General features: G+C 28.5%; 15 protein-coding genes, 3 long non-coding RNA genes and 2 pseudogenes across 25 annotated transcripts; 8 read left to right on the forward strand and 12 right to left on the reverse strand.

The window, feature by feature from the left end:
* Positions 1 to 3,364: 3,364 nt before the first annotated feature.
* Positions 3,365 to 24,009, reverse strand: LOC107169365 (T-box transcription factor TBX1-B-like). 3 transcript variants are annotated; one of them, XM_089226301.1, is made up of 10 exons: positions 23,724 to 24,009; positions 21,802 to 21,821; positions 14,474 to 14,687; positions 12,895 to 13,011; positions 12,461 to 12,617; positions 12,160 to 12,315; positions 11,556 to 11,623; positions 10,877 to 11,007; positions 6,375 to 6,606; positions 3,365 to 4,027 (listed from the first exon to the last, which is right to left on the reverse strand). In XM_089226301.1, the coding sequence occupies exons 2-10, from the start codon at positions 21,812 to 21,814 to the stop codon at positions 3,883 to 3,885; spliced, it is 1,233 nt and encodes a 410-aa protein (XP_089082427.1). In that variant the 5' UTR covers positions 21,815 to 21,821; positions 23,724 to 24,009; the 3' UTR covers positions 3,365 to 3,882. The 3 variants fall into 3 exon arrangements, with proteins under 3 accessions (XP_089082427.1, XP_089082428.1, XP_015374578.2); XM_089226302.1 differs by lacking the exons at positions 21,802 to 21,821; positions 23,724 to 24,009 and adding an exon at positions 21,709 to 21,726; XM_015519092.2 differs by lacking the exons at positions 21,802 to 21,821; positions 23,724 to 24,009 and adding an exon at positions 18,655 to 19,313.
* Positions 20,242 to 32,007, forward strand: LOC149055558 (uncharacterized). 2 transcript variants are annotated; one of them, XM_089226303.1, is made up of 2 exons: positions 20,242 to 20,903; positions 30,153 to 32,007. In XM_089226303.1, exon 2 carries the CDS (start codon positions 30,194 to 30,196, stop codon positions 30,671 to 30,673), a length of 480 nt encoding a protein of 159 aa, XP_089082429.1. In that variant the 5' UTR covers positions 20,242 to 20,903; positions 30,153 to 30,193; the 3' UTR covers positions 30,674 to 32,007. The 2 variants fall into 2 exon arrangements, with proteins under 2 accessions (XP_089082429.1, XP_089082430.1); XM_089226304.1 differs by lacking the exon at positions 20,242 to 20,903 and adding an exon at positions 28,114 to 28,463.
* Positions 32,008 to 32,457: 450 nt separating this feature from the next.
* Positions 32,458 to 34,264, reverse strand: mRpL44 (mitochondrial ribosomal protein L44). The gene is made up of 6 exons (XM_015519095.2): positions 34,066 to 34,264; positions 33,761 to 33,872; positions 33,400 to 33,657; positions 33,247 to 33,331; positions 32,857 to 33,166; positions 32,458 to 32,774 (listed from the first exon to the last, which is right to left on the reverse strand). Exons 1-6 carry the CDS (start codon positions 34,118 to 34,120, stop codon positions 32,548 to 32,550), a joined length of 1,047 nt encoding a protein of 348 aa, XP_015374581.1. The 5' UTR covers positions 34,121 to 34,264; the 3' UTR covers positions 32,458 to 32,547.
* Positions 34,265 to 34,490: 226 nt separating this feature from the next.
* LOC107169364 (uncharacterized) lies at positions 34,491 to 63,373 on the forward strand. Of its 3 annotated transcripts, XM_089227417.1 has the most exons (10): positions 34,491 to 34,648; positions 34,775 to 34,941; positions 35,080 to 35,247; positions 35,318 to 35,579; positions 35,746 to 36,054; positions 36,118 to 36,268; positions 36,481 to 36,639; positions 36,921 to 37,052; positions 51,604 to 51,773; positions 60,925 to 63,373. In XM_089227417.1, exons 2-7 carry the CDS (start codon positions 34,787 to 34,789, stop codon positions 36,567 to 36,569), a joined length of 1,134 nt encoding a protein of 377 aa, XP_089083543.1. In that variant the 5' UTR covers positions 34,491 to 34,648; positions 34,775 to 34,786; the 3' UTR covers positions 36,570 to 36,639; positions 36,921 to 37,052; positions 51,604 to 51,773; positions 60,925 to 63,373. The 3 variants fall into 3 exon arrangements, with proteins under 3 accessions (XP_089083543.1, XP_089083542.1, XP_089083544.1); XM_089227416.1 differs by lacking the exon at positions 36,921 to 37,052; XM_089227418.1 differs by lacking the exon at positions 36,921 to 37,052 and having other exon boundaries at positions 34,495 to 34,692.
* Positions 38,983 to 47,219, reverse strand: LOC107169226 (phospholipase A2-like). Its single transcript, XM_089227420.1, has 6 exons — positions 46,438 to 47,219; positions 45,575 to 45,714; positions 41,943 to 42,082; positions 41,712 to 41,871; positions 41,421 to 41,552; positions 38,983 to 39,317 (listed from the first exon to the last, which is right to left on the reverse strand). The coding sequence occupies exons 1-6, from the start codon at positions 46,441 to 46,443 to the stop codon at positions 39,182 to 39,184; spliced, it is 714 nt and encodes a 237-aa protein (XP_089083546.1). The 5' UTR covers positions 46,444 to 47,219; the 3' UTR covers positions 38,983 to 39,181.
* Positions 58,943 to 63,362, reverse strand: LOC107169237 (apolipoprotein D-like). 2 transcript variants are annotated; one of them, XM_015518915.2, is made up of 5 exons: positions 63,226 to 63,362; positions 60,416 to 60,632; positions 59,902 to 60,053; positions 59,304 to 59,541; positions 58,943 to 59,163 (listed from the first exon to the last, which is right to left on the reverse strand). In XM_015518915.2, exons 1-5 carry the CDS (start codon positions 63,352 to 63,354, stop codon positions 59,105 to 59,107), a joined length of 795 nt encoding a protein of 264 aa, XP_015374401.1. In that variant the 5' UTR covers positions 63,355 to 63,362; the 3' UTR covers positions 58,943 to 59,104. The 2 variants fall into 2 exon arrangements, with proteins under 2 accessions (XP_015374401.1, XP_089083545.1); XM_089227419.1 differs by having other exon boundaries at positions 58,943 to 59,541.
* Positions 63,374 to 68,064: 4,691 nt separating the features above from the next.
* Positions 68,065 to 71,261, forward strand: Ubc10 (ubiquitin conjugating enzyme 10). Its single transcript, XM_015518907.2, has 4 exons — positions 68,065 to 68,472; positions 70,258 to 70,353; positions 70,445 to 70,631; positions 70,709 to 71,261. The coding sequence occupies exons 1-4, from the start codon at positions 68,446 to 68,448 to the stop codon at positions 70,861 to 70,863; spliced, it is 465 nt and encodes a 154-aa protein (XP_015374393.1). The 5' UTR covers positions 68,065 to 68,445; the 3' UTR covers positions 70,864 to 71,261.
* Positions 71,262 to 74,161: 2,900 nt separating this feature from the next.
* On the reverse strand, positions 74,162 to 75,001 carry LOC149055559 (uncharacterized). Its single transcript, XR_016191663.1, has 2 exons — positions 74,758 to 75,001; positions 74,162 to 74,370 (listed from the first exon to the last, which is right to left on the reverse strand). It is a non-coding gene; the product is annotated as an uncharacterized LOC149055559 (long non-coding RNA).
* A 2,566-nt stretch (positions 75,002 to 77,567) lies between these two features.
* LOC149055560 (uncharacterized) lies at positions 77,568 to 78,953 on the forward strand. The gene is made up of 3 exons (XR_016191665.1): positions 77,568 to 77,752; positions 78,133 to 78,621; positions 78,717 to 78,953. It is a non-coding gene; the product is annotated as an uncharacterized LOC149055560 (long non-coding RNA).
* Positions 78,954 to 80,399: 1,446 nt separating this feature from the next.
* LOC107169236 (transcription factor unc-37-like) lies at positions 80,400 to 82,136 on the reverse strand. 2 transcript variants are annotated; one of them, XM_015518914.2, is made up of 8 exons: positions 81,843 to 82,136; positions 81,601 to 81,778; positions 81,421 to 81,529; positions 81,310 to 81,357; positions 81,063 to 81,216; positions 80,802 to 80,998; positions 80,595 to 80,717; positions 80,400 to 80,536 (listed from the first exon to the last, which is right to left on the reverse strand). In XM_015518914.2, exons 1-8 carry the CDS (start codon positions 81,898 to 81,900, stop codon positions 80,507 to 80,509), a joined length of 897 nt encoding a protein of 298 aa, XP_015374400.1. In that variant the 5' UTR covers positions 81,901 to 82,136; the 3' UTR covers positions 80,400 to 80,506. The 2 variants fall into 2 exon arrangements, with proteins under 2 accessions (XP_015374400.1, XP_015374399.1); XM_015518913.2 differs by having other exon boundaries at positions 81,063 to 81,357; positions 81,843 to 82,134.
* A 726-nt stretch (positions 82,137 to 82,862) lies between these two features.
* On the forward strand, positions 82,863 to 88,613 carry Vps53 (vacuolar protein sorting 53). Its single transcript, XM_089227421.1, has 17 exons — positions 82,863 to 83,022; positions 83,092 to 83,196; positions 83,280 to 83,465; positions 83,522 to 83,736; positions 84,144 to 84,264; positions 84,326 to 84,471; positions 84,537 to 84,752; positions 84,815 to 84,977; positions 85,043 to 85,239; positions 85,322 to 85,564; positions 85,649 to 85,798; positions 86,306 to 86,431; positions 86,492 to 86,570; positions 86,659 to 86,807; positions 87,720 to 87,875; positions 87,935 to 88,094; positions 88,205 to 88,613. The coding sequence occupies exons 2-17, from the start codon at positions 83,110 to 83,112 to the stop codon at positions 88,358 to 88,360; spliced, it is 2,550 nt and encodes an 849-aa protein (XP_089083547.1). The 5' UTR covers positions 82,863 to 83,022; positions 83,092 to 83,109; the 3' UTR covers positions 88,361 to 88,613.
* A 289-nt stretch (positions 88,614 to 88,902) lies between these two features.
* Positions 88,903 to 90,201, reverse strand: Etfb (Electron transfer flavoprotein beta subunit). The gene has a single exon (XM_015518908.2). It carries the CDS (start codon positions 89,924 to 89,926, stop codon positions 89,165 to 89,167), a length of 762 nt encoding a protein of 253 aa, XP_015374394.2. The 5' UTR covers positions 89,927 to 90,201; the 3' UTR covers positions 88,903 to 89,164.
* Positions 90,202 to 93,304: 3,103 nt separating this feature from the next.
* Positions 93,305 to 94,246, reverse strand: LOC149055561 (uncharacterized). Its single transcript, XR_016191664.1, has 2 exons — positions 93,922 to 94,246; positions 93,305 to 93,510 (listed from the first exon to the last, which is right to left on the reverse strand). It is a non-coding gene; the product is annotated as an uncharacterized LOC149055561 (long non-coding RNA).
* A 119-nt stretch (positions 94,247 to 94,365) lies between these two features.
* On the forward strand, positions 94,366 to 100,607 carry car (vacuolar protein sorting-associated protein 33A). Its single transcript, XM_015518903.2, has 12 exons — positions 94,366 to 94,721; positions 94,790 to 94,989; positions 95,474 to 95,558; positions 95,658 to 95,762; positions 96,367 to 96,667; positions 96,732 to 96,843; positions 98,827 to 98,987; positions 99,087 to 99,241; positions 99,303 to 99,455; positions 99,516 to 99,741; positions 100,186 to 100,299; positions 100,363 to 100,607. Exons 1-12 carry the CDS (start codon positions 94,620 to 94,622, stop codon positions 100,461 to 100,463), a joined length of 1,815 nt encoding a protein of 604 aa, XP_015374389.2. The 5' UTR covers positions 94,366 to 94,619; the 3' UTR covers positions 100,464 to 100,607.
* On the reverse strand, positions 100,451 to 101,396 carry LOC107169239 (low molecular weight phosphotyrosine protein phosphatase-like). Its single transcript, XM_015518916.2, has one exon. It carries the CDS (start codon positions 101,084 to 101,086, stop codon positions 100,604 to 100,606), a length of 483 nt encoding a protein of 160 aa, XP_015374402.1. The 5' UTR covers positions 101,087 to 101,396; the 3' UTR covers positions 100,451 to 100,603.
* A 145-nt stretch (positions 101,397 to 101,541) lies between these two features.
* LOC149055562 (uncharacterized) lies at positions 101,542 to 106,184 on the forward strand. Its single transcript, XM_089227423.1, has 7 exons — positions 101,542 to 101,996; positions 102,080 to 102,213; positions 102,277 to 102,445; positions 102,513 to 102,591; positions 103,611 to 103,724; positions 103,834 to 103,987; positions 105,486 to 106,184. Exons 1-7 carry the CDS (start codon positions 101,820 to 101,822, stop codon positions 106,030 to 106,032), a joined length of 1,374 nt encoding a protein of 457 aa, XP_089083549.1. The 5' UTR covers positions 101,542 to 101,819; the 3' UTR covers positions 106,033 to 106,184.
* On the reverse strand, positions 106,050 to 107,228 carry LOC107171388 (uncharacterized). Its single transcript, XM_089225774.1, has 2 exons — positions 106,310 to 107,228; positions 106,050 to 106,063 (listed from the first exon to the last, which is right to left on the reverse strand). Exons 1-2 carry the CDS (start codon positions 107,226 to 107,228, stop codon positions 106,050 to 106,052), a joined length of 933 nt encoding a protein of 310 aa, XP_089081900.1.
* Positions 107,229 to 107,330: 102 nt separating this feature from the next.
* Positions 107,331 to 109,606, reverse strand: LOC149055563 (uncharacterized; annotated as a pseudogene).
* A 550-nt stretch (positions 109,607 to 110,156) lies between these two features.
* LOC149055564 (uncharacterized) lies at positions 110,157 to 111,668 on the forward strand (annotated as a pseudogene).
* On the reverse strand, positions 111,545 to 113,652 carry LOC149055565 (uncharacterized). The gene is made up of 2 exons (XM_089225775.1): positions 113,267 to 113,652; positions 111,545 to 112,283 (listed from the first exon to the last, which is right to left on the reverse strand). The coding sequence occupies exons 1-2, from the start codon at positions 113,650 to 113,652 to the stop codon at positions 111,545 to 111,547; spliced, it is 1,125 nt and encodes a 374-aa protein (XP_089081901.1).
* Between the last annotated feature and the right edge of the window lie 8,244 nt (positions 113,653 to 121,896).

Genomic DNA, 121,896 nt, shown 5'->3' on the forward strand with positions numbered 1-121,896 from the left:
TTTTTATGAAATATTCATACGCAAAAAACCACATCCAGCAGACATTTCGAAATTATTCGTACCGAACTATATCACAAATCCCTCTCAATCACAAAAAAAAAAAACATTCTGCAGTGGCTATTGAATTCTCCTTAGTCCTTACGAACTAACTTTATAACAATATTATTGCACTATTGTTTCATATACTTGTATAACTATTATAAGCTAACTCAAATCGCAAACTTTTTAGATAATCTTACGTTTATTTCTTTTTTCGCTGTAACTTTATTCTTTATTATATATTTGTCATTTACATTTAATTATATTTTTGAACTCCTTCGTATACAGGATGTCCTATTGCAATATCTCACGAAATAATGGAGACATCAAAATTCTGGTTTTGTAATAAGACTTACAAGGATAAAAAGTAAGAACTACAATCGTTTCATTTTTTAATTTATTTTATTGTTTTAGTAAAAAAAGTTTAAAAATATTTTTTTATTTTTTATTTGATTGTTTCCAAAAAAAAAATTAAAGATATTTGTAGTTTATTTTTCTGACGTTTTAAAATTTTATTTTCATTAATTTCTTAATTTTTAATATCTCTTCTAGTTTTGAAGGAGTAAAATATGATTATAATTTACTAAGCACACTGAAATTGTTTGGCCGGCCGTACGAGAACGAACGCGGCGCGGAGCATCACATGTTTGATAACACTACGGTATTAAATAATTTGCAATTTTTCTCGAAACTAAAAAAAAAAAAAAAAAAAATCAGGAAATTAATGAAAATAAAATGTTGAAACGTCAATATTTTCAGAAAAATAAATTCTACAAAATTGCTGTAGTCGTCAATGTGTAATAAGTCAATTCTTTTGGTAATAATTAAATAAAAAAATATAATTTTTAACATTTTTATCAGAACATATTAAAATAAATTAAAATATGAAATAATTTCCTATTCCTGTGAGTATTATTACAGAACCAAAATTTCGAGATCTCCATTATTTCGGGAGATGTCGCAATGGGTAAACCCTCGCGGGACACTCTGCAATGTATATAATAATCGCGTGCACCGTGATGCTTATCATTATATATATATAGCTTAACACGTCACATTTAATATTTTTATAATACATAGGTATACCTTACGTGGATATACTCGCATCCGAATACCTCAGGTGTGTTTTTTTGGTTGTCCAAACACCTCCAGAAACATTCGCTGATTTTTGTTTTTAGTTATGATAAATGCTTATAATGGTATCTATTAATATTTTCCCTGATGTATTACTATATATATACTTACACAGTTGCACGTCGGATAAAATTACTATTGAAGTATTGAACTGTTATGGTACACAGTATAGTTGTCAAAGTTGGCCTACCTGAAGTCCCTAATATACATATATGATGTATATATTATAAATACATAAAATATAGTACATTAAAACATACTTATGTATATATAGGTAATTATTATTTACTCTATCCGTATATAGTAATTTGAATTATGATATAATATAATTAATAGTATTAATACGTACAAGAACAATTATTTTATTTACAGATAATATATAGTGCAGTTTAAGTAGGTAGTTGTTGTTATTAGGTAAGTATATACATACACATAGGCCAGTGGTCCTCACTAAGATTTTAGAAAAGGCCATGTATAATTTTTGAAAATCACTTGCAGCCGCTTAAATTATTTTTTTTCGTCATATTTATTTTAATTTGTACAACCCGTAAAAAATATTCAATAATAGTAAACTTCACGCTTATACATTTTTAATGATCATAATTAAAAATATAAAAATTTACACCCGTTGACACAAATGTTTTTCTTGAACTTTGGATTTTGGATTTTATAATGTACAATTTAATTTTAGTGCAGACCGCATTAAATTTGTAAGAGGGCCGCGTAGTTGGATCGCTGAATTATAGACTATAAGTTATATTAAATTGTACCTACGTTGTATTCTGTTTCTGTAAGTAAACAAAATTTAAACTGCCTATACAAATTTTTAGGATTCGATTATTTGAAAACTATCAATAAACTTTACAATCAAATTAGCGAGTCGAAACAGTACACAACATATTATATTATGTATAATTTATATGACCACATAATGTTATAATAAAAACTGAGCCTGTAAAACAAGTTCTTTTGAAGTTAAATGTTTTATGTCGACATGGTTGGTAGTACGACTTCAATACATGTGAATTTAATGTAGTATATCGTCATGCCCTTTGCAAGTCGTATAAGTATTTTAACGGCCATTACGCATTGCCATTGTGCCGTTTACCAACACTAATCTTAGCACCTAATATACTTTTATATATTTAATAATTTTTAAGGCCTTGCACGGCGTACAGTTGCGAGCAGTGACGTTAAAAATGTACTTATATGCGGTGTCATCAAAAATAAATAAAAATCCATATATTTCAGAAGATCTTGATGACGTCTCAATGTGTGATGGTTAAGTCATTAAAATAAGAAACGAACCATAATATACACTAATGACCAACCATTATACTTTATAATTTGCATGATCTGACTAAAACAGTGCAAGAAATAATATGATACAAAATTATTTTTAATCCAACACCTCTTGATGACCTGATCTCAATAATAATTTATAATAAACAAATTGTATGTTTTTAACAGAAATTTCGCATATATAAACAAAATAAAATATGGTAAATGAACTGTTATAAATCTTATAGTGAAAACAAATACGTACATGTTATGGTATATTTGAGTTTGAAGTGATTGATATTCTTTTTTTCTTGATAGTTTTTGAACCGAATGTTTATGTGAAAATAAATCTCTGAAATTACAATAAATATAGTCATGGGACGACGCGATGTTATGTTTTGAGCCCCCGACAACCTCGATAATGATTAAACGTCAGTGCACGGAAACCAAAACCGTCGCCTTGTAAAAATCGTTTAGACTCCAACGGCTGTGTGGGACAGAGGTAGAGTGATTTCTACCCCTTAATGGGCTGCGGGAACCACACGGGTGGTATCGGGAACGCAGGCACACGCGACCTCTGCACCTACCCGCCATCAGTCATTGCAACACATTTACGTGGAAGATGACGTTATAAGGGTGTTCAAAACTCGACATGTTTCTTGTATTTTGTATTCCAAAGGTAATCTAACATTCTAACTAGGAACCGCATGAAACCATCGGGACCTACACGCTGCAGACTGCAGTAATGGCTTTTGTTTCAATAACATATAATATTAATAGTAATGTCTTAAGTGTAAATTATAATAATAACATGTCGTTGTTGTTGGTCATAAACGAAGTAAGATCAACAGATGATGAAATCAAATTTGGAAATTTGTGACGTATTTGCTGACTTAATACAACGAATAAATTACAAAAATAAAATATTATTTTATTACAATATTAAACATTACGTTCATATTATATTATTATCGTTATGTTTACCACACTTATAGTTTAATTATAATAATATCATGATAAAAAATATACAGTTTGAAATCTGGAACTTACTTACTCTAATATAGTTATTAACCCATAGCTTATAAGTTATAATATATGGTTAAAACTATATAAATTATTATAATTCAAATTTTCAAACATTTGTAATTGGTGTCCTTTCGTTTTATAAACATAGTTCTAAACAATTTTTTTGTTTTAACAAAGTTAAATTTTAGTAATTTAAATAAAATTAATTAGACGTTATAATTTCCTATATCCTATTTACATATAAGTATACAATCCCGTTTTATAATTTATGAATATATACAAATTTTAATTCCATCTAGATTGATTTTATACAACTTAATAATCACAAATATCTATACATACATTAACGAGGATAGATATTACTCTAATTATTATTAGTTACTGTATCGACGATAACGCGTTCTACCTGGGCGCGTAATCATTTTGCAAATATGTATTGGATGTTTTTTGAGCTCCGTGAAACGTGGAAGGTCTATGATGGTAATGATGCTGGTAAGACATGTGGTATCCGGTCGCTATCTCTGTGTTAGAATTCTTTTGATGGAGTCTACAAAGGTATAGGAATAAAATAACAAATTATAAAATTCTCATTTCTCGTTTAGAAAATAAAAATTGCAAATAAATATTTACTATTTTATTATCATGTTTATATTAATGAGTAATACTTTGTTATTATAATTTATTATAATTTTTATTTTTGCTTTTAAATATAGCTGTTCCGTAAACAAACTAACTTAACCAACTTAAGGAGGGTCAATGGTCAATACTACTGATCGTTTATTTTTATGAAAACATATCTGTTTTTCGATCACGATACAAATATAACTACTAGATAATAAACTATTACTATTATTATAAGAATTCAGCAAACATGATTAGATTCATTATATTGTTAACTTGAGATAGAACACCCATCCTACTTGATCAAATTTTGATTTTTTTTCAACCTCTTAAATTTGATTTTGAAATGTAAAATTAATGATTTCTTGAAACAGAGGTAATACAAATATAGAAGTTAAAAACTAATAAATCAATTACAGTGAAAACCCTTTATAACGAAACTCGTTACAACGAAAAACTCTATATTACGTAAATAACATTAAATTAACTTATAATGGTTGGTTTGATTTAAAACCTATTAATTACTCTCTATTACGAAAATTCTCAATAACGAAAGAAATCACATGGTCCCTTCAGATTCGTTATAGAGAGTTTTCACTGTACTTATATCAATTTCAAGTAAATTTCATAGCAAATTTAAATGTTTTTTATATAGTGCCCTACCATAATTTTTATACCACAACATAATGAACATACAAACACGCTCATAACACACAAGAACACGACAACACGCAAATATTATTTAGAAACATAGATAATTTCTGTATTGAATTAAAAAACGGCTAGTAGATATCCTTCAATGAAATTATAGTAGGTAAATAATACAAATGTTGTTTAAATATATTATGTAAATGCTGATTTTATATAATATATTGCAATAAAACAAAATACTTAGGTAATTATAAAGTGTATTATTTACTAAATTTTTTTCAACAAAATATTATTTTAAAAATGTCATTACTATTTTATTTACTAATGTAAATGTGATTAAATTTAAATTTACAAACCAGTAACAACAGTTCAATCAACTATACATGTCCTAGATATTACTTAAGAGTTATAGAGGTCTAAGTTTTAGATAATTAAGATGTATAACTACTATATATTGTTTTCTATATACTAATAGACGCAATTATTTTGTTTGCACGGCACATTTGACTCGTCGCGTGTAATTAGAGTCCATATGTCAGTCCAACAGCGACAATATAATAATGTTCTTATGTATATATAGAAAATCGACAAGCGCCACCGTAACTTTATCTCTTCTGTGATTCCAGAGCTAATTTTGACCACTATTGTTATTGCTCTAATGTCCATGTTACCAATTCATCAACTAAGTTGATTCCGGTAAGTCTTTTGACATTTTTCTATCACTAGTCAATGTTTGTCTATGCAGTGTGGGCGAGTGTGGCTGTCTACTGTACTGTCCTACACTTTTGAAGATTAGTCACTGGTTACGGGACCAGGTGATGCTAAATAGTCACCTCAGTCTTCTTGGCTCTATATGGGTATACTGGTATACATATAAGCCACTACTTATACTAGTATTAATATAATACACTATATTATCAAAGGTATTAAACTATACTGAAATAGTGGAACCAGATGGCGGGAATCAGCAGACGACTATAGAGATAGATGGTGGTATGTTTATTTAACGGTATGGTCTTGATTAGCCGAAACTAAGTCAAAAGAAAAAGAAGAACTATATAGGTACTTATAAAGCAAATTTTTTTAAAACTTTTTGTTCATACTAATTTGTTAAATTTCTATTTAACTTAAAAAATTTGTAGTTTAAGGATAGTTGTCTATCGAAATCGCGAATAAAATTTCTCGGTTTTAAAATAATCCATCAAATTACAACTAAAATTTTTTTGAAATGATTGGTTTTGTACATTAAAAAATTGCTGTATGTATTTGTTTTAAATAAAAATAATCTAATAGTTACTACCTATATTAGATACCTATCTATGTTATGTTTGATAAAATAATGCCATGTTACAAATCTCTAATATTATTATAAAAATGTATAGATTACTTTTTTTAACCGAGTTGAGATTAAATTAGTTTTTCTTTTTCATATTAAATTTAAAATTAACAAGTTGAATAATTTAAGTATTGTCCGGTAACTATTCTAACTTCTATCTTAAAGCTCTTGTGTTCACTTTATTACTTAACTTGAGTGAAGTGTTTTCATTAACTTGTCTAACTTTATTATAGACTCTCTAACATTATATACCTAGTAGTTATTATAGTATTTCGTAAGTATGTACCTGTCATATCCGTGAAATGGCGAGTAGTTATGATGTGTATATGTAGGTGACGCGAATATCGGTCCGTAATTGCATACTTGGCTCAGGTAAGGCGTGACCGGTACGGTTGGGGTAGTAGCCGCTGTTGTTGCGTTCAAAGGCATTTGGTGTTGTCCGTGCGTAGTAGCTTGCATCATGTGTGGCGGCGAAGCAGATGACGAACTATCGCTGTTGTACATGTTCTCCATCACACCTGTGGATAGGAGAAACACGCATGTACATATTAATATGATATAATGTTGTTTCAATATTTTTATCTGCACAATCATATTATTATATAGGGTGATTTTTAAGCATGATCACCCCATTTTGCCTCCAATAATACATTTATTCAAATTCTGATCTTTAGACTTTTTGAACATATCTGAGACAATATTTTGAAATTCCTAACATTTTTGTAGGTACTAGTTTTTAGCCTTAAGGAGTGTCCTATAGCAATACAAACTTCTATATGTTTTAACTTTTAAATAAGAACCCCCTCTTTTTTACTGCAGATTATTTAGCGAATGATTTTCCCGAAAATGCGGCTGATGTATCTAAATCGAAATTCTGATGAAAAGTTTCTGAGTTATTAAAATTTTTATACTAAAATAATAATCATTAAAAATGATTTTAGAAAAATATTAACTATATATAATGTACCTAATATTAGAGGTATAGTATTTACTATACTTAAATAATTTTTATAAGCTATTTATTGTATTAATTGTTTAATAGCAATTAATAACATTTTCAAATCACCTATGTTCTCATATCTACTTAACCCATTACCATGTAGACTTATTATGCTTAGTACACATAGTGGGCATCATATAACAATTAGCTGAAGTTACGTGAGATATACTGAAAACAAGGTGTTGAAATCAGTTGTTTTGTACTTAATAATACACGCGTTTACCCACTTTACAATATTATTTTTAGTGGATGAAAAATGTATAGAAGTAGCGCATTCCGTTGACGTGTTTAGTGATTCAAAATCGGTACCCACGGTTAGGATATCGAAAACCACTCGAAACCGTTGTAATCCCATGGGAAAAAATAGGTTGTTATGATATCCAAGTTTCATAAGTTCATTAAAAAAATGTTTACTATATTATTACGAGATATTCAGACGTACACCTCTCAATTTTCTATCAAAATATTTTAAATATTTTTGTATTTAAAATAAGCTGTGGGATAATAGGTATAACATAAAAATACAACATTAACATCTAAAATATTTAACACTTATTAAGATATTCAATATTTATTTATTTATTTATGAACAAACGCTAATAATTAATTTTTATTTTGTTTGTAACTTTATTCAAAGTTTATTTTATTTCAGTTTCAAATTGATAATCATATATGTTTTTTTTACAAAGTTATTTAATCAAAATTGGTCATGTTATGACAAGTTAGAAAGTATTTATTATAAAAATTATAATTTATCTATTGCAGATCACTTTATTATTATAGCCCTACAGGCTACAGCGCGATTTAATATTCTGTGATAAATTGAAAATAGATATCTATATCATTAAAATTAAATTATTTATAAACACAAATCCTAAATTTATAAGTATTAAGGGAACATTAATTTTATTTTTAGGTTAACGACACGTAATTAGTATGTCTAGATGTTTTACGGGTAGATTTTTTTCGTAAACGTTAGCTGATCCAGTAGGATTTTTGTCTACGTGACCTCGATGATTTGTGAGGCAGTATGATGCACATTTATCATTCTAATAGGGACGACTAGCCAGACGTTTGAATGAATACAAAATTGTTATATACACATATAATTTCATTAAATACAAAGGATTACTACTGAATTTCAAACATGAAGTATTACATTTTAAATCATTACATTCGTTTCATTAAATTTAAACGCGCATACTTATTGTACCATAATATTTGATATTATTAATTTTTATAATCATGAAATGAATAATAATTCAATATACGCCTTTTAAATAATATGTAATAGGTATATTACATATTATTATTATATAAATTTACGTCATTACGGTATTTTATTTTCTAACAACCGTATTATATTCTGTGATGTGAATATTTTATTTTTGTTTTTATATATAAGTTCTGTTAATTAGACAAATAACTTTTTAAGTCATTTGACAGTCAGTTGGTTTCAATACAAATTGCATATATAGTTGAGGTCCAAAGTGGTGTAGGATTAAGAAAAGAGATTGATAGGATTTTTAGATTTTTTTTCAAATCGAGGAAACAAATCGTTATTTTTAACCGGTATATTTGTATATATTTTATTGGCATAAATTTAGGCTGTAAAAAATGAACTGAGGGATGTGGTGAGGACTGCTGTCGGAAACGGTACGAGCGTCACACATATTTTGACATAGACGTTGCTACTCAGTTTACAAAGATATTTTTATTTATACTTATGCACATAATGTATAATATTTAATTTATTTTGATATTTTGTTCGGATAAACGTTCGGGTGGCACGGTAATAAATTGACTACAATATCCACACCAGTGACAACTGTTTTCAAATTTAAATAAATTTGTTGTATATAATTTTATTTTGGCACCTGCCATCGGCAGTACATAAAACAGAATAGAATAATTTAAGTTGTAATAATATGCCAAACTCGCTTCTATAGTGTTAAAAAAAATGTATACACTCGATTTACTTAAACATTTAATTGGTAAATTTTGTAAATGCCCAGGATTTGTAAAATATTCAAATATCTAAGAAAAATTATACTCAACTCTTATTTAAATTTAAATAAGTTTTTAATTTTTGTGATTGTAATTTTGTTTTACTTCAATTTATTATATTATACCGTAGTTTAAATATGTTAATTTACTACCCGCGAGCAAAGAATTTTTTATCTTTTATAAATAAATAAATATACCTACTTAGAATTTTATATTTAATATTTAAATAGTTTTATTTTTAAGTATGCCGTGAATAGTATTTAACTACAAAAATGTATTAGATGGTATTGATTTAAATATAGATTAATTTATTGTAGATAATATTATGTACCATAATCAAATAGTCGTCGGGTGTAAATATTATTTATGTGTTTTAGAAGTATTTTTAAATTAATCGAAAATAAATTAATTTCATGTATGTTGATTAAAAATATTAAATTAATACGACTAATACAAGTTTTCAATATAGATATATTATATAATTCCATTCCAATCATCAAATATAATACCTAGCTATAATTCTATAACATCAGATACATATAGTTAAGGAATAACACTGATAGCATATTAATATATATATTATGCTATAATATACATCATAGATAATACATTAATACTTATATCCTATATTAGCTATATTATAGAATAAAGAAGTAGATAATGATAGTTGAATATATAGTTGAAAATAAATTTAAAATTGTTATTAAATTCAACAATTTTTCTTCTATTTCAGTAAATTATTCAAAATTTCCATTTAGTACTAAATAATCAGAGCCAGCGAACATAGGCATGAGATGGTTTTTAATTGTCTCGTTTAGAAACAGACGAGAGACTGCTAATGCGACGGAACGTCAGCAGTGGTATGCCTATTTAACGTTTCTCGAAAATATTATGATAAATGACTACCATAGACAACTCTGATAATTAATGACAGTTTTCGGGTGCAAGCAACATAATTTTAAGTACAACGCTACGTATAATATAAGTTTTTTATCATTTAAAATTGTATTTTTATGTTTTTAAGCGATGGACATGATTTAAATAGCATCTAAGAGTAAAAAACTAAAACATTTTTCAAAACGAAGGCGTTGAGCTTAAAACGATTAAAGAATATACCAAAACGAGTTGGATAAGTATACGTATTATATCAGTAATATCACATTAACATAACCTACAGTAAGTATATATAGGTGTGTTAATTATTTCTATTTTTAAAAATTTAAAATAAATATAAAACAATAGTTAAAACATTTAAGAACTAGGTACAAAATTTATTTGCTTCAAATAGTTCAAATTATATTTAATATCGCGAATATCGGTAATTTATTAATTATATTTTACTATATTTCAGTACCTATATTATTTTAGATTTTAGATTTTGTGGTTTTGTGTCAGAATTTATTTAAGATCTGTGGATTTTCGTTCGTTTTGAAAAAATTGATCAAGAACAAAATTTCAAATACGAAATATATGAAAATTAACACATAATTTACCTTAAAGGGATTATTTTTCGTTTTAAAAGTTGTCATGTTTGTACTATAGTTACTTTAGTATTGCCTTCCACAACAAATACATATTTCAACTAACATTTAGTTTTTGTAATACAATTATTTAATTTAAAGATATGAAGCTTTGTTTTATTATGTTAACAAATACATATGGGATCCATAAAAACGTCGTTTAAAATATAAACATTATTTTAATTTTGTCGGTAGAACATTAATCTTTATATAAGTTCCTTAATAAAAATATCCGAAATATAAATAAATAAAAAAACATACCCAAACTTCCTGTTGATTCTTTATTTGGGAACTGAACGCAATTATTGTTGTTATGGATTCCAGTGACGTTTTTTTTGCATTGCGATTTATTATTGGCGGCTTGTGGTTCACTATCAATAGACATAGGACCACTGCATGAAAAAAAAAATAATTTTAACTTCCTTCAGAAAAAAAAATACAATTAAACACACATACACACACCCACACAGTTGCACACACACACACATGTTTCACACTTTAACATATTTAAAGCAATGTGTCGAGTATAAAATAAGAACGAATTTTTTTCCAAAAATCATATAAACCGACATTTATTGCTATTTATGTGCCAATTTACATGAAAACACCTACAATGATTGCCAGCTATGGGGATTTTTTTAATTGACTTGTGTTATGTACACCTTTTCTTGAAATGTACTACTAATTTACTAGTGTATGTATAATAATATGTATATTTAAGAACAGTATAACACACCGGTGTCAATTAGTAACGCTTGGGCTCATTCCAAAGAGGGTGAAATGAAGAACGGAAAAAAAATCTGTCAAGATTTATAATCTGGTAGCTTCTTTAGTCTAATAAATATATCAAGTGTATATTATACACAAAGCTTTTATAATGTTCCATTTTATTTAGATATTAAAATAAATGCAAACGCATAAAATATTAATATGATATTACCATTCTTCAGTCTCGCAGTCTCTGAATCCTTTTGCGAATGGATTACTAGCAATTTTTAACTGTGTTATCTACAAACAAAAAAGTTAAATAAATATATTTATATTTATTCTTAAACCTGTATTAAATAGGTACATTTCCAACGTTATAGATTTAAAATTGAACTTAAAAATAAATATGATGTAATTTTAGTTTGAATTCAACTTATTATTTATCATCGTATTTAATATTTATCAATTTTATTCAACGAATGAGTACTTGTACTTTGTAGGTATGTTAAAGCCAAAAATAACACAATTTAAAATCAAATAATATTATTATTTATTGAGTGAAGACAATTTAATAAGTAATAGAAAGTTATAGATGGTAGTAAGTATTTGAAAAATAAAAATAACAAGTCAATAAAAAATAAAAAGGTATTATATAAATTAAATCAGTGTAGTATATAGAATGCAGGAAGTAAATAAACATTGAGCTAAAAGTTCATGATACAATAATAATAGATACTAATCGAATTATATCACAAAATATGTAATTCATCATTCATTATAGAAGTATTTTGAATGGTTTTAATTTAATTAATTAATTAATTTTTAATTTATCTTACCCTGTGATTTTGGTAAGCAGTGACAGCTGTAAATTTGGTCTCTGGAAACATAAATGTTTTAAAATTGTTTGTGGAATTTGAAGAGCCTTCGTCTCTTCCTGGAATGTAGAGTACATGGAATCTGGGTTGGTATCGATGCATTGAATTAAGGATAATCTAAATAAAAAAATTTTCGAATAAGTAAAGACAATTTTTATATGCGAGAAATATAGGCAATTATTATATCTATATGGGTAGTAATGATTTTATTATAGTCAACTACTTATACCTACTGTTTAAACATTTATTATTTTATACATACATGCCCATTGTCATCCATCTGATTGTTGGTCAACTTAAGTTTATCGAATGATACAACTTGTTTCAACCACTGTCCTCCAGATGCTGGTGAATCAGGATGAATATGTACTCTAGGGGGTGATATAGGATCCGATTTACCAGCGACCACCCAGCTTGAACTATATAATGCATAACATTTAGGTATCATACTAGGAATACATCAAATGTGCTTTAGAGATGAACACTACACTGTGATTTTCTCGAAGTAGAGTCCGAACGGTTTTACCACTGCGGTTTAGATGGTAACGTAAAAACTCCATCGGTAAAACTGTTCGAACCTTAAGTATTATTCGGAAATCTAACTTTTAACATTTGATTTATAATATAACTTATAAAGTTTGAAAATCTAATTTTAGATTTAAAAACTTAAATATTAAACATAATATCTATATTTACCTATGAAATGCATATCTATATCTTTTATCATCTACAGGAACAAAATCCATCATAAGCATATATTCTGCTACTGGATCCAAACCATATAATCGGACTTGGAATGTAGGGAACATTCTTCTGTAAATCATAAATCTATATTTACTAATTTTGATAACACATTTTATACATACAAAATAAATGTTATGTTTATGTAAATTATTGTACAAAGATTTTAAACATTTGGAGCTATTATTATTAAATATCACGATAAAATGGAAAGGCTCTGATACACTCGTTAATGTCTCCAAAGTTTTCATATGAATTGATGATTTAAATTAAATTTACATCCGATTATCTTAAGTGATTTATCAAGCAAAAATAATATTAATGTATGAATATAATAAATCTATAATTTTAATTCATTCTATAATTTACAAAAATATGTTTGTATTAATTTGTAATAACAAAAATGTATGCATAATGTCATGATGATGCAACATTTGAGTGAATAGTAGATCCTATACATCATAACTCCACATATTTATATTTTTTTTATATTAATTTGTATTAATTTATAATAACAAAAATGTATGCATAATGTCATGATGATGCAACATTTGAGTGAATAGTAGATCTTAAACATCATAACTCCACATATTGCTAGACGATTTCCATTAAAAAAAAATTTGTATACATTTTTTACAATGGGATTATAATATATTAATGTATGGTTAAGCGTCAATAGTTTGAGTGTTTGGCACTCGTCACTGTGGTCTTTGGCGCCGATATGACGCTTCGAAAATATAGCTAGATTTTTTTATGAAAAACAATTTCAAATAATTATAGGTAAATAAGTCAAATTTTAAATGTAGTATTGTTGTATTTTGTTTATTTCTCTTTTGAAATCATCATATAGAGACTTTATATGACGTATAAATAAGTATAAGTATTTAATAATAGATATATGAACAAAAATTATAATTCTCTTAAAGAAAGACAGAAACGAATTTAAAAATAATACATGAATTAAAATCGAAATTAGAGTTTAAACTTTAAATATTAAAGTACCGAAGTATAGTGGACATCATGATTGTGTACAATCAGCTTATTCCATATACATATAATTTAAATCCATGATAGGAAACATTAATACATTATATTATAAATCTATGAATCTATTTCTCTATAAAATAAGAATATGTAAGAACTAAATCAAAATTTAATAATAATTCAAGTAAATTGAATAATCAATATATAAGACCCCAAAAAATTTAAGTAAAATAAGTAGTTATACTTTATATATTTCAATAAATAGTGTATGCCTGTTTCAGGAAATATTACAATTAAATATTTATACAATTTTCAATATAAGCTGCAGAGAAATGAATATAATATTTTTAAACTCTGAACAGAGTAAAAATATCGATCTGTATTTTAGACAGATTATTTCATGACCCTACACTTAGTGTATTAAAATTAAAATAAATCATTAATTATTTAGAAGTAAAATATAATATGTAATATGTTGTACATACTATATATTATGGAGGTATTTATATAAATTTACTTAATCATATTTTTTTAACATAGTTGTATTTACCTGCCAGCTTTGGTGACGATCATTTCCGTACCAAGCTCATTAAACTCTTCCCACAGGTGTTTCATTTCTAATGCGGCACCAACTCCAGAAAGTTTTGGATGTTCTTGACTATTGGCCACTACATCCAATCTTTTTCTATCTGGTGATAAATATGATTGATGAGAAGTTGATTTAATTGCTTGTATATTTGAACTCGATACAGTTTCTAAACATGCTATAGACAAACAAATTATTATTTTTTATTTTTATCAACTTACATGATTTCATATTAATTATTATTTTTTATATACCATAAAATGTATATCATTATTGAAATGTTTAGTTTACATTATTGTAATATTTAATATTTTTTATGATCAACTATTTTAAATTAATTTTGAGTTATAGCTGCAGATATTTATTTATAATTTAAATATTTTAAAGATTGGTCTAAAACGATATTATAAGGCAGTTTTACCAAAAAAAGTAAAAAAAAACTATGAAAAATATCTGCCTTACTACACCTATATAAATATATTTAAAACTAAAACAACATTTTCTTTTCTTTAAATTCAGATAAATGTAGCCAAATAGTTAATACATGTATTCTCAATTTTCATATCTGAGTTTTTAACATATTTGTGAATAGTCTTCATTTCCAAGTGTTATTTTTTGGCAGCTATTTTTGTTATGATACGAAAATATGAAAAATATATTTTGAAATTTATCACTTCAATTAAGTTTTTGATAGAATTCAAATAATTTAGCCAAATATATTGATACTAAATATGTAGATAAATTTAATTAAAAATCAGAAAGTTAATGTTTAAAAAAAATATTAAGACTAAAATAAAATAGTACAATAAACACTAGTAAAACAGCGGTATACTTATTAAAAACAACCATGTTTTGTTTTATAAAATATAATTACTCAATACTTAGAAACAATAAAAATCGTTAATAATCGTTTATCAAAATTAAAAATACATGTATAATATAATTACCGCGGCAGGATGCCAGGATATAAAGAAATTGAGTTTAGGGAGTCGTGACCTCTTCAGACTCCTCAATAATTAAAACACATCTTACCATCTTCATATTCACATTTGGCAATTACGAAATAATAAGAATAATTTGGTACTTTTATATTAGACACGTGATTGATTACGATATATGCCTTTTCTAATAGTTAAAAGACCTATTAATAATAAATAACGTTTTATATTAAATGCCGTCACAAAAATTCCAGAAAATATCTATCAAACTGGAAAAATACATCACCGTTTTAGCTACACCGTGGTATTAAATAATGGTTATTTGGTTATAGTTATCTATAACTATTGGGTTATACATTTTTTTTATGTGCCTAAATAATTAGGTATTGTAAAAGTATCTAAATATTAATACTTAAACTTTGATACAAAATAAATAATAAAAATATAATCTGTCATTTTTATATTGCTTATAAACCGATGGGTGTGTTACTATTTGATCACAGACGGACGTGAAAGCGAACTTAGAAAAGTGTTAAAAAGCGTATTCGTCCCGCGTTCTGAATTCAAAGCACAAGAGTATAATATTATTGAGACGTATTAATGAAAATCTAAATAAATACGAGATTTTAATCAGTAATTTATTCATTGTTCAAACTAATTTCATAATTTATATTTTATACTATACTAGTACTAGATGTATAGCCCGATGGCTGACTTTACTCAGAAAAATGCTCATGGTTATTAAATACAATGCTATTTAGGACTTAGGTCTATCTAGGTTTTAATGTTTCTCAATTCACCACGGACAATTCGACGGAGGTGGATTGGGTTTTGCACTTGTTAAATTCAAAAAAATCTGTTACCAATGGCTACCTAAATATAAATGAAATTTATTTCGTTCTTTAGCCGATAGTAGGTACCTACGATTACGGAATAGGTATTTCCCGACCACCGCTGCCGACCGTTGAAGTATACGATAATCGAAAAGTTCGCGAAATCTATAGAAGTTTAAAAACAAAGCTATGAACACTCCTCGGAGGTCTTCACTTTAAAATATTTGACTTTTAAAAACATTTCATGGGGGGTCACTACCTCCAAACCTCTCCACTGGTTGCGCCTGCACTGTGTTCAAATGGTGCCAATTGGTTCAGTAGTTTCTAAGCCCTATGTATTAATTTTTAAATATTATATACATTTTAATAATTATATTATGTTCTTATATGAGATTTTGTTACTATATGAATTCTGATTTTGAATAACTATATTATTTTCTATAACTAATGGCAACCTTACGATAAACAAAAAAAAATAATTTTATTTTCATGAACTGAAACAAAATTCATGTGGTTATCAATATTTAGGGGTTGAATCCTGCAGGGATGAAAAGTAACCTCACAGCACGTCCGACGTTCAATAGCCCTTATGCTATGGGTGCGAATTTTGGTACCAAACGAATTTGTATAAGGAACATCAGATAGGCCATTTACTTTATATGATAGATTTTCGATTATTGCTTTTATGGATAGGTTAGGTATATTATGTATATTATGCATAATATTTTTGACTACATTTTAATTTTGTTACTTTTTATAGGTAATCTTGCACTAAATTGAGTTATTTCTTTTTTTAAGGTTTTTTTGTGCTTATTATTAAAATATAATAATTTAGAGTTTTATATATATGCACTGTTATGTATTACTTATATGTCTATATCTATACGTATATTTCTGCTTTTATATTATATTGATTGAACTTGAATCTAAAAGACCTATAATTGGCATAACACCAAGTGTATCCTAGTCCGAAGGTGTATAAAATAAATTCAATATTGGCACACTTGTAATTCAAATAATGTAAGATAAAAATTATATCACATATCATAAGTGATATAATAGAAATAAAAGATTCTGTTATAGAATTGAAAAAACTGGTTTATTTAGATGTATTGTATATGCGTATATTAAACAGAAATTTATAGTAAACATTATAATACATTGACATAATTTAAATTTGAAATGTAAAATTGTCTTATTAATAAAAAGAAAACTGTTAAAAAATTAAAATAAAACATGATTTTTATACACATAATGGCTGCTATACGCCCATACACAAACGCTGAAACGCAATATAATTATACATAATATGTACCTATTATACCTATATTGCATATAACCATAGATATATGTGTGTATATTTCTACAATATATATTTTGATATATAAATCATTATACTATACATAATATTTTAGATAATAACTATAATAATATGCGAACTTTTTTCAATATTTTAGTATTTTACTAGACGTTAAAATAAAATAGGTATCTGATGTATTATTATGTTTACTTAATGGCTAATTTTAAGGATGACTACAACTAATTTGCGTGCATTTTACAATGCAGGTAAATAAATAAATTATAATCCGGTCATCCGGATTGTACCTATTCCTATACTAAATTCTGCAGAATGAAAATATTATTTCATAGGAATTTAGTAGATACTATTAATTTATATAGGTATTATAATATATTATAAACATAATAAAATTGAATTTATTATAATTAATTATCATAAAAAGGTAAATTTTGAAATTTAAATAAGAAATTGAATTTATTAAGTTTTGCACGAGCATCGATATCTAGTTTTTACGTTATAATAAAAAGTTATTATGCATAGGTATATGATATGTGTTTATTAAGTACCTACCTAAACCTAATGTATTAAGAAATTTAATTTTGGAATCAATATTATGATACATTATTTTATTAAACTTTATATAGGCTCAAGTTATTATTAATTTTTATTAATAATAAAAAATTTATACACAAATACGTAGATTAAATATATAAAATTAACATTATTTTTTTATAGACAGAGTTAAAATTTTTGAAAAAATATAGTAAGTAAACAAAAGTTGTTTGTAGGTATTTATTATATAAAATACTTACTGAAGTTATTTATGTAATTAATTTTAAACCATATAATATAACTGTATAAGATAGTGATTACAATCTCGTAAAATAAAAATAAATAAAATACCATATCCGTATATTATATTGTTTGGTCAAGTCAAAGCTGATTTGGTATATTTTCAGATTCCATAAAAAACTATATTAATTAATGCGATATGTATTCTTAATTGCCTAAATACATTTGTAAGGTCATAAAAATAAAAAATGAACAAAAAACATAGTATAGTTTGGCACCTACCTTCAATATCCTTCATCGGTGTATTGGATGGTGGTGCTACCCAATTGTCATCATACAGGTGTTCAACGTTTCCTCCACTGCCATACGTATTATAAAACGGGTGCATGTTGACCACCCCTTAAGCACTTATTTTGTCAACACTAATATTTTTTTTCACTTTTATGAAAAATTTATCAACCGTTTATTTAGTGGCAAAAAAATATTTAACAAATTATATTCATCACTATGGTAAAACAAAAATATACAAAAGTGTGAAACGTCCGCGACTGATTTACACGACAATTATTATTGTACATTGGCCACCGTGAAATGTGGACGATGATTTTTTTATTGCCGAAAAAAAATTAAACAGATAACTCAAATCAAAACAAACGAATATCACCCTGTCAACACGCGCGTTGCTATAATATTTAACCAGGACAGATTTTTAAAGGTGGCGAAAAAACAACACCGAAACTCGCGAACCTTTCACCAATACTGGTCTATTTCTCTGTCATCCCGTTTTCTCCCGTCACTAAATCGTTTTATTTTTAACGCCACCGTAGTACTATTTTTTCATCATTCACACATTTCACAACCCACTAGTGAAGGGATTGGCTTATGCTCCGGATTGGCCAAGTGGGTTGGGCGTACGCATATAGTTCCCCTTCTGTTTTTGTTGGATCCAGCCTCTTGTCCCCCCTTTTGAACACACCCTCCCATGGTCCCATGCATTATATGTTTAAATTTTTTAAAACTGTACCTAATATACCTATACGATTTTTATTTATTCTCCAGTAGTTGCAGTTAACTACATTGAGTGGTACATATTTTTTACAATATTTATTGAACAGTTTTATTTTTACTTACTCGTGCTCACTTATATTTACCTTTCTTTTTAAACATAAAATGAATTAATTTTTTAGTTTCTACCTACTACTTTCTTTAATTATTATTCTAGTTATTCGAAATGCCTATATAGGTATTTATATTATTTTAAGTTTTAAACTCATTATATATGTAGGTACATAGACTATGTAATAGTCTATGTACCTACATAAGTTGCACAGTAATGTAATAGACTATGACTATGTTTTTAAATGGTATATTTTTCTAGTTCTATATAGCCCCCACATATAATTATACCAAACTACGCACATGTACATAATATTACATCGTATATATAATATATATATATATATTGAATAATTATACACGTTTACTATACTGGGCTATACTAGTCTATATGCTAAATCTCTTATTACGTGAACAAAATATTAAATATTCGAATTTTATATTTTAAGGTCTTATGGCTTATGCAATATTTGTTAATCATGTTATACCGTTATAATAGTTACCTATAAGCGAAGTAAAGTATTATATATAAAGTGTATTATATAAATAAAATATATTTTAAAATGTAAAGTTAATTCATTTTAATGTATTTTTATGTAATTTAATGTAATCTGTGCTATGATATTATATTGAGCTTAATATGTATAGTGTATACCTTATATATCATATACCTACATATTTATTAATTATTATAATATAATATTCTTACAGTGGCATCATGAACATTTTTTTTTTTTAATTTTAAGCGGTGTGTAATCTTGTTTGCGTGTACAGTTTATATTTATATTAAACTATCATTATTGAATAAATAATTTTTAATAATATAACGTGATAAACTTACGAAATCATCATATAATAGACTAAATTTAGACTTTTTAGAGTATAGGTATACTTTACTGATTTATTGTTAAGGAGTTACATGTATATAACAAAATGCATACTGCATAATTGTACATAAGTAATAGATGAGGGACTGGAAATAGGTATTATTATATTGCATATTTTATTTTATTTTATTTATTAAATGTACGGGCTGGATCCTTTTGACAATAAACATTACATAAATGTGATTACAGAACGCGTTAGAAAAAATAATTATTAACAGAAAAGAATGATATTATACAATTATAATTACTTATAAAATCGATATTATACATGATTATATTAATAAACTGCTGAAGGTGGGGTGTTCTTTGGCACACGACATTATACGTCTTAAAGGCTCATTAGTCATATATTGTTGGTGGTGGCATACAGTCATAGAAGAAGCCGTTGGAACGAGATGATCAAGAAGGAACTTTAAAGCAAATTAGAGAGAGAAGTACTGGAGAATCGATACTATTGTTTAAAAGACACGTAAGAATAAATTTCATATCTGCAAAACGGTGACGATCAGACAAAGAGGCTAAACCCAAGTGAGTATAGCAATCTGCGTATAGTCATTAGGTGCACATCAGGTATCTTAAGTATAAAGCTAGCATATCGTAGGAACCTGCGTTGAACCCGCTCAATTTGCTTGAATTATCAGCAGTATAAGGGTCCCTACTACGGCTGTATATTCTAATATGGGACGCACTAGTGCACAGAAAACTGTTTTAAACGATGATTCAAGCCGAAAGTCCTTTACTAATCGCATTACAACCCCCGTGGTCCATATATATGTATATAGGGTATTTATTGTAAGAAGTTATAGGTCCCAATAATATAAATTGATATTGTAATATAATATCAATAATAATTTTATTATTAATTAAAAATAAATAAATATATAGACAGATTTTAATTTTACATGTGTCTAAGTGGGTGAGTGGATAGCTTCAATATTTGCCCTTATGGATAAAATATTTGAAACGCTACTAACGCCACTTATATATAAAGATAACATGTTACAAAACATAGACTAGCAAAACTAAAAACATAATATATACTTTTATATGGCAGTATTTGACGTAATATTGATAAAACAAAATTACAAACGACATAACTACAAATTATAGTAAGATAGTGATAGTAATAATAATAAAAATAATATGTATATTATTATAGTACCTATGTGTAAGATCAAGATTTAAATTTGTTAATCATCAAAATTAATTTTAGTTTTGATTTTAAATACTGTTGGAATTATGTTATTGGAGAATATTGCGAATTGATAAACAATAAATGAATTGCAGATTAAGTACACTTATACTCTATATAAATTACGAGTTAGGTACATACTGACATGTTTCGGGGCTTAGAATAAACAATATTAGTTTCCTATATCTTCTACATCTTGATTAAATATGTGGTTGATTCTCAAAATATACCTACTGCAAATAACCATCAGCTACCTGAAAAGTTAAAAAATGATTATACATTATTGAGATGATAAAAAAGTGTAAATTAATATTTACTATTTAGTCATAATTGTTTAGAATAATATAATGTAGTATGAAGAGGCACGAAATAAATTATTATAAAATATATTCTATTATTTATAAGTATAAAACTATCTACTTATCCATCTATTGTCTACACAAATACTTTTAATATAAATTTTTTATTTTATTTAAATAGTAGGTATTCATAGATTTATTACCTTGTTTATTTACTTAAATAACAGTGACTTATTTGAATAAAACTATTTTTGTGTTAGGTGTTATTGTTATTATATACAGAGTATAAATAAATACACATAAAAACAAATTGTTCGCGTAATTTGATTATTGTATATCTTATATTAATTTTAAATCTACCATTTATATCCTCGAATAATATTCTATTTTAAAATTACAAAAATACTAAAAAAAAAAAATGGTGTCTGTTGTGGGTTATATGTGCATGACCACGAAGTTTTTTTATATTTATTTTATGCACCTAATTTTTATTACACTGTTGAAATATCTACGATGGCTTCCACATCGAACAGGCGTACTTGTATTATAAACTTCACATATTTCTTTCTATTCTTCCTCTCTCCCTCTGTCTTAACATTACATTTTTACTAGCCATACAGGAAATAGGGCCAATGTAAGTTGTCATCACCTCGCTTTCGTGGTGTATATACATACAAGAATTAATAACTCGAAGTGAATGTACGCAATAGGCAGACGGAGCTTATTTTTCATTATACGATTCATAATAACGCGTATAATAACAATAATGAATATCATCGTTATTTCTAAGAGCAATATTGAAAGATTCAGTCCAAGACTCCAAGTGTAATAAATGTAATTAATATTAATGTTAGGTATTACCTACTTATTTTCAAGTATAACTTTTATCCAATTTAATCTTAACATTTCTTTATTTCTAGAAAATAATTAATTATTCTAACAATAGCTATAATTAAATATTTTTGTTGACATTAAAATTAAAATAAATTATGGTTTTTGTTAAAGAAATGAATGAGGAATGATTAATTTTTATATTTTCATACATATTAGATATGGGTATATTTTTATCAGAATAAAATGTCATTATATTTATAAGTGGTTATTTTAAACTAAAACACCAATATATTTAAAAACTAGACTTATAAAAATTTTATGTTGTGTTTATGAGAATAAATATCAGCGTATATATACAATATAGTTAAAAAACGACACACAGGCGAAGCCGAGTTATTCCTTAACTATAAAATATATTTTATATCTTTTTATTTATATTGTATACTTTAATTTTCTTACGTGTATTCTGTTATTATTTTATTAATCGTTAAATAAAAGCTTGCTTGAAACTTGAAGTACGTTTATAACTTATTTTTTTGCTCACAAATTAGGTATAGCATAATTTATTATATTATAATAAAGTTCACTTAGCTACAGTGCCGGCTATACCTATATTAGAATGTGTAGATTTAAATTTATGCATCATATAGGGCTTAAAATGGATCCGGGTCGGCTAAGCCCTCCTAATTTGTTGTTCCCCCTCCTTATATACGTCCTTGCTAACATGGATATTCGTTTCGTGGGAATGTGGTCACTGCTCATCTTTTTTACTAATAGTCTGTACCTATCAGGGGTCGGCAAGTAATTTCTGTTGGAGTCCGGAAGATTAAAATAATAAATAAATGAGGTCCAGTGAAAAAAATGTTTGCCAAATCTTTATGTTCTTTTAATAGTAATATGAAGAAAAAATGTTAAGACATGTCAACGATCCGGAGGCTTTCTGCGTGCCACGGTCCGAAATCGGACCGTGGTCCGCCAATTGCCGACCGTTGGTCTATATAATATAAAATATTTAATACGTACTCTCCTGCTGTCCCGAATAATGGCTGATCGAGAATCGTACATGATGCACCTACGACGTGAACTAGGATCTGAAGATGACACTGCAGCCAGTTGGCGACCGCGAGCTAGACCGTGGTATAATATCTCTGCAGAATGACGAAGCACTACGAATACCGTCGAATATGTGCATATTATATTTACCTATTTGGAATTCATAATAACGTCTGGGCACTCGACGGCGCTCAGAAATTTCTACTAAACATTTTAATGTGTTTTTATTATAAAGTAGGTATATTGACTTTGACTATGATGATGCCCTCGCTCGACCGTGTTAGGTATAAGAAAAAAAATAGGGCTCACGCGTGTTGTACGTATTATAGCTACTAAACTAAACATATGGAACACGTATAAAAATAATATGATTCTGATAAGAAGTCGCCATAATATTATACATTCCTAGTCGTGGGAAAACATGATATGAACGTTGTGTTACCTATATGGAAATCGCCATAGTATAATGTTAAAAATCAAATCGGAATGTATATGATACATGTATGGTGACTCACAAGTTGGCACATTTTAAATCATATATATATAATATCATGTATATATATTATATATATACAGAGTGTAACAGATAGAACTGACTTTTAGAATAACTTTTGTTCTAATTAATATTTTTTTGTTTTGTTTATTATTAAGAGACCCTTGTGCTACACGTACAATGTAAAAAAAAATTTCATTTTTTTAATAGTACAAATAAAAAAATTTAAATTTGATTAAATTATTGTTGGAAAAATTCAAAATAGCCAATTTGTAAATTTAATTAAAAGAAATATTTTGATGGTAAAAATATTTATCTAAATCAATTGATTTATTTTTTAGAATTTTTTTAAATATCAATATTTTTTTGCATAAATTACTTTGGAGCGTTATAACTTCTTTCAAATATTATTTTCAATATTATTTCTGAAATTAGTATATTTCTTAAATTAGTTATTAATATATAATTTTCAAAATTTTTGTTGCACGTTTAATTAGCATAATTTTTTTTTTTAGTCAGTTCTATCTGATATACCCTGTATATGAGAATTATTCATATGATGCATTCCATGTATTTAATTTAGTGGTATAGTAGCCCTGCAGAGGTAAACCGCTTCCGTATTCTTCTTTGTGTCATCCAGTACTCGTTAGCGAATAAAATATACTGAATACGTTGTCCGACAGGCGACAATGTACTTTTTAGGGATATCGAGCGTGCACTTAAAATATTGTTTGAATTTTGAGTATGTACTAAACAGGTAAAATTCATCGTTCTGCACCGCAGTGCTGCAGAGTTATTATACCACAGAGTATGAGAAATATATTCTGTGATCATACCACGGTCCAATGCGGTGAACCGGCTGGTTACAGCGCCTACCGATGACCGGGACCGGTAAGCGAAGGGAGCAACTATATAGGTACTTAATACTTATGTTTCATTGACTGGAAACCGAGTCTGGTGACCGGAGCCGGTAGGCGACTACTTATCAATTATCATACTCCAACTTGCTACTTGCTTTCATAACAAATTTCAAAAACTATCGATTTAAAAAGATTGAAATACGTAATTACCAAAATAGAAAAAAAATGTATGAAGAATATGGTAAATTATAGCGTAAAAAATGCGAAATTTCTTACTTCCAAAGACCATAACATCGAAACTAAGTCCGACCAACAGATTCTGATTGCACCATTCTTCTAAAATGGTTAACATAAGTAAGTTCCAAAAAAAGAAAATCGAAAAATTCCATTGGCCATGGGGTGGTAATGTGCATTTGTTATTCCAATTCTTTACGATTCGGCTTTTAGTGTTTGAACCGCGTGTTATAAAAATAATATCAAACCGAGTTCACCCAGCGGCCACTGCCTTATGCTCATGCCTTTATGTATAATTTAGCATATATGTATATACACCAATATGTACGATGTTGACGTAGGTACATAGGCGAAAATAGAAAATAGTATTAGGACAGACCAAATTAAAAATATGAAAAAAAATTCTGATTATAAAAATAAGTTTTTAATTTAAATTTTAAATTTTATTATGCCAGTACATAATCCAGTTAGTATTAGGTCAGGCCATGGCCTTACTGCCTTAGTGGCCTGACTCGTAGTTTCGCCTATGTCGATGCACTAAAAACCTATTGCTTGTCAACAAAATGGCACTTAAAATAATTTTGTACTGCGATTATACGCTGATATTATACATAATATATACATATAGCTGTGTTACAATCGTCACGCGGCTGCAGCACGGATATTGCCATATCGAATGACATTTTATTGCTCATATCGCGGAGGTGTTGAGGTGCAGCGCAGTATATAAGGTATCGTATGCAGGGTATATATTATGTTCATATATTATATTATATAGTTGTTTTTAAACGACTTGTCGACAACGTACGCTACCCCTGACTACCGGTGGTCTATATTATTATACATTCATTTTGGCGTTTTTGTTACAGGAAGTGAATACAGGATATTGTACATTATGAAATTAATGTGCGTGTGGTTTTCTTTCTTTTTTTTTTTTTGAATAATTGCACCCGTATAGTACTATAGTTCATAGTGACGTACCTATATACCCAAAAGCGCTTGTAGAATAAGCAAACGACGATCGCCGATGACAAACGCAGAGTAAACATTGACTTGATTTGTTGACACAGGCTGTACTGCAGAGTGTATAATAATAATAATAATACTAATAAATATAATGAAAACTTACAATACGTTATCGCGTGTGAAATGATATTATTGCCGGTTGCTGACAGATCAGAGATCGCGTACGACACAACCACTTGGCACTTATTAGTTATTATATACATAAGCTTCTGCAGCCCATCGGTCGTGGAGGAAATAAAATGTGTACAATATCTACGATTATATATAAATAGACAGGATATAATATTATTCCGAGGCGGCGTGTACGGCGAAAACGCTATACTTATGTATATCTATTTAAATTGTATATGTGATAATTATTATATTTTGTGTATAATGCTTAATAAATGTGAATTTATTTCACTTCAACAACAGTTTTGAGGGGAAGTTATAGCTAATTTCTTAATAATTTGGATAATCGTAAAATGTAATAAAAAGTTTAAGTATTTTACTGTTATATCATTATAGTAGGAATGATTGCAGGAAAATTGTCCAAGTAAACGTACCTAATTACCCTTTTTTTACAAACTTTCAATAATAGCTATTTTATTTAAATCTAGATTTTTGGAATAATTAGGTACTAACTAGGTATAATTATGTGCCATATTTTAAAATAATTAGATTTTCGTATACCATTTAAAAAGTGTCTGGTATACCTATCTTGTGATGATAAGAACTGTGCTTAATCAAACGAGAACCACCTTTTTTCCTTTGTGAACCGATGAATTGCTAACTTGAAAAGGAAAATTAAGTTAGCATTATTTTCGACCATGCAGCATAACTCGTGTTTGATGCTTACCTATAATTTTTGAGAACATATTTTAATTTAAAATGGTGATGCGTCTTAACTTCTAAATATCTTCAAATTTGAACTACTAATTTCTTAGTAATTACTTAATACCTACTTATATTGGAGTATTTGATGGACTATGGATAATAATTCTTATTCCTTAATAGTTTTGTATGAATTATAAAATAGATGCTATTTATAGCCTAATACTCATAAGGTTTTCTAAGACAATTTGTATAAATTATAAAATATACTACCTAATTATATATTATTATAGATGTTAGATGTACCTAGATTGTAGATACATATATTAATGATTAAATAAATTTAAATATACCTATTGTAAGAATATAAGAATTTAAAATCATCCCTGGTAATTAATTAAAACTATTTCTGTTCTAAAGTAACTGTTATCATGACCTATATATTGACCTTATTGTATCAGTATTGTTTAATTATATTTTTTCGTAATAAATTGGAAGCCATCAAAATTTTATGAATACAACCAGAAAGCACGGGATAAAAAGTTTAAATACCTCCGGCCTAACTTATTTTCAAATACTCCTTATTCTTTTTAGAAATTTTCAGACATATATTAATTTAAAATAATTTTTTATCCTTAAAATTTTTATAATCTTTTTCTTACGTTTAACTAATATGCATTTTTTATTATTCATTTGTCACGTCTTTCTGTAATTAGTTACACCGTATATTTGTAAAAAAAAAACATCTTTGGCACGGACAACGTGAGGCAGGACAGCTAGTAAACTATAAAGTTTAATAATTAAAAAACTACTCGTTCAAATTTCAATTTATATAAAATATTAAAATTAAAAATAATGAAATCTACATTAGTATGTCACACTCGTATGAAGTGGTCGAAGTGACTTAAAATAAGTGAAGGAATGTCTTTGATTTATATAATTCTCAATGTTCTCATAATACCTACATGACTTAAAAAATTAAACCTCTTGGCTCTTGCCCTTGAGAGGGGATGAGTTGCACTCCTGTAAACTTTTTTAGTAATAACATTTATAATTTTATGTATAGTATATCTGTAATAGTTTAGTGCTAATAGCAATATAAATGAAAAAGAAGTTTAATACATTTTTGTTTTAGATTCTGAAAGGAGCGATGAATGTATTTATTTTATAATGTTGTGTTTTTTTTATGTCTGTGTACACGAAAAGTTGTCGAAATAATGCTTCGATTTTTAACTTCAGTAGCTTTTCCGGTTGGAAAGTAAATCAAGTTGGTGCATTAAGGAGGTAAAATTTCGAAAAGTTTTCAAAAGCACCGGGAAAAACAACAAAAAAAAATAAGGAAAAACGGGAATTTTTACACAAAATCAAATTTTGAGAAAATTGGTTTTAGATATTAGTATAACTCTGAAACAAATTAACGTAGGTAGACATACGAAATTTTCAATGTACATACTGGCATTTTCTATACTTGATAACATTTTCAAAATATTTCAAATCTTTTCAAGTTATTTATAGACATTTGAAATTTACAATCTTTTTAGTTTTAGATTCTGAACGAAGTGATGAATGTATTGATTTTACAATGATGTGTGTTTTTTTTTTAAATTTTAACAAAATACGTAAAAACCACGAAAATTCTTTATATCTAAGATTTGAAAATTTATACAAGATTCTTCGTGAGTTTTTCTAATTTTATGAAATAAAAAATATTTACTGAAAAGTCAAATTAAATATTTATGAGCTTTTGAACTACAACATAAGGTATTCACTCAATTTCTCGTGTACTCTTATTTAAATATTATTCAAAAATGAATAACGGTAGAAACTTGAAATTTACAACATATGTTTATTTTAATAATTCCTTTTCTTGATAAAATTTTCAATATATTTCAACAATTTTTAAGTTATTTATAGATATTTTAAATTTTCTTTTTTTTTAGTTTTTATTCTATAAATAACAATACAATTTTACCCGATGGGTCAAAACAGTGAAAATTTAATTCAAGGTTCCCCATAACTTGATATAATAGCGGTTGGAAAATATTAAAAATACATACGCAAATTTTTTTTTTTTATAAACAATTAAAGTTAAAATTTAATTAATTGAAAATGTACGCATTCTTAACAAAAACAAAAATGTTTAAATTGTATAACTAAAGATTAAAAATGTATAACAAGGTCCACATAAGTAGTTAATTGTGCTGCAAAAAATTAAAACTTTTAACTAACAAATATATTAGATTCTAAACGAAGTGATGTATTGATTTTACAATGATGTGTGTTTTTTTTTATGTCTGTGTACAGCATAACTAGTCGAAATAATGCTTCAATTTTAAACTTTGGGGGTGGTTTCCGATGTAAAAGTGAATATCCTTGGTACATTATAGAGATAAAAAGTAAATATTTTCCAACAGTTTTCAAAAAAATCGATTTTTTATATGGTTGTAATTAAAATACTAATCACTGTAAATACTTGAAATTTTCAAAAAAAATGTTTATGTTAGTGTTATCTATTTACGGTTTAATTTTGAAAAATTGTTGACTTTTTTGAGTTATTTATAGACCACAGAAATTTTCGATTTTTATGAGAATTTTTTTTAAGTGTCGGATAAAAAAATGTCGGATGATCAAAAAAACTTGAAAATTTAGGTCATTATACAATATGAGATAGTATGAGGTATTTGAATCGGTAATATTACAGAAAGTTTAGGAAAATAAACGAGCTCGAAATTCTAATGTTGCTGGCCGATAAGAACGATTACCTATCGTACTCGCTGGCTAGTAACAAACGTTTTCGTCTAGGAGATTTTTAAATTTAAAAGTCTCTGTGTTGAAAGAGACGTTTTTAGTTCATTTGCAATTCTCAATTCGACCAGCGACTACATACACACACGCACATTTAAAAAATGGCTGCTTACCATCGCGAAATACAAGACATTCAAGTCCAATTACTCCTGATACTGCATGAAATAGTTGCAGGTATCACAGATGGTTATTATGAGAAAACCGACGATATGCACAACTGGATCATAGCTCTTCTGCTTGCTATCGCTCAAGATACCATGTCAAGAAATGTCGATCTGTCTCAAGAATCGGAACCCATGGATGTGGATGAGGTCTCCGATGACAGAATGTTCGACACAGAAGGTGCAAAAGATACGGACGACCAGTTGTCATTTTCTGTAGCCAGTAGTGCATGGTCGAGTGGAGACGCGCCGTTCTTCGAGTCGGGGCCCGTCGAAACCACTCCGATTCCGAATGACGGCCCACTCGACGATGCAGAGAAGACGTGTGAAGCTGAAAACGGAATTGAGCCGGCTCAGGGCATTGAAGAGCCAGACAACGGTGAGGTCGTAGGTAGGCTGGACCCGCCAGCAACAACCGGAAAATCCGACCAGCCACGAAGGTATAAGACCTCGTGCTGGAAAGGCGTCAGGCGGATTTTCCGACGTCTGTGTTGCTGGCGAAGAGAAACCGTCCGCGACCCACGTTAGTCTGGCGGTCCCCTAAGGGCCGATGATGTCGTCAGGAAGACGGCGACGAATAGGAGGGGAGGATACGGGAAAGAGCCCGGAAGGTGCACGGCGGTAAGTCACCCGAACGCGTTTCCCGACCACCCACGTAGCGACGGGTTCACGAGCGTAGCGCGCTCGGTCGTAGTTGACGCGCGAGACCCTCTGGCGGCTCGGCGAGCGCCCGGCAGTTACAGTCGCGTGGATCGATGGACGACGATGTCGACGGCACGGTGGTTAGTTGAGGTAACGGCGTGGGCAACGATTCCGCCCCGACCGTACCTACGATGATGACGACGGCGATGGCGACTCGTTACGATGGCAGTGGCGGACACTTTGGCTCGAGGTAAGTGGTATAGAGATTTATGTGTTAGGAACACGGATGTCAGCGGCAACGAACCCGAGGAAACTATGAACGTTTCAGGGTCCGGTGGCGTGCGACTTCGTGGTGACGGTCATTGCAGGACAAAGACGCGGCTGAAGGGTCAACGCCAGGGCGAAAATTACCGATTGTCAAGGATCGCGGTACGTCGTTCGTACGGCGGTCCAATGGCTCTTGCCTTTTCGTCCCGCGGTAAACCCACATCGGCCGAGTCGCTTGTCCGTATATAGCGATCACCGTCCATTCCGCGGCATGCACCAAATCTCGATTCTCTCGCTTCGTGTCCAACGGTATCCGCTGCAAGTCTGTCGCTAGAGTCGTCTCACCGTCAACCATCAAAGCGCTAACATCGCGCACTAGCCGCCGTTGCTTGTCGCCGTCGACCATCGATCCCGCGGCCGTCTCGGTCTGGCCTCGCCGGCTGGACAAGGTCGTCACGCGTCCTAGCAAACTCGCCCGTGACACTCGTCTACCCGTGTGACCAGTCGTGAAACGTTGTGGAGGTGACCAGTGGCCAAAACTGTTACAAATCCGCACCCAATCGCCATCTCGTATCCTCCCCTCCTTGTTTTTGTGTCTCCTGACTGACGTATTTTTTTTTTTTAATTTTATAACTTTTTTTTTGTGTATATATATTGTTGTTGTTTATCTCCTTCTTTAATACTGTTTGTCTCCCCCCCTTTTTGGCTAAATCTTGTACTGGCAACATTTAAATTATAGTAATTTTTTTTAATGTTCTCATTTTTTTTTAAATGTTTCCCCTTTTTTGACTTTGAAAATCTTTTACTGGTAAAAATGTAATAATTTAGCCATTTTGTGCTAATTTTACATATTATTATATCTTCAAAATTGTTTTCCTTATGATAATTTCAATTTTGTAATTGATTATAAATTTGTTAAATTAATAAAAGATAATTTTTGTATACACAAGCAATTTTAGTTTCTTCTTTTTTCGTATTGTTAAGTGTGTAAATCAAATGTTAATGACTAAAAAATCATTAAAAGCTAGAAATTCATAAAAAATTTCTTTTTAAATCTAAGATTTGAAAATTTAATACAAGATTCCTTACGAATTTTTCAATCTTTATCACAAAAAAAATGTCCACCGGAAATTCAAATTAAATTTTTATTAGCATTTGAATTTCAAATATTGACAAAAATTCGTCAAAACCATGAATATTTGCGAATTATTTTGTAGATCAAAATTCATAATATTGTTTGTATTTATATCTACATAAATAAATTTATTACTTTGTTTTAAAGTATAAATCTTTTAGTCAAGATTTTAATATCAGTTTAAACACAATAAATGTTACAAAATCATGGTTGATTGTTTGTCATTAATTTTTTTTTTCAGCTGCATGTATAATAAAGTTTAACAATATAATTTTTAAAACTTGATATATTTTTATTGTGAAACTTAAAATACAAATTTAATTATAAAATCTAATTTGATGTTAATAATTTAATACATTTAATTACTACATATTTCTTTGGTCTGACGAAGTTCAAAATGTGATGGATGAACTGGTAATGTTTTTTGTGACCATTCATTTAGAGATAAATTCCTAGCAGAACTTGCACACAACTGATCCAATTTAAGATTAAATGGAAGTAAAATGGTATCCGAGGTGCCAAATAATTTACGTAAGCTATCTCTTGCAGCCATTTCGTGTGCAATATCTACAGTTTCTCCAAAACCTATTTCCAATAAAACATCAAAAAATAAAAATAAATTTTAAATAACATAATTAATAATGTTCAATGAAAATATCAAACTTACCAAGTCCAATCATTTGTTTATCATTTGGAGTATATAAACCTACTCTAAAGCATGCTAATATTGTATTTTTGCCAGAGCATCCAATGAGTCTAGGTTCAGGAGATTGAATACCATCTCTAGCTAATATTTCTGATAACAGTTTAATAGGTTCATCAGGTTCCCAAAACTGATGCAAGTCCTTATCAGCTATTTGTGTTAAAATAAAATCTCGCACAAATAATGCAGCTCGACTATTACCAGAACTTTCAATCAATGCAGCTATTATAGATTTCAGTACATTAGATAAAGTAAGTTTTTCCACTGGAAAATCCTATAAATAAAATAATAATCAATTATATATTTAAAATAATGTGTCTTATAGGTACATTTGTATTCACATATTATACTAACAGCACAAAGAATCAAATCAGATGTACCAATATGGAATGAGACATGAGATAATGTTTCAATACTTGTTAAATACTTGTGAATTTCTCTGAAATAATAAAGAAACAATTAAACAGTCTTATACCAATACTTTATGTACTCTTTGAGTATACATACATGATTCCTTCTTCTGGTAATCTAGGTAAAACTGTACGCAAATAACGTTTGACTATGTCATCGATAAAATCTGAACCCTTGGAAACTAATTGTGTATTATCAGATAAATTTAAAGTAGGTTGCTCTATACCAACATTCTTTTGTCTTTCTTCCTCACGAATAATATATGATCGTTCGGTTAATGCCTGTTGCAGTAAATCATTATTGAACTCTTCACCTAAACGCTTACTGAATGCATAGATCTCAGTATCATAATTCCTAGATAAAATAAATTAAAATTGAAAGTTATCTATACTTATGGTTATTAATTTATTATTACAATAATTACAATAAAAAAAATAACCAAAATATTAATTCTCACCATTCAAGGAATGTTTTGCGGTGAGCTGGTTTTTCAGGGCCTTGACTATCTTTCCTGCGTTTCAATTCTCTCAATGTTGGACCTAACCATCTATGAAATGATTGTTCGCATTCTATTCAAAAACAAAAAATATTTTTTTTATTATGGATAAAAGAAATTGTCGGTATTGTAACATATTAAAAAATATAAGTTGATGATTGTAATTAAAAAAATATATTAAATATGATCTGTCTATAAATATTTAAGTGAAACATTCACAATTTAAAAATGGATACATTTTATTAATTTTGATTGAATTAACTTACTTTGGGTGGTTTTTAAAACTTGTAGAACGCGGGTAGCTCTACGTAGAGTCAACATTTTTGTAAGATATACCGTAAGTCGTAACAACCTATTTTATAACTGATATTTCAATATTTGATATTAAACAAAAATATTCTTAATTCTTATTTAATCTTTATTAAAATCGCACATTATTATTTTTTATTTCAATTAAATTTGGTTTTAAAATTTGATAAGAATTGTACTACCGCTTATCAGATATCTAAGGATAGTATGGTAAACTCTTTGAATTTATTTTTGATCTTAATTAACCATGGTCATACACCAACTGACCTTAGTTAGTATACCATTGAACTACTATCTATTTATCATAATTCTATTTTGAGTATTTTGTATTTATCATTTCTTTATCACTTAGCAGGAATATCAAATAAATACATAGGTAGATAATATAAAATCTAGAAAAAAATATTGTTAATTGTTTAATAATTTTGAATTTTACTACTTTAGACTTTTTTACTGTTTAGTATTTACTGTTTCCTTGTTACATATTAAACTGTAACTGTTAGTATATTATTCATTAGCTGCTATTTTATAATATTTCAGGTATTAAATAGTTAAAATAAAAATAAAAATATTTGTCATAGTTGGTAACTAAATTATTGACCTAAACTATATAATTTCTTTAATTATTAAATAATGCTACTAATGTATATTATTTATTTATTATAGATAAAAACAAATATGGATGCAGTAAAAAAAAACAGAGAAAAACATTCTACCAAATACTTGAATCTAACTGATTTTGAACGCCTTGAAAGCCATGTTGAGTCTGAAGGCGATTTGTTGATAAAAAAATTATCTTTTAAACAATCTGATAAACATTTAACTCTAGAAAAGTAATATTCGTTATAAATATAGTAAACTACAATAGTTATTTGAATTTTCTTTCTCCCAATAATAATATATTATGATCTAATAAAAATTATTTATTACAATTAAAATTATGTACTGAAATAAATTATTTTTAATTTTAGGCATTTAAGACAAGAGCGTAATTTTATTGCAAGTCATGAGTATGTTTCCATTACCGAAATTACCAAAGGAGAAATTACATTGCCAGAGTTTTGTACCAAAGTCAATGAAGCATCTTCCAATCAATTAAATTCTAGTTCTAACCAAAAACCTTCTTTAAAAGTCTCAGAGTAATAAAAATTATTTTTAATACATTTTAATTTTAAACCTGTGTTTTATATTATAATAACTTTTTTTTAGTTGTATGAGTCGTCATGAACGGGAATTAGCATTATGTGTTAAACCTAATAGTACTGAAACTAAACTTTTAGCTTTTGCATTATCTTGTGAAGCAAATGAAACTCCTAAATTAGATGTACATCATATTGATCATCCAATTAATCATCTTGTTCAAATACATGATGAACAATTTTCTCATCTCAAAGCTTCACCGCTTAAAACTTCAAAAATGATTAGACGAAAACGAAGACAATTACTCCAATCTTATATGAAACCAATTGAGGTGATTTTATCTTGATATTTAAAACTTACCTTTGATTAAGATCTGATGTTTTAACTGTTTTACTATTTATACTTATGTAACTATATAATGAATTAAAAAATATATTGCTAAGAAATAACAATTAATTAATTTTTTTATATTGTATTAATATTATATTTTTAATTAGATATCTGAGAAACCAATAAAACATTACACTAGACCTAAATCTCTTTGGGATTTAAAAGAAGATTATACAACAAATTCTGGTTTAAAATTGTATTCATGTGAAGCATCAAAACGTACTGAGCAGTGCATTGGTGTATTAGAAATGAAAAATGAAGAAAATAAGATTAAAGATTTATCAAGCTCTATTAATGGTCAGCGTTTTGTTGCTAGTGGCACACAAGTTCCAGCAAATAATTATACTAAAATGAATGAAGATCAATTAAAAACTTTACCTTATTTTCAAAACTATAAAAAAGGAATCCCATCAAAAGTAAATATTAAAATTATTTTCCAAAATGACTAAAAGTATGTTTTAGTTTCGTTTTATGTTTAGGTATTGTATGTGAAAAATATTGCCAAAAGTGTTTGTGAAAAACATTTGATATCTGTATTTGGAAAGTACAATAAGTTGCAAAATTCAGACATAGTTTATAGATATATGAAGAAAGGAAAAATGAAGGGACAAGCTTTTATTGAATTTGAAAGTAATTATTGTTTTCATAAATATTAATTTTTATAAGTTTAATTGTTATTATAAATTAAACCAGAAGTAGTAATTTTAGAATCATGGAGGTTCAATTTCGATTATAGAATATAAAACACAGTATACTAGTTTTTTTAAATAAAAAAATATTTGTTTTAATAAATCATTGTGCTTAAAATAAAGACAAACTTTTAATTTACTGAAATTATTTAGACATTGAAGTGGCAGAGAAAGCATTAGAAGAAAACCTTGGACTTATACTTGAAGAAAAGCCATTAATTATTCAGTTTGGATATAAATGATAATTGTTAATAATTTAAGTTTGATTAAAATATATTTACATTTGCAAGTTCAAGTTCATTTTTAAAATATGTAAGTATAAATATTAAAAATAACAATAATTTAACAACTATATTATTTTTATGTTAATATGTTAATATTTGTTTTGAATATATAGAATCATTATAATTTTAAATTTTTAGAAAATATAAAACATTAAATACATCAAAAGTATTCCTAAAAGTGTGCTCTGTGCACAATACTCTTTTATGGTAGTATGAGTATGGTCTTCTAGTTGTTGGTTCAGCTATTACAACTAAAATATTTTAAAGTTTCCCTACATTATTATATTTAATAATCATACATCTCGTTAGTTGTCAGATATCATTGTCCAAGATACACACATAAGTGGTGCCACCTTTTCTTTACCAACACGGCAACACGAGACGTGAGCTTAAGAAATAATGTGACGTATCCTGTGTATCAAGTGCATGTTCTATCATTGTGTAAGCATCATACCTAACTTCCTGATTTCATAGTTGTTATTTTTTTTTTTACCAAAATTCTATATCATACCTCGTGTTACTTATAATTATGATTTATGTTCATAAATGCATCTTTACCTATTTCTTGTATGATTTCATAGTTATGCAGTACCAATAATCTACAAGTTATAGACATAAAACCTCTTATAAATCAATTAAAAAAATTATTAACATTTTATATTAAAAGTTTTTGTAAAATGTCATTAAGATCACCTATATTAAACCCCTTAAAAATGCTTGCTCGACATTAAAATATATCCATTGTAAAATGATAATCACGCTGCATTTTGAGTAATATGCAACTAAATATGTATCGCCGTCATCAGTCCATTGACCTTTGTATATTTGTACATGTTTAATTATTTTATATTAATAGCACAGAATAGATTAAATTCTATTTACTCTATAATCTATTCTGTGCTATTAGTAACTACTGGCTTTTACAATGATCAATTTATGATCATAAGTGTCAATTCACATCCAAAATGTAAAACAATGCGTCGTCACTGATAATCAACAGTCAGGTCATTAGTTAGAAATTTAGAACATACATAAATACATAATAGTGTACAATACTGTTATGGGAGACTGGTAGATGAGCCGGATACAAAACTCAAAATGCTTTCTGTTTTTATATTTATTGATGTATTTTCTGCCGCACCACTAACTTATTTTGTTTTCAATTTTTCATGCAGTCACATTATTGCACTAACTATGCATCACCTATAGTTTAAAATACCAAATTATAGACTTTTGACTTGTGAACTCTGCGCTTTGTTAGTTGGCTTATGATCAATGTTTATTTTCTGACTTAGACCTCAGGTAGGTACTGATAAGTGGTTTTTGTAAATTGACGATTATGAAAATATCAATTATAATATTTGTGACATATTATCTTATATTTAAAACGCTATAAATTATAACATTCTAGTTCTATGAGTGGCGTAATTACAAAGGTTTTTGTGATAGGAGATATGAATATATTATAACCACCGACTAGAGAGGGGAACTGCACTCAACACCCCCTTTTGTACTTACAACTAATTTTGTGTTTAAACATAATGAATTTAATAATAACCAGATAAGTCCATAACGCTCTTGATTTCTAGAAAGACACTGTAATGGATGTGTTAAATTTGAATCGAATGCTATAAAATCAATATATATGAAAAATTATTCTGGGCAAAGACGGTTGTGTTTAAAGTAATTCATTTTATAATCAAGCAATAGGCTTTAAGTAGGTACTACAGTAGATTAAATTCATTTTTGCCAAAAAAAATGCATTCGAAAATATCATTGTGTGTATAAAATATAGTAATATATTCTAAGTTTCAAGTATTCACGAATAATATTTTTAAATAACAGCAAAATAATTAAATCGAATAACTAACTTGTTCTTGGTGTTAATATGGTAATTTAATAGATAATTTTGTTAAATTTTCAATAGGATTAGGTTTGAAGGTGATATGTAAAAAAATCGTAATTAATTAGACTTTTTTCATATGAATTTTCTACATCAGATGAATTAAAATTTATTATTTGTAATAAAATGACCAAGAAGGATCTTTCTCCTATATTTCTCATATTCCCATGTGTAATTAGCCCCTGGCCTCCTGGGTTCTTTGCTTATTTTTTAAAAATTAATGCATTGATAGTACCAAAGTAGTAGATTTCAAGTACCATAAGCTATTGATGGTACCGTGTCACCCTTAGATGGGAACCTCTAAGCTAATCAATAGCCATGTCTAACATAATATTTTCATTCAGTTTCAAAAGATTAACAATGAAAAAAAAATAAACCGTCTATCCTCCATCATTTGTAAAGAGACATCTGTTTCCATAGTTTTTCTGATTATTTGGATGGATTGTAATAAATGTAATAGATGCCAAATTTTGGACTGCATTTTTTGTTTTTGTTTTTATTAGGATAGTTCATATAATAAAAACAGTACAATTACTTAATAAATAGATATCTTTAGAATTCAAATAAATATTACTATGCTTAGCAGTTAACATATTATACAATGTATATTAAATATTAAGATAAATAAAATAATCAGTATGGTAAATTATTTAAAAAGTAAATACTTTCATTTTAATGCATAGTTAACAAAATCCATAACAATTTTTGTGAAAATATTGAAAAGATAATCTGTGGTTAGGACATCCATACTTCTGCCTTGTTGATGGTAATTTGGTATTATTTCAAATCTTTGGATACATACCCTAAAAATATAGTTTAAATTAATTAATTATTATTGATGATTATCTGATAAGTTAAGTTTTAATGTTTAGTGAATAGAACAATGTCATTAGTTTTGAATTTTGTTATTAGAAAATAAATAATAAAGTTATTAGAAAATAATAATAATAATAATAAAAATAATAATAATAAAGTTATTAGAAAATCCTAACCTAAAGAAATCTACATTAGTTTAACGTAATAATTATAAAACTATAATATTAAATTCAGTGGCGTGCCCAAGTGGGGGGGAGGTTAGGGGTTATATCCCCCCCATTGGCTTTTTTTTGTTAACTTCAACTTATTAGAATTACTGTAGATATATATAAACATTTATATATGGATATGGATATTACTTTTAAATATAATAGTTAAGTTTAATGTTTGCATTTATATTAAATAAATAATCAATGTAATTATTATTGTTTTATGTTATAAAATATTGAATCACCTGAAGCTATAGTAAAATAGTAAAATTAGCTAATCCAAAAAACGAATCAATTCGGTTTTTAAATTTTTAATATAAGAATTATTTTCCTTTTGTATATTAATTATTTTAATAAAGGTTATAAATGTTTTTAGTTTAATGTTGTCATTTTGTTTAAACAATAGTGTATAGTGAGTGGCTATTTAAATTAATTCTAATTGTAGAATGATACTCAATATGCATGAATGTACATATGTTTAGCAGTTTTTGTGTTTGAATAACCATGATTAATTTAAATGTACTTTTACTAAAAAATGTATAACAGATATCCCCCCCCCCCCATTGAAATTTTCTGGGCACGCCACTGATTAAATTATTTTTAATAAAAGTATTATCGGTATTAGGTTATAAAAACATGTCCTGGTAAATTTTTCAAAATAATTAAAGAAAAGAAAATTCAGATGTTCAAATTAACTTAACTTTGTATGATGTAAATCCCAGTGTCTTTACCAAATAAGCTAAAGCTACTACCTATTGTTAGTTGCCTTAGCATCAGTTTAGATTATAACCTGTCTAATACAATTGCTTACTAATATTATTGAGTATCAGAGTATAAACTGTGTTTAATGTTCAATATATACTCAATATTAATATTATTTGAAAATAAAATAGATATTTTAGACATTATCAGTTATATTTTGATTTTCATCATCATATTCTTTGTCAAATTCCATTAGGTTTTACAAGTATAACATCTCTTAGGGATAGGTATGAAATCCGAAAATCTGAATTTCAGAATATTTGGATACTCCGGAGAATCTGTGAAACCTGGATTTACTAAATCCAGTTTGACAAATCCGGAAATGCCCACCACTAACGTCTCTATTGTTGTTATTTTTTATAGAGTAAAAGTAAAATACTTGCACTTCTTAATTACCTACACAGTAACTAATTATGAATATAGGTACCTCTTCTTCTTTTCCTTCGCCTTCCTCCCAACTGTTTGTCGAGCATCCTCCTCACGTCATTCTCATATCGCGCTCTATAACTTCAAACCATCTCTTTTTTGGTCTTCCTCTTCCTCTTCCTCTTTTTCCATCCACCCTCATGTTCTTTGCCATTGAAACTGCCTCAGTTTTTTCTCTTCTTAAAACCTATCTTAGCCATATCAACCTATTATCACGCAATTTGTCAACCATTGGAACCACTCCTATACTACCTCTTATATACTCATTTCTTATTCTGTCCTCTCTCGTCACTCCACTCATCCACCTTAACATTCTCATCTCGCATCAATCATTTACTTCTCCATTGTTTATAGCCCAACATTCCGATCCATACATCATCGCTGGTCTTACTACTGTCTTATAAAATTTACCTTTTAACCTGATTGGGATTTTTCCATCGCTTAAAACACTTAATGCTCCTCTCAATTATGAATATACCTATAAATGATATATTAATAATATATATTAAATAGAACTACTGAACATAAGTACTAAGTAGTAAGTGCAAATGGTTGCAACTACTGCTCTAATATCATCTTTAAACACAACAGTCAAACTTTAATTTTCTGTGATGAATTAAAAATGTAATTAATTTTTTGTCATCACAGTGTTCACAGTGTTGTGTTATTCTTAAATCATCCTTGATCTCTTACCCAAATAGACACTCTTCTTTAAAGCACATAACTTTTACTATATTAAAAAATATGACACCCAATGTGTGAGCAGTAGATGTGTTGACTTTGTTTAAACATTGCTGAAACTTTACATCGCATTCACAATGAGATCTGTAATGTAAACAAATTTAAAAGTTGTATTTTTTAATATATAAATATATTGAATCTAAAAAATAAAAACATAATTTAGGTATTGATTTATTGTAAGTATATACATACTATAGTATTAGTATAATAAAAAACTAGAACAAGTGAAATATACCAAATTACCTAGTATAAGGAGAAGTATTACAAAGATTGAAATAACATTGACCAGTTTCTAACGTTCTTGTACAATGATCATGTTCTCGACAACAAATATCTTCTTCATGATAAATTCCCAAGTCCGAATAATTTTTGGCAATATTTCCTGGCCCACACCATTTTGTTCCTATTAAATACAATATTATGTTTCTGATTTTCCTTTTGTTTATGTTATTTCATCCTTTTCATTGCTGTTACCTGGGTATATGAACTCAATATTTTGACATGGACCTCGTTGTGTACCTTTGCATATTTTATAGAACAATTCTACCGATTCAACATACATTGATTCATACACAAATAGAGGATTTGTTTTCAAAAGCACTTGTATTTCATTCCTATAATAAATACAAATATACCAATTAACTTGATACCTACCTACCCACTGCAGTGCAAATTACATAATTGAAATTTAGCACAGTTAGGGGTTGTATAAGTTCATATTAATTATTTATTTATTTAATGTAAAGATCGCTTCCATTTATTACAAAGTTTTAACATTCAATAATTTTAAATTATAGATGGGCAGGTATTAAGAAATTTAGAAAACTAGCTGTACCCACACACATAAGTTATTCTGTTATTCGATTTAAAAGCCTCAAGTGATCTTGATGACTACATAATAAATACATACAAAATAATTTACCAACTCTGAGCCTCTGAACTCTGGAGGGGGGGGCGCTTAAATATATTTTTATTCTCTATACACCTAATCGTTTGTTTCTACACAAGTGTTATACAATTGTAGGTATATAGTATAGGTATCTATATTAATAATAATACTAACTATAAGTAGGTATATAAGAGTTAAATAATAAAACAATTGGCGTATCTGAGGGGGATAATAAAAAATTTACCTCTTGGTAAAAATTTCCGGGGGCATTAAGGTGCCCCCTTGGGTCCCTAGCTTCCTTGACTCCTCGCAATTATGCCATTGGTATATTGCATTTGTTTATTATCAAATTGTAATAAAATATGCTAGATTTTAAGCAGCGTTACGAATCCATTTATTTTAGAAACGGAGTGTTTTTTTAATGACAATCTTGGTAGCGAAAAATGATATCTAACCTAACTTATGTAATATCTACCTATCGTCTATTGAGGATGTTTGTCTGGTAGCGTATTGGATCCAGTTTGTATTTAGGGCTACTTGGGAGAGATTTAAAATAAAAATAAATATCAAGAATATTTACGCCAATTATGTTTATTTTTTTAATTTTAACAAAATCAATTTTGTTCTGATTTTTTTTTAAATCAGAATAGCAGAAAGGTAACCGTAAATTACGAATAATAACTAACCTAATCATACATCCTACTCAACTACCTATTTACGAGTATCTACCTATAGAAAACCATCTGTACAAATTACAAGTATACAGCAAAACGAGTTCCCTGGTTTTTTTTCTCTGTGTGAATTATTGGAGTAAACTTGAACGAAATTAGTAAAATATGTTATAAATTGTTAAAATTTTAAACTATTATGAATTTTGTTAATCGCAACTGCCATGCATGAAATGTTAAGAATTTTGCTATTGTACGGTAATTATATTTTACACGTGATTGTGTTCTCCAAGACAGATATGTCTTCTTTAAGGTTAGTCACTGTTAGAATATTAACACAAAAATATACAACTTTTTTTTGTTTACATACAATATTTTTATTAATTAAATTAAAACTAATATTCAGGTGAATATAATTACTTATGTAATTAAATAGCTTACTAAAATTATAAGTATAAGTAAAATATTTATTCATTCTTCGTTATTAAAAACTGAAATTGAATATTAAAATTTTGATTTTAATTTTCTAAAAATAAAAATATTTTTAGTCCCTTATATGAAGTATATTATTATGTTAAATTTAATTATGTTTAATATACCTATATTTTATTAAAAACATTCAGGAAGATTTTGTAAAAAAGTGATGCTACTCAAACAATCAAACGTGAGACAAAAATTGATAAAAATATATATGATTAATAAATAATATTTAAGAAAATATATGCTCGCGTGTCAAAAAAATATTGATATTTAACAAAAAAACAATAATTAACTATTTAACTACTAGACTACTCTTATAATCAGTTTTACAAATTGGCTATTTTGAAATGTTTCAAAAAAAATTTAAATTCCTTGTTTTCAGTATAGGACCTTCCTTATAGCAAAAGTTACAGTAAATTTTATAAAAAAAAGTTTTAAATATTGATTAAAACAAAAGTTATTTCATCAGTTAGGTTTACACTCAGTATACCTAGCTATTACCTACATAGCTATATAATTATACGCTATTTATATTATATGCCTAATACGAGTTATCTTAACGATTTGTTTTTCTTAATGATTTATAAAAACCACGTCTCAAAAAAAATGTATAAGCTATAATGAATCTATTAAAATATGATTAGTCTATTCCCTATGTACTTATATGTAAACAAAATAACATTTTAAATGCGGTGACAAAATAATTTTTTTTTTATGATTAAAATAATATTATTATTATTTATTTTAATTAAATCGTATCGATATGATTTTGCTATATTTGAAACTATATTGTAAAAAAACACACACTCAAAATAAATAATGGAACCAAGGACATCAATTAGGCTTTTTTAAACTTAGCAATTTCCTAATATTTTTTAAAATTATTAATTATATTTTTTCTCAATTAGTGTAAGCTTTTGAGTAATTTACCCATTAAGTGATAAATTAGTATTGGTAATCTATATATAGCTACAAATAAGATATCACTAAAAAAAAGTTAAATTTATTGTTTATGTTCTGTATTACTACCTAATCAATATTAACAAAAAGTTATAGGCAAAAATAATAATATTAAAGTTTAATAAATATTAAAATAGGTATACATCAGGTGTCGTTAGTTCGTTACAGAAAAAAAATTTGCATAGTCAATTAATTTGTCAATTGTTACGTACACATATTATAATGATTTTACAATTGTCAATTAGTCTGTTACAACTTAACCATGGTGAGGTATATTAAATGCAGATAGGTAACACCATTATAGTATCAGCGTATTATATACGCGATGACAAAAAAAAAAAAAACATAGGAAATGTTTTTTAACATTCAAAATATTAAAATAAAGTATGTTGTAGGAAATGCCATACAATATTCAAGAAATTATCTAATACATAACAAAGAAATATTTGTAATTTTAAATTTGGAAATTAAGAGCAGTTCACCCAAAGATAAATTGTTAATTATACTTGTTGTTACACTGTATTACTGTATACATGTAAACATCCTTGGGTTAAATTGTTGTTTTTATGTTTTTTTTTGTATATTTATTTATATTTTACTCCCTCTCAAGCAGAGAAACACATTATTGTTCTTGTTCATCACGATCAAATCTAATGAAAATGCATATCTTGTCCTCGTAAAATAGATTCACCTGATGAGGTATTATATACACTTGGTCAACAACCATTAATATTAATTAGTGATTGCTCATTCATGAAATTACCGGATATAGGATTAGTATCTAGTGTCTATTCGAGTGTATAACAGTGATACAGATATAAAATCGACGTTATATTAAACATATATATATATAATATATGTATATCAAGATCGTCATGAGTATATTGCATTTAAGGTAATTACTAATTTATTGTACGGTTATGCTAAATTTTCAAAAACAACAGATATTTAATTATTAAATTAGTGACATTTTAATTGAATTACAGTGTAACATTGACCAAACTAAATCAAAATCGTAATCATTTTTAAATCGGCTGTTTTTTCGATATTCAAAACTTATCGTTATATTACTATCACTAGGAACTATTTAAATATTTATCATATTATACCTGTTGTTATAAATTCGGCAAATTGGAGTTTTTAGTGTTACTTCCAATGCTTTTTTTCGTAATTTGTCCACTATAATCAACGTTCCACTGCAGTTTGCTGACATTGCAGCGAAAATCAATAGTATGACAATAAATGTATTCTACAACATTTGATAAGAAATTAAAATAACTAATATTCTAAAAATAATAAAATACAAAAACATCTATACGTTATAAATTTATAACTTATAACGTATGATTAATATAGATATTATATACGGATGTAATTGTAAATTTTTATTTTATGTTTTATTTATATCAATGCCTAAATTCAATTTTTCAACGTGATTTTTTATTATTATTTATTTTTCAATCTGCCATTAGGTACATCCTACTATTATAATATAATATATTAATTATTATTGGGTACATTAAATATTATATATATATTATAAAAACTTATTTTTCCAATTGATTTTTATTTTCATTTAAAAATTAATACTTTGATAAGTTTTTACAACTGTTTAGAAATGCACTTTTTCATACTGTCAAATGTATTTGTACAATTAGATGTATAATAATTAATAATTATCTACTATATGTCTATATCTACTAAAAAAAATTGTTCTTAGAAATATAATAAACTCACTTTTTTGTAACCAAATATTAAATTATATTGAAAATGTTTATAAAATAGGTTTTATTTAACTAAGAAACAATAAATTTGTTAAAAAGATTTAATAATTTCAATTATTATTATCTGTATGGTGTTCTTTAAATAGGTATTAAATATATTAGTTTAACATGCACTTACAAATTTATTTTAATCAAAATTTTTGGAAATTTTATATTTTAAATAAATGTTTAAAGTATGATTATCTTACCTTCATTTCTCTAAGAAATTCATTTGTACATTTGTCATTTTTTTTTCGATTAAATTTATTTCAAATAATCAAAACAAAACTTTTAAGCTACACTTTGATCGTACAACGAAGATGAAAAATTGAACATGTAGTATTTATTGAAATCTTTTTAATTTAATATAAAAATTTTAAAAAAAATGTCTTGCATGTTGTAGTTAGACTATTATTGTTTGGTGTATCTTATATCGGCCCTCTTTGAATTGTAATGAGTTTGGTATGCATCACCTCATCGAAATTTCTGTACACGATGCTCTCGGACACCTAAACCAAACTGTTCGTTGCTTATGGAGTGTCTGTTGACCTCTTGCAGTTGCGGTTCGTTTTGTACAAAACTCAAGGATGCAAAGAAGCAAGCACCTCCCTCCGTTTTTTGGCCTTAGCTAGTTGCATTTATATAGTTATAGCCTAAGTCCTGGCGCGTTGGTGACAACGCGTTGTGTATAGGTTCTATTTATTATTATGATGTCTATTCAAATATATATATTGTAACATTAACACTTATTAGAAATGATATCTCATTATTTTATTGTATTCATAACTGTGACTAATCGATATTGTTGACTCGTTTTGTATTTACGGAAGAAATAAACTAATTCAGCTCGTTCAGAATACGAATTTCGCCAGACATTAATTTCTTGTCTCGACTACCTCGGGCGGGCCCACAGGGTTTCAAAGTTTTTGACCATCATCATGTCTATCTGGTTATAACCATTCGTACATTAATTTTATTCCGAATGTCGACTTGCCGGCGTTCGTTGACCTTCATTCGGCACGTGTCGATTTAAAACTTCTCTACGTTTTTTAACTGCCTAAATCGTAAAAAGTTCAATCACAGCTATATACACATAAAAACAATTTTTAAAAAACAGACCACCAGAAATCGCGTAAATTGAAGTATATACAACACCGGAATTTAGTTGTTCTTACAATACAATACATAATATATGTGATGTGCATACTACGGCGAGTTGTATAGAGAACAGACCGTAATTATTCCATTAGCAAATTATATAACTTTAAAGATTAGTTTATATTAATACTTGGAGATTTAATTGATTGTGATTTTCATAAGAGAATTATGATATCGTGCAGGTGCGGGATACCCATTAGTGTCGTCTATCGTCTAATACGAAAAATGTTGAATAATCTAACACTTAGGATAGATATACAATATGCAGTCTGCAGTAGTAATAAGTGCATAGGTGAAATCATATTATTATACAGTCGTCATGCAGATTGTCATCATTTTCGGCCATCTGAAATCCTATTAAAATAGGTAGGTTCTAGATAGTATTGTATAATATTGTATAAGTCGGTCGACGCGCGGTCATTATAGCGATCAGTGATGATGGTGTGTGATTTTGTGATGGCATTTATCGGCCTACACGTCTTCTATATGTGTATAAATGTATATAGACGAGAGATCTCCACGCGTAATAGTTTAAGGATTTCAAAACAAATCGAATAGAACTAACAAAGTTTAAATACTGCCTAAGTGTAAATAACCATTATACAAAAAGATGAAATATTTTTTTCCTCAGATACATCACTAATAATAATATTTAATTAATTTTTAATATATTGTAACATATAATATGATTTATTAGCATAAAAATGTATCACTGCAGTTTGCATAATCATACGATAGGTAGTGCAATAGAATACAAGAATTACAATATTCGTTTACCTGTATCGTACCAAATGCATTCATTAACTAGTCTAAAATAAAGTATTGAATAAATGCATGTAATATTTACCTCTATATTTGATTTTGAACACGCATTGCTATTTAACAAAAATCTGTTTTTTTTTTTCGTAAAACTCACCTTTCCTCTCGTCAGTCTCCTTAGGTTATGCCCCTCTCGTGGCCTAATATTAATGATATCCAACTATTCCCCTAAATTCACTTTGTTTCACCATCATATCCAAATTATGTCCTTCATTAAATCCTCTGTATTTGTATTCAATCACTTTATATTTTGTACTTTTGAATTTTTTCGTTTTAACTTATTACTGTGCAGTAAATTTAATAACAATAAAACCTATGGGCAATGTACAAAAAAGGGTGATATTATTTGTGAAAACCAAATAGCCAAAATACCGACAGTTACTAGGACCTATTTGTGTATTTAAAACATATTTAGATAAATAATGAATATTAGATACGAATTAGAAACAATTGATAGTATAATAAATCGTTAGAAGGTATAATATTCATATTTTGCATATTTATTAATTTAGCTGAATGAAACGATCGCCAACACACAATTAACATTGAAATTATATTGATTTACAGTACAAAATTTGTCAACACATTAAAATCATATGCTTGTGTAATTTCTTTATTTACATAATTAACTGCTGTTAAAATGTTAACATGACTAAATTTATTTTTCTGATAAATATAAATTATTATATATTATCCATAAATCTATTACCTACCATATTTAATGATGATCGATTTCTTCTCAGATCTCAAATGAGTTGACGAACCAATAAACAATCGTCATTTATTGTTTACGTAATCTACTATTTATATATTATAATATATACACGCGTCATGCATTCTTCATAATATTGCATGCATAAATAGGAATTAAATAAAAAATTAAATTAAACAGGTTTACGAATAATAATTACGTTTCCACAAAAAAAAATTCAGTTTTTTATTAATTACCCTGTTGGTATTAATAAAATATATCGGAACTACGCATTATAAATTATTTATTGTCTATTAATAATCATTGAATTATTGACAAAATAAATTGAAGAAAAAAATATACCTATATAAATACGTAGGTGTATATATTTTTTTTTTAATGAGAGAAATACTACGCAATTACTTATTTATGGCGTAGATAGATTAGAATAGAATATTTGAATCAAATAATATTATATTGCATATTGCAGATTATACTGTAAATAAGTATTAACTATTCTCGGAAGTTAGATTCTAAGCGGAGCTATGATTAATGTGTGTGAAGTGTGAGTGGCGGAGTAGGTATAGTTTGTGTCTGTCATTACGTTTTGACTTTTGAATCAGACAATTTAATTTAATTATCAACTCTGGTGGTTTATCACGGAAATTCGCTAATTTTACTGGAGTTATAAATCCAGGACATTTTCATATTTAATACCCAAGGCTTGAAAATTTAATAGATTCAAAGTTTAAATAATTGACCATCTCTTATAAGATCGAGGAAATATTAAATCATCGATGACTATCAGAACTTTTTAGAAATGTTTATTATATTTATAGTGTTAAATATATACATCTTAAATGTAAATTTCTATAAGAATATTATTAATATATGTACAAAAATATTTAAGATTTACGTTACAATGTTTTTTTCTCGTCAAAAGAGACGTTGTATGATAAAAAAAATCTTCGATATTAAGCTACAAGTACAAAACCTTTTTTAGTGAATATAGAGAATCAAAAGCAAAAAATTCTCAAAACTTGAAATCAAAATAAAGAATAATTAGGAAAAAAACAAAATTTTCATACAAATCAATTAATTTTTTAATCTTGTAGTAATTCAAAAACAAATAACTGCGTATATATTCTTAAGTTTTAAGTTTAATGTTTATAATTATAGAAATTTTTTTGAGCTTATGTTCACAATTATTTGTTATGAACAATTAAATTTGGAATTTTTACCAACATCAATTTGTCAAAAATAATTTCTAAAATATTCGGAATTAAAAATGTATAGTATTTTTAAAAATTCATACCTTTTTTGTTTCTCATATGTTATTGCCAGAATTTCAAGAAAAAAGTTGATCGTAATTCCAAAAATATTTCTTATGAATTAAGATACTCATCTCATTATTATATTGTAATCAAAAACTTATTACTGTATTTGAAATTTTTACTAATCGTTTATATTAACATCTTCTATGCAAAAGTAGTATAATTTTCAAAATATTTAAAACAATTTACTCGTATACAGACATTTCCTTTTTTTACTTTTTTTTTTGTGTGTAACTGTTGATTGGTTTTTAAGCTTAAGACAACAAACTCATAAAAATCAAGATTTATTTTTTTTTCCAAATTAATATTTATTTATTTATTGCTCGGATACAGTTATAGTGTATATAGTATTTTGTCGACCTTTACAAGGCTAGCAACCAATAGCACAGTCAAAATTATTACGTATAAAATACTATTTTTCAATAAAAAAAAATTGTTACAGTAGTTGAGTTGAGTATAGTTATAGGTGTAACCGTTTCCTAAAACGCCCTGCTACCACTTACATTGCGAATATTAGTTTGTCATTAGTCAATAATTAATAATACTTGATAATCAAAACATGTAATGACAATGTATATCGTATAATTGTATAAACTTAACTGAAACTACTACATGCAAGTTGACATATAATAGCAATGATAATTAATAACAATTGTATTTATATTCCTATATGTATGTAATATATAGTGTTGAGTTTTTATAAATCGACAAAATATTTAATATAAAATTGTATAATCGGCTAATAACCTTGTCGTTGATGCCTAAATGCCTTCAACAATTAATATAAAAAACAAAAAACAATATTGTATTACACTAATACCACCCACACACGTATAGCATCATGCTTGAACGTATATATCAAAATAGGGAGCACTTATGGATGCATACGGTATAGTTCGACTGCAAACTGCAGCGTCGAATTAATACAATGTACATTTGGTATTTTTTTACTTATAACTTTACTTAATATATATATATGTATATATTATATAAAGGTGCTCGCAAGACTTACCGAATGTTAACACATCCTTAAAAAAAAAAAAAAAAACATTATACTTGGTGCTTGGCTAACGAAAACCTTCGTTTTGATATAAAAATATTATGAGATGATATTATATAGGTGTATATGAAGTGAACACAAATAGTCAATGAAATTCTAAAAAAATTAATTTAACATGCACCTAAAGTCTCATAAGGCATCAATTATTTCTAGACGACCGTGAATAAAATTAGTTCAGATTATGTTTAACGACAAAATAGCAATCGGAAATATATATGCATACTCGCACGTATATATTATACATTTACATTTTTGTTATCTAATAAAGTGTTTTAATATTATTATAATTATTATTTTTTTATTCTTTCCGCAGACTTTTGAACGATTATCGACGTCGCCGTATGTAACGCTGCAGTGAAACGAATTTTATTAAGTCACCGAAAAAATCATAATAAAACTCCTCCGAGTCCAATGTAGTCATTATATACACGACCAGAAAAGACGTATGTACCTGCACTACGACGTATAACACACATTCTACGGGTATTTATAATTTATAATTGATATATATATAATATATATGTACCAATATTGACACTATATTATGTATTGTATATGCGCCATGCGGTGCATATATGATGCATTTACCTGCAGTTATGCAATCACCGCCGCCATACAGGCACGCGCATGCAATTACACGGCTTTCGCACACTCGTTTGATGTATAAATAGTTAATATTTTATATTATGTACCTACATATTATATGGATAAACGTGCGTGTGTGTAATTACCACAAACTACGTAATTAGATTTCAAAATTTCCCGATTAATAACACAAACAACGACGAAATGTGTTGTGGAAATGGACGAATGTACACCTTACCCTGCTGCAGTGGTACAACTATACTGCAGGAGTGTATAAAACTATAAAAGCACTCGATACACCCCCCCTCCCCCCACACACACAATAATTTTATTTTGCGTATTTGTACATACCTACTCGAGATGTTAGTGCATATAAATGCATTAAGAGGACGTTACACCCGCATTTGTTGTCTCCGTCTTACAAGTGCGTAACATTGCAAAAACTGTTTGGCGCGGGAAAGAACCGAGAAAGCTACAGTTATAACTAAGAAACGAAATTTTCACCACATAAAAAGGAGAATTTTGTCTATGCAATATCGTTTTTATTTTTTCGATATCAGAACTACACAAAAAGTTATTCATGCTTAAAAAACACAAAATTAATATATTAATAATAAAACAATAAGAATTTTTTTTGTATAAGTGATATCAAAAAAATAAAAACGATATTGCACAGACAAAATTCTCCTTTTTATGTGGTGAAAATTTCGTTTCTTAGTTATAACTGTATCTTTCTCGGTTCTTTCCCGCGCGAAACAGTTTTTGCAATGTTACGCACTTTTAAGACGGAGACAACAAATGCGGGTGTAACGTCCTCTTAAGCCATATTATAAATAAGTACCTATATATGGCTATATATAACTGTTGTATTGCTATTATTTTACTGATAATAGATGGGTATATCGACATTTCGCTATTATAACGATTAAATTAGAAATATTCTGTTACAGGAGTAACCTTGCAGTAGATATTACTTACATTTTATATTCTTAAATAATTCCATTTCACTAGGTCAACCTTAATTAAATAACTAAGTAATTCATAAATTGAAACATTCATCTAAGGCAGGTAGTATTTCTATTTTAAAATATAGCCTGGCTAATGGTTACTATACTACTATTATCCTCCATAGTCCACTTCCTGACTTTATGAAGTTTAAATCTTACAATAATATAACGTAACCACTAACCTTAGAAATATTTACATATTATATTTGTATACTAACAATTGCCCGTCTCTGGTAGTATGTATACTATAATAATGTGTATTATTTTGAATTTATTATATAAAAAAAATATAAATATTTATACCATATCTCGTTATAAACATTTAGCTAATTTATATAGTTACAATTTTTGAAAATAATTATAGAAAAACAGTCGTCGATGGTAAAAGTTGTCGTGGGACGCGTAACAGTATATATTGCAGTATATTGTGTACCTTCTAAGTTTAGTGGTGTATCTTTAACAGGGTGTATACCTAAATTTTCACTTTTCCCTGTACTATAATCTACATATTTTTTTTTAACTTAAAAGCTCATAATCTGAGCATTGTTGGTTATGTTCAAAAATAATATAGGGTTCACCCAATAACTCTACCTTATTTTTTTAACTTTCAGTAAATATTATTTACGAAAAACCAAACCTTGTTTTAAATTTTCAAATCTTGGCATAAAATATTGAAAATTATATACATTCTTAAGTGCATGAGTTTTCGAATAAGTCGATGTAGTTAGTTATTTTATTAATTCAAAAATATATGTCCATAAAATATAATAAAATAGAGAATATAAAATATTTATGATTAATTGATTGTTATTCCAAATTTTTATATGAGTATTTTTTATACATGGTATAATAATTTAAGTTTTCATATCACTGTTTTTTGAGTTGTTTATAGAAAGTTTAAACATTTTTTTTTTTTGTATCAGTAATACATTTTAATATGTCCGTTCAAAAAGCTTGAATATTTAATCAAGTTTCAAAGGATTAAAAATTACTTTATAGTCATCACTCTTGAATTTTCCTATGTAATCTGAACACGCCAACAAAAGTCATTATACCTAGTTAAACTATTAATTTATTTTTTTTTGCTTGGTAGGGGAAAACACAATCCACACTAAATAGTAGCCCTAAAAATATCTACGAATGTAAATATAATTTCATTTAGAGTTGGTTTTTTAAATGTCTGTGATGAGACCTAAGCACAACCCTCTTTGATGTCTGCTTATGGACACATTCTATAACCTAAAATTCTAATTTTTATCAATCTACCCTAATTTGGCGCTTATTCTACAGAGTCAATCCAAGTATGTCACTTTATCCAACAAATGTTAAATGTTTTTTGTTCATTTTGTTATTCCTACTAGTATGTCTATAGTGTTTACAATTTCCTCGGTTAATAAGCCTCGGTAACTATGGCCATTGGCAACAATTAGTTTAACTCTAAATTATTTACATGTTATATAAGTTACATGTTAAATACTATTGATAAGGTTGGACTTAGTACCTAATAAAGGCTATTATTTATTGTCTTATGTTGTCTAGGTCTAGCTTCTGACAGGATGTTTGAGATGCCTGTTTCCCTTATCGTTACTTCTTCGGACTTGAAAAATATGTTAATTGACGTATTTTTTTGTTTCTTATAAGTTATGTAATATTTAAAGGCTTGCTACGATTTCTTTCTGAAATGTCAATATAAAATGGGTTTTTTTAGTTTAAACACACAATTACTAATAATTGATTTTTTTTTATGTTGTCTAAAGTATAATGATACCAGAGAAATATACCTAATAGTTATACCTACATTATATTACAGTTTAAATATCTATATTGAAATTGATATTTTGTCACATTAGTTCCGTGATAAAACTAGTCTAGACTTCAAAATAACTTCGCATTTGTCGCGTCGGTCTGGCGCCTTCAACTTTTATTACCACCGTACACATTAACAAAATGAAATGTTAATATAATGGCATTATTTTATATTATATTACGAGATGTATTCTATTACGTTTAATTGTACTCGTCTGGACTAAGGTATTTTTGTATCGTGGAAAAAGGTATCTGGAACTCTAGAAATTAAGTGTCTGAGATAAAAGGCCCAAGAAAGTATTTTAAGATGCCATCGCCTTGGTAATAGTGAAACGTATACAACATCGTATATTAAGATACGATATCAAAAATTAGAGAATCAAAAATTAAAATTTTGTGAAATACTAACTTTAAGCGTCCAATCGTTGCTCATAGAAAACGATTGTGAATTTACGCACGGATTTATTTTTTTTAATTTCATAAATAACAATTTATTAATAACCTTTAATTATATTGTCAAGTTTTTTAAAAAAGTTATCATTACTATTTGTTATTTTTTTATTGACGGAGAAAAACTCCTTTACAAACGTTGTTCATTTTAAATTGTGTTTATTGAATAACAGATAGGTACAATACAAATTATAGCACGTACGAATAATATTAAAAAATTTACATTTAACAGACTCGAAAAATAATTTCCAAAAAAAACTCGATAAAATACAACCTACCCTTATAAATGACTTATTACAAGGCTTACCTAAGCTAGCGAACTTGATAAGTGATATATCTACAGTGAATGGAAAGATGTATTTTCGTATAAAACGAGCGCGGACACGAATGCAAAAGCTGCAAGAACGGTACAAAATTTTCAGATTTAGTATATTTAGTGTAAAATTGAAGTTACAAAAAAGTACATCAGAACAGTAGTCAATATTACACAATAAGAACAATTTTAAACTCAAAGATGATTATATTAATCCGTTGTTACTATTACATGACCTTAAAAGCTCAGTTTCACTTGATAACCATTTGTAAACTTTAGAAAAAACAACGGAATTTCAACAATTTGAGAATAACATAAAAAATGGTGAAACAAGTTAACACTTTTTTATTAGAACCTAGTAATTTAAAAATAGTTAACAATGCTAAGTTAAATCTAGACTTGAACTCTGCATCGTATCTAAAAAGAAAAACTTTTATGAATTTCCATCTAAGATAATTTGACATTGCCGCAATTTTTACGTATTTAGTCAAAACTTGAACTTTAAATGCTTGTAGAAAAAAATCATGCCAATGTATTTTTAATATTTTTCAACTGCTATTGTAACAATATGTTAGGTGTCTTGAATTAAATTTTCAAGCTTTTCTACCCAACAAATACATTTTTATCGATATTTATTGAAAAAAAAAACTAAAAAAGTTTAAAAATTAAAATGTCAGTAAACAGCTCAAAATATTTTGAAAATTTTATCAAATATAGAAAATATCAATATAAACATTCAGTGAAAATGTCATGCATCTATGGTCATTTGTTTTAAAGTGACATCAAAAACCAAAATCGATTTTGTCAAAAACTGATTGTGCGTAAAATTTCCAGTTTTTCCCTTAATTTTCAGTTTGTTTCTTCCGATTATTTAGAAAAATATTGAGAAATTTTTACCTTTGACCCTTTCTGATCGAACGAGGTACTGAAGTCGAAAAGCGAAGCACTTTTACTGTCCCAAAACGTCGTGACAGCGTGACAGACACAAACAATTGTGACTATGAATATCTTTTATTTTTCAACTGCTATTGTAACAATAATGTTAGGATCTTTGTATTAAATTTTCAAGCTTTTCTACCCAACAAATAAATTTTTATCGATATTAATTTTATTGAATACGAAAATTTTTAGGCAAATAGGTTTTGGATTTTGGTATACCTAATGGCTTATACTCTAAAACAAATAACCGTAGATACATAAAATAAAAAAATTTTCACTGAATTATAAGCTGTTTACGGACACTTTAGGTTTTCAATTTTTTTTTTAAATCTAAATAAAATTGTATTTGTTGGCTTTGAGTCAGAAGCGTCCAAACTTAATACAAGACTCTTGATAAATATTGTTACAATAGCAGTTGAAAAACATTATAAATACATAGACAAATTTTTTTAATAAAAATTTAAAGTTTGAATTTTGACAACATTTATCAAATTGAATATTTAAAAATGATTTTGTAGTTAAAAAATTATAAAATGTTTAATTTAGAAAAATGAGAATTTGAAACAACGGTTTTCATAAATAGTTCATACTGTAATCAAAAATTACAATAATTATATAAATTCAGTTATTTTTTACAGACATTTTAAGGTTGAATATGGAGAAAATTACAAATAATCACAAATCATTACGTTTTTAGTAATTTTGCTAATAATATATTATTCGTGGACATAGGTAGATACTCATAGGCGCAACTAGGGGCAATTGTTTTTGTCTCCAAACTATTTGTTAGATCCCTTTCAATATTTATTATTGATAAATTTGAAAATCGCTCTTGTCTCATTGTCGTCCTCTGCCAAGTTTTTAATCTACGCATAGAAGAAAACGAACGTTGTAGATACACAACCGTGGTGACAACAAATATAACCAGTGTGACTGTAATGCGTTTAACTCGTGTACATTTTTTTTTTATGGAATGTGTAACCTGGATAATAACTGAAATAATAATAATTTCAGGTTTTTTTTGATTAAAAAAAAAAAATGTGCCAATTTTATTTCTATGACGAATAAAAAATTCGTAAGTCATGGCTTTATTTTGGGGGGAGGGGGCTACAAAAATATTTGGGGGAGGGGACTAAGCCCCCCTAGCCCCCACCTAATTGCGCCTATGTAGGTACTAGAAACTTCTATACTTGTATAGTATAGGTACTTTAATATTCTTATTGTGTGATAAGTCGATGACATACATTTTACTTTATACTATAGCAGGGGTGGCCACTAACCTTAACTTTGGGAGCCTCAAATTTATAAAGTTAATTCGAGGTGAGCCACACATTGTAAAGCAATGTTTACAAAATAAAGATCCATTTTTCATTTTAAAACAAATGAAGGAACATTTATTTACTTTTAATTTTAGTCTAAGTTTGGTTCAAAAGCCTCACGAAATTGATTTAAGAGCCTCGTTGTAGCCACCCCTGTACTATAGAGTAGTACTAGAGTTGTACCACACATAACACATATTTTACACTGACTAATACCCACTGGCCACTTGTAACTTACACCTACCACAAATGTCTTCCTGTTGTATAAGTAAAGAATAAGATGAATTAAGAGGACGCCAAACCCGCATATGTTGTCTCCGTCGTACAAGTGCGTAGCATAGCAAATTTTACGCTCAGAAGATCACGTTTATCTCCGTTATTTTAAAATTTAGAGTGAATTGACCTATTATAAAAATTAAAGGCAAGATTATTACCGAGTGCATCTCATAGGCTTTTTATTATATTTTAATTTTAAGCCGAGTTATGAGTATTTTTAGATATAAAAATTATTTACAATTTTAAAATACTCATTACTCGCTTTAAAATTAAAATATAATAAAAAGCCTATGAGATACACTCGGTAATAATCTTGCCTTTAATTTTTATAATAGGTCAATTCACTCTAAATTTTAAAATAACAGAGATAAACGTGATCTGCTGAGCGTAAAATTTGTTATGCTACGCACTTGTACGACGAAGACAACACATGCGTAAATGAATAAATATAAGCGTCGTTAATCCTTACAAATGCATTGTCGAACTCGATAATTTGTGATAACCTATTACATAATACCTATTATTATTATTTATTATATTATTAATCTGAAATTCTAAAATTCGCATAGTCTGGATATTGTTATAGAATGCACGATGATCTCGAAAAAATGTAAACGTTATCTTGTGCCAAGCTCTAGCAAATGTAAACCTCCACTTACATAATAACCATTATTTAAGTATTAAAGTTCAACCTACGCAAGCGTTGAAACGAAAACTGCCAAATGCATTTTAGTGTACATTGAGTTTTGAGTAGGTAATTACTGTAAACGTTGATATTATAATAATAGTCAACAAGTTGGTACACGTATTTTTTAAGTTCAATGCTAAATTAGACGTTTGAAGATCCGACATCTCGATGAAAAGAATTACCTATATTAGGTATGCAAAGAAAAAATACAACTTTGGCCTTTGATGAAACTAATGAAAAATAAACTGTTAAAATAAATTACAAAATAGTTAATTCTGCATAATATTTAATATCGATGTATAAAATATAAATGTATATTCAAATTATTTAAATCCTACTTATAAAGTTATAACTAATGTACAAACTTCAGTTGTAAAGTAAAATAAAAAAAAATATATATATAATTGACTAAATTAATATATTTTTGATAATCAGTCGTAGGAAATTTGTTGTGATTCAGCCGATTTAGGTATAGTCGTACCACTCGTATCTATATAGATATAAAAAGATATTCCTGAATATTAAATTATAAACTACAACAGAATAATTAAGATTACACGGTAAATTACACGCAAATATTTATTATGATAGTAATCTACGGCAACAACTCGAATTCACTGTTAGGATCACCTTTTTTTTCTGAACTACTCGCCGCTTTGTATAGTTTTTTACCACCTTCGATCACGTATTCGACGCCGTCGCCAATTTTTGATCCTACTTTGCGCACCGCCTGACCAATGTTGTGTGAGCTGAAAGTTTGGTCATTGATTTCCACGCGCATCGATGTGTTGAGATGTGCACAGTTGTTCTGATCAACTATCGTTAAGTCAAATGGATTTACGTTGCTCGAAGCAATACGATTGCGCACCTGAAATAATGTTTTGTGGTTATTACACTATAATATATTTTATATAGGGGTTCGCTGTACACTTAAGGAGTTAGGTTAAGGATCAGAATGTATAAATTTGTATTGATCAAATTTGGAAAATATTTTTTTTTAGTTTTTCTGGAGATTGACTTTTTTTTAAGGAATTGTAGAACTTAATTTAAAATTTAAATAGAGACATATACATTTTAAATAAGTACAAAATCACGTAATATGATTCTTAATAATCTTCAGCATCATATAAGAACAAACTTTACAAAATACTCTTGTGCCATTTTTTCTTAATCTTGACATATTTTGATATATTATGGGATAAATTATTTTAGTGAACAATTAACTAACCTTGTCTACATATTGTTTATCCAATGTTTTTGATCTAGATAAAATCGTCACTGAATGTCTATTACCGAGAGGTATTTTTTGACAAGAAAATATTCCTGCGTAATTTACGTAGTCCGTTGAAAAAACAACAAACGACGCTTTTCCCGCAACACCTATAGGCATACAAGTAAAAATGTATATTAATTGTGATGTTAAAACTTGAAAAGGGTTTTCAAACATTTTTTTTTAGTAAGAGAAAAGAATTAAGTAGTTTCGATGTTTCGAAATTGTTTGCATTATGCAATTAGTACTTATTTAACATATTATGTTTATACACAAAATTAATAAGAGAAAATTTTTTTGAAAGGAATATTATATAATCTATATCAAATTTAAATAATATATAAACTATTTTACGTGGTAAGTGATAAGTGGATAAAAAACACTATAGAAAAAAAATAGTAAAGTGATAAGTCACCCTGGTCCAAATTAAGCTAGCGATAATTTATTAACTATATTCCAAACAGTAACTTACTTAATGGAAAATTAGCTATCATTCTTGAAGGTAAGCTAGGGTCTGCTTTTAAATTTCCAACATAGTGGTAGCTATTGGATTTCGCCACATTAATAATAGAATTTTCACTCATTTGATCTAATTTATATGCATTGGGCTCGCTTGTTTTTTCGAAGTTATATTCGAGACACCGGCTTGACGTTGATGTTTTTTGTATTGCATACCATTTTCCTAAAAGCTGAACAAATAAAATACAGTTATAACTAAAATTGTTAACTACCTATATATTAATTATACTCTAGTATATATTATTGTATCTATTTACTGCAAACATTATAATCCATAAAACATATTTGTATCCAATTTATGAGCAAAATTAAAAATAAATAATACCCTTGTTAATATAAACAATAATATTATTAATGTTATATGTTAAATTGCTTATTAAATGTATATATTATAATGTGTATCAGGACGAAAATGACAAATATCTATGTGAATATTCAGAATATTGCATTTGAATGTTTCAGATCACATCGTGGTACACCGTGTATACTGTGTTGGTACCGTATATATCCAGTATATCTATAGTCTATGTATTATGTATATATTAAGTATATTTTACAGTTAATAATTATTAAATAATGTACCTACATGGTAGAAAATGCAATTAACTTTATAAACATCACTCTACAATGGGGGGTTTTATTAATGGACTAGGTACCCCGTAGGCAATTAATGGTTTTAATTTTAAATATTTTTTTTTTATTGCTATTGTTAAATGTATAAAACACTATGAAACAAATTATTGTTTGAACAGAACTAAATTGTATATCTATTTATTGTACTTAATTTAATATTTTATCTATGTATGGTTATTACTATACTATTTATACTATCTATATTATAACCGATAGTTTCTGAGCACGTTTCTGAATATAATATTACTTATTTAAGAAAATATAAAATGCAATTAAATGATTGATAAAAACATTAAGTATTATTATACTAAAATAGTAGACTTAAGTAATATTATGTTGTATTATTAGAATGTTAGATTCTTAAATTACTTTTTTACACGTTTTCAAATACCCATTGTATATTTATTATTACATGTGAATACTATCATAAACGGTATACAACAATGATAATTTAATAAAGATAGTTGTAACAGTTTAAAAATTTATAAATGCATCAGTTTCTACGCATTGAATTATTTTTATTGTTGATTCTGTGTTCTGGTCCTCTGTGTAGTATTATTATATTAATTTTTCAAATAACGTTCTCAAAGTAAAGGCTTAGGTTATAATTATATAAGAGATTAAATTTAAATTTAAAACATAATAGAACCATTATTATAACTTATAACTTTATAAGTTATTCATTTTAGTCTTAAGATATATATTAGTGAATACGTGCACGATACCAAGTGCACCTATAGTATCTATATACTATACTCTATGCCTGTTCAAATATTGTTTTTATTATACCAATGATTTAAATTTTTACAACATTTTCCACAATCATTAGTATAAATGTATAATAATATATAATTTTATCAATATTCACTATTAACTGTTTCAGTACCACAAACCACCAAAGATAAGCATAATAATAAATTACTGGTTAGTTGGTTAGTACAATATTATTATCGATAAGTAATAAATTCATAACAAAATTGAAAATGTTCAACGTATCATTGATATTACATAAGTATATTTATCATTTATTCAATTAGAGATGAAATATAAGGGATGCTGAAATTATGATAATTTAAAGTCATTTTTTAGGTTTTAAAAATATAATACGTGAACTTGGAACTATGTAGTAATGTAGTATAGGTGTATTAGAGTAAGTATATTGCATGCCCGGACACAGGCACTCATCTCTTATTGTAGTAACGACAGTAACGTACAATAAAATGTTTAAAGTATTAAAATCCCTCAAGTTTGATTTATGTCCAAAATAATTTACAACAGATTTTTAAAAAGCAGCAATGAACTCTATTAAAAACGAATTTCCAAGTACAGAGATACAGTTTTTTTCATTTTAGTCAAGCAATTGCCGAAAAATTCAAAACTTTGATTTGACCACTAAATATATAGAAGATGTAAATTTTGCATTACAAGTTAAAAAATTAATAGCGCTTGCTTTCATACCTATTGACAAAGTAGATAATTATTTTGAAATTTTGTTGGAGAGTGATTTTTATATGGAAAACGACTATATACTATCTCCACTAATCACCTATTTCGAGTGTACGTGGATTGGAATTTTGGTCAGGAGGGTCGACGTCGACAACCGCAATATCCTGTCGAAATATGGAACTGTTCTGCCGAAAACCAATAACAGTATTGAGGTTGGCATAATGCATTTTCGGCATTATTAAATCGTAACAAACCAGTCATATGGAAATTTATAAGTGCATTGCAAAGGGATGAAAGCTTGACAGAAGAACAATTATTAATTGCTGGTTTTTCACCAACTAAAAAAAAGAAGTACAAAGACTCATCAAAAAAATTGATTCGAATTTGTAATAATGACTTTACAACCGACGAAGTGCTTCAAGGTATTGCGCACAATTTAAAAGCGCCTAAAAGTGTTGTTGTCAAAATTACATGCGTTAAAATGACGTATACGCCTAATAATTGTCGTTCGTCCAAATGACTGCATTCATTTGACGCTCGTCAAAATTGACGTATTATTTAAGATTTAATTAATTATATTATTGTAATTTGTTGAAAACGAATATAACATATTACACATCATCAAACTATATATATTAATAATCATTATAGATATTTCATATAACATTATGAGTTATGACTTACCTTATCCATTGAAAAATCAGTCATTGGTTCAAGAGTTGGACATTGGCCGAAATGATATGAATGACATTTCACCGAGTACAGTAATGAACAGCTAACCATCAACACAAGAGCAATTTTCAAAAGCTCCATAATTATTGTAAAATACAATCTGTAAAATATTAACAATTTTAGTTCCCTATTAAATATCTAGATCAGTAATCAGAAACTAAACTTAACAAAAATTACTTTTTATAAATCTATGATATTGTATTATATTTATATATAAAAAAAAATAGTAGTGTAATATAATACGTATGTATAATAATTGTCTATCTACATGATAAAATACCTACGTTCAACCTATTATTTATATTCTTTCAAGTTTTTATATTCAAATGATAATAATATAATCATTAAGATTTTGAATATAATTCTATAAATGCGTAATGTTTTTACATTGTATTGTTATTTGTTTGTTTAACCTTTATACTTATTTTAATATTAATTTAGATAACTAGCAGTGTTTATAACAATACAGAAAAAAACAAAGAGTTTAATTCCTGCCGTGACCTAACTATTAAGACACAGGTAACTATTTTATTTATATTAAAACAAAAACATGTAACTCAATCTCAAACAGTCAAATCAACAATGATGGACCATGTTCCTAAACAGTATTACGCAGTTCTAAAAATTTGGCATATCTTACTGTTTTTAATAAAAATACATTTTAATGAATAATAATTCTATCAATATTATTGAAAATAACCAACACTTACAATAGTTAATAGTTTAATGTTGTTAGCATGTAAAATTACATAGCTACTGATTTTTAACTATCATTTTCCATTCATTATAGTAGTTATAGGAATATAGTTATAAATATTCTAAAATCAAACGTACATTTATTTATCATGTCTAATCTGTATTATTCCTATATTAGTAAAATATTTTAATCTGTTAAATATTATAGGTATATATTGTTTAATTTATACGCTTAATTTATTAATGACTACTAGTAATTAGTGATATTATAAAGTATTTTACTATGTAAAAGTTAATTATTTATGATATACTTACAAATAAAGGTATACAATGCTACAATGGTAATTGATTTAAAAAATCTGCTTCCTGTATCATAAGATTATGATGCACTAGAACGTTCCATACTAGATGTCTAGACGTAAAACTTCATGTTATATTGAGTTTTTGTAACTTAGTATGCTATAATATTTCCTCCCACTCCATTAGTGATCTGTAGCCATGTAGTTTGGCTACTATAGTAACTACGTCTGATGAGTCATAGTCCTATAGGAGGAGCGGATTCAAGAAATTCGAACGGATCAACACCGTTACAGCAATATAACATATATTATGTATATAGGTGTTTATACATATGACTGAATAGTTTTTTTTTTTAAACAAGGTATGACTCAAAAGTACGTGCATAACAATTAGATCAAAATATGCAGAAATTAATCTGAATCATATTATAATCTATACCAGTACTCAGTCATGTTGTAATAATAACAGGAATTTAATAATTTATATTTTATAATACCTAGCTATCGTACCTATACAGAATAAATCTTTTACCAACATTTTCAAAGCCATCAGAAACAAGTAAATTGAAAAACATACTATTTTTTTTTTTAGCAAATATTCCATTTTAACAGTATCAATTATCATTTACTTATAACTTGTAAGTATTAGGTGTACTATAGTTTATTATTAATTTATTATCAGTGATTGGCGAATGAAGACTAAATTATTTTCTAACACAATTATAATTAATGCTATAATCTATAGTTGTTATAGTTCCAACTAAAATATTAAATAGTGAACTTAGCAATTTAAGAAAATTCGAAAAATCCGTATACTTATTTATTTATTTGGAGAAATGAGAAAACCTGGAAATAAAGCTCCCAATAATTTTTTTTTAAGTTCCAGTGTAGAATTTTGAAGTAAACTGACATTGAAGTCTTATTAAAGTGGGAGCAGAGTGGGCCAGCGTTCAAGTGATCAAATGCTCACTGTCCATTTGATGTAGGAAAAAATCCAATTTATTTATATTTAAAAATAAATAACCTTAATTGTTGTCAATTATATTATTAATTTTAAAATATACCAAGTTATGGCAGACAAACTGGAACTCCGCGCGCACTAAACTACACGAAATTAAACAAGATGTTTTCCCATGACCTCATCCCACACACCTTCCTAGAAAATTTGAAGTTATACTAACAAGACTACGGATCGGCCACACCAAGATCACTCACAGTTATTTAATGAGTAAAAATGATCCCCCGATATGCACAACTTGCGGCACGTACCTATCAGTTAAACACATTATGACTGAATGTCTATCATATACCGAATCAAGATTGAAATCAAATCTTCCTGAACACCTGGCAGAATCACTCGGTCACAGCAACTCTTCACTCGCAGTCACATTCAACTTCATCTCATTGGCAGAACTTCTAAACAAAATTTAAAAAAAAGCAAATGTACACTTATTCAAATTTAAATACTGTAAATTTTAGATGTAAATAACGGAATTCCATTGTTCCCAATGGCCGATGTCGCCGAGGGTTTATTCTTAATAATAATAAAAAAAAAATTTTAAAATAAAAGCAATATAGTATTATAAGCATTCTATAGTACCTAATAAAAAATATGTATTTTTTTTTGTTTTTATTTTTATTTTCAACTTCAATAACTTAATGATTGATCAGTAATTTTCAAAAGCGTCAACGAAAACAAAAAATTAAAAATAAATAAAACATGGATGATTATTTAAGTTTAATACACCTTTGCACATTTAATATTAAATAAATAAATAGATACCTATCTCATATCTATAAAAATATTTATGTGTAAGTAGTAAATCTGTAAATCGATTTATTTCAATTTGCAAAATAATATAATACGTAATTTATACTGACATGTACGTTTAAAAAAGAATCACTTTGTACAATAAGTAGTTATTGAAAGTTTTTTAATGTATTGTCATATTTATACAAGACATCCAAATTCTAACTATTCGTTTACATTTAGTGAGTATTATTTGACTATTATGTATTGTAGTAGGTATTGGGTCATAGCCAGGGGGGGGGGCATTGGTCGATGCCCGAAGGATCCCATAGACTGGAAAATTCTACAAGATCTGTTTTCGGCGGTCTGATAAAGTACATTGGATTGACATTGTCTTGCCAAATGCAAAATTTTATCAAAGATGCCCCCTTCCCCCGTAAATTTATTCTAAATGCAGGTGAGTTGTCTTCTCTAAACCCAATCGTTACCCCCTCTCAAAATATTAAAAGTATTAGAAATTAATATAGTTTTTATGTTTAATATCCGCCTAAAATTTGATTTGCCCCACCTGAAGAGGCTGAAGATTTGGTCTAGCTACGGCCTAAGGGCTTGGGTCTGCGTCTAGTCGTCGCCAGATAAATATAAAAATAATAAATAAATAATACTTGGTACCTTTATGCTTTTCTTGTACATTTTGTGGTAATCGGAGAAAAAATCCCCCGATGAACGAACCAGGAAAAAAAATCCCCAGACTACAATATTACTCACAACCTCATTCACAAATATTTTTTAACGTTAATTGGTATCTTTATAGATATAATTACCACATTATTAATATTTAATTACAAATACGTATATTATATTATACTATACTATATTATTATATTATATCATTCAATAAATTAATATAGTTGTTAGAAAAACAAAGTTTTTATTAAAAAATTATATTTTTAAATATTTTTTATCCTTATAATTTTAACTAAAAATATCTATAAAAAATACCGAATACCTAGTAGTCCCACAGAGTATTTTAGTGTAAAGATGTATAGATATTTTTTTAGATTTTTTTCAACTACTTATGAGAAACCTTGTTTTAAATTTGCAATACTTAGCTGTAGAAATTGAAAATTTTTTGCATTTTTAGAAAATGTTTGTAAATTGTAATTTTTGGTATTAATTATTTTTGTTTTCCGTTATAATTACATTTAAAAATGTCAACAGTTTTTTGTCTAATATATAAAGTCATAATCATAACGTTTGATTTATAAATAGCTCTAAAATATTTAAAATATTTTGAAAATGTTATCATACATTCCTACATAGAAAACATCATACAAACATTTGTTGAAAATTTCAAAAAACTACAAACAATTATATCATTATATGTTTTTACTGTGAATAGGTGCCTAAGTTTAATGATTATTGTTTGATAATTATTACATAATTATTAATTTTATTATTATTATCTATATTTTGTATTATTGACGCATTAATTATTCGAAATATTTTTATATGCTATATGTTTTTACTGTGAGTAGGTGTTAATTAACGTTTAAAAATATATGTTCAACCATTTTCATGAGGTTGTGAGTAATATTGCGGTCTGGGGATTTTTTTTCCTAGGGTCGGGGATTTTGTTTCTGGGGTCGTTCGTCAGGGGATTTTTTTTCCTGGGATTTTTTTTCCCGGAGATTTTTTTCCGCAATTCACATTTTGTAAAAGTGCCTTAAAATAAACTGTAGTTCACGTCACTCATGACTACATAGTTCAGTGTACATTGCAGAAAATGGACGCACTTAGACACTTAGTTGAAATTTAAACGAATGAGTCGAATGAACGATAAAAAAAAAAAGAGTTGAAAACTTTAAAAGCTGTGCTGTACGGGCTGTTGCGCGCCCGATTAATGGTCGTGGTCGAGGTAAATTATTATTACTATTGGAGAAATTTAGTACTGTCAGATTTGGCTACACTGGTGAAGAGTGTGTATTTTCTGATTATAAAAAAAAAACCGAGAGAAAAAAAAAGAGAACATAATATAAAATCAAAATCAAGAGTCGTGAACTCGTCGTCCGTCGAGATCAGGACATTCTGGTGCCCACCGGACTATTATCAAAGGTGGTAATTATTAATTATCTTTACTCAATTTAATTCTTAGAAAAAAAAGTATATTAATATAAACTACAAAGTAATTTAATAGTATATTAGCAGCAGCGCAGCAGGCTGTCTACGTTGTTTATGCAGGACCGCCGTGAATTTATTAACTATTTTAAAATATCCGAGCAATCAAAATACTGAATTGATATGCGCGTGTTGTGATTATATAGTATACGTGCGAAACTGCGAACACGGCCTTCGTTTTTAGTTTTTACAGTGAACAAAATCCGTTTCGTCGTTTCGTTTTCCGTCAAAAACCGCAGTCTATAGACCATGGCCGCTACGAGGAGACTTCAAAAGGTTAGTAAACTACAATACATTTTACATGTATTGTAATGTTTATAATATATATATATATGTATATAACTGAATTAATACCTAGCTGTTAATGTATATGACGTGATGATTATTCTATAACAGCAGAACTGTAGTATTGCTTCTACCATGTCGCTTTAAGTTTATAATACAATATATTATTATTATGCTAAGTATAGCTCGGTGTATTTCTTTGTCCATTACCTTCGAAATTTGTCTGAATAATCGTAACATTCATCTGTTTCTAATGATCACCAATTTATTGTTGATATGACATGATCGGAAAAATTTTTTTGGTGGTCATTTGTGTAATGGTCGAATAATTGAATTGACTAAATTTGATAAGAGATACTCGACACTAATTGATCATAAATGGTTTTTTCTGCACACACAACTGAGATATTTAAATAAATAGATTTTATATTTATAGGAATTTGTTGATTATCTATTGAAAATAATTGAATTTGTTAGTTTTTTTCTTCTGTATAAGCTGTAATATTATATTGTTGATAAAATGTGTTTAGTGACTTAATTTGAGTTGTATAATAGCGATATCAAAATTTAAAACAAGCTCAAGTTTTTTTTTTGAATCAGTCCACTATTTACTACTTTACTACTTATATATCATAGCAGGGCCGGATTGGTTAGGCAAGCTCCCTAGAAAATCTCGGCGGGCCGCTTAAAGTTAGGGCCGGTAGTATCAGAGTGTGAGTGAAAATAAATACATGTTAGGATAAGTAAATAAGTTTGTAACGATTTTAGACGTAATAAACCAATACAAAATAATAGACCCAAATTCTGGGCCAGTGAATATGTAAATGGGCCGCTTAGAAGTGAAAATCTTGATGGGCTGATACATACCAATCCGGCCTTGTATCATAGTATATATCTTAGTATATACACATATTATTTTATTTATGCATGCTGCATGGCACACATATAGGATTGAAGTGTTTTATATTCAATATTTTAATAAATTAAAAACTTGAGAAGTTGGAAACAGCTTTGTTATGTATTCCAACAATATACCTATGTCTATAAATAATAAAAATACATTACCTCCACACATTAATTTGTACGCATTACCTATTGGCTTTCATTAATATATTTTAACTTATATACAACTATGTAAATTAACTTTTCTTGTAGATGTGTTCGAGAGATCTAAAATAATATACTGCCATAAAAAATATGAATTTAATATTTTGCATTTTTTAAATAACTTATTAGCTAGGTACATGGGCACAACTTCAATAACCTGAAAGGTTTATTAGTTGTATAATGCATTTTAGTCAAAATTGTAAAATCTTGGTGTTTATCTATAGATACTTTATTCTATTTATTTTTATCCATTGAAACATTCCATTTTTTATACAATACTAACAAATTATGAGTTAAAATTTAGAAAATAGCTTTTGTTTTTTTATAATTGTATAGGTAATCATTAATATATAAATACATATTTTTAACATATAATTACAGATATTATCATGTATCTAAGATTTATATTTGCTCTTAACTTTTAATGTAATACATCTAAAAATCATGCTAATTTTTAAAATAGTCTATACATATATTTCATATTAATCACTAAAGATTATGTACATATCGTCTAAACCTATGAAATAAAAAAAAAGTAGGTACTCATTTGACCATCATCACTCATCTTTATGTATAAATTATTTCCTAAGTAATATTATTTTAGAATTTGATTTATTTTTTATGTTCTGTAACTAAGCACGTGTAATAAGTTGAGTTTCTTTATTTTAGGAACTAGCAGATATCCGTGATTCTGGACTTAAGTCATTCCGTGATATTCAGGTTGATGAAACAAATATATTAGCTTGGCAAGGACTGATTTTACCCGTAAGTACATAAAAATAAATATTTTAAGCTTTATTTAAAAATATTGTAAATGTCAGATTTAATTCATTAATTGTATCATAATTTGTTTTAGGAAAATCCCCCATATAATAAAGGGGCATTTAGAATAGAAATTAATTTTCCTGCAGAGTATCCATTTAAACCACCTAAAATCAATTTCAAAACTAAAATTTATCATCCCAACATTGATGAAAAGGGCCAGGTTTGTTTGCCAATCATTAGTGCTGAAAATTGGAAACCCGCTACCAAAGCTGATCAAGGTATGTATTATTTATTTAAATTGTTTTTCTTTGTATAACAGTAAGACATAGTGTTTCTATTTTTTTGAAATTTTCAGTTATTCAAGCTTTAATAGCCCTAGTCAATGATCCTGAACCAGAACATCCTCTACGTGCTGAGTTAGCAGAAGAATATTTGAAAGATCGTAAGAAGTTTTTTAAAAATGCTGAAGATTATGCCAAAAAGTTTGGTGAAAAAAGACCATCTGATTAGAATGCACAACATGACATTCTATACTCATGAGCGTCGTTGAACTATGACCAACATAAACTGCATTATATACAATAAACAACGCCAAATGTCAACAACAACTTATCACCAATATGTGTAATCACACAATTTTCGAGCAATTAGTTGAGATTACAAGATTGTAACCAATATTTCTATCACTACAATAAACACTATATAATTTGAATAAAGTTTTTATTTTTATGGTTAGAGAAGAAACATGAGCGTTAATGTTTTTATTAAAATTATGCTTTTTCTTTTTTTAACGTATTTATTAAATGTTAATTTTTTTCTCAATTAAAATTGTACTTCAAATATAAATTAATATAAATAATGTGTAAAAAGTATTAATAATATTATAAAAATAAATTTTTTTGAAAATATTTTTGTATATAATATAATAACAATATAATATATATTAGTATATGCCTATTGCCTATTGTAGATTCAAGCATGTTCTAGTTTTTAAATAGCGCACACTGGTTAACTTCAGCAACCTCATGAATTGAATAATTCTATTATGTTTTCACAGTGAATATTTTCATAAATAGCCTATTCACCTACCCTTAATGTTTCATAAGTACAAGTTCTAAATATTTGAAAGTTTAAATATAATTTTCATTAATTTAAGATTGACATCAATAAAATTAAGAACATAATAGAAAAAGAGCATTACTTTTGAAGCTATAATAAATTTATATTAACAGGTTTTTAACAAATTTTAACTGTCTTAAAAATTATAGCCAATGCTTAAAATATAAATATAATGGCGCATGTTTAAATATGAAAAAGAAAATTGTATGGACTAAGTTACCAAATTATTAGGATTTATGGAGTGTTTTGATCACAAACATCTATGATATACAATAAAGGCATTAATAAAGTGAAAGTTATCATTAATGATTTGTATAAGTAAAACAGCCCCACTCTGTACTATACAAAACATTTTGATCAATTTAAAATTTTGGAAAATATTTGTCTTTTATTTATATGTATTTATTTTTAGATTGACATCGTACATAAGTTTAGCGGTTAGTAAATTCTCGCAAGTGCATTTGAAATTGTTTCAGTTAAAATATTTAATTTCCTCAAGAAATAGAGTACATATGTTTCTTAGATCTCTGTTCATTGAATAATCAAGGACAATTAAAGTTATATTTATTTTTTTAGAAATAAGGATTTTTGAGGTTAACCAATATTAAAGTGTGTTACAAAATGCAATAGGCATCTAATTACATTCCTTCATCCTAAAATTTGTAAGCAAAAATTGTTTTCAAATTAAATTAATGTATAATATATTTCTGTAAATTAAGTGTATCATAGGTAGAAATTTATAAAAAATTCAAGAGGGACAACATTTTAAATATAAATATGAATTAAAAAAAATTTAATTTATGGGAAACAAACACCTTTCTCCATGCACCAATGCACCCCCTGATTTTGGTCTATAAGGTGTAATTTAACTTCTTAGTTTCTTACATTGCAATGAACTTATATAAATAAGTGAATTATAACTGGCTCATAACTCTAAAACATAATATATTTATAACAAATGAATGCATTTGATGAAAACAATTTTGATTAAGATTCGATTTGTAATTTTAATAATTATGTATGTGAACAAAATGCAATGGTATACTTAGTTAAGCAATGCAGGAGATTGATATAAGTCAGCAAACATATACTCCAAAGACCAAAGTCATCACAAGGGACCAGATTTATAAGCAATAAATATCTATAAAATATGCAAAAAATTTTTTTTTATAAATTAAAGTATACGGTTTGGAGAAAAAATATTACACAATCAAAATACCAAGATGTATAAAAAAGTTAGTTGAAAAAAAATACAAAATACAATTTTTTATAATGTGTCCATATTATACTGTTACCTAATGTAGTTTCATAATATGTATTAATTTACCACTAGAAAATACAATATTTTTTGTTATTGGTCGAAAACTTATCAATGTACATATTATGAGTTAATTACAATCAACAGTATGTATTTGTATTAAGGTATGGAAAAATGATAAATTAATTATTTTAACAAAAGACTACTTGACGATATATAATGTCATACTAATATTGTGATAAAAGTTTGTCCTGCGTGTTGAATAACATACATGCTTATATTACATGAATAATAGACGAAATTATAAAGACCTATAAACTAATTAACCCAATACCTAACTAACTTATAAAGTTTATGGGTCTATGTAGAAAGCCTTGATGTATAATTATAGAGTATTACCTATTATTTACTGGGATTTTGAATTAATAAATACATGGCTTACACTAGGAGATTGTATGTATATAGAATAAATATAGGTACCGAAAGGCAACCAAGAAGTTTTTAACATAAAATAATTTAATACTATTTCAAAAACTACTAGAACTTTTTAGATAAAAATTCAAAAACATTGAGGTTTCAGTGTTGTGTAGATGAACCTGATGAACTATAGTCTAGATAAAATATTTAATATTCTGTGGATGAACTGAGAAGTGTCCGTTTTACGAAGGTTATATACATACAGAGTGCTTAATGCCTACAATATAATATTTGGGTTCCCAAACTATTATAGTTATAGAACAATGTGTTTGGCAAGGAAACTTATTATTAACCCATTAAATCCTAAATTACAAAACCATAATTAAATGTTTAGTAATTTTTTTCTGCTTAAAAAAACTATTATAATACACTGTTGTTGATTAATAATTTTAGAAAATGTAGCCGATACCAAGGAGCCAGGGCCAGGGAGTGACTAAAACTTCAAATAACTAAATGTTATATTTTTGATTCTAAGTTTGACCATCAAGTTCTGATTCAACATTTCTAAACCTCCCTCTCTCTAAAAAAAAATTTTCAGATACTAAAATTAAGAAGGAAACTCCAGATTTTCTGATTCTACCGATAGAAAAAAATATTATTTAGAAAATGTAGACACAAGATTTTAGTACAGTAATAACCATGAAATAATTTCAAATGATTTAACTGTTTTTATGAATTTGTACTCTCATCTATTAAAACCAATGAACTAAGATAAAAATATAATATCTTAATTTGTAGTTTTAACTTATATAGGGTCTGTTGATGTGTATTATACTTATTTTTGCAGAGGCATCGAGTTAACAAGTAACAATATCAAAGAAATATTGTGTTTAATTTACATATTAATCTAATTAACTACAAAAAAAAAAAAATACTTTTATTATTGTACCGAGTGAACATACCAACAATTTGATAAGCATTTTAGGTAGAGTTATTAATCAAAACTACATAATATTATATACAGTTGGTAGTGTATCAACTACAATTTCATTTTATTTCTATAGAAAAAACATTTTTATACAGTACATATCTAATTTATAATAATGCAACAAAAACATGAAGTGAAGTAATTATGCTCGTGGAAGACTCTTTAAGTCATACAGAACCCAAATAGGTATGATCAAGATTGACCCAGATGCAGCACCTCCAATAAGTAATTGTTGCTAGAACAAAACAATATGAAATAATAGCTGTTATTAGTTGTCAACAAAATTCAACAAAATATAATATATGTATCATCTGAGTAAAGATAAATTCAACCTAGAGTTAGTCACCTACACTGATGACTAAAGTAAATTTAATTAAAAACTAATTGTAAAATATATTTTATTTGTGGTGGGGCAATGACAAACAAGATTGGCGGGGCGTTAAAATACAAGTAACTTTTTTTTAAAGATTTTTCAGCATAGCATAGGTATTCTACATAAATACAACAAATATAATAAAAACAAAATTCAAAGTTCAAGCCATTCAACAATTAAAATATTCAAAAAGATAAAATATATTATGTAAGTATAAAGCAATTACAATACAAAAAACATAGTGCTTACCCATTTCGGCATTCTGACTTGAGGTGGACCGTTAACAGTAATATTTGTTCTCTTGGAAATTACTTGAAGGGATTGCTTGGCCATAGGCTGAGCTAATTTCGATAAGCCAAACATGATTATAAAGTAAATTTAAGTATTAAAAGTTAGAGCTTAGAGACGAAATTCCAGCTTTCTCGCAAGTTGCTAGAACAAACAAAATTGTAATTTGTATTTTTTAACAATGTATAACCTTTTACCTTTATTTTTTTAATAAAATTTTATATCAAAAAGTCAAAACTAAAATCATAAACATACGGTTTACAGTGTTACCAACTATATTATTACCAAAATCTGTCTAAACTGTTTGATAAAGATTGGATAGTTTTTCGGGCGATGTAGAGCATGAACCACAGATATATAAAAATAGTATTTTTATATATGTGTGGCATGAACTAATGATGTAGAGCACGGATTAATATCCGAGATGTAGAGGCTCTATCCACGGATAATAATAGACATAGACATATCTATTATCCGTGGGCTCCTTCCAGTATCTTCTATCTTGAAGTTTAGCAACTGAGCGGCCCAGTAATAGCTCAATTCCAGTGTATATTATCCAAAGTTTTTCGTCTAAATAATAATAATTATATTATAAAATAAATAATTATTTATTTATCTATAAACCTTGCGTATATACATATTCTGTGGTCTTAGATTATATTATCAATTACCACCTTGATGACTTGATGCCGTTAATATTTTCACTAAGAAACAAGGTGGTAAAATTATTAATTTAAATAAACCTAACCTTGCTAGGAAAACAAAAAATTTAATTATTAAATATAAAATACAAACTTGAAATCACAATATTAATATTTAAATACCTAACACACTAATGAAAATTAGAAAATGAATAAATTTATAGTGAAAATTCCTTTATTGGATTCGCATTGAATACAAATGTCTTACAAATACTTTCAAACCTAATTAAACATTATTTTTAAATTTATATTTATATTTCATTAATTTTATTGTTCATCATGTCCAACAATTTAACCAGTAGTCGAGTAAATATTAGTTTACTTCAAGAGGGTGCGGCCAAAGATTTAATTCATTTATTGGACAAGTGTGATGGTCCTAAGGTACAGCATTAATAAAGAATTGCTGAAGTATAATTATTACGATCAATCAATTAAAAAATAATATGCAGGTTATAATTCTGGACGAACACATATACAGTGCCGCAACTAAGGTTATTAGGGCCGGGGTGCCAAACCAAATAATAATAGCCCCTTACTTTCTAAAATTTTACGAAATATCTTCATGAAAAATATATTTATATAATATGTAAACGTTAAGTATCCATCACCATCTAAATTTCTTTTTAACTAAAAAAAATACAAATTTACACTAGATAAAAATGGTTGATATACGTTTAAAATTATAATGAAAAAAATTAAATATTATGCTTTTTCATATGCTTACATATTATACATAGTACATAACACATATTTACTTATTTACACTATTATACAAAATAGTAATTACATTTAAAATTATTAAAAAAATTACATATTTATAATATTAAAATTACTTAAAAAATTTTTTTTCTGCTCTTTTGATTGACAAAGTCTAAAATTAGTTTTTCTACATCAAGTTCTTCAGTGCGAGCAGCGAGCTCTTTCTATATTTAAGATACTTATGTTTGTTAGTTGGTCTTGAGATGTGGAGTTTCTTAAATAGTATTTAATTAATTTAAGTTTAGAAAAAGATCGTTCGGCTGTTGCAACAGTCACTGGTAAACTTAAAAATATAATACAAGATGTAACATTTTCACTATACAAAGATGATAGGTCGTTAGTTTCTAATTTTTTATATAATAATTTTAAGCATTTTTAAATTATCGAGGGACCCTTTGGGGCTCTCTAAATTCTCTATTGGGGTGCAATGCATCCCCTGCACCCCCGGTAGTTGCGGCCCTGTACATATCATAGACGTATTAACTAATGGACTGCGCGTTACCTAAAATTTACTCAGTTAATAGGTCTATGGTACAAATAGCCTGTTACGAGAACACAATGTTAAAGAACTATTTATTTTAAACACTGGCAAGCTAAGTAATTTTCGTGAAAAAGTAAAAAATATCATATTTATCACAAGACCATTTTTAACACACATGGATATGATATGCGATAATATTCACAAGTATGTTTATTTCATTTCAATTAATTTATCATTCTGTTATTAATTGAGTTAGTTATTCAAATAATTTAAATAATGCATATTATGTCTCTCATGTTTTTTGTTTCAATCTAATCTAACTAACAACAATTCTAATAATCTTTACCTAAATACGATAGATTATTTAAAATATGCATAATTCTAGTTTGGCTCCCAAGCGGTTTTTTGAAATTTTTTTTGCAAAATGAGTGTTTTTGTATGCTTTTTGTAATAGTACATTAAAATAAAGTCGCTTAAACTTCTAATGGAAGTTATGTTCAAAAAACTTAGAAGACAACTTTTAAAAATTATTATTAGATTTTAGAATAAATAAAAACTTTAAATTTACCTTAAAGTTATACAAATCCTGTGTTAAAATAGATAGGTATGTCAGCAACTTTGTGATACGTACGAGACGTTCCACCTCTCTTCACCCCGTCATAATCGTAGTTCTCAGCTTCTCATGGGTGGCGTATTTTATACATGGTTTTGTATACTATAACTTAAAGTTACAGTTCAGTGGTTTTTGAAGTGCAGTATAACAGATAAATATTTTGTTCATGGTTTTTTTTTTTGGTTTTAAATTAAATACTAAAGATTAACGAACAAAATATAATTACAATTTATTAAAATTGTTATAATATTATTTTTGATAAGTATATTTTGTCAGTTGGTGAATTTTCGTTTTATAATTTTTTCTTGCTTTTTTAAACGTTGCTCGATCGTTCATTATTCAAATTATTTAGACGAATATATTATGTTCGTGTTCGTATCAAACATAAAATAACTTCATCAGGTATGTTTAAATGCTGAATTTTGGGTGCAATTATTTTGTATACAATTTTAGAAACTTGTGGTTTTTTATATAAAGTGTCTCCTTGAAAAGTTTTTAAATCTCTTTCCAATTGTAAGACTGCTCTAAAAAGACTATTACATAGAATTTTTTAATTGCCAAGAGATAAATGATTTGTCCAGATATCTGGTGGTTGTGAATTATGTGGAACAGTTAAATAAGGTTATTTATTATAGAAACGATTTGCTATATAGCCCGAAACATATTCAGCACACCCTTCTTCTAATATTTGGAATGGTGGTTCTCCAGTATTTAGCTAAAACCGTTAAGAAATGTGTCATTTTTGTTATTTGTTAATAGTTTTAAAACATTTTAATTAATAGGTACCTAAAATTGATTAAGAAGATCAAAATTCAGGCCAGCTTCAAAATTATGAATAGTTTCAACAGTTGTATCATTGGAAACATTGGAGTCAGCTACAGATAATTGCAATTCATTGATGATTTGGCCAATCAAACACTCTGTTTCATCCAGTAAACTGACTTAATTGCTATTTTCAGTGTTGGTATTTTCTGTGAAAACTACATCAGAATGTTTTCCAAGTAAATACCACCGTAAACTGAAATTAAATGTAATTGTTCTTTACTTAATTTATTACATTTTATTAATAATTTAATAAGTCTTAGCAGTATTTAAAATCCAAAACAGTCATATTATTATTGGTACTTCCGGTCATACCTTTCAAGAAGCTGAATATGTTCTCTAATACAACTTGGTTCAATTCTCTGGTTACAATATAACTTAGCCCATATGTTTCTTCCATGTCAATAAATACATTTTTTCAAAGAAGTATTACTAACAATTATTCCTAGGTAATTAAAATTAATCTAAATTGAAGTTGAATTAAAATATACAGTTGATTATTTATTTCTATAAAATTGTATTTTTTATATTTTATGCAATATAGGTACCTAGCTTACCTTTTTGAAATGGTAATAATTATATTTTACCATGAACTCGCATACTGTTGATAAATTTGTTCAATCTATCTAATAAATCATTTTAGGATAATTTATTGAGTCCATAACTTGCAATACCATTGTCATACTTGTGCTGAGTGCATATGAATATTAATCAGGTCAAATCATTTGTTAATTAACTGTTCTATTTGTGATGCCTATTCATGGTTTGTGGATCAACTCAATGAAGGTTAAAATTTAAATATTACATTTTGTTAAAATAATATTAAAACCATGTAATTATTGATTGGTACTTTTCGGTTATCGTACCCCAACAGTCAGCCGGCCGACTGTGGCGGCTGTCGGGATATACCGATTCCGTTCTCGTACCCCATGATATTTATCTCAATATTGTCAAGTTTCATTGCCATACAAATAAATAAATAATTGCCAAAAATATAATTTATTTTAATAAAATAATATAATATGAAATTATATGAATACAAAGAAATTATAATAAAATATGAATACCAATAAAGTTTAATAAAACATCAATACAAAAAAAAATTATTATCAAGTATACCAATACAATATTAATACCAAAAAAATTATTTTAATTAAAAAATATTTTTATGATGGAGGCATTGAGATAAATATAATGGGGTACGATAGTGGAATCGGTATATCCCGACCGCCGCCGCAGTCGGCCAGCTGACCATTGGGGTATGATAACCAAAAAGTACCTATTGATTATTTGGTTTTATATTCATGAGATCTTCAGAAAAACGTTTTTGAACTTCCACAGGTTTTAAAAAAGATAATCCAAAGAACAATTTTAAAAATTTTTCAATTTCTGATTTCTTTTTTAAATTTTTACTTTGTTTTTATTATTAGCTTTCAGTTTAACTATTACAGCTCAACAATTAGGTATAATATTATTGTTATTATTATATATATATACATGAGATAAGAAATAATATTTACCTAATTATTATTCTGCAGATACAAAGACACAATATCGGTATACAGTGAAAACTCTCTATAACGAATCTGAAGGAACCATGTGATCTCTCCCGTTATTGAAAGTTTTCGAAATAAAGAATAATTAATAGGTTTTAAATCAAACCAATCATTATTAGTTAACTTAATGTTATTTACGTAATAAGAGTTTTCAGTTTTTCACTGTATTTATAAAAATATATTTGACCTAAGATAAAACTATTGGAGATTATTGCATATTCGGCATTTATATTATATGATATTACATGTATACTGTTTATACTAACAATAATCATAAGTATCATATTATGATCGGTGGGGACTGTCTATCGGATATTAGCGAGTAGAACTGTAATGCACGTCATTACGAATTATACTGTTAACAATAAATGTCTGTATAATACGTTTATGTTATTATTTATATTAATAATACGTAACAATGTTAAATAACAATGTTAAATAACAGTGTTAAATAACAGTGTTTAATAACAGTGTTCAAACAGTTTTTACAGTAAGGAAAGAATACAGACATCAGCAGTTTAAAAAATAAAACAACAAAATAATTATAAACTAGTTTCAAAGTTAAGTTTATCGTTTAAAATTAATTCTTATTTTCTAACCCGATAAACTTTGTTTAATAATTTATAATTGAACAATTGTTGTATTATATGTTATGCAAATTAAAACAACTCTTAAGTATCTAATTGTTTAATAAATAAATAAAATCATAAATGTACACAAAAAATTTAACTAAGTACCGTATAAATATTAGAACGTAAAATATATTAAGCAATTACAATTATAGTGTCTCCGTTTTCCATAAAGTAATCTGAAAAATAATATATAATATAAGTATTATTTTTGCAATAAACTATTGTATAATATACCTCATTGTCAAAATGAAATGATGTTGTTGCAAGTAATTTATCATCAAAGGAAATATCCATTGATCTTATTTCACTGAGGTGATCAATTGAATACAAAAATCTACCTTCATTTGTGTCATACACCTAAAATTCAAAATAAAAAAAAAAAACAATTATTTATTATTTGTTTTGTATTTTCTATTGTGAAATAGTTTTAAAATTAATTACATTTAATTTTTTATCTTTTGAAACAGATACCAAACATGGTGTCTTATATTGAAATTTCACACAATTTACTTGACTTGTGTGTTCATTGTATTTTTGTAAAACTTTTAAAGCTCTCAAATCAAAAATTTGTATGGACCCTTGGTTTGTACCCACTGCTATTGAGAACTCCTCTTTTAGTGAAAGTGATTCAGCAAAATCTAATGGATGTACAGAAATATTTTAATTTTAATTTTTGAACAGTTATTATTATTTTTTTTGTACCTGGACTTAAGTTGAACTTTGCAACACATTTTCCAGAACAACAATCAAAAACTTGTACATAACAATCTCTTGAACAAGAAATGATGAGTTTGTCTTCTTTGAAAAACTTTGCTGTGTTAACCCAATTACGATGAAACATATTACTGGCTACAAACTTATTAGAATGACAATCCCATATTTTAAATGTTTTATCATTTGAACAAGATATTAAATACTTATTATCGATAGAATACTGAACATCACGTACACACTGATAATGACCTCTAAATTCAGTTAACATCTTCCAGCTTGAAAACTAAAAAATACTATGTTAAAAAAATAAAAAAAAACATACTCAGTAAATATAGACAAATAATACTTTATAATTCCATATTTGAATTTTTCCATTATCTGAACATGTAACTATTTTATTTCCTAGGGTATTGCTTGTCAAACTTGTAAGTTTACTATTATGTTCATATTTTGACCTGTAGTAAGTAGATGGAAGATTACCAGACAACTTAAATGGAATATTGTTATTTTTTTTTATGTATATTACTTTAAGGTTTTTAAATTTGCTTTTGACCAATCATAAACATATAAATTATTCAGATTGTCTAAAGATGCTAATCTTTGTGTTAGTCCTAAATATGACAGTTTTATAGAGAGGCCCTTTGACTTCAAATTTAACCAATGAGACGGTTTCAGCGCTAAAGTATATTCTGTATGGTCTAAAACTAAAAAAAAAAAAAAAGAACAAGTTAATATTACACAATATGACTTTCAACTTAAGAACATTACCATTCGATGGTTGGAAAGTTGATGTATTCCATTTCAAACATTCTATACCAGTAGCCATAATTATTATTAATTAAACATTTACACATATACAGTTTTATGCTTGCAACTAATTAAACATGTTATACTGTTACAAAATTCAATACACAGTAAAAAAATAGAAAATTAAGTATTCACGCATAACACATTGAAATTAATTGAGGTAAAAGATGAAAATCTCAAAACGTATTACGTGCCGTAGTAATTTAATTTTTTAATTATCATTTATTTAAAATTTGAAATTCAAAATAATATTTTTAACAGTAAAAAAAAATTTGATAAGAAATGAAGTCATAATGAAAGTGAAGACAATAGATGGCGCTCATTATTCACTTTTTCTTCTACAAAATACTAAAATAGGAATGAGAATTTGTCAAAATTCAAAATTCAAAAATCCTGTCAAAATTTTTAATTTGAATTCATATCCAAAAAGTATGTTTATTGTTTAAATACTTATTTATTCTTAGAGATATTTGTCTCTAAGAACAATCGTTTCATAATCTATTTATGGTTTTTTGCTAGTAAAAATATACATTAATATCAAAAGTAAAATATCTTACTGTAGCAACATCAAGGAAGAAATTAATTATACTCGATATTGGCTGGTCACTACTTGAACGAGTTGAATGAATCGTCAAAAAATTAATTATAACTATTTCTAATTATTAAAAATAACATTATAAAAAAAAATGAATAATAATTGTTTCTTTTATGGTAGGTAGGTAAGTGAAAAAAATCAATGTGGCAGGGTTGGGTGATAATTGCCATCCCACAATTTGTAGAACATCATTTTCAAAAAGGTAGTATGAAAAATTGGGTAAATATTTTAATATAATTATATTATATACTATAAAAAAAAAAAATAGGGCCAACACACATCAAAATTGAATAATGAATATCGTTATCAAGATTTTTATCAATGTAGATAATGATAAGTGATATTTGATAATAGATGATAATATAATATGATAATGAAATTTTTATCATAGAATAACTTAATTACATTTTTGTAAATTTTTGGCATAAATGTATAATCGTCGACTGATGACTATTAATCATTGGTAAAACTAAAATGAAAAACTGAACTTTCTACTTAGTTGTTAGTACATGGCCGTTTGACTTTTCAGTGGCTCTGTGCCGTAAGGTATTGCTTAATATATAAATTTAAAATATATTTTTTTTTTATTAAATTTTAATTTTAATTGGTAAATAGGTGATTTATATTTAAATTATGTCAACTACCAACGATGAAAAAATTGATGTAGGCAAATCAGAGACATTGGTGTACTCGACAGAAGTACAAAAAGCAATAGATGAGGTACACTGATGCAATAAATTCATAAATTATACCTATTATATTATTGTATTCAATATTTAAAACAATATTGTTCCTTCTTATAGATACTGCCAAGCGATGATCCACTAGATAAACCAGATTTTGACACAATAGACTACATCAATAATCTGTTTCCTACAGAACAGTCGCTTACCAATATCGATGATGTTATTAATTCACTAGAATGTAAAGTAGACTCCATAGATAATGATATACGATCGGTCATTAGGGGACAAATTGAAGTTAACAAGGTACAATTAATCATACAAATGTATCTGAACACAAATTAGTATAAACTTTTATGTAGGATGGTAAGGCTGAGCTACAAGAAGCCCAACGTTATATCAAACACCTTTTCAGTCAAATTAGAGAGATCAAACAAAAAGCTGAACATAGCGAAGAAGTCGTTAAAGAAATTACCTTAGATATTAAACAATTAGACTATGCCAAAAAGAATCTCACTACTTCTATAACAACACTAAATAATTTGCATATGCTTGTTTCTGGTATTGAGTCGCTCAGGTATGTTAGCCTTTTTTCCCATTTAGTGGTTTTTGTCTAATCTAATTTATCTAATAATATATTCATCTACCTAACTCCTGCCTATACTTAAGCATTTTCTTAAGAATTAAATATTTTAGACAATTCACTTATTCAATTTTCATTAGTTCAATTTATACTTGAATTAGCCATCTTAAATTTTTAAATGGCACAAATGTTTCTTTTTTTGAGTTAAGTGAACCAAAGCAGTTGTAAATATAAAAAATGTAGCTTTTTGATATAGTTTGTAAACATTTCCCAAATTTTAATTTGAAAAAAAAGTTATTAATGATGGAAAAAGTATTAACAAAACCCTCACTGTATATCTGTATATATTATACGTATCTATTAATATAGTTAATTTAATTTAAAACCACAAATGTATACAGAGGTTTAACTACAAAACGTAAATACGGAGAAATTGTAATGCCGCTACAAGGTGTAACTGATGTTATGGAACATTTTAAGAATTACACAGATATACCACACATTGCTCAGTTATCTACTGAAGTAAATATTTAATTACTTTGTAGTAAAATAATTTTTATAATTTATCTGCATTTTTTATTAGGTAAAACAACTTCAAAAGTCTTTAGCGACACAAATCATGGCAGATTTTCGTGAAGCATTTTCTGGACCAAACGCAAAGAATTTTGTACCTAATAAACAAATGACTGAGGCATGTTTAGTTGTTTCGATTCTAGAGCCAAAAGTTAAGTAAGTAATTGAAGTATTACATGTATTATGAATGTTTATAAAATGTACAAATTTTCTTTTCTCAGAGACGAATTATTGGAATGGTTTATAGACCTCCAGCTCTCAGAGTATACACATTTATTTGATAGTGCAGAAGATGTAGCCTGGTTGGACAAAATCAATCAACGATATGCTTGGTTTAAACGTCAACTTTTACAGTGCGAAGAAAAATTTAGGGCTATGTTTCCTCCTCAATGGGAGTTATCTGAAAGAATTGCTGTTGAATTTTGTAAAATCACCAAGTATGTAAAATGTGTTATTTGCAATTTTTTTTAGATAGTTAAACCATAATTGGTATTCCTAGAAATGAGCTGTCTAAACTGATGGTTAAAAGAAAAAACGAAATTGATGTCAAGCTTTTACTGTTTGCAATTCAAAAAACTGTTGCATTTGAAAATTTGATGGCAAAAACTTTTAATGGCAATACAATTATTCAAAATAATGAAAAATCTTTGAACTATATAACTGTTAGTATTTATATTTTATAAATAGATAAATAATAATTTAAATAATTCAAATTTTTTTCTTATAGAAGCAACCAATAAACAAAACTGAAACTGAAGAAATTCTTCAGCCGTTTTCAGATAATTTACATATTACTGATGTGTCAGAAAATTTGTCATCATCAATACAAAAAAGTGAACCAAAACTAAATTCATCACCATTTTATGGTTTGATAAGTGATTGTTTTCAACCTTTTCTCTATATCTATATTGACAGTGTGGATAAGTGAGTATTAAATTTAAAAATATGAACATTAATAAAAATATGTGTGTTTGAGATTTATTAAATTAAATTTGTTTACTTAAAGAAATCTGTCAGAATTGATTGAGCGTTTTGTAAGTGACAATAAGATAACATTGGCAAAAGAAAATATTGATGATCAAACAGCTACTGTTCTACCAAATTGTGCTGACTTGTTTTTATTTTATAAAAAGTCACTAGTACAATGTACTGAGCTCAGTAATCATAATCCAATGCTTTCATTAGCAGCCGTATTTCAGAAATATCTCAAAGAATATGCGATTAAAGTATTAGAAGTTAACCTTCCAAAGTATAAACATCTATTATAATTTTAGAATAATATTAAATATCACAAATATTCAGTTATACTAGTATAAAATTGTGTAATTTATAGAATAAGTCATCCAGCTACTTCTCTGACTACTAATGTTTCAAACATGACCAAAGACCTTATTAAAGATTTACAACTTCTTCCAAGTGGGATGACTGAAGCTAGTGTTAAAAATGTAAATTGTACACCACAAGAATTAGCTAAAATTTGTTGGTAAGAAAACAATACTAAAAAAAGTGGGAAAGTGGATATCGCTCTGCTGTACAGTAGGTTACAAGTGGGTTACTGTTATGGATGGAATTAAATTTGAATCCAATGATATTATAATATCATTGTATACAAAAAAAAGATTCTGAGCGGAGACGGTTTATCTGTCTAGAATATATTATAGATTATTATTACTTATTAAAATATTTGACTTTCCGGCGAACATTTTTTTTTTTTTTTTGATAATGGTAGACAATTCGTAGGAAATCTTGAATTAAATTTCAAATCTTAGATTTAAAAAGAAAAATTTTAATGAATTTCTATCTAAGATAATTTGAAAATTGCTGTAATTTTTATGTATTTAGTTAAAATTTGAACTTTAAATGCTCATTAGACAACAAAAAAAAAAACAAAAAACACATCATGGTAAAATCAATACATTCATCACTCCGCTCAGAATCTAAAATTAAAATTATAATATTAATATATGTATTACATTTAATTTTTTTTAAGTATACTTACAACTGCAGATTACTGTATGGAAACCACACAACAGTTAGAAGAAAAATTAAAAGAAAAAATTGACCCTTGTTTAGTTGGAAAAATTAGCATGGCCAATGAAAATGATTTGTTTCAAAAGTAATAAAGTCTACCATTGCTAAAAAATACGTATTTCATGCTATTTTATCTTTATTTCAGCATTATTTTCATGTCTATTAATCTTTTGGTTCAACATTTAGAAGCTGATTTGGAACCTGCCTTAAATAATATGACCAAAGTAAACAATTTGAGTTGCTTGAATTTCATAGATCCAACAATTAAACACATTTTTATTTGTACAATTCTTATCAAAATATCTTTTTCAGGTTCCTTGGCAAAATATTTCATCAGTCGGTGATCAAAGTGAATATGTTACTATTATGACCATTCATTTAAGAGCTGTTATTCCTATTGTTCGAACCTATTTATCAACATCTAGAAAATATTTTACAAAGTTTTGTATCACTTTCGCCAAGTAAGTTAATAATTACAATGTTAATTCTAACCATTGAATTTAAACTATGAACTAAATAAATTGTATAAGTTTATAAGCCTAATAACTATACATAGTTAAAATCAGTAGTATACTCAGGATTTTAGTTTGGTTAGGGATATTTTTACCTAAGATAAATCACAGGCTAAATGCTTTATCCCCATTTACAAAGTTTTTGGCGACTTTGCTAAATAGTTTTTATATTATTTTTTGAAACAAATTATAGAGTTAAGTCTCAAATATATCATACATTTAGAGTACCCTAAAATATACAAAGCCTTTTCTGGTCGTTTTAGTTGTGGTTATAATTGATAAAACAATTATGGCAAACATAGAATAATGTTCATAATTATATCAGGAAAAAAATCTGAAACTATATTCTTGATTTTATTAGTTTTAAAATTCTCATTCAACAATATTCTTTTTTTCTGTTACTTAAAAACTCTTCATTGCAGGTACTTGAAATTTTCATCAAATGTTTATTTGATAAAATATTGTTATTTATTGTATTTTATTAGTATCTAATGGCAAAAAAATTACTTGAATTGCAATAATGTCATAAAATGTACTAAGTAATATAATAGACCGTCTTTGCTCAGAATCGTTTTTCGTGTATAATGATTTATATTGTATAACTCAAATATAACAGAGTGACTCTCTAGAGTCTAGACCCAAGTATAGCAAATTGTTACCCTCATCCACTTTTTTAAACATAATTTATGCATTGAGGGAATTGAACGGTCTTACCCAATTTTAAAACTGTTTATGACCACTGTCAAATAGTATCTTCCAATAACAGTAAATAACTAATAATTAAAAAAAAGTTAACCAATTAAATGTTTAATAGTAGGTACTTATATATATTATTATTATAATTCATATTTTAACTTTTAGTTCCTTCATACCCAAATTTATACAACATTTGTATAAGTGCAAACCGTTATCAAATATTGGCGCTGAGCAATTGTTGTTGGATACTCATTCATTGAAAACAATTTTATTGGACTTGCCATCAATGAACCTTGATGATAACCGAAAAGCTCCTGCTAGGTAACATAAATCACAAAAGTTGTTTGCGATTTTATTTTTGTGTTGTAATTTTATTTCAGTTACACAAAGGTTGTAGTTAAAGGAATGACAAAAGCAGAAATGATATTAAAATTAGTAATGGCTCCAACAATAAAACACTATACTTCTTTTGTCGATCAATATTTAAAACTACTACCAGAATCTGATATGACAGAATTTCAGAAAATATTAGAAATGAAGGTTTGTGGTTTTTTCATACTTTATTTTGAATATTGCTATTAATTATGTATGTATTATACCAGTAATGCATTATAAAATGTATAAAATTGAATGATTCATTTATGTTGTAGGGTTTGAAAGCAGCTGAACGAAATGAGCTTTTGAATATTTTTAGACCCAGGAATCCAACTGGTAGTTTTGTTACGAGTACAGCCGCATTGTCTAGTTTGAAACAATATACTAGTCTCATAAAAAAAAATTTGATATCTAATTCTAGCAATAATTAGTCATTAAAACACGTATGAAAATATATTTTTGTACATTCCACATTATGTAAAATGTGTATGGCATTTTACAACATTCAGAAAATATATAATTTGTATATAATATAATCTCATTTGAATTTATAAAAGTCATATGGATCTTTTAACAGTATATAATTGTAGTGAATACATTTTGTCTTGATAAATATAAGTATTTTAAGTGTATATTTTTAACATTGAATATTTAATGCAGTTATTAAAATTGTTAAATAAATAATGGCTTTTTAATTATTTTTATTTTTCATCAAAATTAAGTTAACTGCAAATAATAAACTGTACAATAACTAGTTACAGATTTTAATCGATTGATATATGCATACATATAATATGGGAGTAGGTCATTTAATTTTAATAATAATTAACAACAAACAACTATAAAGTTATGTTTTAAAATTCACCAAACTAGGTATATGAAATAAATAAACACAGTGGCGTAATTAGGAATTTGTGGTAGTAGAGGATAAACAAATTTTTACCATGTGCATACTTATTTAAAGAAAAACCCGTTTATAACCAGAAAATATAATGAGTAAATATATTATGTTATATAACTAACAAATAACAATAAATTGATAAAAATAAGTATGACATAAGTCGATGAATTTTTCAAAATGTAAAAAAAGAATGCGGTACCAATAATATTTTATCTTTTGAATTACAAGAAAAATATTATAGATGATCGATTTTGTAAAAAAATATTATTGGTAACAGCTGAAAACCTCATAGAGAATTTGTTACAACTAAAACAACAGTATTATCAGCGTCTCATTACAAATGACCCTTTTCTTTCAACTTGGTAATGAGAGTGTCGACATCGGGCACAATAGAACCAGCCTGTCTGGTGGGCGGATCTTCTACGCTCAATACTTGTTGACGCGGCGCCAAGTCAACACCAACATCTGTAGCTGTGAGCTTCTTGATGGGCTTCTTCTTGGCCTTCATGATGTTGGGCAGCGTCGCGTACCGCGGTTCATTGAGCCGCAGGTCAGCGCTGATGACGGCTGGCAACTTGACTTTGATTGTCTCCAGACCACCGTCCACCTCTCGTTTGACCAGCACATTGCCGTCTGCTACGGTCACCTCGGAAGCAAACGTGGCCTGTGGCCAGCCCAATATGGCCGCAGTCATCTGGGCCGTCTGGTTGGAATCATCGTCAATGGCCTGCTTGCCGACGATGACGATGTCTGCCTTCTCGTCGACCGCCACCTTGGCCAGAATTTTGGACACGTGCAACGGCAGCAGAGCGTCGTACTGGGGCTGCGGCACCTCGACGTGGACGGCGCGGTCCGCACCCATCGCGAGAGCGGTGCGCAGCGACTCCTGAGCCTGGGGTAGGCCGCACGACACGGCGATCACCTCGGACGCGATCTTTTTCTCCTTGAGCCGGACCGCCTCCTCGACGGCGATCTCGTCGAACGGGTTCAGGCCGTGCTTGACGCCGTCGGTGACCACGCCAGACTTGTCCGGCTTGACGCGGATCTTCACGGCGTAATCGATGACGCGCTTGACGCCGACTAGAACGCGGGCCATGATATTGTGCGACGCTGGCGGCTAAGCGAGTATTGATACGACCCAAGTCGAGATATATCAATTTATTGATTGATTGTCGTTTATTGACGACGGATCTGAGCGCGGACAAGTGGTTCAGACTACTCGTACTCGGACGTCTGGCGGCTCTGGCCACAACGAGTCCGTATCCAGAAGTTGTTGACGGACGACGAAGAGGAAACGCAAGTTGGACCAATGGGATGCGTCGAAACCGTTTGCTATCAGACGATGTTATCGCGCGAAAGGACCTTAGCGGACGTCGAGCAGCTGGTGCTACCGCTGCAGCGTACGATCCATTAATAGACAATACCTACTTATTTACTTCCTGAAAAACGACCTATTGACCGTCACTCGTCACGTAAATAGTAGTTACGTTCGTATAATCGGTTACGATTTACAACCGTTGCCCGTGGTTGGTCATGCCAGTTAAAATAATATATTACGATTTACGTTTAATAGGTATTGAGGACGTATATAATATTAGGTATATTTTTCTGTGAGATTACGAGACGACTACGCAGCACATAATCGCCGCAACACCGCCATAAATTTTTTTAACGTTGATTACTTTTTTTTTTACTTAACTTAACCTAACCAATACTTCCATTGGTACATCACCAATTATTCTACTAAATGTTCGACGAATTAATAAAGACCGGAAAAAAAGTCCGGTAAAAAAATTCAATATTTAGGTATTTTTTAAATTTGTGATTGCGCGTACCTAATAGGTGTACTTTTACAGGTACAGTTATTTTTTTTTAATTTACACATTCTCAGATTAATATCGTACGAATTAGCTTTTTTATGAGGATTATGAGGTTAATAATTATCAATACGACGTACGACGTACGAGTAGGTTGTAGGTACGTGAAACGAATTGCGGAAAAAATGGCCACAGAAAAAAAACCTAAACTAAAATATACACCCTGGAAAAAAAACCCACTGAAAAAAAGCCCAAAAAAATATATTTTACATAATATATTTACATTTATTTATAGATTCATATTTTAAATAATATACATAGTATTTAATTAAATTTTTTTAAACTTATTAATTTCAGTTAAATTTGTATTGTTTTAACTTAGCTTTTTATAGTTAATTACCTATCATAATTGTACAGTTAAGTTAATTTACAAGTAAATCAAGTGATTTGGGTAGTTAGAGGCAACACCAGTGTGTAGCTGAATTAACTTTATAGTTCAACCTAAATAAGTTATATTTAAAATAGCTATAATGTCAAAATCATTTTGTATTAAATATTAATTTTAATAATAATTGTAATAATTGTATTAATAAATGAGTATTTAACTCATAAGTATGACAGTATGACCTATAATATAATATAATTATTATTATGTTATAACAAGTCCAGAAACGTGAATATTTTGTATTTTTAATATTTTGTTCTTATGTTCTGTTAAAAATGTATTATTCTATCACAGAAATTTTTTCCGGAGTGTATTTTTCAGTTTGGGTTTTTTTTTCGGATTTTTTTTCCGTGGCCATTTTTTCCGCCTCCCACGTGAAACACGCGTGAAGTGTTGTCTCCGTTTCACAACTCACAAGTGCGTAACATACCAAATTTTACGCTCAACAGATCACATTTAAATCCTTCAGTTTAAGAATTATAGTGAATTGTATAAAAAGTCGATTCACTATAATTCTTAAACTAAAGGATTTAAATGTGACTTCTTATACAATTTAAAGACAAGAGCGTTATTCAGACGTGGGCTTTTTACTAAATTATAATTCTGAAGCGAGTTATAAGATTATTTTTAAATTGTAAATTTTTTGTACAACGTAAAATATACTTATCTCACTTTAAAATTAAAATTTAGTAAGAGCTCACGTTTGAATAATGCTCTTACCTTTAAATTGTATAAGAGGTCAATTCACTGTAATTCTTAAGCTGACGGAGTTAAACGTGATCTGCTGAGCGTAAAATTTGGTATGTTACCTACGCACTTGTAAAACGGAGACAACACATGCGGGTGTTGCGTCCTCTTGACCTCTTAAGATTAATAAAATATTAAATAATATACTCTTATTCCTGACTCATCAGTTCGCCTATAATCTTGGCCATGTCTATAATAGATAATATTAAAAAATTAAATTATGCTTTCTGCACTGAATCGCTGATGTTGTTAGGAATTTTTTTTTTTATTTCTTTATTGCTTGGACCGTATACTAATTGATGGCCAAAGCTATTATTGTCCTAACGCGAACGGCTCCGATTTCAAAACTTCTCGGTAATAATATAGGCGTAAACTGTCAATGGGACAATAATGTTTTTTTTAACTTTCTAGACATTTAATTTAACCACAGGACACAGACTACCTCCACTGGCTCCACTACAAGGATTTACCCCAAATTAGGACTATTAGTTATTATTTATTCCATGTTTTGAGGGCAATTAACCTATTAACTAATTTATAAAGTTTATGGGTCTATGTAGAAGTCCTTGATATATAATTATAGAGTATTACCTATTATTTACTGGGATTTTGAATTAACCCTTAAATAAATTTATGGCTTACACTAGGAGATTGTATATATATAGAATAAATATAGGTACCGCAGTTCCACAGTGAAATTTTCAACATAAAATAATTTAATTCTATTTCAAAAACTTCTAGAACTTTTAAAATAAAACTTCAAAAACGTTTAGGTTTCAGTGTTGTGTAAATGAACTATAGCCTATATAAAATATTTAATATTCAGTGGATGAACTAAGAAGTGTGCGTCTTACGAAGGTTATATTATACATATTACATACAGGATACAGAGTGCCTAATGCCTACAATATAATATTTGGGTTCCCTAACTATTATAGTTATAAAACAATGTGTTTTTAAAATGTAGACACAAGATTTTAGTACAGTAATAACTATGAAATAATTTCAAATGATTTAACTGTTTTTATGAATTTTTACTCTTATAAATTCAAACCAATGTTCTAAGCATAAACTAAGATAAAAATATAATACCTTAGTTTAAACTTATATAGGTAATGTCTGTTGATGTGTATTATGCATTGTGCTATTTTTGAAGAATTTATAAAACAGTAAACAATGGCAACAGAGGAGTAGTATTAATCTCCTCTGCTGTCGATTAAAGAAAAATATCAGCCGACTGCTTCAGTAAATTAGTATGAAAATAAAGATTTAACTATGTTAAAGCAGTAGGCATTGAGTTAACAAGTAACAATATCAATGAAATATTGTGTTTAATTTACATATTAATTTAATTAACTACAAAAATAAATAAAAATAAAAACTACTTTTATTATTGTACTGAGTGAACCAACAATTTGATAAGAATTTTAGGTAGAGTTAATAATCAAAACTACATAATACTATATACAGTTGGTAGTATTTCAACAACAATTTCATTTTATTTCTATAGAAATAAATTTTTATACAGTACATAAAATCTAATTTATAATAATGCAACAAAAATATGAAGTAAAGTAATTATGCTCGTGGAAGACTCTTTAAGTCATACAGAACCCAAATAGGTATGATCAAGATTGAACCAGACGCAGCACCTCCAATAAGCAATTGTTGCTAGAACAAAACAATATGAAATAGTAGCTATTATTAGTTGTTAACAAAATTCAACAAAATCATAACAATAAATAAGTATATTAGGAAGTATATGTATCATCTGAGTAAAGATAAATTCAACCTAGAGTTAGTTACCTAAACTGATGACTAAAGTAAATTTAATTAAAAACTAATTGTAAAATATATTTTATTTGTGGTGGGGCAATGACAAACAAGATTGGCGGGGCGTTAAAATACAAGTAACTTTTTTTTAAAGATTTTTCAGCATAGCATAGGTATTCTACATAAATACAACAAATATAATAAAAACAAAATTCAAAGTTCAAGCCATTCAACAATTAAAATATTCAAAAAGATAAAATATATTATGTAAGTATAAAGCAATTACAATACAAAAAACATAGTGCTTACCCATTTCGGCATTCTGACTTGAGGTGGACCGTTAACAGTAATATTTGTTCTCTTGGAAATTACTTGTAAGGATTGCTTGGCCATAGGCTGAGCTAATTTCGATAAGCCAAACATGATTATATAATTTATAAAGTAGAGTTGCAATGGACGCGGCTGATATGCTGAATGATTAATTCGGTCAAATCAAATAACAATCTTTAGGTCTTTTGGAGGTTTTTAATAAAACTTTTTTCTCGGTCCTGAATCCTGATACGACTGTTTATTTTTATTTTTTATAGGGAATAGTGATGGGTAGTATCACCACAGAATAGATTAATAGATTAATCTATTCTGTGCTTATATCACGGATTCACGGCACAAATATAGATAATATTATCTATATCTGTGTATCACGGTCTTAGATTATATTATCAATTACCACCTTGAATGGCTTGAACCCTTGATGCCGAATGCCAATAATATTTTCACTAAGAAAAAAAAAAATGAATTGAATATTTTATATAAAATACAAATTTGAAATTACAATATTAATATTTAAATACCTAACACACTTTTGAAAATTAGAAAATAAATAAATTTATAGTGAAAATTCCTTTTTTGGTTTTGCATTGAATACAAATGTCTTACAAATACTTTCAAACCTAATTAAATATTATTTTTAAATTTATATTTATATTTTATTAATTTTATTGTTCATCATGTCCAACTATTTGACCAGTAGTCGAGTAAATATTAGTTTACTTCAAGAGGGTGCGGCCAAAGATTTAATTCATTTATTGGACAAGTGCGATGGTCCTAAGGTACAATATTAATAAAGAATTGCTGAAGTATAATTATTACGATTAATCAATTAAAAAATAATATGCAGGTTATAATTCTGGACGAAGGACTTACTAGACCTATTGGTTTAGTAGCTACATATAGCCTGTTACGAGAACACAATGTTAAAGAAGTATTTATTTTAAACACTGGCAAGTTAAGTAATTTTCGTGAAAAAGTAAAAAATGTCATATTTATCACAAGACCATTTTTAACACACATGGATATGATATGCGATAATATTCACAAGTATGTTTATTTCATTTCAATTAATTTATCATTCTGTTATTTATTGAGTTAGTTAGTCAAATAATTTAAACAATGCATATTATGTCTCTCATGTTTTTTTTTCAATTTAATCTAACTAACAACAATTCTAATAATCTTTGCCTAAATACGGCAGATTATTTAAAATATGCATATTTCTAGTTTGGCTCCCAAGCGGTTTTTTGAAATTTTTTTTTTGCAAAATGAGTGTTTTTGTTTGCTTTTTGTAATAGTACATTAAAATAAAGTCGCTTAAACTTCTAATGGAAGTTATGTTCAAAAAACTTAGAAATACTCTATTTAAAAAAAATAATGTAATTGAATTAAAAATATCAAAAATTTGAATTTTTGGAATTTTTTCGACGAGTGTCTCAAACTGTGTAATCACTGCCCTATTTGAAATGTCATAACTTCGAATAGGGTATATTATTTAAAATATTCAACTCAAATAAATATATTATTTCAGGGAAAATCAAGATGATCTCAAACATAGAGAATACCATTTATTTTTTGTACCTACTCGTAGTTTATTATGTGAAAAGCGTTTAGAAGTAAGTTCTTATTTCTAAGATAAATATTTAATATTATATAGCACGTTTATGTTTTTAATTTAAACTTTTATAAATGGTTAATTAATTATAATTTTTCAGAGAAAAGGAGTTTTAGGAAATTTTGTTCACATTGAAGAATTTCGGTGTTTTTTATTTCCTTTGGAAAATGATCTTATATCAATGGAGATGAATGATTGTTATAAGGTATATATTTATATTCTTATATGTTTAGTTATTAGTCTATTTGTGTGCACTTGTACATAATTTGCTCTTGCAAGGTTATCATATAGATTTTTTCAAAATATTTTTCATTGTTAATAGCTAACTGACACATTATAAAGAAGTGTTAGACAATTGTAAGATTTTGATTTAATTTATCTTTGATGAAATTAAGGGAATTGTTAATAGCATTAATTATTCAAAATGCTATCCTTACATTCACAGCTTTATTATTAGTTTTTAGCTCTTAACTATTGCAACACTGCCTTAAGTCTTAAATTTGGCTTTTCCTGACAAGCTAAAAAATATAAAAGGAATTTTAGATGCAAATATATATCTTATGTACTGCAAATGACGCCTCTATTTATAAAATTCTAAATTTTTATTTTTATCATTTCTTTTTATGCTATAATTGTCTTTTACATTGATAAATAACAAACATAATTGTATAATATAACTGTTGATAGCCAATAGTAATGATTAATGAGAATAAATTATAGAAATTAATAAATTGAGTGTCTTTAACAAATATTTTGAAGTTTATTTAATATCCATATTTGTTGTCTATAATTATTTTATTTATTTTTAGGAGATATCGTTAGAAAATGACCCAACATGTTTATATCGTGTAGCACAAGCAATTGTTAGTCTAGAAGACCTTTATGGACGCATTGGTCGTGTAACTGGCAAGGGTCCTGTTGTCAAACAAGTTTGGGAATTAGTATCTAAACTATCTTTAGAACCTCGCAAAGCTAATTCTAAAGCTAACAGAAATTATAAAACAATTGATCATCTTGTTTTAATTGACCGTTCTGTGGACTTAATGACACCAATGGCTACCCAGTTAACTTTTGAAGGACTTATTGATGAACTTTTTGGAATTGATTGTTGTAAGTCTATTTTAAATAATAGATTTAATTGATATAATCATTGTTTAATTATGTTTTGTTATAGGTACTGTAGAATTACCAGCCGACAAATTTGTTTCTGAAGAAGATAATGTTAATACTCTAACACGTAAAAAAATTGTATTAAATTCAAATGATGAGATTTTTGCTGAAACTAGGTATATTTTTCATTAGATTTAGGATAATTCACTATTCAATCAGTGTTTCCCACCTTTTTGGAAGTTAAGAGTTTTAGATTGCATTAAAAGCTTTTGAAACAGATCAACTTAATTTTACCCTTTTTTTTTTTTGCTTATAACTAGGATAATTTATAAAGCTATTTTTAGATTTTAGAATAAATAAAAACTTTAAATTCATACCAACTCTGTGTTGTTACTTTTAATGTTATTTGTGAATTAACCTTTTATCAAGTTTTAAGCTGAGTACATAACATGTGTTTCCTACGTTAGCTTTTTTATATTGTAATAATTTATACACTCGTAACTTACAAACATAATTAAAATAACATTAAATAGCCAATGTAAGGGGGTCAAAGGTAATGTTCTTGATTTAAAGTTTGATGATTGGTTTAATTCACTCTAATATTAAAATAATATCACAGAGTTTGTTAGGTGGTGTGGGGGGGGGGGGGGGTTGATATGGTATATGACTTCATATGAAAATCTTTAACAGCTCGGTGGTATGTCAAATTTTTAAAAAAATTTTCATCTATAAGGAGGACTTTTTAAGGTAAAATCAAAGCCTGAATTTTAATTTTACTTTAAGTTGTGCAGAAAAAATGTTTGAAAAATAACAATTGTGCATTATTCAAATGCATATTTTAGGTTATATGATTATAAATTTAAAAATTGTACTTTTGATCTGACCTACAAAATGTTCTCTTATTTTAAATAAAGAAAAAAATAACTAAATTTGACTTCTTCAAGGTCTGAGAGTTTTACTTGTACGACATGTTTTTGTACTAAAAATGTGCTAAAAACTCAGTGGCTCCGACATCTTTAAGAGAATATTAGCACACTGTTTGTTTTCACTCTCGCATACAACACAGACAAAAACAAATTTACTCAGGATTATATTATTTATTTTTCTAAGTATTTTTAGAGCAAAATAAACTATTATTAAAATTGTAAAGGATAATAATTTTGAGTGTATGATCGTTTTTTATTTGAATATTATTTGACCTTATATTCGACTATGGAAATAAATCTAAATTAGTTAGAGTGAATGTTTAGGCAAGTCAATATCATACCCTTAAAATTATTATTCTCTGTCATTTTTGTAATGAATGGTTTTACTCTAGATTTCTCAATAACATAAAAAAAATTATCCTACATAAATGTGTTTTGTGCACATTGTGTGTGAGCCAGAGAGAAAACAAGTATTGCGCTGATATTCTCTTAAGAGGACTTGATACCCGCATGTGTTGTCTCCGTCTTACAAATGCGTAACATGGTACATTTTTCGCTCAGCAGAACACGTGTAGCTCCGTTTGCTTAAAAATTAGAGTGAATTGACCTCTTATAAAATTTAAAGATAAGATTATTATCTAGACAACCTTATATGCTTTTTATTTTATATTAAATTTAAAGCGAGTTATGAGTATTTTAAGATGCACAAAAAATTTACAATTTTAAAATACTCATAACTCGCTTTAAATTTAATATAAAATAAAAAGCATATGAGGTTGTCTAGATAATAATCTTATCTTTAAATTTTATAAGAGGTCAATTCACTCTAATTTTTAAGCAAACGGAGCTACACGTGTTCTGCTGAACGTAAAATTTACTATATAATGCACTTGTAAGACAGAGACAACACATGCGGGTATCACATCCTCTTAACAATTGAATTTATTATAATGTGCTATAAGGTGCTAATATTAATTATTATTATTTAGGCATCTGCTTGCTATCACCATTGACATTAACTCAAAATTAATAAAAAATATATATGCATGCTATGAATACTATGCAAACATCGAATTTTGTGTTTTATATTTCTGATTAAAAATTGACGATAATAGAAAATGAGTTTCATTTTCTATTATCGTCAATTTGTGTTGGGAAACACTGCTACTAACACAAAAATCATAGTTTGTTGAATAAACAACATTAACATTTTTATTGATTGTATTGAAATAGAAATAAACACTTTAATGCAGTATTAATGAATTTAAGTAAAAGAGCCAAACATATTACTTCTGAATATGATGAAAATCGAAGTGGTAAAACTGTTCAAGAAATGAAACAGTTAGTGTCTAGACTTCCTTACATGCTGGCACTAAAAAAACAACTCTCTACATGTAATCATCTAGTAATTAATTTTGCTTGGTAGCGATTTGTTTGATGTACGAATATTTGATATTGACTAAATATTATTGTTTAATTTATCCGCTTATTAGACACCACAGTTGCTGGACTAATCAAAGAACTAACTGACAAAACTAGTTTTCGGGATTTAATAAATGTGCAACAAGAACTGATTTTGGGTATTGAGTCAGATAAAGTATTACCTCAGATAGAAGATTTGATTTCCAATAAATTTGATCTTATAATGGTAATTATAATTTATAACATCTTCACAATACACATCATAAAACATTTCATACATATCGTAGGTGTTGCGATTAATATGTATGCAATCTGCTGTAAATTCAGGATTAAAACAAAAAACTTTGGAATATTACAAGAGAGAAATCATTCAAGTTTATGGTTTTAAACACCTTATAACAATGACCCATTTGGAAAATGCTGGTCTCATTAAAATACAAGTAAATGCGCTTTTTTAAAAATCAACTAGCAAATTTAATGTAGCAAATATTTTGTTACAGGTAAACTCAAGAAGTTATGCTGTTTGTCGTCGTCTGTTAAACTTAGATGTCTATGAAATGAGCGAAGTCGATCCAGATGATATCAACTATGTTTATGGTATTTATGCTCCATTGAGTGTTAGGTTAATTCAACATATTTCTAAATCAGACAGTAAAGTATTGTCTGATGTTCTGCCATTATTACCTGGACCTATTGTAGAACATGTTAATCCTGATGTCGATCAAGGTAATTTATTTATTATTTAGATGGGCCAAAACTTAGATCATATTAAATACATATATTATAATCTAAGGACCAAAGCCTAATTACAGAAGAATCACGGTAATTGGGAAAATATAAAAACAGGGGACTGTTAGATTATTGGAGTTGTTCCCTATAATACACATTTTTACTTATTGCGAATCTGAATTAATACCTGCGATATTTTATTTGAACATGTAAATAAAACATTATACAACACAAAAACTAACCGGTGCACAATATGCATATCAACGTTAACTAAATCAATAAATTTTAAGTTTTATGGTTATTTTAGTAAAAAAAATCTGGATTACTGGACGTACTTGATTATCGCACAGCCAGATTACCGAGAATTCTGTACTAAAGAAACATTTATTGTAATGGTTTGAGTACTTATTATATTATTTGCATTTGTTGTTATTTTTACAGCGACTAATATCAGTTTTTTGGGAGATTCTCAAAAAGTTGTACTTGTATTCTTTATTGGTGGATGTACATTTGCTGAAATATCTGCTCTCAGATTCTTGTCATCGCTTGAAGACTGTAAGTTGCCAAATCATATTTTGTTGTATGTTTAAAAACATAATTATCTAAAACTGTTTTCAGCTACAATTGAATACGTAATTGCCACTACCAATATTATAAATGGCAATAGTTTTATCAAGTCATTATTAATCCCTGAAATAAACAAGAATTTAAACAAGTAAACCATTTCATTTAATTTCTTAGGTATACATTTTATTATTACATTCATATTATATTGAGTTACACAATTATTAATAAGTTTTTTTTTTTTAAACATTTTGTTTCAACATTTATCATTTAATAAAAGTTATGTAAAAAAAAATTAATTATATTTGTCCAGAAATGCTTGACAAGATCTCATACATTGTTGAAAACATTTTTCAAATCCTCGAATATCAGTATCATAATATGGATCATCTATATTAGTTTTTCCGGTGGTGATTGCTTCTGGATCAAATGACCCTAACAACAATATTTTTGCTTTTGTATTATCTGATGGTTTCTTGCGATTGATGAAATCCACGTTACTCTTATCCATTCCAAAAACAAAATCAAACTTATTCAAGTCTTCCAAGTCGAACTGTTGTGCAGTGTGCATGTACTTGATACCGTTGTTTTTCAGTACAGTAATTGTCCGTGGGTCTGGTGAACAGCCCACATGCCATCCCCCTGTACCGGAACTTTCTGCATACCACTTGTCGGCGACACCTTTTTGCCTAGCCACTTCATTGAACACGGCTTCAGCCATTGGAGATCGACAAATGTTACCCAAGCATACAAACATGACACTACGCTTTTCGCCCATTGCCGTGTCGTGTATTTAATTGGCAGAAAAAATATAAACGATTCTTTTGTTTTAAATAAACAAAAACCACAATCTACTCGGTGGCCGTGCGTTTCTGCCACAGAAAGTGATACAACAAACGGCAGCAGTGAATAAATTAGTAGTTAGTACGATAACACAACACTGAGCACGTGATAGACTATATAATATTATAGTAACCGTCGGGGTTGTACTTTCCGATCACACGATCAATTCATAGATAGGTAACGCGTTAATTTAAAATTGTAATTATATTAAAAAAAATAAATAGAAGTATTTAATTAATTAAATATTAAATAATCGTAATTCGTAAATCGTAATAAACTTTTTAAGTTTTTAAATTTTAAATTATTATCATTCACGTATCACGTCGTGAATTTCACGATTCACCTCAGTGGCCGTGGCTCTGTTATCGTATTATAGCGTTTTCCACCTGACTGCACTTTAGTGCCCTTCTTTATGTTTCACCAGCTATTCCAGTGTGCACTAAATTACTAATTTTATGTTCCATGTTACAGCACAACGCGATTTTTTTGCACTCAGTGCAGTGATAGTTGGCCGCCTTATCATTATCACGAAATGTACTGATATGGCAGCATTGATATTTAATAAAAATGATAAACGAATATTATTATTGTACCAGGTATAGGTATAACGTTTTATAAAGAAAAATATAGATCATAATATCTTAATTATTAATATTATAAGTTTTTCGATGTTCGAACTCAATATGGATAGACATACTATTGTAAAAATCATGGATTACCTTTCTTCTAGTGATAGTGATGACGATGATGAAATTATAAAGTATTTTATGTCCAGAAAACAAAGAATAATACCAAAAATTAAAAATTATATTTTGGACATAGTTCATGTTTATACAGATAAACAAGTTAGTTCTTTATTAAAAATATAATTATTTTTGTAAATTTAGGTTTAGGCCTTAATGCGATTATAATAATAATTTTTTTTCAGTTTAAAGGTAGTTTTAGGGTGGAACGATCTACTGTGTACAATATTGTAGAAAAATTTGAAGTCTATTTTTTTTCAAGAAAAAATTTGAATGAATTTTCAGTCACGTCAGAAAACCATATACTTTCCTTTTTATGGTAAATTGATAGTTAGCAAAATAATATTTTAAATCCTTTAGTTATTAAAATAAAATGGTTCAGGTTTTCTGCAAATAAATGTTGCCTACGTGATGTGTCAGAACGGTTTGGTGTTGGATTGACCACACAATTTCGTATCAACAACAGAGTTATGGACTTTCTTGTTGATATTTCAGCTACTATTATAAATTTAAACGAAGGAACTGTTAACTTATCTCAAGAATTTCAAAAAGTAAATATATGAATTAAGCTTTTTTGCCTTACATAAGCTTTTTTTACTAAATCGGTATCAAATTTAGGTTTCTGGACTTCCTGGTGTTATAGGGTGCATTGACAGGTCTTCAATACCTATAAGAACTCCTGCTCACAAACTTAAAGGTACATATACCAATAGGCATGACATGCCATCTATTACCCTACAAGCTATATGTGACTACAAAAAAAAAATTATTGATGTATTCACCGGTGCACCAGGGAAAATCCATGATTCAAGAGTATTTGCTCTCTCAGACATTAGTAAAGAGTTACCTTTAATATGTGAAAATAAATACCATATTATTGGTGATGGTGCTTGTAGTATAAGAGATTGGCTATTAGTACCATACAAGAATTATGGAAACTTAACAGACTCCCAAATTAAATTTAACAAAATGTTATGTGGTACTAGAGTTTTAATTGAAAATTCATTTGGACTTCTTAAGTTGCGGTTCAGACAACTACTTCAGGTTGATATACATGATGTGAACAAAATAACTAAGTTATTATTATTTCATGTTGTGTATTACACAATATATGCATTGATATTTTTTCGGTTTCGTCAACCGGGTCGGAGAAAATTGCGAAACGATTTTGAGACACGAATTTTTTTGTGTTTGTTACTGGGTTTGAGTCTGGGGATGTTGAAAGTGGATTTGCACGTTTTTTAACAGTCGGAGTGGTCCAGCCATCCTCAAGCTCTGAATGGGCGGATTGGTTTGGTGATTTATTTGGCACGCTCTGTATACGTGATTTTTGGATAATTAAAGGAGATACGACGGTTTTAGATTTATATGATGCCATAGTGCACGCAGGTAATTAGGATATAGGGCTTATCGCGCGGCGATAAAGGTACGGTTTCCTATGTGCGACTGGCCGCATACGACTGAACGCAACGACTAGTCGCAACTACTGATCTATATTTAAACTGCGAACGTGGTTTCCAATGCGCGATCGACGCGTGCGTGTCGAAAATAGTCGTTGCGGCTTGCGACTATAGTGATCCGATAGCAGTGTTGTCGATGAGTCGCATGCGTATTTCAATCAATAGTTTATTTTTTAAGTAGTTTATGACGGATCTAGTATAATTATGTCAAAAACTATTATGTCAAAATTTTTGCCAAACGAGGACGAAATTTCAGTTGTAGAAGTAGAGAAGCAACGTGCTATTTATGATAGTTCTCTCCAACAACACAAAGACTACGGATATATAAGTAAATGCTGGAGCAATATTTCGGCTGTAGTTGGAAAATCACGTAAGTACTATAAGTAGGTACCTATAGAGTAATATTTTTTAGAACGTTGCATAATAGTTAAGGTTGAAGCTAATATATTCAGTTAATAAACAATTTAATTCGTATATAGCTGAGGATTGCAAAAATAGATGGCGGAATATACGTGATACCTACATGAGGCACAAAAAAAAACTAGGAACTGGATCTCCAGCAATATTATCTAAAAAAAAATGGCCTTTAGCTGGTCATTTGTCATTTTTGGATAATGTTGAGTATGAAAGAATGTAAGTAAATAATATATCAGTTTTGTACTTTTATTCATAACTTTAAGTTTAACTAGAGATAGAGTTATCTATATTATATTATTTATACGATGATAAGATTGTTTTTTCTAAGTATTTTCTTTTTTGTAGCCACTTCGTGAAATGTATCTTATAAAAAATTTTCTCAAGTAATGATTTTTTTATTTTGTTGTAATTCAAAAACGAATGACTTTAGATACATTAACATAAATTACAATGAATGTTTATATTTTCATTTTCTTAACACCATTCAATTTTGAAAAAATGTAATACAAGGTTTAATACATACGTTAATAGGTTATAAATTATAATATATAAATTACTTTATTCACAATAATATCATCAGGAAACCAATACAATGGACTTCTTCAAAAAATCACAAATTTATAAATTATTATAAGATAACTACACTAAAATTACCATGTACATACCTATTTATAAGAGCCAATTGTTTCATTGTATATAATTAATTTTAATTATTTTTTCTTGTGACGCTAATGGCCATAGTTGTCAAATCGGAAATTATTAATTTTAAGACCAATAAAAAAAAAAAAATAATAATAATAATAATATCATAAAATATATATTTAGTAATATCATAGGTAGGCTAACTGACCGTCTTTGCTCAGAATCGTTTTTCTTATACAATGATATTATATCATTGGATTCAAATTTAACACAATCCATGACAGTGATTCACTTGTAACCTACTGTACAGCAGAGCGACACCCACTTGCCCACCTTTTTTATTTTGAAGTACTATTTTTTTTTAAATGTACAAGTATTAAGCAGAATATATTTATTTTTTAAATTTCTATTGCTTATTTTATTTATGGCAGGGCGATAACAAACAAGTACCAATTTAACTGTGTATAGTATTATGTATCTAAAAAAATAAATGAACTTTTAGGGGTGTGGGGGGGGGCTTTATGTTTATCCAATACATTATATATCCCCTCCCAGAAGTAAATCAAAACTACGCCACTGTATTATATTATTACAATATAAAATTAAACTATTCATCGTAAATGACATTTCTTTTCTTTTAATGTTACTATCTATATAATATGATCTAAGAAAGGTTTTTCTAAAATTAAGATCAGAAAAAATGCAATTAAAATAAATAAAAAGCTTGAAAATGTAGTATTAGGCTCCTAATATTTTATTACAATGATATTTGAAAAATATTAGAAATCCAGTCACAATTTTTTTTATAAGCATTTAAAGTTCTAATCTTGACAAAATACGTAAAAATCACGAAAATTAGCAAATTATTTTGAGGACGAAATTCATAAAAAATTTCTTTTTTAAAACGTAATACAAGATTCCTTATAAGTTTGTTTACTTAACTGAGTTAAAACAAAATCATTAACTTTCTCAGCCTTGCTTTTTATTGATAAAGATTGACTAACTTATGAGGAATATGTATATATATGGTATGTACTAAAGAAAATGATTATAATATATTTTAATATTTTAGTACGATATCAAATGTGTGCAATGATCTTGACTCCACAATACCTGAAAATAGCCAAGATAATACCGGAGAGCCATTGGATGAACCAACTGTTAGAGCTGAAGAGGTCATACACGGAAAAAGATCTAGGGCCAAGTATGAAAAATCTGCAGAGTATATTAAAAGAATGAACGACAGAACAGCAATAATAAATAGCTTACAAGCGCAAAACGAAGCAATTTTGGCTAGGGAATCATCTACTGATGAGATAGATTTATTTTTTAGGAGCATTGCGATTTCAGTAAACAAGCTACTTCCCAGAGGCAAAACTGAAGCTAAACTTAGTATATTATCTTTAGTTGCACAGCTCGAAGATAAATACTTAGGTGACGCTGGAGTGCAATACACTCAACCAACGATTCAAACACCCACGCAAATGATGTTTCAAACGCCCTCTAGATCTACAACAGATTTCAACAATATTATATCACTTTCAAGCACACCATCGCCATGCCTCAGTTCTTCGTCGGCTACTTCTCAAGGATTTGAGCCATATATGTACAATCAATAAATCAATAACCAACAACTTTAACTACCTATATCTAAATATATGTATGTATATTATAATAATTATTCAAAGACATTTATAATTGTTATTTTATAGGTTGTTTTTAATATTTTAAGTGAAATACAAGAATACACAATGTTACATAATGTTTATAAGTATTGTTTTTAATTTTAATACGTATAAAGTTTTTATTTGTTTTCTTATTTGATATTTAAATTTAAAATATTAAAGTTACAAGTTACAACAAGTGAAGTTAAATAGTAATATAAATAACTTATACATATGTTATTCTGCCACGAAACAGCTCCTTCATTATTAAAAAATTCCTTATATGATTCTCTGACGTCAAATCCTTCCGCGTTTGCAAAACCACCTCCTCTTGCAATTGGTATTATATTGTTAGGTACTGGTTCTCTTGAGTCAAATTCTTTAAATGCTCGTCCATTTTCTTCTAAATATGCATCTCTTAGCATGTTATGCAAACAGCAAGCTACTGTGATTAGGTCGTCACATGTCGATGGTTCAATATTTATAGGCTGGTAAAAGACGCGAAGAACCTGGCTTAATAAACCAAACGCATTTTCCGTCACTCGCCTGGCACGACTTAACCTATAATTAAATATAGACTTTCTCTTATCGTCTCTGGAGGCTTGTCTCGTATATGGTTTCATTATATGAGTGTGGAGCCTAAAAGCTTCATCCCCCACAATAACATGAGGTAAAATTGTTGATGACCCAGGCAGTTGTTTTGCTTCTGGAAAACCAAATGACCCATCTAATATTTTTTTACCCATGTTCGACTTTAAAAATATTCCGCTGTCACCTTCTCTACCATACGAACCAATGTCTACAGCAATAAATTTGTAGTTGGCGTCAACCATAGCCAGCAGTACAATTGAAAAATAATCTTTATAGTTGAAAAAAAGTGATCCAGTGTTGTTAGGACTTCTTATTCGAACGTGTTTTCCGTCAATTGCCAAAATGCAATTCGGAAAATTCCATTTTGTCCAAAATTCGGAAGCTTTGACATTAAAATCTACGGTTGAAATGTCAGGAAGAAATATAGGTGTTAAATATTTTCTTAAAGCTGATAATGTTTTTTTGACAATAAGACTGATATAGCTATGTGAAATCCTAAATGCAAACGACAATGATCTAAATGATTCCCCTATTACACCAGCCGCAAAGTAAAGTCGCATTTAGGAAACCAGTCGGCACGCAGCGCTCAGTAGTTGCGACTAGTCGTTGCGGCCAGTCGTTGCGGCTAGTCGCAGATAGGAAACCGTACCTTAAGACGTACGCTACACGGCAACCCGCCCGGTGACCGACCGTGGCGCGGCCGCCGTACAGAAGATAACAATTAGTTGAGTAATTATTTTTTTAACGTTACCAAAGTTAAGGGAGATGCTGGTGCAGCTGCAGATGTGTTGCCCAGTTCTTTCGACTCGGCTTCCTTTTTTCGAGATGTACGTCTTTGAATGGAGAAAATCGGTGCAGTATAAAGTATAACAAAAAAAAAAAAAAATTTGAACGGAGTAGTAGCGAACGATGTTTCATGGACAACGGTCGACATGGGACTATATATTTATCTCCTAAAAGACTTTTTAAGAGATTCATTTTTTCATTATGGCGCCTTTCTTTTGCAATTTCCTTTTCCTTAAGAAAATTTAATAACATGGTTTCGTTGTTGTCTTTTCTAATTTTTTTTTGTTTTGGCTATAAACAATCTTTTTTGTTAATGACAACTGTTTTAGCACTGCGTAATACTTCTGGCAATATGCTATCATCATTGTTAGTTATTTCTCTCCATTCTTCTTCATACTCATCGTCCATTCGTGATGCCCCTGTGCTTTTGTTATTGTCAATTATGGACTTTTTTCTTTTACAAATTGTCTTATAACGGTTTTCTACTTGTATATGAGAGAAATCTACATTTAATTCCTCTTGAATATCAGAAGCTATTTGTATCCACATAGATTTTTTGTTCTTAAATTTTTTCATGGGTCCGACATAACTCATAAATTTTGAATATTTTTCCAACATAAATTTAGTGATTCCTTCAGTCCATACACCATTACCTTCTTTTATTTCTTTGCCTTAAAAATAATTTGGTGTTCTATTAAATGTTCAAAATCGATTTTAATACAAATTATACTGCACTCCCTGTTAAATATATTAAGTACTCATGATACTCTTACCATTCCCTGAATTAGAAAAGTATGTTTCCGACGTTTCTGTGTGATTTAGTACCTCCCAAAATACTTTGGCTACCAGTCGAGTTTAAATTATTGTAATCTACAGTGTCCTGTGGTTTAGTAATAAACTCAATGTTTCTATAAATATAAAAATGTAAAAAGTATCAATAATGTAGATAATATCATAACACTTAAGGATATTTGGAATAAATAATCGGAACAGAAAAGATATCGAGATATTGCTAGGCGTATAGAAAATATTAGATATGATGAACGTGATCTAGATGAGTACTTAATTAGAATCGCTCATAATTTAGAACTACTACATTAAAATATTTTATGATAATTTTTTTTTGTATTTTTATTACTTATATTTTACTAATTATATCACACATATTATTATATTTACATGATCTCGGTATAGTTTGAATATTTCAGAAATAAATACAATATGGACGGGGAAACGTATTAGACGGGGAAATATCTTACAGGGAAGTGGATACGGGGAAACGTGTGACAGGGAAATGTCAGACGGGGAAGTGACCAGATACCATTTTAGGTTATTATTGCTTTACGATTTTTTGCTGCTGGAAGTTACCAGGATGTTTGTGAAAATCGACATGCATCTGTGTCTCAACCTTCAGTCAGTAGAATGATTGAAGAAGTGATGAATGCGTTTTCCAATCCGGCTATATTTAATAAATTTGTTAATTTTCCTAGAAATTTCAGTGAGCTGGACGATGTGCGTACTAGGTACAACTCAAAATTCTTAGCTTAAACATTTAAATCATTAATTTTTCATTACAATTGATATCAATTATCGATTTCTCAGATTGTTTTCAAAGTATGGCTTACAAGGAGTTGTTGGTGTTATTAATTGTATACATATTGCTATAACTCCACCAAAGAAAAATGATGAGTTATATCCCGTAGATTAAACGTAGGTAGGTTTTTTTTTTTACTAATAAATATTGTATTCCTTGTGCTATTTTAATCATTGCATATTAGTAATATAAGTATGTTATATTATTGCATTATATTGTGTAGTGTACTGATTAAATTTAAAGTTCAATATAAATTGAAAATACATTAAACGCCATTTTAGGGAAATTATGCAACAAAAAATAATTAAGAGAGGTAGATACTTTTTAACATTAAATATTTTAATTTACCCGGCGCCAGGCCTTCCAGTCTTTTATAGGGCCCGGAATTGAATTTAATACCCCCGATAGTTCTTCCCACTGCTGTTTGGCTATGGCTTGTGTGAAGGTGGAGGAATGTTTCCCTTTAGCCAATTCCTCGTGATTTTTAAAAAAATCGACCATAGCTGCTTTTTGGTCGTTTTTCACCGACTTTGATTTAAATCTTTTTTCAACCGACATTTTGATATTTGAAGAAAACATCGAATTAACGGTCAAAACAGAAAAAAGAGCAAAGGTTTATTAAAATGCGGGAAATGTTACGTACACAATACAAATAGTTTTTTCTTCCATGATAAAAATAAAAATTTGCGACGTTGCCGCTGTTCATCGTGGAAAAATTATTCCCATACGGATCACAGATTCGTATGCGAATATAAATGTTTTGTGAATACTATTTTCCATTCGTATACGAAAATGAATCGTGTGAATCGTTCGTATACGGATATTTTCCTATGAGTTTCTAAATAGCCTCCCAGAACAACAATCGCAGACTGTGACGTATATTTAGTATAATTTCGATAGTTTTATAGATATAAATTACGATAGGTATCAATATTAAAGTATGGACGAAATTATTTAAAAATATGAGAATGACTGTGGTTTGAGAGGAGGATGATAAGAATCTTAAGAAGTGGAAATTGAAAATCAAGGTGGCCGACCCCAATTATTTGGGTGAGATGGCGAAGAAAGAGAAAAAAACCTACTTGATTATATTTAAACATTTTCATTTTGAATTTTATAGTTACCACCATTTTATAGAATGTAGTCTCTACATTTTACAATATATATACATATACATATTAATTATTATTATCTGACGCCTAGGATTAAATTTGAATAAGAAAGGCACCGGTCGAATGTGCGATCTACAACTGATATTTGACCAGTCCTTATGTTTGCCGGGCCAATGTGTGTATTTTCCCATATTATGGCTATTCATGACATGGCAAAATATGTTTATTTTTGTGTAGAGATACAAACGTGAATACATGATGATTGTCAACAGTTCGGCATTCAGTTACGGTGTCACTGTATTCGTTGAATACGTTATTGTGAGTTTTAGTAAGTTTAAATACTGCGTAATTGTAAGTTTTAGTAAATTTGTGGTTTTTATTATGAGTGCTATATTAGGATACCTAACCCATATTATACACAATGAAAAAATGTGTGTACAATTCTTGTAAGACCGATAATTGTTACCATCAGTAAATGAAAATAATAATCGTTGTACCAAAGTTAGAAATAACGAAGCGTGTGGTGGAATATTAAAGGAATAAGAGAGATGAAGTAAAAAAAAGAACTCAGATGGTACCTTTAAATAATACATTTTTAAAAAGGGGTTGCCAAACTTATTGTTCAATTCGAAAACAAAATCAATTTTTTTCTTATTTAGATTTAAACAATAGACGTCAGAGTAATATTTATCGTTAATCAAGATAATGGAATAAGTATGGCATTGGACACATTTGGTACCAGTTCATCAAGTTGTGCAATGTCTACTGGCTGAAATGACAATACAGAGGTCGATTGGCTTAATTTATGTCGCGATGAGACTATTTATAAATTTGACAAGCGATAAAAATTTGGTGGTAAAGATAAGATGGTTCAGATCGACGAGTCATTATTCAAAGGAAAACACAAATACAACCATGGTCGTCATCGATGTGGTGATATAAGACCAAATGAGGTAACTGAAAATGATAGTTATAATACAGAAAAAGATAATAATGCAGTAGGTGCAAAAAATTATGGAACATGACGTGTATCTGGACAATGGGTTTTTGGCCTTTGTTGCAAAAAAAAAATTATACTGTGAAACGACGGTTATTCAATTGAATAAAAACATGACAAAAGCGAAAGCAACATTACTTCATATAATTAAAAACGAAGAAGAACCAGGAAGTATAATCCAGAGTGATGAATTGAGAGCCTATTCGTCATTAAACTGCAATGAAGGGTACATTTACAATACTTTGAATCATAAACAATGGTTTATTGATCCTAATTAAAGTTTGAATAAAGAAAATGTAAGGGCTTACATTTTATTTATTCAAACTTCATAAGTTCAAGGCATCAAATCGGAATCCGGCAGACCATCTGACTTAAGCCTTTAGCCCGTCAGTCCCTAATGTTTAATATCGTGTTGGGTCTTCTGCTGTACGTCACAGTCTGGGATTGTCGTTTAGAGCCGAATACCCAAAACAATAACCACGTTAGCAAGTGGGAAACTAGGATAACGGCCAAGGACACGTTCGAGTTTGGCACTCGGCCGTCGGGACCGTCATCACACGACCGGCGGATCTCGTCATCGCCGACGTCGTTGGCCGCATTCGACACGGTCGTCGTCTTCATCATCGCCTTCCGCTTGGGACGGCCACCCAATGTCTGTTCGGTGCCGGCCGCTTTGGCGGCTTTGGCGGAGGCCGCGACGACACGCTTCGCACCGAAAAGCACGGGATACCATCGGTGGCGGTCCGCCAACAACGGAACCACCACGGCGTCCAGCCACTGGTGCATGTTCGTCCGGAACTGCGTGGGCGCTGACGACGTGCAGCCGACCGCCAGCCGGTAGTATCGAACGAGCAACGGACGGCGGTCGTCGTCAGACAGCCACGGCTTGTCCACCGAGAACAGCCGCTGGCCAACGACGAACGGGAACGCCAACGACCCAGGATTCGCGTTGTCGTCGAACGACGGCAACGGTACGGCGTCTAATTCACTGTCGGCGAGTGTCTTCAAGGCCGCACATGGGTTGACCCTCTCCATGGTAATTGGTTGGCCCGCGTCTTCGTATTTGGTATCAGCTGTGACGTCTACAGGCATCATCCAACCACGGCCGTCAGTATCCAAAATGAACCTTTACCAAAGAAATCACTTTCGTTAAAGTGACATATTATTGAGAAAACCTGCAGATTATCGGGTATGGAGGACGGCTAAAACTTTTTTTGAAGCAGCGTTCCTCCCAAAATAAGCAAATTGCCTACCGTCTCTATCGTAAATAAAAACCTAACCTAACCTAATCTTGTCACCCAAAAACGTTAACGTTAATAACTATTATTACCTACTCTCTCATAGAATTAAGTACACAAGCTAGGTTAGGTTCACAAGTCCAGATGTATGTACATAAATTACCTATATCATGTTGAATTATAACGCACTATAAAAAATTATGTTTACAGTATTGGTATATGGTATATAACAAACATTTAATATAGTAAGGTATCTACGACGATCATATATTCGGAATCTACCATTTTCAATTGGTTTTCGGATGAAACGTTTTCATCTTACCCGAATTTATTTGGTCAACTATCCGTATATTTTATTGCCCGATAAAAAAGAAGTAACATACTATATTAAAATGTTTCATGCATTAAAAGTTTTCAAATCTTATTTATGTCCAGTCATTTACCTACCACAGACTTTGAAAAAAGCAGCAATATAATCTAATATCTATGAAAAATGAATTTCCAAGTACAGAAATACATTGCTGCTCTTTTCATTTTAGACAAGCAGCTTTGAAGTTAGTATAAAGATTCATCAAAAAGATTATTTTTATTTCAAATATGTACTAATTCAAGTAACTTTACAACGGACAAATTGCTCACGGTTTATATAGTTAGGTAATTGCGCACGATTTATAATGTTATGAATAGTAAAATAACTTATTTATTATTAATTTCTAATTTTTTTTGTTTTGCATCAGAATTGACTCGCGCCTAAAAGTGTTTGAAATGACGCATGCCCCTAATAATCGTCGTTTGTCCAAATGACAAGTGTTCATTTGATGCGCGTTAAAATTACCGCGTCAAAATGACGCATACATCAATTATGACTCACTTAATCTTTCGTGCCAATCCGTGTACCTCGTTAGTGACTTCGTAGCTTTCAAGCCCCTCGTAATATCGATCTTTTAAGTGTGGCAGCATCACTCCTTGGATATAGCCACCTATTGCATCAGCGACCGATATCATGACATTTTTCTTCGTCCTCTCGTCGGCGATGGTCTCAAATTTGTTTACAATTATTTTTACATATTTCAGGAACGATTTCCCATTTACTTTATTTTTCGGAATTAACTGGTCCACTAACATGCGAGTGCGCAAGATGGCCACGTCTTCTGTCGTCCACGTCAAGTATTCAATATCGTACAGAACTGTACCTACATTAAGGGCTTTCGCAGTCATAGAATAGATCAGGACTACAAAAACTATAGATTTTAACATGCTTTAGAAATAACAGTAATAGTTTAATGGTAATAATCAACTATTGTTGTCCGTGAAGAAACAATAAATATAATAATATGTTATTGTCGTGTGGTGTAATAAACGAAATTCTTATTATTTGTTGATCGTTGTTAGAGATTTAAATAATACATTCATTATTACGATTTAAGTTTAATAAGCCAGAAGTGTTTTTTTTTTGTGTGTGCACATACTCGATCACATTTGATTATTTTAAGAAAACTCTTAACTTTGTCTTCATTTTAACAGTAGGAATCCTATATATGTAAGAGTGGAATTACAGGGTCAAATCACCATTTGAGTGTCGCATCCCATGCATGATTGCAGTAATTATAACACAAAATCGGTTGGTGAGAAAATTGGTTTTTTTACCTATATATTGGTGTTACTCTAAAACAAATTTCAGTAGATATACTCAATTATCACTGAGTGTTTATATTAGCGTTTTATATATTTAAATATTATTATTAGTGGGAATTTTGACTTGCAAATTGCGAGAGTAGACTTGTAAATTATAACGAGTGTTTTGACACTAGTTTCAACATTTTCCAACAACAAGTAATGGCTGCGTGAAGTTGGCCCTTATTTGATTCCACCCCTTATAACTTCTTTGTTTTTGACTTGCAAATTTCGGGACTTGCAAATTCTTGCTAATTACTTGCAAAATAATGGCACTTTGAAAAGCATGTTTTGAAAAAGTGTAAGGGCCAACTTCACAGGCGTAAAATATACCTACATTACATTGTTACGAGTCGTGTAAAATATGTAGTTTTTTCTTTATATTTATACTTAATTTAAAAAAATGTTTTTTTCAGTTATACCTTAGTTATTTATTAATAATAATGTATTTATCTTTCATCTTTATCTAGATAAATATGAATTGTGTTATCTTTTATCTTTATCTAGATATATTTTTGTCCTGTTATCTTTATCTTTATCTAAATAAAAAAGTACTTATCTAATCCCAAAAATGCACAGATGTAAGCTTAAATGACGTTTTATAAAATGACCCTAGTGGCTAGTATTCAGGAAGAGCTCGTATGCATTATGGTCCGATTTCGTACGCATAAGTACGTAATTTCAGCGGACGTTGTCAACATGTATAGATAGATCTGGATCGCACAGCATCATCAGAACTACCAAAGGATTTTATGGCGATCAAGTCCAGACCTACCTATTCAAATTTACCGCTTAAAAACCGTCACATACGGAGTGTTTACAGCGTCCTTTTTAACCACCGGTTGTTTCCAAAAACTAGCTGAAGAAGAGCATAGAAATTACGCTAACGCATGCAGAGCGATCCGTCAAGGTGTTTATATGGACGACTTATTAACCGGTGAGGATACGATAGAACAAGTCAAAATTACGAAACGACATTATTGCAGTATTGAAAACAGATGGATTAAAATTACGTAAATGGTCCAGTAACGTGACGGAACTATTACACGGCGTATCTAAAATAGACACAGTCCAAGAAAATAGCAATAGTAACAGGAATAATTACGAAGGAAAAGTTACAAAACTATTAGGTTTATTTTGGAACCAAGAAAACGACTCTTACCCATATAATATGGTAGATTCTACATACAATAGTACTTATCGAATTACAAAACTTAATGTCTTATCAGAAATAGCCTCTGTATTAGATCCTCTAGGTCTGATAATTACAATTTTCGTACGTTTAAAATTACTTATGCAGAAATTATGGCAATTGAATATAAATTGGGACGAGGTACTACCATCAGTTGTGAATGACAAATCTGTTGCGAATGGCGGAAAAATAGAATCGATTTTAGCAATTAATCGTTTTATCATTAATTCTTGAAAAATATGTAAGGTACAAATACACGGTTTCGCGGATGCCTCTATAAATGCGAATGGTGCGTGTTTATATTATATACGTACGACGAACGATAACGGAAATATAAAAACAAGTTTGAATTGCACGAAATCACGAGTGGCGCCGTTAGGTTGTAACATTGCCGCGTTTCGAATTGCTAGCTGCTTTATTATTAGCACGTTTATCGGCAAAATATATTCCATGTTTACAATTACACATAGACGAAACTTATTATTGGACCGACTACTCCACCATCGTACTCGCTTGGATTTCATCGCCATCGTCGGGATGGAAAACTTTCGTAGATCATCGAGTGAGTGAAATTCAAGAACTATCATCCTATCCCAGTGGAAACACGTAAATACAAATGAAAATCCCGCAGACATCGTTTCCCGAGGATGCTCATCATCGCAAATAATTGACTCGAGATTGTGGTGGAACGGCCCAGAATGGTTACAAGCCGAAAAATCAGATTGGCCAAAAACAAGTGGTCGTCTGGATGAGGATAATATATTAGAAGAAAAACTCGTAACTAAAATGATTATGACGACCACACGTGATACTTCTTTTTTGAACAAATATTCTACACTGTCCAAGCTATTAAGAGTTATCGCCTATTGTTTGCGATTCAAAAATAGTGCTAAGCCGAACTCCAAGAAGGTTAGTGGAAATCTTCTTTTCGACGAACTTGAATATGCTAGCTACTACTGCCATAGTTTAATTGATACAATCGAACGCATGGCACAATAAGTTAAAATGCTTAACGAGGTCGTTACCAATAAAAATAATAGCCCATTAATACTCCTTAAACCGTTGTAACGTCACAGAATTTGGAGACATATTTAGTATACCAGATATATATGTGTATATGCCAGATAAATATCACGCGCCAGTGACTATGTTATGCAATACATGTCCCCCGACCCCTGCAAGTAGCAGTGTTCACCATAGTCACCGCAGCTCGCCGCCATCGGCTGCCGTCGGCGCCTCTGTCGCGTCCGTCGGTGCACTCACCGCAGTGCACTCTGATCTGATCCCCAAACAAATACTATTGTATTATATTTTATACAAAAGCCTACCCAGACCTTTCCCCACCTCGTCGCGACTGCCGAACTCAACGTCTGGACACCGGCGACCAGCTACGAGTTGAACGTCGAAGTGTCGAACACTTTTTCATGCGACCTCTGACAACGCCTACGTCCGCTCCGTCACGTCAGCCGATTGCCGAACTCAACGCCTGAAACCACGCGGTGGCGATTCATCTCTATTTTTTTCCTGTCCACTACACTACGTCCAGAATGATGGGCTAAGCGTCCACTACGGGCCCGATGCCGGGCAAAGTCTTCCTGTTTCCTGTGGCCGATGCCGATGGGCCATGTCGACCACGTGTCTTGGGGGTCGACGGCCAACAGGCCAGCCCATCTCAGCCATCGGCCAAGAACCGGAAAAGCGGACAACCAGTCATCCCTTCATCAGCTCAGCACAAACAGTCGTCGTCAAGTATTATTTTTCCACTATAGTATCACCATAGTTTTTTTTATACTCCGATTTTCCTCAGAGGTGCCCCTGTAACCGTCCTGCGGAGCCGTGGGTCGTTTCCTCGATTACGAATAATATGTTATTATAGATATGTCATACCGACAAAATCGCACATATGTGCTCGGTAACTGTTCGTCGGAGTCGTAGCGTTAATATTCATTTTTTATTACATTCCTTATGTACCTGCCATGTGCCGAAATAATATTCATTGTTTTATTATATTTCTTATGCACTTGTCATGTGCCAAATTTATATTATTCATTATTTCTCTTGTTTTGTGTACATTGCCATGTGCCCTTTGATATTATTATTTTTTTTTGTATTATTTGCTATTCAATTTTAGTGCCCCGTGTAAAATAAATCTTATAATAACTTTTAAAAAAAATTCTAATTTTGTTATTTAAAAGATTTCTTTTTCCCCTTTGTAAATCTTTGGTTTTCACTAACCACTGTGTATAATAGAAACCTATAAGTTCCACCGACCTGACTCTCGAGCCAACATGCGGTGCAGTTTATAGGTCATGTGGTCAGTGTTCCCCTGAACACATGGGTGGTAAGTCCCTAAAAATACCGAAATCTCATACCGGTTTTAGATGATAATCACGTCATCCGCGTGGGTGGTAGGTTAAAAAATTCAAGTGGGTACACTAGATATTTTTCAAAAACACCCCATAGTACTGACAGCTGACAGTCAGTTTACACGTTTAATATTTGCCAACGAACACGAAAGGTCCATGCACGGCGGACCACAAACGATATTAGCCTCACCAGAGATGCAGTTGTTCAACCGATGTGTAAAATGTTTCAAGTACAAGCCAATAGTCGTTCAACCAATCATGGGCGATTTACCTAAGGATCAAGTGGAACTCAATAGAGCATTTGCAAAATGTGGTGTAGACTTTTTATAGTTATTTAATATTATATAATATTTATAATATATGAATATTTCGGTTTTTTTAGTATACTATTCTATAAATGTCAATAAAATTTGATGAGCAGAGTATTAATTTATTGACTTGTTGTAATTGATAATAGAAAGACCACATCATGGTGGCACACAGATGAAAATTCAAACTGAAATCTAACCGGATACGCGCAGATCAAATCGCAGAAAACCACATTGTCAAAAAAGACGAGTTTCTTGTAGCAGAACCAGCATCTTATAAAAGCATGTGGTACACAACACCGGAAGTAATTACCCATTCAAATTTTAGAGTCTAATTATAGGACAATCTCTCTGACTTGCTAAATATTCATTTTTCGCTCACGCTTTTAAATAAATATCTTCATAGTTTTCTCTTTTGAGTTATAACAATCAATGTAAATAAAAATGCGTTGCATAATTTATCCAGTGCAGTTTCCCTTCGTAATACGCGCATACATGAATTTATGGTTTATTATGATATTGCATAAATACGGAAGTTACACACAAATTATATATATAAATATTATGGTGTAAAAAATACTTAATTAAGCCCGCTGATTATATTTCTTTTTTTTTACTATAAATCAAAATCAACCTAAACTTAATCAAGGCACATCATACAGTTTGGATAATTCTAACTGTAGTAGGATGTTGGACTAAAATTTGGATTATATCACCAACCTCGACCAATCAACCACCGAAGAAATCGTAGGTTAGGTCGTAAAACAATGGCAAAGTGCAGCTATGAGCATGCGGAATATGAAGTAGGTATGTACCTACAAGCTAAACAACCTGTAAGTAGAAAATTACTTAATTATAATATGGTTCAGGTGCCTAATGTGCACAAAAAATCTTAAAAGGCAAACATGTGCAATTTAAATTCCTAAAATATACAGCTAAAATTATTTATTTAATTAATTAATTAGATTTCAAAATTTAATACAAGGCTTCTATCATATTTTTACAATAGCAGTTGAAAAATAAAAGAAATATATAGTCAAAAATTTTTTTTATTAGCATTTAAAGTTCAAATTTTGACTAAATACATAAAAATTACGGCAATGTTCAAATTATCTTAAATAGAAATTCATAAAAGTTTTTATTTTTAAATCTAAGATTTGAAAATTATGTACAAAGCTCCTAACACATTGTAACAATAGTAGTTGAAAAATAAAAGAAATATATAGCCACAATTTTTTTTTACGAGCATTCAAATTTTAATTTTGACAACATACGTAAAAATAACAAAAATTCGTAAATTATTTTTAAGCTAGAAATTTATAAAAAATTTTCTTTTTAAATCTAAGATTTGAAAATTTTTAATAATCTATAATATATTCTAGACAGATAAACAATCTCCGTTCAGAATCGTTTTTCGTATACAATGATATCTATCATTGTATTCAAATTTAACCTACCCTAGTCAGAGTTCCACCACACTCCCTAATGTACAGCAGAGCGATACCCACTTACCCGCTTTTTTACTTTTGACCCCCCAAAGTACCAACTAGATTAACTTTATGATCGAATAAGGTACTGAAGTCAAAAATCGAAGCACTTTTACTGCCCCAAAACGTCATGACATGAGTCAAAATTGATTTGAATTCGTTATTATTTCTAATTGAGGCCGTTCAGTCACCTTTTTCTAATTTCATAGCCCCCTTCCCAAGAACAACAAACTATACATTTAGCTTGAATATTTTGAAATTTCAGGATTTTCAAAGATGATTATTCAGAATTGAGATCAGAATTCTTAAAATATGCGGGTTGACCGGCTTAAATAGACATTATAACGAATTTGGATCAGTTTTCTGAAACCATATAATATTAGTATGCCGGAAGAATCGGAAGATGAACAAAAGTCAAAATAAAGTACATAAAATTGTGAACATTATAAAATTGTTGATCAATCACGCGCTCAAAGCCAAGGTGGTGCAACGCTTCGCCATTTCTTTTACACACACCGACACACTATAATGATAATTATTTACGGTTCAGTCTTCGGTGTTTACACATCACGTACAAAACCACATATGCATGCAATTAGAAAATGTCTTATTAAACTCCTTAAAAATTGCCTGCTACTGATCAGCTGTCCCCTTGTTATACAGTATTTGTGAATTTTATGAAGCACGTTTTATTAGTCATAAATAATTTGTAAGGGATAATACAACAATAAAACAGCGGGGTTTTTTAATTTTTATATAATATACGTATATCTTGGCGTAATACACGAATAACAATAATAATAATGCGTACTGGGTCATTGAATGGCATTCCATCTTCTACACACGCTTGTGATTTTATGTTATACAATAAGACGATGCCGTTGTAGCCATACTATAATAATTATTATTATAAATCGTGCACTCTTTAATGAACAATAAGTTGATAAGTTATAAGTTGTAACAATATCTAAATATGTCTAATGGAGTGTACAAAATAATAATAGAATACTATATATATTATTATATTCCATAGTAACGTATAATATAATTATACATAAATTCCAACGTTTTTCGTAAAAATCGTATCTAATTTGCAAAGTTGGCCGGACTGTTGAAAAACTTTGAATCACCGAGAGTTCAAATTGTTGAGTAAAATAAGTAATGAGAGAGCGAAAAAATTCTAATTACTGAGAGTTAAGAAAAATATTTCGTTTTTTGATAGGTATCATTGTATACGAAAAAAAAAATTGCATTTGAAAATGACATTGGGTGTATAGTGTATTGTATACAATATAAAAATTTAGTCTAAAGATTAAAAGACTTAAGCACCGAAATAATAAATTTTCAATCGATTCAACCAACGAAAAAAATTCTATTGACATTTATAAACATTTTTCAGTATTCTCATAGATAATTCATATTTCATTCTGTAACAAAAAATCTAAAAAATATAAAAACATTGTTATTGTTAAAGACATTTCATATTCAAATTTAGACAAAAATTACATATTATAATAAAACCAACAATAACGATTTTACTTGATTTGTTGCAATTTAAAAATATTCTTTGTCGATGCTTAAAACTTTTAATCTTTAGATTAAATTTTTGTATTGTATACACTATACACACAATGACATCTTCAAATGCAATTTTTTTTTAAAATTAATTTAATCTACTGAATAGTATTAATATCTATTCTAATAGGTAGTAAAATAAATTACTTTTTTTCACAATAATATTAAACAATTTACTTAGTAATATTATATGCTGACAGATCGTGTTCGCTCAGAATCATTTTTCGCATACAATGGTCTGTAATTCAAACTCAACACATCCATTACAGTGATTCTTTGATCTCTAGACACTTAATCTACATCAAAATGTTACCCACTTACTCGTTTGTTTTATTATTGGAAATAATCAAAATTTTATTTTTTAATTTTCTTCTAACTTTCTGAAATTTAATTTTTTCTATAGCTATTTGAAGCAAAACTTATGGAAAACTTAGTGTTGAATTTTATAACCTTAGATATAAACACAAACAGCTAGTATTATGAATTTTGAACTACAAAATAATTTGTAAATATTCATGGTGTTGACAAATTTTTGTCAATATTTGAAATTCAAATGCTAATAAAAATTTAATTTTAATTTCCAGTGGACATTTTTTTTGTGATAAAGATTGAAAAATTTACAAGTAATCTTGTATTAAATTTTCAAATCTTAGATCTAAAAAGAAAATGTTTTATGAATTTCTAGCTTAAAATAATTTGTGAATTTTCGTGATTTTTACGTATGTTATCAAAATTCAAACTTTGAATGCTAATAAAAAAAATTGTGACTATGAATTTATTTTATTTTTCAATTGTTATTGTAACAATATGTTAAGATCCTTATATTAAATTTTCAAGCTTTTCTACCTAACAAATAAATTTTTATCGATATTAATTTAAAAAAAAACTAATAATGATCG

The sequence above is a fragment of the Diuraphis noxia genome, unplaced genomic scaffold (genome assembly GCF_037042655.1).
Source record: "Diuraphis noxia isolate RWA-SAM2 unplaced genomic scaffold, SU_Dnox_SAM2 contig0004, whole genome shotgun sequence".
NCBI lineage: Eukaryota > Metazoa > Arthropoda > Insecta > Hemiptera > Aphididae > Diuraphis > Diuraphis noxia.

Bases quoted from the DNA above. Each gene is read 5' to 3' on its own strand.
- LOC107169365 (XM_015519092.2), bottom strand. From the start codon at position 18,760: ATGCACCCGTTTTATAATACGTATGGCAGTGGAGGAAACGTTGAACAC. The intron at 14,688-18,654 runs GTAGGTGCCAAA...GTTTGTCTATAG, and splicing joins ACCGATGAAGGATATTGAAG to CATGTTTAGAAACTGTATCG. The intron at 12,316-12,460 runs GTATGTATAAAA...TTTTTTATTTAG, and splicing joins AGATGGATGACAATGGGCAT to ATTATCCTTAATTCAATGCA.
- LOC149055558 (XM_089226303.1), top strand. From the start codon at position 30,194: ATGCACAACTGGATCATAGCTCTTCTGCTTGCTATCGCTCAAGATACC.
- mRpL44 (XM_015519095.2), bottom strand. From the start codon at position 34,120: ATGTTGACTCTACGTAGAGCTACCCGCGTTCTACAAGTTTTAAAAACC. The intron at 33,658-33,760 runs GTGAGAATTAAT...TATTTTATCTAG, and splicing joins CGCAAAACATTCCTTGAATG to GAATTATGATACTGAGATCT. The intron at 33,332-33,399 runs GTATGTATACTC...TTATTATTTCAG, and splicing joins TTACCAGAAGAAGGAATCAT to AGAAATTCACAAGTATTTAA.
- LOC107169364 (XM_089227417.1), top strand. From the start codon at position 34,787: ATGGATGCAGTAAAAAAAAACAGAGAAAAACATTCTACCAAATACTTG. The intron at 35,580-35,745 runs GTGATTTTATCT...ATTTTTAATTAG, and splicing joins CTTATATGAAACCAATTGAG to ATATCTGAGAAACCAATAAA. The intron at 36,055-36,117 runs GTAAATATTAAA...TTTTATGTTTAG, and splicing joins AAAAAGGAATCCCATCAAAA to GTATTGTATGTGAAAAATAT.
- LOC107169226 (XM_089227420.1), bottom strand. The intron at 41,872-41,942 runs GTAACAGCAATG...TGTATTTAATAG, and splicing joins TATTGAGTTCATATACCCAG to GAACAAAATGGTGTGGGCCA. The intron at 39,318-41,420 runs GTAAGAGATCAA...CTATATTTTTAG, and splicing joins AAAGAAGAGTGTCTATTTGG to GGTATGTATCCAAAGATTTG.
- LOC107169237 (XM_015518915.2), bottom strand. From the start codon at position 63,354: ATGGAGCTTTTGAAAATTGCTCTTGTGTTGATGGTTAGCTGTTCATTA. The intron at 60,633-63,225 runs GTAAGTCATAAC...TTATTTGTTCAG, and splicing joins CTGATTTTTCAATGGATAAG to CTTTTAGGAAAATGGTATGC. The intron at 59,542-59,901 runs GTTAGTTAATTG...ACATTATTTCAG, and splicing joins ATAAACAATATGTAGACAAG to GTGCGCAATCGTATTGCTTC.
- Ubc10 (XM_015518907.2), top strand. From the start codon at position 68,446: ATGGCCGCTACGAGGAGACTTCAAAAG. The intron at 68,473-70,257 runs GTTAGTAAACTA...TCTTTATTTTAG, and splicing joins CTACGAGGAGACTTCAAAAG to GAACTAGCAGATATCCGTGA. The intron at 70,632-70,708 runs GTATGTATTATT...TGAAATTTTCAG, and splicing joins CGCTACCAAAGCTGATCAAG to TTATTCAAGCTTTAATAGCC.
- LOC107169236 (XM_015518913.2), bottom strand. From the start codon at position 81,900: ATGGCTACTGGTATAGAATGTTTGAAATGGAATACATCAACTTTCCAA. The intron at 81,779-81,842 runs GTAATGTTCTTA...TTTTTTTTTTAG, and splicing joins AACTTTCCAACCATCGAATG to TTTTAGACCATACAGAATAT. The intron at 81,530-81,600 runs GTAATATACATA...TACTTACTACAG, and splicing joins GCAAATTTAAAAACCTTAAA to GTCAAAATATGAACATAATA.
- Vps53 (XM_089227421.1), top strand. From the start codon at position 83,110: ATGTCAACTACCAACGATGAAAAAATTGATGTAGGCAAATCAGAGACA. The intron at 85,240-85,321 runs GTGAGTATTAAA...GTTTACTTAAAG, and splicing joins TATATTGACAGTGTGGATAA to AAATCTGTCAGAATTGATTG. The intron at 86,432-86,491 runs GTAATAAAGTCT...TCTTTATTTCAG, and splicing joins GAAAATGATTTGTTTCAAAA to CATTATTTTCATGTCTATTA.
- Etfb (XM_015518908.2), bottom strand. From the start codon at position 89,926: ATGGCCCGCGTTCTAGTCGGCGTCAAGCGCGTCATCGATTACGCCGTG.
- car (XM_015518903.2), top strand. From the start codon at position 94,620: ATGTCCAACTATTTGACCAGTAGTCGAGTAAATATTAGTTTACTTCAA. The intron at 96,844-98,826 runs GTATATTTTTCA...GTATTGAAATAG, and splicing joins GAGATTTTTGCTGAAACTAG to AAATAAACACTTTAATGCAG. The intron at 99,456-99,515 runs GTAAATGCGCTT...ATTTTGTTACAG, and splicing joins CTGGTCTCATTAAAATACAA to GTAAACTCAAGAAGTTATGC.
- LOC107169239 (XM_015518916.2), bottom strand. From the start codon at position 101,086: ATGGGCGAAAAGCGTAGTGTCATGTTTGTATGCTTGGGTAACATTTGT.
- LOC149055562 (XM_089227423.1), top strand. From the start codon at position 101,820: ATGTTCGAACTCAATATGGATAGACATACTATTGTAAAAATCATGGAT. The intron at 102,214-102,276 runs GTAAATTGATAG...AAAATGGTTCAG, and splicing joins CATATACTTTCCTTTTTATG to GTTTTCTGCAAATAAATGTT. The intron at 103,725-103,833 runs GTAAGTACTATA...ATTCGTATATAG, and splicing joins GGCTGTAGTTGGAAAATCAC to CTGAGGATTGCAAAAATAGA.
- LOC107171388 (XM_089225774.1), bottom strand. From the start codon at position 107,228: ATGCGACTTTACTTTGCGGCTGGTGTAATAGGGGAATCATTTAGATCA.
- LOC149055565 (XM_089225775.1), bottom strand. From the start codon at position 113,652: ATGTTAAAATCTATAGTTTTTGTAGTCCTGATCTATTCTATGACTGCG. The intron at 112,284-113,266 runs GTGAGTCATAAT...TCTTTGGTAAAG, and splicing joins GGATTGGCACGAAAGATTAA to GTTCATTTTGGATACTGACG.